Consider the following 144179-nt stretch of genomic DNA (forward strand, 5'->3'; position numbering starts at 1 on the left):
GGGACATTGTGGGGGATAACATACCCTTCTTTCATGTTAATAAAACTATTCAGTGTTCAAAAAGGATAAGGAATTTATGAAGTTATAATAAAAACCCTCTTACTTGAAATTTTCTCTTACCAGAACCCAAATATCGGAGGTCCAACCTTAGAAATATTACGATAAATGAAAATCATGACAAGCCTTTTTGTTATTAAATTAATGCATTATCAGAAGATTCATATCAGATCATTATAATATCATAACTTTCCTCATAAGAAAGTTACGATAAAATCATTCTGTGATCAAACATTCCATATAATTAATATAATTATCAAAGGGGCTTTTTCTAAAAGGTAAAGTTAAGTTGGGCACTTCCTATTTAAATTAAAATACTTTAAAAGTTGTGGGCACCACATCTACCACTTGGCATATCAGAATCTGCAAATATCTTAACTTTAAAAGTGTGCCATGCCAAAAACTCCCGATATCTCAAAACTCTGATACTCAGTGCTTCTACTATCCACTACTTCTGATATCTTAATATTCTCGATGCCTTCCAACTCCGATATCTGATACATGCAATACTGGTCCCCTCCGATATCATGAAACTTCTGATATTCCCATCCTCAGCTATATCGAGACTTTCATATCAGGTTCTTGCTCATTATATCCCTGATATCCTGTCGTCAATATAGAAGTTCTGATATCACTTCCCACTTTCACTTATTATCCATTATTTCTTTTAAAATGATTCATTGGGAGTTTCCTATATCATAACTTTCTAAAGTGTATCCAAGTGATTTCTCTGATATATTTCTTCTGATATGTTGATGTGTGAAGACCCACGTGAATTCACATTTTTACATTTAATATATGAAAGTGGTGAATTTATGGTTTTTGAGATTATAATTAGCCTCATTCATTGCAGTTTAATTTTATCGTAATTCGCCCTTTAAGACAGAAATTGTTATGTGAAATTGTTATTTGCACCAAGTCTTTTAGGTGAAGAAGTTATCACTCAGTCTTGTGTTTTTTCATTATAGGCTAGTCCCAATAAGAGCAACTCAAAAGAAATGTCTAAAGTGGTTAAAGAAAAGAAGAAACTTGTTACTCAACAACAGTTGGCTGCTCTGCCAGCTGAAAACCCCGATATACCAGACCGTAGATAACGACATTTCAAAAGTCCTAAAAGAGTCCAATAAGAAAGTATGGCCTGTTTTCACCCTTCATTGTGGTATATATACTTTGGATAATTTTAAACATGATACCATTGAGATTAATTTTATCTTAGAATTAAATTTTCCTACTATCCCTAACTGACAGTATGATCCCAATCAAACTATCAAGAAAGTTACTGCACAGTCAAGCATCAGAAAATTCTTTCATAAAACAGAGAAGTTTGATGACTTATTTGAAAAATATTCCACCTATTCAATGGTTACTAGACAAGCAACAAAGAATTTAACTCCACAGGAAATTAATCAATTCACTCAATATAGGGAAGCACATCTATCAAATTTACCTATAGATTCATTAAAGCTTACTCAATAAATCACAGGTCAATATGAGGTTATAGTTGTTCATTCCACACAGGTTACTGATACGCCTCAACCAAAAGAGATAGGGGCTTCTTCTTCTTCTTAGACTGAAGGTATTTTACCAAGTTCCAAGCTTGAGCAGATATGGGAATAGTAAAGCCAGGTTATGAAAGATAAGGAATCTCAAGTTTTGAAGACTCCATTACAGGAGAAGGTCTCAAACACTTATGGAATTTTATAGAAGACTCTTATTACAATAAAGGCCTTTGATAAGCCCTTAGAAACTGAATACTTTGAATTTATACCAGCCTTCCCTACCTTTGAGGTTGTATTGAGGGTCGAAGAGATTCCTCCCCTTGATATATTCTACAGTCTTGAACATAAGGCCGTTGTTAAAAGAAAAAGGAAGAAAAGGAAAATTGAGCAATCTCAGGCCTTAGTTCCTAGAAACGCTTCTTTCTAAGTAGTATGGAAGGGTTTTGTATCCACTCCTTCAGAGGAACTGGGAAGAATCACCCAATTCACGGGAGCTTATGCTTCTGTAACTATGGAAAAAGCCACTGAAATACAATAGTTATTAAAGGAAAAGGAGGAGAAAATTATGCAGTTAGAATAGAGTCTTAAGAGTGAGAAACAAAATATTTATAATAAATGGTAAAGACAACTTTTTGAGCTCCAAAATAGTTTCAATGCTCTTAAATTCCAACATGACTCTGATTTGTAGGCCCACGACACTTAGATATAAGAATTACAGAAAAGGATTAAACAACTTAAGGTCAATCCTCATTTAAGAGAGTTCAAGAAGGAAGGAGGAGAGTTAAATACTCTTCTTGCTCAACAACAAATTATACTGTTTCATAAATTAGCTATCATTCATGATTTGTGTCACACAGCTAGTTCCCTAGTGGACCAATTATCCGACCTCAGAATATATTTTTATGATATTGAAGAAAAGATTACAAGTTTCATAACATCGCAAGACAACGTTGATGGGAGATTAGCTTATCTCCCTAGGATAGAGGAGTCACATAAATAAATAGTCTTCAAAGAATGGGAGATCCGCCTTAAGCATGCAAAGACAATAATATTCAATGCAAGGGATATCTCTAAGAACCTCATTAAAACCATAACCGATAAATTTTTTCAGGCGAATCTCATTTTAAACTACCCAGAGGGAACTCTACCAAGTATCAAATAGCTAACCAAAACGTGGTAAGAATTATCCAAAAAACGGGCCGAAATAGTTGAACAACAATCTAAAATTAACATGGCATGCTATTGGAAGTTCTCAGTCAATCCTCACAACCAATGGTTAGTGCTCAAGTGCCTATCCAACAGAAGCACCCACATGCTGCCAACCTTAAGGATGGTATAGTTACCAGTCAAATGTAGATTCAACCAAAGACTCCACCTGAATTGAAGCCCATGATAGAAATTTACAAAATTCAGTAGCGAATGGGAGGGATGTCCTCCTCAAAGGCTTAGTCAAATTGTTATAACAAATTCTAAAGTTGTCTCTTTGGTTTATTTTAAGCACTGTTTGTTGAAACTAATTCATGCTTTTACTCTAATTTGCTATATTTGTATTTCATTTTGAAACTATAAATGCCCTTCGTTTGTATGGAGAAGAGGTTTTGAATTTTGAAAAGAAGGATTTTGTTTGCACTATTGTAACTGAAGTTCCTATTAATATAACACTAAACCACTACTATTTTATCATGAGTAGAGTTATGATATATCGGGTACTACTATTTGTCCATTATTGGTTTGCTTAAGAGTTGAAGGTTTATTTAATTACGTTTAGCATATATGTGTTGTAAGCAATCATACGTTTTTAATTATTGATATGTGTGATTGAAATCATATATTATATGGATAAACAATGAAATCTTATATGTGTAACAAATTCATCAACTAATTTAATTAACTATTTAATTAAATTAGTTATCATTCTCTACTTTAAAGTTATAATAACAAGATAATCTATATTGTCATGTTGCTTATATACAGATAAGATTTCCCAGGAGAGATATTTAGTTTAAGTACTCTTTATTTTAAGTTTTAAATAAGTCATAGAATCATACTTATATACTCCATCCATTTTTATAATTTCTTTTAAGGGAAACCAGTCCCATTATCCTAGTCAGAGCCACCATCTCACACAGAAAAGGATCTTCTGTAAGGTCCCAACCGGGTGGTTTTCCCCCAGGTTGAGGGCGAAATTTCGAGCCTTCAATAGTTGGTAACCATACATTTCATTTCTATCATTGAGGCTTGATGATATGCTTGTTTGCTATCCAATACTATATAAATTTGGGGCACACTTTAAGCTACATCGCCCACTTTCAGTACCTCTTGGATACTCCACCTTGTGTTTCCTTGTTGTTAGTGGGGACATTCCTTTTGTAGGTGGTTCTCTCCACATCTCCAACATTGGAATGATCCTATCTTGGGATCCTTTGCCTCTTCTGTTGTTGTTTTGATAGGTTGATCTCTATTAACAACAGGGAAGGTGTGTTGGAAATCACACTTAGAAGGAATGGTGAACTTGATATCCTTCCCCAACTACCTGTTCCCATTGGGATTTTTTCCTTTTCCCTTAAAATTGGTCTTTTCCTTTATTCCAATCTATTTGGAATTCATCCCTATGTTTACACTAATCATAGCAATGCTTGACCTTCCAAATGGTGTTCTCCATTGTCCTTGGTTCATCAAATTCAATTCTATCTTGGAAGGATTGTGGTAACCCACTAAGGTACCTTTGAATCTTTACCTTCTCATCCTCAATATATGGAACTTACTGTAATAACACTAGTTAAAAATTCATGTAAAAATATATAATGCCACGTCATGGGAAGCTGAATGGTGGGCAATAAATCCTAGTGTGGGATGTCACTTTGATTTATTATAGCTAAGGAAATTGGCAAAGGCAACGACAAAGGATTGGGAAAGGCAAAATGGCATTTTGGCCCATTTATTTATGAAAATAAAGGAAATTAGGAGAAAAGGGAGGTGAAAGGTCACAGGTTGCATGTGAGGAGGAAAATGAAGGAAAATAATGGAAAATGAAGAAAATAGAGGCCTCATTAATAAATAGGCTTTTGAGGATCAGTACACAGGTTGGTCAGTTCATTTCAGTTTTGGTGGAGCTCTCGTTTATTCTCTCTCTCTCATACTCTTGGATACTTAGAGTTTCTTGGAGCACTCTTGGAGACTCTAGCATACTTAGAGTTTTGGAGCGAGAAGGAAAAGGAAGAGCAGGAAAGTGCAAGAGGACATTGGGATCAGCAGCTACAACAGGTTTTTCTTGCATGTACTGAGTTGCATGTATGTTTTCCTCACTATTTTTGGGATGCATGTGGTTTATTGGTCGTGATCTGTCATTGGCATGGAGGACTTCCCAGATTGACAATGGATTTTCCTAGCCTTGCCATTGCCTAGATAGCCATGTTGTTGTGGGTTTTTTTTTGGTTGGTTCTCATGTTTCCTTTAGCGTGGGTTGAGTTAATAGTTCCTGGAAGCCCTGGTTGGAAAAATGCTCTGGAAGCCCTGTAACAATTTGGTTTGAGTTACTAGTCCTAGAAGTCTTGGTTGAGCAAACGCTCTAGAAGCCCTAGGTGGGCTGAGTTATTATTCCTGGAAACCCTAGTTGGACAAACAATCTAGAATCCCAAAATAAGATGTGGGTTGAGTTACTTGTCCTGGAAGCCTTGGTTGGAACAAATGCTCTGGAGCCCTGGAAGGCTTAGATAGAGACCAATATGAGGATGGTTTTTTGATGTCTGACTGTGAGGTCGAATCATTGTTTGATGGGTTGAGGTGGTTGGCCTCTTGAAGCCCTGCATGGTTTTAGATTGACGTGTTTTATGAGATCCCACATTCATGCTTGAAATATGGCATGGGGGTGACTGGCTGAAGAGAGTTTTGGCTCAACCATGTCTATGGTCAGGTGGTTCGTGGAAGTCCCACAAATGGTTGGCCTTTGAATCATTAATATGAGGTTATTTCTCCTTTATTATTTTATGAGTATTGTACTGATTTATATGTGGATTATATGGTTGTTGTTTCTTTGATATTTTTGTCCCTATTATGCTGGTTATGAATATGTATTATGACAGTGGCTATGTATGCTCTCATCATGTTTTCACTTGTAAATGAATAAACAGTGTATCTATGACCTAATGGATAGAATGACAGCTAATGTCTTGAGGCATCAATGCTTCTTTGTGATTCTCATATGAGCTATTCTTATATGTGTTATTTACACCCGTAGATTACATATTTGTGATATGTTTTACGAAATGGCCATCATGACTAGTAGGGATCCAGTCAAGGGCTTGTTCAAGTTTTTGCATTTGCCTCATTGTTTCCTTATTATCTTTCTGTTCTAAAGGTGTCATTCAATTCTAGGTAGTGACCTTGGCTCTGAGCCTGAAACGTGGCTCAATCCCAAGGATGTTGGCACAACACTGAGCAAAATTATCACTGGACATTGGCATGCCTTGTCATGAGAGAGTCCAAAGCCTCTTGGATGTTGTCAGGCCCATAACATGGGGGCGTCTGGGGGTTGAGTGGTCTAAAATATCAGTGGGACCTAAGGGATGGTTAACAAAAAGGTTGGGATGGTTCCTATGGGTCCTATTGCTGATGTTGAAGGTTCGTATGGTGTGTGTTTGCCGGTTCCACTTCCTTAACGTGACTTAGGAGGTTGAATAATATCATAGTAACTTCTCATCACATGTTTACCCCAGTTGGCCGGTTACTTGGGTAGATGCGGGAGGAGGGTGTTACAGAGTGGTATTAGAGCATGGTTCACCCCTCGTATTGGATGGATTGTGTGTTGGTCATGAATTCATTTAGTTTGCATATGTGTTTCTTATGCTTGTAGTCCATGTGCTTATTGCAATTGCATAATGTTGATCATCATTATAGTGATGTTGCCATGTGAAGGTTGACAGTGTTGTTGTCGAGTGTGTCGTCATGAGTGTATGGTTGTATATGCATTTGTTATGCATGTCAATTTCTATAGGTAGTTGTGCATGCATTGTTATGGTTATGGTTATACATGCATAATATGTTAGATATGCATTGTGACGTCATTGTATGCATTTTAGGTCATCATGATGTTGTTGGTTGTTATGATGCCAATGTGTCAGCTGAGATAGAGCAGGAGATGCAGACCACTAAAGTGAAGTTGCAACATTGGACCTCGAGGCAAGAGAAGATCTTCATACATTTATTGTATGTTTCACATGCATGTATGTTAGTTAATGGATTGTTATATGCATTAGGGTTATATACATGTTTGTCATTCTATTATTATTATGGTTACATGTATGATAAATGCTAGTTGACCAGTGTAGTCATATACATATGTGTCAGATAGTCATGAATCGTAGTAACCTGTGGTTGTACACATTGTTGTTGTTTTATTTTAGTTAGCTGGATGATTGTGTTATATGTCATTGATGAATATGTAATATGTTAACCTGTAGTTAGCTCAATGATTATGTTATATGTTGTTGATGAGCATGTTATATGATAACTTATTGTTGTTATATGTTAGTTAACTTGATGATTAGGTTATAGTATTAATATCTTGATGTTATATGTATCATACTAAATTGGATTGGCCTATGCAGATGGTTAGGGTTATGAAATTCAGGTATGAGTCGACTTATGTTGTGATATTATGTCATACTAATCTATATTGATCGTACATATGTGATTGTTATGCATGAATGAGAAATGTTTACGAGCTTATGATGTAAACATGTTAGTTAGTTACTATTATGAATATCATGATATTATTTGTGTTTGAGCTAATGTGTTGTGAAGTTATATCATGCTAACTAGGTTGATTGTGCAGACAAGATAGCCTCCCCTGAGATACATTAAGATGATTGTATTAACACATATTAGCTGACATCTACTTGAGTGTAATAGGTGAAAGTTGTAGAATTATTTCTAACGACTATGAGTTGACTATGGATTATGACATGATTGTTATTCTTGGTAAAGGTTGATTTCAAATTGATAGATATGATTATCTTGATATTTGGAACACATGGTTGACATGTGTGATAAGTTGCAGAAAACATGCTTGGTATTAGCATGACAAGGTAATAGTTGATGTGTTATATAAATAACGGTTGGGTGAAGTGACAATGCATAGTAAGACTCTATTGCAACAAGGTAAAAAGTTAAAAGAAAGGAATTGGGAAAGAATTCTTTTGGCTATGTTTGGAAACCCTAATTCCAAATGAATGTGTGATTTTCATACATGAAATATTCTTAACCTTAATCTTGTCTGACATTATGTGGATATGTGCTAGATTCATGAACATGTACTCAATGACAAGTATATTAGCTAGTCTCTAGTCACATGTGGATATGTCAAGGGAATTGGGGTCCCTTGAGAGATGGCGTGAATGTGTTCAGTTGCAAGAAACTTGCTTGACACAACAAGGTAAGGTAACCATTGTATTGTTACGTTTATTTAAGCACTGAAAATTATGTGTTGATGGTAGTATGACGTAAGAGATTGCATGGGAAAGAAATTTCCATGGAATATTAAAGAAGGCTCAAGTTGAGATTTCCCTTGTAAGCACTGGGAACCATGGGGATTGAGTCATGGTGTATGTTGTTAGTCTTGTGATTTTTTTCTTTTGGTGATTTGTTGTGCTTGATTTCGGTTTTGTTTGTTTCTTGTGCATGGCCATGCCACTTTGGTTGTGGTGTCATATTGTTGTTGGTTTGCCATGGTTTTCTTCTTGGTATTTCCTTTTAAGTTTTGAGCCTTGGGAATTGGTTGGGAAAAAGGAAAATTAGTAGAGATCAGGGAGAGATGAATGAAATCCAGTAGGCAATGTAAGACTCAGATGAAGCCAATGCATGTATAAAGGAAGTTAAAGGCAAGAGTATGACAACCAATTGGACTGGTTGGGTCCATTGGTGTAAATAAACGATGACAGGACAGTTGTGGGAAAGGTAATCAAGAAAGGTAAGGTGAATGGATTTGAGGTGTCATATGCCTTCGCTATGTTGGGAACTGTTGTTTTCAATGTTGTGCATGTGTTGCACACATAAAGGGAGTTCTCTTAACCTTGACCTTATGTTATCTAATAATTATGTTATGATGAGGATTATGCTGATGATTTTATATGTATACATGTATGTATGTGTTGGGTGTGGAGCCTAATTATCTTCTTTATTTAGAGGTATCACGACATTGGACCCCAGTTCGTAATGTGACGGAAACGCTACCCGTAATATTTGTGCTGCAAGGGGGGTCCAAGGGGGGGAGGTTGCGATCTTTGGGTGTCAATCTGGGTTGTTCATTAGGCGAAGATATGATGGTAGAAGTTATGTTTAATTTAGGGTTTCTTGCCCTAGAAGGAAACCCCTCACTATATATGAGGGAATTGTATTACGTCTATGTATATCTGTATTTTGAGTGAGAAAGAGAGAGAAAATTGTGTGAGAGCGAAGAGGGAATTACAGTGGATATTCTGTAGGTTGTATCTCTTTAGTGTGCTGGATAATATAAAAGGAAGGATTGGCTATTCTCCATGGACGTAGCCCAAATTGGGTGAAACACGTATATCTGTGTCTCTCTCGTTTTATATGTTTTCTATGTTTATATTTCTACAATATATTTTATGTGTTTCATTGCTTTGTAATATATAATTTTCTAACAACTGGTATCAGAGCTGAAGGTCTATTCAGTTGATAAAATCACAGGAGAGAAGGGTTCCTGGTTTGAGTGGGAGCAATGGCAGAAGATGGTAGGTTTAGGGTCGAAAAGTTTAACAGCCAAAACTACCAGCTGTGGAAGATGCAGATGGAAGATTATTTGTATCAGAAAGATATGTACCTACCATTGAGCGGAAAGACAAAGAAGCCGATGAGTATGACAGACACAGAATGGGGTATTCTCCACAGAAAGGCAGATGGAACAATATGGCTATTCCTAGCGGTGTCTGGAGCCTTTAATATTTCAAAGGAAAACACAACAGAGGGTTTAATGGAGGCATTGGCCAAACTATATGAAAAACCTTCGGCCTCAAATAAGGTATTTCTTATGAAGAAATTATTTAATATGAAGATGTCAGAAGGTGGATCTGTTGCTGATCATTTAAATGAATTTAATACAGTTACTAGTCAGTTCATTTCTATAGGGGTAACTTTTGATGATGAAGTTAGGGCTCTATTATTTCTATGCTCATTGCCAGAAAGTTGGAATGGTTTAGTTATGGCCATTAGTAACTCTGTCTCTAGATCTAATACTTTAAAGTTTGATGATGTTGTTGGTGCAATCCTTAGTGAGGAAATGCAATGGAAAAGCTCCGATGAGACATCAGGTAATGATTTGACTACAGAGACTAGGGGAAGAAAAATGAAAAGAGGAAAGAGCCTAGGATATCACAGTAAGTCAAGGAAAGGTAGATTCAAGTCCAGATCAGCGATAGTGTACTGGAAATGTGGGAAGAAAGGACACCTAAAGAAATACTGCAAATATCGGAAGGGAAACGAAGGAGACATGCAACAAGAAAACAATCATGAAGTGAATGTGACAGGTGATGTGTTGCAAGATGTTTTAATTCTTTCATTACAAAATATTATTGATGCCTCCGTGGTAGATTCAGGGACCTCATTCCATGCCACACCTGATAGTAAATATTTTCATGACTATGTTCAAGGAGATTTTGGATAGGTTTGATTGGGTGATGATAAACCCTGTAAAATCATTGGAATGGATACAGTTTTCATAAAAAAGCAGAGTTGAAATCAATGACTATTGAAGGAGGTAAGGCATGTTCCAGATCTAAATAAATCTAATTTCAACAGGGCAGTTGGGAGGTGAAGGCTATGTAACTACTTTTACATATAAAACTTGGAAGGTCACTAAAGGAGCCTTGGTAATAGCAAAAGGAGAAAAGGTTGGTACATTGTACTTATGAAATGGTATTTCTAATTCTTTTAGTGCTTTAATCTCTATAGGAGCAGATATGGAATTGTGGCATCAAAAGCTTGGGCACATGACTAAGAAGGGGATGTAGATTCTTCAATCAAGAAATTTTTCGCCAAGTTTTAAGCTTGTTGATTTAAAATTCTATGAGAAATGTGTTTATCAAAAACAAAAGAGAGTCCGATTCCTCAGAGTTGGGAAAGAAAAGAAGAGCGAAAAATTGGAGCTTGTGCATACAGATGTATGGGGACCTGCTCAAGTATCATCTCTTGGTGGCTCTCATTATTATTTTACTTTTATTGATGATGCAACCAGAAAGACCTAGATTTATTGTATTCAAAATAAATCTAATGTATTTGATACTTTTAAGAAATGGAAAGCTTTGGTTGAAAATTAGACAGGAAAAAGGTTGAAGTGTCTCAGATCAGACAATGGAGGTAAATATTGCAGCAACGAGTTTGATAGGTATTGTTCAGAGAATGGAATTCACAGATAGAAGATAGTTCCAGGAACACCATAAGGAAATGGTGTGTCAGAAAGGATGAACAGGACAATCATGGAGCGTGCAAGGTAAATGAGATTGCATGCAGGATTTCCTTTACATTTTTGGGCAGATGTTGTAGATATTGTTGTTTATATAATAAATAGAGGTCCTTAAAGTTCCTTGGATGGTGTTATTCCATAGGAGGCATGGACAGGTAAAAAGGTAAACTACTCATTTTTAAAGACTTTTGGTTGTGAAGCCTTTGTCCACATTAATAAATAAAATAGAACAAAGCTTGAGGAAAAATCAAAGAAATGTACCTTTATTGGATATGGTGTTAAGGATTTTGGTTATCGCTTTTATGATTATGAAAAACACAAAATCATTAGGAGCAGAGATGTCATATTCAATGAAAAGGTTTTGTATAAGGATCAACTGCAGGAAAAACAATAGGAAAAAGGAAACAAAGAATACACAGTGCTTGATGAGATCATAGAAAAAGTGAAGGTGCTTGAAAATCATAATGATCAACAGCCAAAACAACAACAAAACCACAATAGCAACAAGCATCTCAAATGGCTGAAAGTGGTGTTAGAAGATCTACCAGGATGAGTAGACCCCCTAAACGATACTCTCCTTCATTATATTATGTATTGTTGATTGATTCTGGTGAACTAGAATTTATGAAGAAGTAGTGCAGGTAGAAACCAGGAAGAAGTGGGAGCAAACCATAAAAGAAGAGATGGACTCCTTAGCACATAACCAAACTTGGGACTTAGTCAGGTTGCCTGTAGGTAAAACAACATTGCAGAATAAACGGATTTCCAAGTTGATGGAAGAAGATGGAGGTAGAAAAAGGTCTAAAGCTAGAGTTGTGGTGAAGGGGTTTGTACAAAAAAAGGGTATAGACTTTGATGAGGTATTTTCTTCTGTTGTTAAAATGACTTCAATCATGACTATTTTAAGTCTAGTAGTAGCTGAAGATTTTCATCTTGAGAAGTTAGATGTAAAGACAACATTTCTCCATGGGGATTTGGAGGAAGAGATATATATGCAACAGCCACAAGGATATGAGGTAAAAGGGAAGGAGAAACTAGTGTGTAGGTTGAAGAAGAGCTTGTATGGCTTAAAACAGGCTCCAAGGTAGTGGTATCTAAAATTTGACAGGTTTATGTCTGAACAAGGTTATACTAGATGTCACTCTGATCATTGTGTTTATATCAAAAGGAAAAATGATGGCAATATATTTATATTTATATTGTATGTAGATGACATACTTGTTGCAGGTTCTAACATGCATGAAATAAATGTGCTCAAAAGAAAATTGACAAACTCATTTGCAATGAAGGATTTGGGTGCTGCAAAACAAATCCTTGGTATGAGAATAACTAGAGACACGAAGAATCGCAAATTAACATTGTCTCAGAGTGAGTACATGCAAAAGGTGTTGAAAAGGTTTAATATGCAGAATGCAAAACTAGTTAGTATACCTTTGGTTACCCATTTCAAACTAAGTAAGGAAATGTGTCCCAAGACTCAGGAAGAAATGGATTATATGTTTAAAGTTCCATATGCATCAGCAGTTGAAAGATTAATGTATGCAAAGGTCTACACAAGGCCTAATATTTCACATGCAGTGGGAGTTGTAAGCAGGTACATGAACAATCCAGGAAAAGAAAATTGGATGGTAGTGAAGTGGATTCTCGGGTATTTGAGAGGTACCACAAATCAAGCATTATGCTTTGGTGGTTCAAACATTGCTCTGCAAGGATATGTTGATGCAGATATGGCAGGTGTTAGAGATAACTGGAGGAGCACCACAAGGTATTTGTTTACTGTAGGTGGAATAGCTATCCGTTGGGTCTCAAAGTTGTAAAGTGTTGTTGCACTCTCAACAATGGAAGCAGAGTATGTTGCTGCTACAGAGGCTAGTAAAGAAATGATTTGGTTACAAAGATTTCTAGATGAATTGGGTAAGAAGCAAGAGTTGGGCAGGTTATACAATGATAGCCAAAGTGCCATACATCTTGCAAAGAACTCTGCATTTCATTCCAAGACTAAACATATACAGCTCAAGTACCATTTCATACGGTCAACATTGGAAGATGGTCAGTTGAAGCTGGAAAAGATACACACTAGCCAAAATCCTACAGATATGTTAACAAAAGTTGTAACTAGGGAGAAACTGAGATCCTGCTCAGTTTCAATTGGTCTTCAAGTATGATAAAGAAGATGAGAAATGGATAGGTCCAAAGTGGAGTCATTCTCCAGCAAATGAAGCAACGGTGGAGTTGTTATAATTAGTCTCCAAGTGGGAGATTGTTGGATGTGGAGCCTGATTATCTTCTTTATTTAGAGGTATCACTGCATTGGACCCCAGTTCGTAATGTGGCAAAAACACCGCCCATAATATTTGTGCTACAAGGGGGGTCCAAAGGGGCAGTTGCGATATTTGTGAGCGCCTCCCGCCCCACCCCCCCCCCCCCCCCCCACCTGGTGGGGGATCGGGGCAACGCCCCTGAAGCTAAAAATAGATGTCAAATTGCCTTATAAAATGTTGTAATTTCGTAGTCAATCTGGGAAGTTCATTAGGCAGAGATCTGACGAAAGAAGTTATGTTTAATTTAGGGTTTTTTTCCCTATAAGGAAACCCCTCACTATATATGATGGAATTGTATTGCGTCTATGTATATCTGTATTCTGAGTGAGAAAGAGAGAGGAGATTGTGTGAGAGAGAAGAGGGAATTACATCAGATCTACTGTAGGTTGTATCTCTTCAGTTTGTTGGATAATATAAAAGGAAAGATTGGTTGTTTCTCCGTGGATGTAGCCCAAATTGGGTGAACCACATATATCTATGTCTCTCTTGTTTTATGTGTTTTCTATGTTTATATTTCTACAATATATTTTGTGTTTCATTTCTCTATAATATATAATTTTCTAACAGTATGTATGTATATATGTATGCCGTGTCTAATAGGGTCATCATGGATCATAGCTGTTTAATGCTAATGTTTATATGTATATATATATATATATGCATGTATGTTGTTGTCTGACGGGATCATGATTGTTTATGCTAATGTTTATATATATGTATGTATCTATGTCACTGTCTGACAGGGTCATTAGGGATCATTCTTGTGGAAGAATGATTTCTTATGTAGGTGAATGGCATGAAGAGGTTCCTAGTCTTATGAAGAATCAATTGGGAAGAGTAGCCCTGAAAAACCTACAAGGTCAGTATCATGTGGTTATGAGTAGATATTATGTGATTATATTATGTCTATGTTATGGGAAGGTTATACCAAGGGATACATCAATGAAATGAAAGTAGTGTGGTTTGTGGCATGTTGGGACAAGCATGGATAAGACACTGGAAGCAAGGTTTCTTGGTAGATATTGTGTGGTTTTGGATGTGTGGTACTATTATTGTGCATATGTTGTATATATTGTACATGTTGCATCTGTGATGTTGTGTGCATACAATATTGTGTATATATAGTGTGTGTACATGTTGATCATGCAATGTTATGTATAGGGTTGTACAGATAGTGTTGTGTGAATATTGTATATGTAGTGCTAGGTCTAGACAGTGCTATGTACATGTTGGATATGCAATGATATGTACATATTGCACTGTGCACATGATGGATATGCAATGTTGTGTGCATATGGTGTTGTGCGCATGTTGGATATGCAGTGTCGCATACATAGGGTGTTATGTACATGTTGTATATGCAATGCTATGTACATATGGTGATCTATGCATATTGTACATGTGGTGCTATATACATATGGTGTTGTGTGCATGATTTTACAAGAGGTGTTGTGAGCATGTGGTGCCATGTACATGTGTTACATATGATGTTTTGTGCATGTGGTGTTGTGTACATGTCGTTCATATGTTGTTGTGTACATGTGGTGTCATGTACATATCGTGTGTGTGGTGTTGTGTATGTCTAGCATTATGTATAGGTGGTACGATGTACAAATGGCATTGTGTATGCGTTTTGTAGGTGGTTCCATGTACATGTGATGTTGTGCACACATTATGTAGGTGGTGCTTTATACAGGTGGTACGGTGTACATTTTATACATAAGGTACTGATGTACATGTGGTATTGTGTGCATGTGATACATGTTGTGTTGTAGGCATGCAAAACTATGTATGTGCATTGTGTAGTCATGGTATCGTGAGATGTGTACTCGTTGTGTTGTATTCTATGTAGTACATGTATTATGTTTTATTGTATGCCAGGTGTAGGTACATCTATTGTGTGGCATTGTAAATAGGGTATAGATGTATGTGTTGTGTTGTATTTCAGGTGTAGGTGTAGGCATTGTTTGGGGTCACACGTTGTGTGTGGATGTATGTGTTGTGATCTACATTGTGTGTTAGGTCCCTATACTACTAGTGTAACCCCTTATTGTTATTAGTACAAGCCCCTTATTATATTGTTGTGCCCATGTAGTCCCCATATTGTTATTATTGTGCCCCATAGAAGCCCACTATTGTTATTATTGTGCCCTTACATTATTCTTGTTATGTCAGCTCTGATTATATTATGACCCCTTAGACTCCTATATATAGAAAGGAGGTATTTCCATTTGTATCATCCAAGAATTGTTCATTTGTGTAATGTAAAGGAGGTTTCCCCCTTGAAGAGGCTTATTTCTAAGGCGTTTATCTATCTTTTCTATATTTTTTTGAGCTAGTTTCATAACATTTGGTATCAGAGCATAACATTTTATTCATTGTAAGATAGCCAAGGAATTGAATTGCTTCCTATTTCCAGCACCAGAGTGTCAAGCAATGGTTGCAAGTGGAGGAACCATAAATTGCTCTGGAAAGTGCCATAACATCAAGCTATCCATGGGAGAATATGTATTGAATAGCCCAATGCTTTCAATTCCAATAGGCAGTGTTGATGTTTTACTGGGAGTCCAATGGCTACAATCTTTGGGTATGATAGATTTTAATTTTCAAGAACTTTTCTTGAATTTTTTTTGGAAAGGAAAGGAAGTTGAATTAATGGGTATCGAAGGGAAACCAGGAAAGATAATCAACTCTAACAGCATGATAGAGCTTCTAAATAAATAACAACGGGGAGTAATTGCACAATTATGTTCACTAGAGGATCCCACATCGAAATCATGTATTTCTCCAGATCTCCAAAACGTTTTGGACAATCATTCCAAGGTATTTGAGACTCCCAAAGGCCTCCCACCTATTCATGATCATGATCATGCTATTCATTTGATTCCAGGAAGTGTTCCCCAAACATCAGGCCTTACAGATATCCATATGCCTAAAGGAGTGGGAAATCATTCAAAAGTTGCAGAAGATCCCAGTTCAAACAGTATTGCAAGAACTTGACAAGGAAGGACAAATAATATTGGAACTTGAAGCAGTCATAGAAGTGAGAAATAAACAGCTACGAAATAGATCAATTTTAGAGTATCTCATCACGTGGAAGAACTTACCCCCTGAAGTTTCCACATGGGAGGACAAAAATTTATATAGAAGCATCAAGAACTACTCAAGCATTGAGGACAACACTTTTTGAAGGAGAGGGGCATGTTAGGTCCCTATACTACTAGCGTAACCTCTTATTGTTATTAGTACAACCCCCTTATTATATTGTTGTGCCCATGTAGTCCCCATATTATTATTATTGTGCCCCATAGAAGCTCACTATTGTTATTATTGTGCCCTTAAATTATTCTTGTTATGTCGGCTCTGATTATATTATGACCCCTTAGACTCCTATATATAGAAAGGAAGTCTTGTCATTTGTATCATCCAAGAATTGTTCGTTTTTGTAATGTAAAGGAGGTTTCCCCCTCGAAGAGGCTTATTTCTAAGGCATTTATCTATCTTTTCTATCTTTTTGTGAGATGGTTTCATAACATTGTGGATGTGTATGTGATTGAAGAAAAGAAGAAGGCATTAGGTGTTTTTTGGGTGTGGAAACCGATCGAGAGTGCACACAGAATAAGGAAAGAGGTAGAAGCAAAGGATTGATTGAAGGATAAGTATCAATATGTCATTCAGTTTTATTATGCATGTGATTTATGATTAGGAAATATGATGATTACATGTGGTCTATGATTTTGGTTTATGATGGTTACATGTGAGTTATATTTTTGATCTATGATAGTTGTGTTTTGAGCTAATCTGATGTGATATATTTATATATGATGATTTGGTCAAAGATGTTAGTTTAACCTATTGTGACAAGAAGTGAACAGAATTGCAAGAGTACCTTGTTGACAGGCCACCAATTCGGTACGATTTGAATTTATTTTGAATCTAATGGAAATTATGTGCTTAGTACAGGAAAGCATGAAGTGCCCGGGTTGGATGGTTGAAATATACTACAAGAATTAGCAACAATGGTGAAAGAAATTGGAACATGCAACAATAGGATGGTAAATCACTTCAGGAGTAGGGCCATTGTGGGACACTGTGTAGTATACCTAGGGGGGATATTATGGGGTACAGGGGGAGGTACTCAAGGGAATAATGTAATAATAGGATGGGCCATAGTTAATTCGTAAGCCCTTGGTATTAGATAGATGGTATTGAGATAACCATGGTAATGACCCAAGGTATTGTATGTATGAGACCTATATAGAGGCTAGAGACTCCCCATTGAGATATGTCAATGAATATTGTATGAACAAGCATATGGCTTGTGGAGTGTTCTCCTTCCTTAAGGAGTGATTGTATGGTGTTGCCCTACCTTAAGGGTTTTATCAATAAAGAGAAGCATTTCTATATTCAGATCTTGTTATTTCTTGGGTATATTTTCTTTATCATATATTTGCAGGTCAAATCTATAACAAGTGGTATCAAAGCACTTTCTTGGGCAAACAGAGAGATATTTTTTTTATTTTTTGCAGGAAATTTTTGGGACGGCGAGTTTGCAGATTAGATCTGTAAGTTCAGGTGAAAATTTTGAAAAATATAATTGCAGATCTAGATTCTTTGTGAAAAAATACCCAATTTCAAAATAAAATTGGCCAAATCAGTGTTTGGATGAGGGAGATATCGCTAATTTAAAAATCAGCTGTGTTGCAGAAAATTTTTTATGAAAATTCATGAACGGCGGATATCCAGTTAATTTTTGTAGTCTTTGAGGGGAATTTTTAGAAATTAATTGAAGATTTGGGATTCCCTTGAAAAATTACTCAATTTCAAAAAAAAATCGGTCGAATCAGAGTCTAGATGAGGGAGATATCGCTAATTTAAAATTAGCGCTTTTTCAAAAAAAATTGTGACGGCAAGACAGTTGCAGCACGAATCTGAAATTCTAGTACCTAGATCGAGATTTCTATCACATGGGAAGATGCAGAATGGTCATTCCATTTCCGAAAACAGGTCATAATAAATATTCTGAGCAATATTGACCGAATTGTGGCCAATTTAACTTTTCGCCAAGTAAGTAATATTTTTTCAAAATCCTCTTTGTGGCTTCTAGAAAGATGATTTTTTAGGCAAATATGATGGTCCTACTATTGAAGAATTCATAAGCAGTGGAAAGGAACTATATGGGAAAAGGTGAAAAAATTTAGTATGGCTCGGTTTGGAGGATGAGGCTACCAAATGGTTTAGATCACTTACCAGTGAGAAGTTGTACAAACTTTCAGATGAAGAGTTTGAAAAAATCTTTTTAGACAAATGGTCTCATGCTAGAAAATAGGAGAATGAGACATGTAAGGGGTTATTTTCTACTCGTATCGCCTCATTACCGGTTCATGGATGTATTCAGAAGGAGAAGATCACTGTGTCTATTAATCCTAGTTGCAAATATAATTTTATTAATGTTCATTTGGCTAAAAGATTGCAAGTACCGGCCAAACAAATGGAGCACACACAGGTTAATAATGAGGAGGTGCAAGTTTATAAAGATTTGAAGATTTCTATGGACAAGTATGTATTGTATTATGATTTTTATGCTTCAGATATGGCTAATGTGGATGTTGTTTTTGGATACCCTTGGATGGAATCTGTTAGTACTATCAATATTAATGTGTAGAAGAAATTCCTGAAGCTCTAGTATAAAAAGAAGAAAATTACATTACAGGGTATTTCCATCAATAAACGGGTAGAGTCCAAGGAGGATGAAGCAAAGGCTATGGAGGCAGATGCACCAAGGTCTAATGACACTAACACATTAGATGATGATCCTTTGATGGTCGACAACCAAACACAAACATCAAATCAGGTATCAGAAAAAAACCAGACACCACTCATGCACCAATGGTAGAGGAATTCAAGAAATATATTCCATCAGTTAAAGCTTCAACATATCACCACCCACATCACCCAATGAGACAACAACCTACAAGATGGCAACGAATTAGAAACAAGGACAACAACCCCCACACGACAGATAGAGATGGGCGACAATCCACCCACAACACACCAACAAAGAAGAGTCGTCAGGGTCAACTTCCATCTCAAGTGAGCAAGGCACCATCTAGATCGATGGTTCACCTTTCTCTTAGATGGCTAGATGCACATGCATGGTACCAATGGACTACTCTTTTGAGTATATCTTATTATTTTTGTTCTTCTTATGTTTCGGGGACGAAACATGTTTAAGGGGGGTGGAATGTAGTATACCTAGGGGGGATATTATGGGCTACAGAGGGAGGTACCCAAGGGAATAATGTAATAATGGGATGGGCCATAGTTAATTTGTAAGCCCATGGTATTAGATAGATGTTTTTTAGATAACCATGGTAATGACCCATGGTATTGTGTGTATGAGGCCTATATAGAAGCTAGAAACTCCCCACTGAGATATGTCAAGGAATATTGTATGAACAAGCATATGGCTTGTGGAGTGTTCTCCTTCCTTAAGGAGTGATGATATGGTGTTGCCCTACCTTAAGGGTTTGATCAATAAATAGAAGCATTTCGATATTCAGATCTTGTTATTTCTTGGGTATATTTATTTTATCATATATTTGCAGGTCAGATCTATAACACACTGGTACCCAATAGTGTCCTTTGATTTCCATGAGAAATCTATGACTGGTATGATGGTTTTGAGGCAGGTATATGCCTTGGTTTTTGTATCTTCCAATGCGAGGAATACTTTCCAAGGGATGGATTTCCCGGGATGCGGGTGCCAACAAAACTTGGAAGCTGTGTGATTGCATGGAAAGGGGTGACCGGATTGCCCGAGGGACTGTGAAGCAGAGAAGGGAAGGCCGGGGATATATTTGTTTTAGTCATTAGCATTTCCAGATGGAATCAAGTGCACATTGGGAGTGCGCCCTGGAGCAATGAGACTGTAATTGTTCACTGAGAGGACAAGTGATACAAGATTGCAACGCTTAGACATTGATGCAGTTTTTATTTGGTAGTGGATTCTGGACTTCTTGGGAAGGAGGTGAATCCTGATATTACTTTTAGGGTGGAAGTGTGAGCCTTTGGATTCCCTTGTTGCGGATGCAAGCATCGTATCCTTTTATTTGTTGGTTGAGAAAATGTGCATATGTGTATATGTGTGTATTATTGTAAATATTGTATCGAGATGGATTTATAGAGCTCCATAGACAGTATGATTTCTGCGTGAAGAAACTATGTATGTGAGTATATGTGGTTATTAATGTAAATATCATAATGAGTTGTGTTATAAAGCTCCAGTAAATGGTATGTTTGTCATGATTCAATAGTGGTCATTGTAAATACTGCAATGAGTTGTGTTATAAATCTCCATGGTCAATATGTTTTATTTTCAGCAGTCTTGTTGGTTATAGGTGTCATTGAACACCAAGGACAGTGTTCCCCCAAGGGGGAGGGTTCTATAACAACTGTGGTTAAAAATTCATGTAAAAATATATAAGGCCACAATCATGGGGCAAATATTCCAAGCTGGATGATGGGAAATACATCCTAGTGTGGGGTGTCACTTCAGTTTATTACAGCTAAGGAAATTGGAAAAGGCAACGAAAAATGCTTGGGAAAGGCAAAATGGCATTTTGGCACATTTATTTATGAAAATAAAGGAAACTAGGAGAAAAGGGAGGTGAAAGGTCACAGGTTGCATGTGAGGAGGAAAATGAAGAAAAATAATAGAAAATGAAGAATATAGAGGCCTCATTAATAAAAAGGCTTCTGAGGATTAGCACACTGGCTTGGTCAGTGTAAGATTGGTTAGTTCAGATTTGGTGGAGCTCTCTTCTATTCTCTCTCTCTCATACACTTGGATACTTAGAGTTTCTTGGAGCACTCTTGGAGAGTGTGGCATACATGGAGTTTTGGAGCAAGAAGGCAAAAGAAGAGTAGGAAAGTGCAAGAGGACGTCGAGATCAACAACTACAAAAGTTTTTGCTTGCATGTACCAAGTTGCATGCATGTTTTCCTCACTATTTTTGGCATGCATGGTGCGTGCATGTGGTTTATTGGTCATGATATGTCATTGGCATGGAGGATTGCTTGGACTGACAATAGATTTTTATAGCCTTGTCGTTTCCTAGATAGCCATGGTGTTGTGGGTTTATTTCTTTGTTTTTATGGTTGGTTCTTGTGTTTCCTTTATCTTGGGTTGAGTTAATAGTTCCTGGATGCTCTGGTCGGACAAACGCTCTAGAATCCCTTGGTGGGTTGAGTTACTAGTCCTAGAAGTCCTGGTTGGAAAAACGCCCTGGAAGTGCAGAATAAGTTGTGGGTTGAGTTACTAGTCCTGGAAGTCTTGGTTGGAATAAAAGCTCTAGAGTCCTGCAAGGCTTGGGTAGAGACCAATTTGAGGATGGTTTGGTGATGTCCGTCTATGAGGTGGAATCATTATTTGATGGGTTGAGGTGTTTGGCTTCTGCAAGCCCTGGATGTTTTAGATTGATGTGTTTTATGAGATCCCACATTCAAGCTTGGAATATGGCATGGGGTGACTAGCTAAAGATTTTTTTAGCTCAGTCATGTTTGCAGTCAGGTGGTACGTGGAAGTTCCACAACTAGTTGGCATTTTCATCATTAACATGAGGTTAGTTCTCCTTGATTATTTTATGAGTATTTTACTAGTTTATATGTGGATTATATGGTTGTTTTTTCTTTGGTATTTATGTCCCTACTATGTTGGTTATGAATATGTATTATGGGGGTGGCTATGTATGGCTCTCATCATGTTTTCAATTGTAAATGAATGAACAATGTATCTATGACCTAATGGATGGAATGGTAGCTAATGTCTTAAGGCATCAATGCTTCTTAGCGATTCTCAGATGAGTATGACACCCTTATGCTTAGATATGTTATTTACACATGTAGATTGCATATTTGTGATATGTTTGACGAAATCTTGTCATGGCAAGGGCTTGTTCAAGTTTTTGCATTTTCCTCATTATTTCCTTATTATCTTTCTGTTATGAAGCTATCATTCAATTCTAGTTAGTGACATAGCCTCTGGGCCTGAAAAAGTGGCTCGAATCTCGGGGATGCTAGCACAACATTGAGAAAAATAGTCCCTGGACGTTGGCATGCCTTTTCATGAGAGCGTCCAAAGCCTCCTGGACATTGTCAGGCCCATAGCATGGGAGCATCCAAGGGTTTAGTGGTCTAAAATATCAATGGGACCCAGGGGCTGGTTAGAAGAAAAGTTGGGATGGTTCCTAGGGGTCCTATTGTAGATGTTGAAGATCTGTATGGTGTGTGTTTGCTGGTTCTACTTCCTTAATGTGACCTAGGGCGTTGAATCATATCATAGTAACTTCTTGTCACACGTTTACCCCGATTGGTCAATTACATTGGTAGATGTGGGAGGAGGGTGTTAAACTTACCTCAATAACTCCAAAAATATGTTAGTATAAGCATCCAAAGTGAGCTTCCCTAGCTTATGTTCATATAAATTCTTAGTTTTTCTATCATAGTACCTCTGAAACATGTACTTGTTGGTGGGAAAAGTTCTCTAAGGTAAAGGTTGACAACCTCAAGAAAGAATAACAATATAATATACAAAGAGTAGTCAAGAAAGCATTCCAAACATGTGAGTTACTAAAGGTGGACTTGGAAACATACCCGAAGGTCCTACGTTTGATGATGTTCCCGTAGGGTCCAAACCCTATGCTTCCTCCATAATCGAGAAGTCGTGCAATTCAATTCAGAGAAGCATATACATGATAGATAATTCAATGTGCATACATAAAAGATATGTTAGATCATCATATATAAAAATACCAATTGCTATTCATGAGGAAATAACATATCAAGAACAATACATGATATTCTTTATTGATTAAAAAACAATAGGTACAGGAAAGGTACAACCTGATCCAATCCAAAGCACCGACAAAAACTTCCCCCGTATTCATCCAGCTCGAGCCATGAAGACAACCTCTCTAATAAAGGCAAGGAGATGCTATACAAATGATGAACATCTCTACAAAGGAAACCAGGGTTTCCATAGAGACTAGGAGTGCAGGAGGCACGAGAAAACTTGATCTGGGATAAAAATGGGTATAATTTTGATAGCCCTTCTCTTATCTCCTTTAGGCCTACCCAAGGGGTGCATATATACCATCTAAAATTAGTTAATTCAGTTGTGCTACGAGCTCCTGTAGCTGGGATCTTGGTAAAACCCGTTAACCCCGACAAAAAAAATAGCATGTTATTTTATTTTTTCATATTTTAAAAGGTATGCGTGGGTATATAGTTATAGAACCTGAGTATGTACATGATTTTGTATGGGAAGAGTTGCGTATGGAATTTAAAATATTGTTTTTTAATGTAAGATCAAATCTACATGGGAAAAGGTTTTCAAAGGCCATACAAGAGCATCAAGTCTACAGGAGTGCTAAATGATGCTATAATATATGCCCCCTAATATATGAGGTCAGAAGAGGTACATGATGGACGAAATATATTAAGTATATAGATAGGAGTCATATGAAAACCCGGGAGGAGATCACCAGATTCCATCTCATCGAATACCTGTGGAAGGAGTCAGAAAGAAAACTCATGTCTCAAGTAGGCATACCCATGCTCAAAATTAATAAATCGTGTTCGTTGATCAAGTATAAAATGGATCCATAATGTATACATAAGTGAACAGAAGGAGTTGTAGAATAAATAATGGATCACCATATCATAGCTGCAAAAGGACACAACAGAGCTATGTCTCAATACCACATATAGAATAATATATGATCAATGATGCAAGAAGATTTTCTAATCAATGATGCTGCATAACTAATCCTCATAATAGTACCAAGAAATTAAGGTCGAATAGTGGTGCTGCATAAACTCAAGTGCCAACAAATAGGATGTTGTTGTGAAGGACTACAACATATAAGGGTGGAAGGTGTCACTAGAAAAAAACTTAAGGATTTGTCAAGTGAGCCAAAATGATGACACAACCCGAGGTCTTCACTGACCACAAATGGTGCATTTCTACACTATTGGAATAAATGAGCTAAAGTCGACCATGTGAGAAATCAATTGATTACTGGTCATTGATGCATACCGTTAACAAACACAAGACAAATCACCAATAATGATAATGATTGTCAAGGTACACAGTACAGTCTAACAAGTGTGAATAAATGTGTTGAAGTCGAACACTTGAAAGAATCTTATATCAATCAGGAGACATTGATGTATTCTCATTGTCGATAGCGAAGGAGTTTTCCACTAAAGAATTAAAAACCTAAGGTACTGAAAAAAGGACTCTAGACCTTATTCCCAGAACAATGAGTAAGATTCGATGGGAAAATATCCGTTGGAAAGAAGGCATTAAGGCATCCCACATAACCTAGCGCGAGTGTAACCCGCAGACCAATAATTTGGAAGAAATCGGATGAAGGGAGATGAAATAATCATTCTGAAGTACATTTCCGACGTACACAATATGTGGCTAGTGCACGACAGAAATCCTCTGAACCAACCAATAATGAAATATGACATAGAGGTGAGGAATCCACCAATAGGGTCAAATGGAAAAAAAGGTATTGCACGAATCCCAATGTGTGATAATGCAAGTTGATGTTCAACACAAGGGAAACCATTCAATCAAAGACCCATGATACTAATCGATGTTGAGCACAAGGTCACCTATCAATTATGTAAATAGGGCCAGGGTGCGACTCTAGGTTTACTCTCAGAGAAATCTTTCGAAGTCGATAATAGTAAACTTGCCAGTAAGAAGTCAATGGGGACCTCCTTAACCAACACGAGTGAAGGACCAAATAGTTGAGTTGATACTAAAGATAACTTAATAGACTCAGTATGGCCGATAGAAATGAGTCAAGAGACATTACAAAATGGCCGACAACAAGTTTAATTCCCTTGAACAAAAGCATGACTCAATGTGACTTTATGGTAGCATAAAATAACTTTGTATAAGTTTGCAATACATGAGTCATTAACAAAATATCCATATGACTGGAAGAGATAACCAACTGGAGGAGGACTGACTCACAAACAAGGTTATGGCTTCCCTAAAGCAAGACTAAATCCCATCCCAATGGAGGAAATACTCATTTTAAATGCTTTATTCAAGTGTGACATAACTAACTCTAGCTACCATCAAATGATGAAGAAACTGTCTCGTTCCCACTCTTTTTGGAATATTTGATTTTTTTGTCTTTTTCATATTTAAAGCCTGAAAAAGAATAAAAGAATGCCTATAGTATAGTGGAGAGAATGAGTGTCAAGGGCAAGTGCACTAGTTCCTGGGACTAGAACAATCCTATGCTCAATGCAAGGTGGTAGATGTTGGTCATCAACACTCGGGGGATGTTCTCTCCATGGAAAAATAGGTGTCAAGTCATAAAGGCTAATGAATGCATGGTTTGAACTTGCAAAAGGTCATGGTCAAAAGTGGCTTATACATGAGTCCAAATGAAGCCAACTTAAGGCCAAAAGAGGTACAAGTAGTCAAAATGAAATGCAATAGTACAACTTAACACATGGGAGCCTCTAGGGTATAAGGCCAAAAAATAGCGAAGAAGAAGAAGAAGAATGAGGCTTCAATGCAAAGTCATGGTGGGACTAAAGAGGACTCCCGAGCCTACACAATACTTGCAGCATGGGCGACATATGTCAATGAGGATCTAACTAGGAAGCCCATGGAAGGAAAGGCTCTACCACTATGTTATGACTTTATAAGACAATGAGTGAAAGTGGTTAAAAATCGCAACATAATGGGGTCGACCCTATGGAAAAATATCGCAGTATGAGGTCAAGATGCATAATGCAATGGAAAAGTGATATGTCTTAACCTATATGCCAGTTTATAAAATGATACCTGCCATGATAGGTCAGTGATCGTGGAGTTGAAGTGGCAAAAAAACATCACTAAGTCTCATTACCCTGAAAAAATAACCTTTCCCAACACTTCAAGAAAAAAGTCAAAAGTTCATAAAATTATAAAAATTAAAAATATTGAACTTTAGAAAAGTGGGTTTTCAAAATTTGGTTATAAAATAACTTTCTAGACTCACTCAAACTCATTTTTACCATCCAAGTCTTGAGAAGTTGGCTTTTGGAGTAAATTTGGGCAAACCACATCGATCAAATCCACCAACGAATTCATCTCATATAGTCTCCAGGTAATTCAAATCCTTAAACTCATTCATTTGATCCAAAATTTCAAGATTTCAAATCAATTCTAGGGAGATATTTTAATTTTTAAATGATGCTCGACGTGTACGCGGGTCGACATCTTGAAAACCGCATATAGAAAGCCCTATATGTGAGCTTTCAAAGGAAAATCTATGTATGTATGCGATTGTTCTTTACAAAAGTAGCATACACGCAGAGAAAAATGAAAATCATAATTTATAATGGATAAAATATTTCAATTTTGTAGGATGTCGATCATTTGGAGAGAGAGAGAGAGAGAATACAGGTGTTGATAATGCAATTTTCGAGGATCAAGAATTGTTGGAAGCATTAAAAATTGTGGGTTGCTTAAATTCTTCATGATGCCAAACATGAAAACACAGACTCAATTGCTAGAGATGTTAGTTCATTATTGGGACCCAACGCAGAAATTGTTCATCATAGATCATATGCCTTTACAAATCGAAGTAGAGAATATTTACTTCATAACAAGTCTTTCCCGAAGGGGTGAAGTAGTTGATCTGAAAGGAAGGTCTCGTGGAGGCCTTAACATTGAAGATTATATTTTCGTATACTGTGCACCAGATACCAACAAGGTTGGATCATAGGTTTTGATCAAAGCAATCACAAACTTGCCAATAAAAATAATCCTTTTTACTATTTCCAGGTTAGTAGGTTCAGCCTCACTGCATCAAGTTTCACGGCCTGCTATGTTCTTGATATTAGAATGCCTAAGACTAGTTGTCTATGATTGGTGGACAACGCTCTTGATCAACTTGAAGAAACAATTGACTTCAACCAGATGGGGTAAGACAGATAAATTTGGATATGGTAGCATCCTTTGCACATTTTTCTTTGAGTGGATTCTAGTGCTACGACCTAGAGTATCCATTGCCATCGGTAGTCCTGTTGATCCCAGGATGGCCAGATGGGTAGATATGATGAAGCTACTTGGAGGAGGATAAGTCACTTAGGTGAAATTTGATGACGAGTACTTCTACTGGTGGGAGCAACACGTTATGGCCATAGATGACTACCCCTATGTAGGTGTGGACTTCCGAGAGGACTAGGAACTAGCACTTTCAGCAGGATCTACATGGGGAGACATTGGTAAAAAAAATATTTTAACTTATTCAATTTTTTTTGGATTTTTAAAAGTAATCTCAAAATGATTTTCCATGAAACAAAAATATTACAAGATTAAATGATCATGATATAGATATTGGACTAGTGAGATATGATGGTCTACCGAGGCATAGGTGTTGCGACAGAGATGCGCAGAGAGCAGCAACTGAGCCTGAAAGAGTTCGTCACACTGTTTAGAGGAACTTGGAGAGTTTGACTCACCAGGTTCCCATGGTAGTAGCAAAGGATCTCCCTAAGGCTATACAAAGACGAGTGGTTGGAGTACCATGAGAGTGGGTGTGGCTCTTCTGACGAGTGGAAAATGCCATCGTCTTCTTCCGAGATGCTCATCTAGGGTAGGGCCCACAACCTTAGATTTTTAGATGACTGATATTTTTGATATATGGACATGATCGAGCTTAAGCCCTAATTTTGTAGGAAATTTGTCCACATTTTGTACTATTTTGACATACTCTATCTATCTATATATAGATATTTTGTGATGATTCGATCATATATACAAATGATTTTGCTATATTTTTTATTTTAATGTGATGAATGATTAATATGCCAATCCAATGCTTGGTTAGCTATAAAATAAGAAAATGTATTATCTGATTGTGGAATATGAATGAAACTAATAAAAGTAAATTACCTTTGCAATAATATCACTCTCAAAAATTGGCGATTTAATAAAAGATCCATCACGTGATAAATGTTTTTTAATTGCGACACACCAGTTGTGAATCCTAATAAACCACTAAATATTCAATACCATAAGATATTACTTCAGATAGTAAATTAATAACGACATTGTATTCAACCATATTATTAGAAGCAAGACCAATACATATGCCTCTTGAGACTAACAACTGACCAGATGGATAATATATTACCCAAGTGGTGGAAGCTAAATTCCATGTATGTCTACTAGCACCATCAGTGAATCCTAAATACACCAAATCACCCATCGAAACCTGCCAAAGTAGATAAAAAATATCATCATCACCACGAGACCCATAGACAGAAATAAAAGACTATGTACAATATTTACAAAACAAAGCAAATGTTAGGCAAGAGCCTAAGCATAATACTTCTTGAGATAAAGCCCATTTCTAGGCTCTGACAACACATTTCCCTCAAAGTCAACCAATTCATACACACCCTTCTTCAAGACCTTTTTAACGATATAAGGACCATACCACATAGGTTTAAACTTTCCTGCCCCCAAGGTGTCTTTGTCTTGGTTATAGACCAAAACAAGGTCACCTTCAGAGAAAACCCTAGGTCATACAGTCTTGTCATATTGGACTTTTACTCTTTTCTTATGAGCTTTGTTCATTATGGTTGCATCCCGACGCTACTCATCGGGATGTTCCAAATGAATGAGGAATTACTCAAGACTTGAAGTGTCTGGAAGATGCGAGGCGAGATGGAATTTCACATTCTACAGGGAAAATTTATTCCAACCCATAAATGAGCTGAAAAGGAATAAAACCTGTAGCGGCCTTAACAAATATTTGGTATGCTGAAAGTGTAGGATATAGCATGATGTGCCCATTGTACTTAGCCTGTTTGATCATCCTTTGCAGGATGGTCTTAAGATATTTATTGACGGCTTCTACTTGTCAATTTTCTTGAGGATAATAAGGAGACAAATGCTCCTCCCAAAATCCCAACTTCAAAGCCAACTCAGACATCATCTTATTATGGAAGTGACTACCATGATCAATGAAAATATATTTAGGAATACCAAACCATGAAATGAATTGATTGAACATGAAAAGTGTTGTTGTTTCACAATTGTTGTTGAAAGTAGGCATAGCTTCAACCCATTTGGCAAAGTAGTCTACTTCTATAATGATATACTTGTGGCCCTTTGCTGAAGCCAGGTTATAGGTAGCAAAATCAATACTCCACTTGGTAAATGTACTGACAGTGATAACAGGAAAAAGCAGAGCTGGATGTGCGTTCATTTTTCGAGTATAAACTTGACAAGGATGGAATTTTTTGACCACTTCAATAAAATATTTGAAAATCGAGAGCCAGAAATAACATGCACACAAGATTTTTTGGGTTGTAGAATGCCCAGATATATGACGTCCACAAGCTCCAGTATGGCAATCATTCAAAACCAACTCAACTTCTTATAAGGTTAAAAAATGTCTAAGGATTGAGTCAAAACCTCGATGATATAGAGTATCACCAATGATAAGATAATTTTTAGCTAGGTGATGCAACTTTCGACGTTCATCCTTAGAAAAATACTGAGGGAACTTCAAAGTCTGGAGATATATAATGATATATCCATACCAAGGATCTTGTGAAGAGATGAGAAAAAGATGCTCATCAAGAAATGATTCTTCATAAACAACATCTCCTTCACAAGGCAATTACGAGATCAATTCTGCAAAGACCAAATATTTCTTTAACTTAGCTAACATAAACTCAAGATCAAACTCTTGCAAAATGACAATCCATTTATCAAACTCTCAAATAAATATTTTTCAAACTTCATCCATGATAGTTACTTTTCTCTAATTCCCTTGATATTTCTCAAACCTTCCCATGATATATCAACCTTTCCTTTCAAGATGAAAATGGCCACTCCGACCTTCATGTTTTTAGAGTAGTCATGGAATTTGAAGTATTTCATCATTCCTAATATCTAGGCCTCTACATATTCAACCTTATTTATTTCTCCATCAACTGTATGGGTTTTATTTTCATTAACTCCTCTATAATTGATCTCTTCTCCTTTCTCCTTTATTGGTGATGTCCTCTAGTTGTAGCACTAGACAAATGACGATGGTTGCTTAACTCCCTTTATGTATTGATGAGTGGGATTTTTCCCCTCATGGCATCCTCACTTTCTTACATATGCCTTTTTCTTGACTTGTTGTCTTCTACCCTATTGGTTTCCAATCCCTTCTTCCATATATTAGATGGGATTTTCTTGGATCTATGCCTACCTAGATAGTTGGAACCAATTTCATGCTTATTGTTCCTTTTTAATTTTTATAAGCTTCGTAAAATTACTACATTTACTTCTGCTTACCTTTCTTGAGCTTCGACAATATTTTCATTATCTACTTTACAACTTCTCAATTTAGCTCTCAAACCCATAAGGGTCTCCATCCAATTATGGGAATTTTTCTTTTAACTTGTTCCCATTGGGTCCTCTTCTTAATCATGATAGGTTCTAGGCATGTTGTACTCTACCATTTTGTTGCTGATTCCTTTAGTTCTTGCTGGAATGTGTATCTACTTATGTGTTGTTATACACGCACATGAATTTTAGCTAAGTTAGATATAAATAAATATATTCACTCATCATCTTGGAATATATGCACTAAGCATGTTGATCTAAAATTAGTTTCCAAATAAAATTCCATGTCAATATATAAGTTAGAAAAAATGACATATTAACATTCTATATCAATTGTAAGTCTAAAATCAACACACAACTTGTAATTAAAATAGAAATTTAAATTTTGTCCACATCTCTAATCTCAATTTTATTACCAAAGGTTCATTATTGAACCTCTACTTTAATATCACTTTGTAATAGAACCTCACTTTGTATTCCCGAAGGTCTAGCATTGAACCTTTGCTTGTATAGCACTCTGTAACACTCCTATCCACTGCCTTAGCTTATCTTGGTTGTGGGAGGTGTTACCTATTTGTTTTTACCCAACCTCCAAGGTCTATTATGAAGGTGGGGTCATACCATCTCAATTTCTCAAAGTTTGCAAAATTAAATTCTGACTTCACCATCATAATCAACTCGTTGATAGCTTTCTGATAATATAAGTTTTATCTCAATTTGATTCTTGGATTGAAATTTATGCTTATTAGAATTTTTTTCCAATAAGATGGGTCCACATCAATATATGGATCTCCACATAGCCCTTTCCTAGCCCATGTGGTGGCACTTCAATTTCTCACTCGTCCATTGTTCACTTGCCTCGTGCATGCTACATTGGGGTATGAAACCACCTTGACCAAACAACTAGTATCGTGGACCCCTCCCCTTTAATGGTGGAGTTGAATTAGTGGAAGGGGGACCTCACAATTGATCATAGACATCTGTTGAATTTGGGAAATTTGGCTCTAATCCCAACTACACCCCCCCCCACTCCTTGTTAAACATCAACGATGAGGGTGAACCCTCAATCTCTCTCTATCACTCATCTTGACTAGGTTGTGATTTCATCTAGTTAATGTGCACGAGGTTTAACACCCACTATTTGGGTGAAAGGGCGATACCACTCTCCATAGATATGGGCCAATTAAAGCAATTTCACCTTATCTAAAAAGAGTTATAACCTACTTCAAGGGAGGGGAAAAGCCACCAGGATGGTACCACTTACCACATCATCGGCCACATCAACACCACATGGCACCCATGTGGCCCCCACCTAGGCTTAGTAGCATAACCATGTCATTATGATGAGATGAAAGGTCCTTATCATGATTCCCATTGCTGGTTAACAATTTATTCAACTTAGTGGTATGTGGTCTCCTCAACGGGCATGGTTCTCACATTAGAACCATGGTTGAATTGCCTGATCTGTTATTGACCCACCTGCTGGTTGAGTTAACGAGTTACAATAATTTTTGCAATGGGTGTTCCTATCCATTATTGGACTCAAAATATAACACTTATTTATGACAATTGCAATCCATTTACCACCACCTATTGGTTGGGAAGGTTTTGAAGGGTTGTGAGCATCAATGAGTTCAGGGCAGTCCCGTTAGTTACCAAACCTGATAGAAAAAACATATCTATGAAAAATATACTTTGTTTACCACCACTACCTAACCGAGACAGTTCTGAGGAAATGTGAGCACCTACAAGCACAAGGCAGTTCCATCAAGCTAGCACCTTTTGTCTTTAGGCCCGGTTACGAGGTTAGTCCTATGGACTGTCTCACATAGAACCAGGTGTTTGTAATTTGGTGACAAGTGGGACTATTAGAAGTAGTGGTGGCTTTTGAGAGTTGAGTAAGTGCCAATGGTACTGTATGCAATTGAACATCAAACCATAGTCTTGATCTATTATAGGAATTGTTGGGTTCCCCCACCAGGAAACATGAGGCATTTTGAATATAGGATAATAGTGGGGGTTTGAGCCATATGAATGAAGATAGTGAGGTGCATTGACATAACTGTTTAGCAAAATTAGATATTTCCTTGTAAATCAAGATTATCATGTAAATACAAGGAATCATGAACACATAGTTTTTCACTTCCATAATGAACATAACATTAACTATAAAAAACAAGATAACTAAGATTCACAAGTATGGAAGAAATCTACATAATTCTAGCATTCAAACAATTATAAACCTATAAGGTAGCCTATCAATCTCAAGAGTGAAAGTGAAATTTATGCAATCAACAATAAAATTTTAATATAACCTGCAATCATGCATCTGGTAGTTAACTACGTAGTTCAGGCATACACTCGACATTCATAAACACATAAGCCAATTGCTCTATTATTAGCATAATAGTGATTTTCAAGCATTCACACATGAATATAAGATCACATTAACAAACATTAACATAAAAAGGCTATCACAATCTATAGTCAAAATATGCACAACTTTTGTACTTATCTGAATATTATATAATGGCTAGAAATTGAAGGAGGCATTTCAACCATCCACCCAACCATGGGCTAGCTACACAAAAAACTTACTTGTAGCTAACCATTCCCAATATAGAGCCAAAGTTTGATGGGATGATTTCTCAAGGAAAATTCACACCAAAGCTTGGTAGACTACCATGGGTTGGATTTCATTGTCATAGTGGTTTAATAAAGACTCTGGCAATAAGCAGCATAATGACTCACTCACCATATGAGTTTAATCACACGGCTTAACCGAGATATATATGGGATAATACTCAATTCTAGGAGGTTTAATTCATTATTTAGGAGATTTCACAACTATATTTTTGTAGCAAGCACCATAGGGGTTTATATTCCATTGCATAGGTGGTTTAACAATTCTTTCAACAAGAACCACAATGGTTTATATTTCCCTATCCAAGTGGTTCATCAACAATACTTCAATCACCACAATGATTCGATCATCCATTGAGCTTCTGCTTCTCACTAACCACTCAAGTATAAATGCACAAACTAGTGACCTCAAGCACAAAATATATGGAATAACACCCAATATTCACAAAGAACTAAGCTTAACATTTTACTCCATGATTTCCTTGGCTTCATTTTGTCATCCTCTACAAATCCACATTATTTTCGCTAGTCATTTTCGTTCAAGGCTCATCAGAAAACTAAGGAAGAAGAAGGAGAAGAGGAACCCCTCCCCCTTCCTTGTTTCACATAATTATACTTCCTATACATCCCTTCATTTTTGGAAAAGTGTTGTCTCCTATGTTGTGTCCAACTCTTCTCTTCCTACAAAGTCATCACTCCCTAATATCTCCTTGATATATGAGAGGAATGGGAATTTTCCTTTTCCATCCACCACTACAATATAATCTCATAACCTTTTTCAGGTGATGGTTGTTCAATTGAGTCATAATCAACTTTAGAAACAATTCTTAGGATGTCTCATGGCTTGTCGAACGAGTGAGATTTCACCCTCACTCAAATAATGGATTTGTTTCATCCACTCCATTCCAATCATAAAATTACATTTAATTTTGTGAGTTCGAGATTCAGTTGTATTAGCTAACCATGCCTCCATGTTGGCATGCTAGTCATGATTTTAAAATTACAAAAACAATGTAAAGGCAGGGTTGTTACAAGGAATATATACTTTGGATGTTGAGTCACTTCAATTCCCAAGTAGTTGTGGTGTCCCAAATATGTCATCTCAAAGCTCTTATTTAATTCATTCTTTATGGATGCAATATAGTTTTTAGTGTTCCCTATTATCAATAGATCATCTAAATATATCATGAGATATACAACAATTTTTCTAACATTCTTGACAAGTAGAGCTACATTATTAATATTTAAGCCATTGAATTTAATTTTGGAAGATACTTTGTTAACTTTTCATACCAAGTTCATGATGCTTATTTTAGGCCATATAATGATTTTTTAAGTCTACATACTTTCCATTCTTTTCCCTTGACAATAAAACCTTTCGATTACCATGAAGTCATTCTCTTTCAAGTCTCAATTCGATAACGTAGTATTCACATCCATTTGATGAACTTTCCATCCATTTTGAGCTACCAAGGCAAAGAGAGTCTAGATGGTGGCCCATTTTTCTATGGGGGGGAATTATCTTCATCATCAACACCTTCTTTCTATGCAAATTATTTTTCCATGAGTCGTGCTTTGTGATTATCAAGTGATAAATTTGAATTGTACTTGTTCTTTTTTTTTTTATATGTTTAGACTAACCTAAGTACCCACGGGGGATTTGAACCGGTGACCTATCGCAAGGAGTGGCTTAACAGCGCACACATTCACTGTCAATCCAAAGCCCCATGGGTGATTTTTACTTGTTCTTATTGACCCACTTAAATCTAATTAGTTTCATTCCAAATGGAGGGCCAACCAACTTCCATGTTCTATCCTTTATGAGAGCATCATATTCTTATTTCGTTTCTTCTTTCCATTCATCATGAGAAGAAACTTCTTTAAAGGAAGCTGGTTATAATTTAGTAGACAAATTTAATTCAAAATCATATGAAAAATCCATATCATCTACATCAACATAGTCAAAATTATCTACATCACCTTCATCTTGTCTGGTGGAACCTCTTATTCCTTTTTGTCCAATTTCATCAAGATGAACAATTTCAAGTGTTTTGGTGAAACAATTTTGGGGACCTTTTTGAAATGGTTCAAGTTGCTCCATTGATTGAGATGGGATTGAATTAAGATTTATCCTTCTAATACTATGACATCCCTCAAAGGGTCTTCCTGATCTAAAGAAGTGGTTGAAACTTCATGAGGGGGAGACAATTATTTAGAAGGAGATTCCATAGATTGATCCAAGGTATGGATCCTCCCTTCAATACATTGAATCTCATTATCAAATTCACGATATATCTTTGCATGGTTGAATCTATCCAAATAATCAGACCATCGCTCAATATGTTGTTAGTCCTAGAATATTCAAGGAAAAATACATCTCTAGAAAGAATATAATTCTTATTTACCTCATTGTAAAGATGATATTACTAGGTGGTATATGAATATCGCAAGAAGATGCACTTCTGACTCGTTGTTGAGAAATCTAGGGGGCAACAAGTGTAGGTGATTCCTCTTAATTTGTTAACTGCTTATGATTTGTTTTTACTTTACTTTATTAAATTCTTCTTTCCTTTATTATTATTAGTGTTCTCTATCATCAAACAACTACTAATTCATAAAGAACACTAAGACAATAGGAAACAATATATATGTGATCAACTAGGGCCAAAACCTCTCCAACTAAGAGGAAAACCCACCAGAATCCTTCTCTTCTTATAGAACTTAATTGATGACTTCTAAGACCCATGACCCTTGACCAAGACCCTCCAAGACCAAGTCATCCTTCCTTCTTGATGTTTTTTCCCTACACAACTTCCATCAACAAACTTTGACCTTCCAATAACTTCAACCCCAACAACAATTTCTGCAAATTTGACCTAGAAGCTTCAACAAATTCGAACTTAATGAAGCTTCAACAACTTCGACCTAGTAGTTTCACATCTTCGATCTAGAGGCAACTTCACAACTTCAACCTTGCAACTTCATAGCTTCAACTCTGCAACTTCACAACTGTAACAACCCTAGTCAAAATCCATGTAATAAAAGTTAATAAAGGAAAAATAACAACCATGGTCACATGACACTTATTCCAAACTGAATGATGGGTAAAACATCCTAGTGTGGCTGTTCATTTAGTTTATTATGGCTATGGAAATTGGCAAAGGCAATGTCTAAGGCTTTGGAAAGGAAAAATGGCATTTATATATGAAAATAATGAAAATTAAGATAAAATGAAGGTGAAAGGTCATAGGTTGCATGTGAGGAGGAAAGTGAAGAAAAATAAAGGGAAAATTGAAGAAAATATAGGCCTCATTAATAAAATGGTTTATGAGGATCAGTTCATAGACTTTTGTCAGTTCATTTTTGGAGCACTCATTCTACTCTCTTTCTCTCTCTCTCTCATACTCTTGAATACTTAGAGTTTTCTTGGAGCACTTTTGGAGGAGTGTTACATACTTTGGATTTGGAGCAAGAAGGCGAAGGAAGAGCAGGTACCAAGTTGCATGTATGATTTCCTTACTAGTTTTGGCATGCATGACATATGCATGTGATTTATTGGTTATTATATGTCATTGGCATGGAGGATTGCCCAGATTGATAGTGGTTTTTCCTAGCCTTTCCATTTCCTAGATAGCCATGGAGTTGTGGGAGTGTTTCCCTTTTTTCTTTATGGATGGTTCTCATGTTCCTTTGGTTGTGGGTTGAGTTATTAGTTCTTGGAGCCTTGGTTGGAAAAATGCTCTAGAGCCTTATAACAACTTGGGTTGAGTTATTAGTCCTAGAGCCTTAGTTGGACAAGTGCTTTGAAGCCCTTGGAGGGTTGAGTTACTAGCCATCAAGCCTTGGATGGACAAACACACTAGAGCCTGATAATAGTTGTGGGTTGAGTTACTAGTCTTAGAGCCTTGGTTGGAACAAATGTTATGGAGCCCTTGACAGCTTGGGTAGAGACCAATCTGGTGATGGGTAGTGATGTATGACCATGAGGTGGAATCATTGGTTGAGGGTTGAGGTGGTTTTGCCTCTGGAAGCCCTAGTTTTATTTTGATGGATTTTTTCTATGGGATCCCACATTCATGCTTGGAATATGGCACGAGGGTGACTGGATGAAGAGAGCTTTGGTTTAGCCAATCTATGGTCAGGTGGAACATGGAAGTCTTGAACCTAGTTGGCCTTTGAATTCATCAATAAGAGCTCTCTTTCTCCCTAGTATTTTATGGGTAAATAATTTTTTTTATATGTCGCCTATATGGTTGTTATATCCTTGATATTTATGTTGGCTATATGTTGGTTATGAATGAGTTTTATGATAGTGAAAATGTATGGCTTTCATCATGTTTTGTTTAGTCACTAAATGTATAATGAGTATATGGCTTAATAGATGGTAATGAAGTTATTGTGATGAGACATAAATTCTTCTTAGAGATTCTTAGATAAGTATGAGACCCATATGCTTAGATATGTTTTTTAAACCTGTAGAATGCATATTTGTGACATGTTTGATGAAATGCATGTTATGGATAGTAGGGGTCCAGTCTAGTCCTTGTTCAAGTATTTTCATTTGTATCATTGTTTCAGTGTTATTTTTCATTTCTGGAAGTTTCATGGAGTCTCGGGAAGTGGCCTGAGTCATGTCCCTAAAAAATAGGCACGTAATTTAGAGTTGTCGGCACAAAACTACCTGGAAAAGTCCTGAGTCACACACATGCCTTGTTGTGGGAGTGAATGGAGGGTCCCAGTCACATGCATTCCCATGTTAAGGGGGCAGCTAAAGCTTTAATGCAACAAAATTCTAGTTTGTCTTTGGGGCTAGTCACCTGGATGTCATGGATAGCTCCTGGGGGTTATGTTGTAGGTGTAGAAGGTTAGGTTGTCTGTGTTCCATCGGTTCCACTTCCTTAACCGATACATAGGGAGTTGAATCATATCATAGTAACTCTTTGTCACATGTTTACCATGGTTGGCTGGTTACTTGGGTAGATATGGGAGGAGGGTGTTACAACAACTTCACAACTTTGACCTTGTAGCTTCACAAATTCAATGAAGTTTCAAAATTTCGTCTAGCCCAGAAATTGTAGAAACCCCAATGAAAGAGAGAGAGAGAGATCCAAAAACTTTCATCTTGATCTTTTTCTTCTTCGTCATCCTTTTCCAGCTTCTATCTTGAGGATATTGAACTTGTTTGAGTGAGTGTGCAAATGAGGTATAATTCCTTCTTATTTATAGGCTTGTGACATGTACAAATTGTTATCTTGAGGTTGACTTGTCCCTTCATGTAGACTGACTTGATTTTTGTGCCATGACGAGGTCTTGGAGGGTCTTTTAAGGCTATTTTGACTCAATAAATTTTTATTTACAATATGTAACATGCCGAAATGGGTCTTTAATACATGACAATAACTCAATTTACTTTATGAAAAACCTAGAAGCACTTAATGGGTGCTTGACCTAAAAATAAATTTCCCTTGAGCATGAAACCCATGCCTAAAGAACAAAAATAATAAATTTATTTTTCTCTTTTCATTAAATACATAAAATCACGATTACATATGCCATTATGAATACTGAACCTAGTTATATATTTCAACACTCCCTCTTAACTAGGGAGGTATTCATAATCCATACAAGGTACTTAGACATTCTCAATCTAAATAATTATAATAAAAAGAGTCAGATTGGTAACCCATCTGTATAGCATCATATCATCAAACATTGTTACATATCAAGACCTTGAATAAAAGCTCTATCTCTCCACAAGATCAGAGCACAATACTGGAGAGACCAATGATTTATAGGCACCCTCATCATTGTCTCTCTCAGAGCATACCCCACTCGGTTTCTCTTAGAGTAAGTTCCACCAGGACTATTCTTATATAGGATTCCCATTCCTCAAAGAATATTAGTCCTCTACAACTACTCTTATCTTGGATTCCCTACCACATACAGAAAGAGTATTAGATGCCATATGCTTACCCAATCTTTCTTCCCAGGTGAAGACAAGTCCACCTCTCTCTCTCAACTAGGAAGGATATACCCATTCCAATGAAGGAATGCACCCATTCCTATAAAAGGAATGTACCCAAGCCCCCTCTTAACCAGGGACTTGCTTCTAGAAGCTCTCTAGGTGGAGATCATGGGACAACCAGATGCTCATAGGACTCCCTATTTTGATGTCATGAATTTATTCTTTGTTATTAAGCCTATGTATTTTGGGAATTCTTCGTAGGGAATCAACCATCCATCAATTTCATTCATGAATCATGTTAGTCATCTCATCCTTTCTTTCATCAAAAATTGATTCACTAATTCATATTTGGATTTTCTTCATACAACTACCTTCTCCACATCATGTTTTGTTTCAAGATCTTATCATCCCACCACATGAGTATTAGTTGTAGATGACATCTACAACTCTTCCTTAGGTAGCCCTGCGTTACCCCATCCAGATATTGCTCAAAAATAAAAAAATGAACATCAAAGTACCTTTCTAATGGTATTACATCATGACATCTTCTTGTTGTATCAACATCTTTCATTCATATTGACACATCTCCAAAAAAATATTAAATTTCAAGGTTCATCTTCCTCTCCAGACTTCTTTAGAGTCTTCATACCTTTTCCATGGAGATGTCACCGTTAATTCTTATAGTTATCAAATGCTAATTTCTTTTTCTATGTGACAGTAGTTGCATCTTTCACGATCTCTCCTTACTTTCTTCACATATTGCTTCTCAGGAACTTCCATTCATAGTTCCTTCATTTTTATCAACCACCTCGTATTCCATATGAGGACTTATTATGTTGGTTTTGTCTAGTCAATATATGAACTATGCCTTTATGCATCCTTCAAAAGGAGGAGATCCCTTTCTCTTGATCATGCTCATGAGGTGTAGGATTTATCCATGGTATCTGCAACTATATGACATGACTCAATTTTATAAAATACAAACATACATGCCTCATCTCTTCCTTTTGGTCATCTAGACTTCCTTCGACAACTTCCTTGATTGAAAGAACCTTAATCACCTTGAACTACTTCACTTCTTTGGACATCATACCATCATTCCATGAATCTCATACAAGGTGGAATTATCGGCGAGACACTTGCTTCTTCGAGTAGGTGAACCTTCTGATGAAGGTTCCAATAGAGGATCATGATCATCCTCATCTCGCAAATGATCCTTTTTTAATGATGTATGATGAGCTCTATGCTAGATGACTTTATTTTTCCCATAAGTACTACTTATGAGGTTACCAAGAGCTACATGCTTCTATAGGTGACAATCACAGACTTATATTTCAACTATCTTTCATGCTTCTTTATGATGATGTCATGAGTTCTTGCTTTCAGTCGTATGCTTCTATAATTCCATCTCCTAACATGATGCATCTTATCATGCTTCTAATGATTCCTACCATGATAGTTATACTTTACAACAAAAAACTTGAAATAAAAACTTGAAAATAACTAGGTGAGGAAGACTATCTCAATCATAGTAGATATTTTTTACTTCCTCCTTGGATTTCTTCCTTTTAGCTTCTTCCACTTCATCAATGATATTGGATTCTTCCCTTCCTCTTTTATTTTTTTCCTTCTTGAGCTTTGGACAATCTCTCTTATAGTGTCCATATTCATGACATCCATAGCATTGAACCCTAGACATGCTCTTCTTCTTTTTCTGAGGACCAAGTTTCCCAAACTTCCCTTTTCTTCTAGCCATGGAAACAAATGCTTGAGTTTGCTTGCTTGATCCTACATTGATTTTTGCCTTCAACCTAGTTTATTTGATTTTTCATAATGACCATAGTTCTATGAATGGAGTATATTCCTTCTTCCCATAGATACTTGATGTCAAGTTTCCCCATTCCTCTGGTAGTGCATTGAGCACTATGGTATTCATTTCCTTGCCTGACATTATTTCTACCAACTCTTGGAGTTGGTATATTATTTTTGACACCCTCATAAAGTATGAGGCTATTCCTTCTTCTTTTGATAAATTCATCTTGTAGAGCTTGAGCTTCTTCTTTTGCAGGTTCGACAATTAAACCCTTAACATGACCAACAACTTCATTTTGTATGAGGATCAAACCTATCCTCTTCTTCCATGCAGGAAAGTTTGACGAACCAACAATTTGTTGTTATCCTTGCGATATGAAGTCATTTTGACATATTCAAATATAGATATAAAAATACCTACTTGTCAAGTGAAGGTACTTCTAGATGATGAAATATTCAACTTGATGTCTTCTTGATTTTGATGATGATGTAGATAGTAGAAGATGTCTTCTTAGTGAAGATGTATTTCTTCAGAAGTGATCCTTGGATCCAAGTGGGGTCACATTGATTCCTTGATGATGATGACCATGTTTTTTCCTCTATTTCTTCCTTTAAGACAATGTTAGTTAAACTTGTTTCACAACCTCAAATTTTGTCTCTTCTGTGAAAATTCCTTAATCTAACACATCAGAAACCCCTACTACAATTTCTGGTTTATTATCTCCTACTTGTTCTTTACATTAACAAGTTATTTAATTGCATAAACATCGAAGTAACCACAAATGTAGCCTTCACAGATATATAGATCATGCACTGAAGTAAACAAAAACAATAACACAAGGGACACCGTTATTTTTGGACAATCGTCCTTGGAAAAACCCAATGCAGGAAAATCGATGCAGAAGACATGAGGGTTTTATTATTAAGCATATTTCACGAATACAACTAGGGTGCTAGAAATGGCTCACCCAATAGAGAATATGCTCGGCAATAGTACCTCTATTCAGAGACAGATATTTCGGAAAATCAGTGAATGGATGATCAACCCCGCAGTGACTGTGAATGTTCCTTGTGCTAGACAACAAAATTTTCTCCAAGCACTTCTTTGGAACTACGTCACCCTTCAGGAACTGCATCACCCTCTCCTGGTTGATCTGCTCTCAGTCTACCCCACCGAATATCCCCAACGATGCCTCTGAAGCCCAGTGTCAGCCTCTACGAATCTCTGCACTACATGTGTCAACCTCTATAGCTCTCCGCACTACATTCGTCAACCTATACGACTTTTGCGTCAACCTCTACAACCTTCTACATCCTCTGCATCAGCTGCTGCTGCCTCTACATCAACCCTTCTAGGGCCTGCACTATCTCTTTGGCACTACGCTGCCTCTCTGTTATGTATTCTTCAGCCTCGGATGAAAATCCCTTGCTGAACTTCCCCTCGCTGCAATTCTGATCACTAACTCAATTTCCTTAGCAAACATTGCCCCAAAAATTCAAATTCTTCATCTCTCTTGGTGTATCTCCAACTGACCCTCAAACCTCCTCTTATAGTTTTCCTATTGACGATTTAATGACTGATATTAAGTCCCTAATCAACGACTAAGATTATAACTGGCTTGATCCTCATCACTTAGAACTTTCTCACCCATTTTGTATTAATACACATTAATATTTTTATTTTCCTATGTTTATACTTAGGGACCCATTAAAAATATTAATTATTTTAATATCTCTTCATCTGGGTGGAATTTCTCTAAATGATTTATAGGTCTTGGAGATCTCATGTGCCTGAGCATCTCCACCAAATTTCATTTCTAGAGCACATCTGATGCTACCCAAAATCAACACTCCCTCGTAGCGAGGAATGTTCTCTAACAATGCTTCACCATAGAAGCATCATGTTGATCCTCTGCATTGGTCCTTTGTGTTGATGCTTGGCCTTCTGCCCCACATCCACTACATTGTTGCTTCCTATACTACTACCCATGACACTTCCACTACCACTGCTACATCTGTACTGCAGCTCCCTCTCAACATGTTGCATCATGCTGTCCATAGCACTGCCAATGTTAACGTTTGCACTGCAACTCTGTTACTAAGAAGTAAGTAACTGACTTCACCCAAACACTGACATCCTAGCCAGTCTAGAAGCCTCGTGATGCTGAAGCCACCTCTGTTGTTATCCTATACTCCCTCTGCTACCCCTGCGCTGCTACAAACACCTCTGTGCCTCTCGCACTACTGCAACCTCCATTGCACTGCTACAAACTTTGGCACATTAACATTGCCATTGTTGCTCCAACACATCTTTCTCCACCCAACACCTGTCATCATGCTATTGTCATTAAGGGATCACATAACTGGATGTGATCCAAGAGTTTGGGTACCTCAAGAATCCTGCCCCTCTTTTGTAGTCCTCTCGACTACAGCTCCAAGTCTCCCCACCTCTTCTCTAGAGGCGCATGAGCACTCATGGCATAATCATCATCAGTTTTAAAATCCTTCTTCGCCTTTACTTGAGCAACCTTTGAGTCAGAATATTCTCCCTTTCCTTTCTTCCTAGTGCACTGAGATGCATAATGTCCCAGCTACCCATAGTTGAAGCACTTGACCTTGGAGATGTCTTTCTTCTTCCTCTTCTAAACCCCTTGTTGTCCCGCTGATGCGAGAGATGCATCCTCCTCCTCCTCATTCTTGATTCAAATTCCCCTACCGCTACTCCCTGCCTTGGTAATTCTCCTGAGCTCTTCCTGTTGAAGAGCTTCCTACATCTCCTCCCAACTAGGGAGAGTCACTATGCCCAAAATGCTTTGGACAAATGTCTCCCACTTCTCGGAGACTGCATTCAGGGCAGTCCTGACCATGAACTTTGGATTTGGTGTAGACCCCACGAAAGTAAGCTGGTCTCGAATCCCTTGTAACATGAGAAGGAAGTGATCTATCTCCTCTCCTTTCTCCATTTGATATGACCTCAGCTGATTTTCCAATAACATCTTCCGCTGCACAGAAGGGCCCTGGTATAAGGTGGTCAGGGTATGCCACATCTTTCTTATTGTGTTCTTCTCAACAATATGTGGTATTACATGATCCTTGACCCCATCTAGGATCATGCATTTCACCTTCACCCGAGCCTCCTCATACTTCTCATTAGCATCAGGGTTAACTGGGATAGCTACGGTTCTCAAAGAATACTCCTTGATGCGATGTTTATCATGATTGTTATGATCCTGACCTTCCAAATGAAAAAATTGGAAGCCTCGTTCAATCTATCCTAACCCTTCAATCCGTTCACTTCCATCTCTGCTCCTCTTTTCTAGGCTCCCTCTGAGTCCTGATTTCCCTCTCGGAAATCCCCCGACCAACTGCTGAATCACTCCTCTCCAATCCTCCTTTGCTTCTGCAACCCAGATCTAGATTTCATGGGTAGAAATCTATCAAGGTCGTGCTTCCCTCTACCTTATTTCAGTCTCCTTAGAAACTGTTTTGCACTGACAGACACAACATCCCACCACCTCAACAAATCAAAATATGCACAACTCCCTTAGCCCCGACAACTGAAGAATATGAGCCCTTCAAGCTCTGCGCAATCATAGTGAGAGTTGGATCAACTCCTCCTAGCCACTGCGTCAATCCTTCCTGGCTCAAAAAGATGACTTGGCACCGTGTAAGCTTGATTTTCATCCCTCTACCTCTGCGCTAGCCTGGACAGCTGACGTGGCTACTGCGTATTCCTCTCCTAGCTTAGAATGATGATGTAGGCACTGTGTGAGCCTCTGCGTCACACTCTCTGCACTGCGTCACTCCTCCTATTTCCTTTTAAGCTCTGGAACAATGTTGTCTCTTGGGACAACCGCTTCTCCCCTGCAAATTCTCAGCTTTTCATGGCTGGTGTCTTTAGTCACCTCTGATCTACAATCGCTTTTATACCATGTGAAAATTCTTGAATCTAACACATCAGAAACCGACACTGCAATTTATGGTTTACATTAACAAGTTATGTAATTGCATAAACATCGAAGTAACCACAAATGAAACCTTCACAAATATACAAATCATGCATTGAAGTAAATAGAAACAATAGCACAAGGGACATTGTTATTTTTGGACAGTCATCCCCAGGAAAAACTAATGTGGGAAAACCAGTGCAATAGATATGAGGGTTTTATTATTAAGCTGGTTTCATGAATACAACTAGGGTGTTAGAAATGGCTCACCCAAACGAGAATATCCTTGGTAGTAGTACCTCTATTCAGAGACAGATATTTTGGAAAATCAACAACCGAATGATCAACCCCACAGTGACTTTGACTATTCCTTGTGATGGACGACAAAAGTTGCTCCAAGCTATTGGAAATAATACTGAGAGGGGGGGGGGGGTGAATCAGTATTAGCAATTTAACAATATTTCATTTCCATAAACAAATTCATATATGCTACTTTAGTTAAGGGAACCCGCGTGTATACACTATTGTGTTTAATGCAACTAGCATATATCCAGTAAACTTATGATTCAGTTAATCCATTATATGTTGATCTTTAATCAATGCATCGGAACTTCATTAACCATATGAACAGTAAATAGGTGCAGTAGAATAGAGCAAATCATCACACATAAGAAGCACACATGAACACCATGATATAAAGCAGAAACCCAATGCAGGACAAAAACCACCTGCTGCTGTTTTCTTTAAGATAAGAAAAACCTGTTTACAATCTTGTACTGGCACAGACTCATACCAGTATGCAGGCACCCACCTGCAGAAGGCTAAACCTTCCCTCATTCTCCAACTTCTACTGGAAGGGAGCTACAACCCCCTGGCTCTTGTACTAGCCAATCCGTTTACTAGTACATAGGTGCCAGCCTACTGAAGGCTACGACCTTCTTGTTTCATCACAACACCATAATATGAAGGCCACGTTTCATCCAATTTTCATACTGGAACCATCAACAACACTGAAGCTCAAAATCAATCACCACTGCAATACAACTATTGCATAAACCAATCACCCAACACTAAATCATTGAAACCCTGTCATCAAAACACAGTCACCAAAACAGAGCAGAACCCAGAACTCTACAACAACAACCATATCCAATCTGCAACTTCAAATATCATACTTCAAACAATATACGTGACTCTGATGAGCCGAACCTGCGTGTATACGTGCTTTTACCAAAGCGAACCTGCGTACACATCTGCAAATATTAACTCAGAACTTTGCAACTATACCAGACATCAGTCATACCCAGATCATAACATTTATACAATAAAACATGCGTCAATAATTCAGATCTAGTCTATCCATGATCAAACCACATAATGATAATACATTCCAAGCCTTATGATCTCGATCCATCATCCATCATCAACTGCATAGGTGCATCCTTGGTTCAGATCAAGCAAAGCATCACAAACCCATAACCAACATACTAGATCTCACACTTCATTAGATATTCAAATCTTGCACACTTTCACATTGGCCTAATGATCTTCTTCTCCTTATATAGGTTTAGGCCTCTCTCAATACCATGGTCCAAAACCATGTAGGACCAATACCTTGGACCCAATACCCGGGGTCAATACCTTGGACCAAATACCAAAATACCATGGACCAAATATTACGGACCAAAACTTAGTTTTCCGACATGTACGCACCTTTCCTTCTGTGAAAGTGCGTGTGTACGTTATACATGCCTTTGTATATAGTGAACCTGCATGTATACACTACTTGGTATATAGTGAACCTACGTATATACGCGACTTGGTATATAGTGAACCTGTGTATACCTTTCTTTCTTCATTCTATGAGTCTGAACTATGATCTGTCATCTGAGTGAGTTGCCATCAAGGACAACACTTGAGTCATACTTGTATCATAATGCCAACAATCTCCCCCTTTGGACTTGATGGCAACAACCACACCAAGTCACTCTCCCCCTTTGACATCAAGGGCAAAGGGCGGACCAAGATATTTTCTCCCTTGATATACATTCTGTTGTCCATACTCCCCCTGAGTACATGCTAAAATCTCTGATTAAGCTCCCCCTTTTCGTACATGCCAAGATGTACCAATCTGTTCATGCTCCCCCTAAGCACATGCAGAGTCTGCAAAGATATTAAAGAATAACATGACTCTACAACTCAACTAAGTGAGTATGACCTTCCTATCACCAATGACTCATACATACATCAATCTCCCAACCAAGTGGGGATACACCATTTTGACTCATCCACCCAACCAAGTGGGAATATACCCAAATGTTTATACATGACTGAGATAGGCATTATTACATCATCCTTCCCATGCATAGTGGGGGTACAAATTACATCATATGACTCATGTGTCTTTAAAATAAATGCATGACATTTTTAACAAAGACCAACGACCTAAACAAGACCATGATAGTCATCATCAACTATCATACATCATATGATATGCACCATAAGAATCTCTCATCAATATCAACAACCTGTAACCTGAAATACCATTCTCTTGACCAACCAGCAAGATGTATCATTTAGCCACATAAGCATTATCACCAAAGACTTCTAACCATAATGCCAACAATGCATTATTTGAAGCATATGCTCCCCCTGAACCTATGTGTATACACTACTTGGTATATAGTGAACCTGCGTATATACACGACATGGTATATAGTGAACCTGTGTATACCTTTCTTTCTTCATTCTGTGAGTCTGAACTATGATCTGTCATCTGAGTGAGTTACCATCAAGGACAACACTTGAGTCATACCTGTATCATAATGCCAACACAAGCACTTCTCTGGAACTGCATCACCCTCTCCTGGTTGATCTGCTCTCATTCTACCCCACAGAATCTCCCCAGCACTACCTCTAAATCCCAGTGTCAGCCTCTACAACCCTCTGCACTGCTTGCGTCCCTCTATGGCTTCTATGTCAGCCTTTGCGACCTGTTGCGTCCACTGCGTCAACCCTTCTAGGGCCTGCGGTGTCTCTTCAACATTGTGTTGCCTCTCTACTATGTATTCTTCAGCCTCGAATGAAAATCCCTTGCTGAACTACCCCTCACTACAACTCTGATCACTATCATGATTTCCTTAGCAAAACTCGCCCTAGAAAATTGAATTCTTGATCTCTCTTGGTGCATCTCCAACTGACCCTCAAGCCTCCTCTTATACTTTTCCTGTTGAAGATTCAATGACTGAGATTAAGTCCCTAATCAATGGCAAAGATTAGAACTGGCTTGATACTCGTAACTTAGAACTTTCTCACCCATTTTCTATTAATACACATCAATATTTTTATTTTCCTAAGTTTAGACTTAGGGACCCTTTAAAAATATTAATTATTTTAATATCTCTTCATCTGGGTGAAATTTCTCCAAACGATTTCTGGGTCTTGGAGATCTCATGTTCCTTAGCCTCTCCACCAAATTTCATGGCTAGATCACATCTGATACTATCCAAAATCAACACCTTCTTTATAATTTCAGCTTGTTTTAGCAGTTTGACAATTTCATCCCTTCCTACAATATCCCTAGTTCACACGTGTGGCTACAATATGGAAAAATTTTCCTCCTTTCTACTTCGCTTGACTTTACTTATTTTTCTTGTTATTTCATCTTGCAAAGGAGACCTTTCTTGGCACAAAACTTGATCCATGACAGTGGTTGCAGTTCGATACTTATTGTTGCAGAAGGATGTCTTAATACTTCGCACGTGTAGAGAATATAGCCCAAAAAAATAGACCCAAAAGTGCTTCACTCTTCCTTCCTCGTGTTAATGATTGTAGAATGTGTGAGTTTCCCAAGAACACATTAAGTGTGGAAACCTTCTTTGGATGAGCTAGGGTTTTGAGGTCTTCTTTGATGCTCTTAATTATTCCCCTTCAATATGATGAGAGGTTATTCCTTCTTGATGATTTATTCTCTTGATGTTTCCAATATGGTCTCTTTATACTTCGGCCCTAGAGTATCCTTCTTTGTGTTTCCCTTCCTTGATGTAGTCACCTTAGCTTCGATACCATTTTGAGAAATCTAGGGGGCAACAAGTGTAGGTGATTTCTCTTACTTTGACAACTACTTGTGATGTATTTTTAATTACTTTATTAAATTCTTCTTTCCTTTATTATTATTAGTGTTCTTTATCATCAAACAACTACCAAATCATAATGAACAATGACAATAGGACATAACATATAGGCCATAAACCAAGGCCAAAACCTCTCCAACGAAGAGGAAAACCCACCAGAACCCTTCTCTTCTTATAGAAATTCAATTGATGAATTCCAAGACCTATGACCCTTGCCCAAGACCCTCCAAGACCAAGTCATCCTTACTTTTGATGAGCTTTCCTTACACAACTTCCAACAACAAACTTCAACTTTTGAGCAATGTTATGCTCTTAACCTGCAAAATGATACCCAAATACAGAATATGCGAAGAAAAGATACCCAGAACACAGAATAGCAATGATTTTATTATTCAGAGAGTAATGTTCACTTGCCTCTTTGAGGGGGCAACCTCCAATAGAGCAGAGCTCGACTACAAAAATAAGACACGATGCTCCTCGCAGGGAGTCTCTATCCTTTATATATGACTCATACATGCAATACCATGGGCCAATACCATGGGTTTTATTAATACCACCTATCTAATACTACGGCCCATTTGCAACTAACTGTGGTTCCGTCATTAATTGTGGATTAACCACTTGCAATTATTAATATGGGATTTATTGACTCTTGACTATGACGTGATCCCATTACATAAATAAGGGGGTTAGGGTGGGACCCTAACATGCCCTCCCCCTTAAGACGAGCCTTGTCCTCAAGGCTAAAGTTGCGGAAACTGTTGAAGAATAGTGGCTGCTTCCCAAGTTGCATCTTCTGGAGAGGTGTCTTCCCATTTGACGAGGACTTCCTTAATCATGCGGCCGCGCAGTTGCTTGTCTCGTGTGTCTAGGACCTGTTCGAGTTGAAGCCAGATGGACCCTTCTTCATCCAATTCAGGTAGACTGGTCTGAATTTTATAATTGTTCCCAATCACTTTCTTGAGGCATGAGACATGGAAAACTGGATGGATTTTTGCAGTAGGTGGCAAGGCCAACTTGTAGGCCACTTCTCCAATGCGCTGAAGTACTTGATATGGTCTGTAGAATTTGGGAGAGAGTTTCTGACACCCCTTGTCCTTGAGTGATGTTTGCTTATATGGTTGTAGCCGTAAAAAGACATGATCCCCTTCTTGAAATTGGCGCTCTTAGCAATGTTGGTCTACCTGTTGCTTCATGCGGTTCTGAGCTTGATGAAGATTCTCTCAAAGATGGGCGAGCATGGTTGCGTGGTGTTGTAGGAGTTGATCCACTGCTTGTACTTTTGAGAATCCCTTGAGATACGAAGTAGGTGAAGGTGGGAGTTGACCATATACTGCTTCATAGGGAGTCATTTTGGTGGTGGCATGATACTTGGTGTTATACCACCATTCTGCCAGAGGTAACCACTGTACCCAAAGGTGTTGCTTTTCTGAAGTGAAACACCTAAGGTAGGTTTCTAGAAATTTGTTGACGGCTTCGGTTTGACCATATGTTTGCGGATGATAGGAAGTACTGAGTTTGAGTTGAGTGCCTTGTATTCTGAAGAGTTCTTGCCAAAAATTACTGGTGAAGATCGGGTCGCGATCGGACACAATAGAAGTGGGCATGCCATGCAATTTGAAGATCTGATCCATGAAAAATTGAGCCACCAAAGTTGGTGTAAATAGGTGGGGTAGGGCGCAGAAATGAGCATACTTTGACAGTCGGTCCACAACCACCATGATGACTGACTTGTTCCCTGACTTTGGAAGACCTGTAATGAAATCCATAGAAACCTCCGTCCAAATTGATGCTGGAATGGGTAATGGTTGTAATGTGCCTGGTGTGTTAACGGTTTCCCCTTTGTGGCGTTGACAGACATCACATTCTGCTACAAAAGTAAAGATGTCCTTTTTCATGCCTGTCCAAAAAAATGATCTTCCGGTGCGAGCATACGTCTTCTAAAAGCCCGAATGTCCTGCAATGGGAGATGAGTGCAATTCTGCCAAAATGCGACTTTTGAGGGTGGATGTTGGTGATATTACGACTCTGTCCTTGTAGCGAAGAATATCATCCTGCCACAAGTAGCCCTTGGTGGAATTTGGATCTACCTGCAATTGAGAAATGAGTTGGGAGAGCCCGGGGTGTGAAAACCATTCCCTGCAAGCCTCTCCAATCCATTCTGGAATGGGGAGGGAAATTGCTAGCAGAGTACTTTCCTCCTCAAATTGGCGAGATAATGCATCTGCTACACTATTGTCTTTCCCTTCCTTGTAAATGATCTCATAATCATATCCCAGCATTTTGGCTAGCCATTTATTTTGTTGTGGGGAGGATAGGCGTTGCTCCAAAAAATATTTAAGACTGTGATGATCTGTGCGGATTTGGAAACGTCGCCCCAATAAGTAAGGTCGCCAGGTCTCGACTGCATGTAAGATGGCCATCATTTCCTTCTCGTAGGTAGATTGGCCTAGATTCCTCCCACGGATTTGTTGGCTTGTGAAGGCCAACAGTCACCCTTCCTGCATTAAGATCGCCCCAATACCTGTACCCGAAGCATCATATTCAATGACAAAAGATTTGGTGAAGTCAGGGAGTGCTAAGACTGGAGTGGAACACATGGCATTTTTTAGAGCTGTAAAGGCTTGTTGTGCTTCCTCATTCCAGAAGAATGAATTTTTCTTTAGGAGTTGGGTGAGGGGCTTCGCTATGTGACCATAGTTGCGGACAAATTTACGATAATAGCCTGTGAGACCCAAAAATCCTCTCAAGCTCTTCAAGGTCTTAGGTTGAGGCCATTCCTGCATTGCCTGGATCTTTTTGGGGTCCACCTTGACACCTTCACGCCCCACAATGTGGCCCAAATACTCTACTTCTGCCATGCCAAACGAACACTTGGACATCTTGACAAATAATTTATGCTTGCGGAGCAGTTGCAAGAGTAGATCTACATGCTGAAGATGTGCGGCCCAAGTGCAACTATAGATGAGGATGTCATCGAAGAAGACAAGGACAAATTTCCTGAGATATGGTTTGAGAATGTGGTTCATAAGGCTCTGAAAAGTAGAGGGGGCATTACAAAAACCAAATGGCATTACCAGGAATTCATAATGGCCTTCATGAGTTCTAAAAGCAGTCTTGGGGATGTCGACTTCCTTCATGCGAATTTGGTGGTAGCCTGAGCGAAGATCCAACTTAGTGAAGAATTGAGCCCCATTGAGTTCATCCAGCAAATCATCAACCACCGGGATGGGAAATTTATCTTTGACTGTCAACTTATTGAGAGCCCTGAAGTCAGGACACATCCGCCACTCCCCATCTTTCTTGAGCACCATGACCACTGGGGATGAATAAGGACTAATGCTGGGACGAATGACACCTGCTTCCAAAAGTTCCTTGATGATTTTTTCTATTTCATTCTTTTGGGTGAACGGATATCTGTATGGGCGCACATTTGGGGGTTGGGCCCCTGGAACCAAGGTGATGCTATGATCATGTTCCCCTCGCGAGGGTGGAAGCTCATGAGGCTTGTCAAAGACTGGCAGATGGTTATTTAAAATCTGTTGCATCTCAGGATGAATTGGCAGAGGCTTTGTTTCTACTGCCTGGATGGCATTAAATTGAGCTACAACTCCATGATTGCCCTTTTTTAACAATTTTTCCATTCTATGCGAGCTAATGATAGAGGGGGCTCCCGCCTGGAGTCCATGGAGGGTATGTGTGTAGTTGTTCTGCTTAAAACTCATATATAATTCCTGGAAATCCATTTTGATTGGCCCAAGAGTGCGGAGCCATTCAGTGCCGAGGACAATGTCACAACCCCCCATGTGTATGGCAAACATGTGGGTTTTCAACTGATAATCCCCCATTTGAAGTTTGACATTTTCACAGCAGCCTTCACATTTCATTGTGCCTCCATCCGCAATTTGAACTTGGAAGTTAAAAACTGCGTGTACAAAACAATGCACTGCTTCTGCGACTTTTTGATGGATGAAATTATGTGTACTTCCACTATCAATCAAAAACTACTACTGGGCGATGTTTAATAAAACCTCTGATTTTGAGAGTTTGAGGGGAAGAAATCCCTGCCAATGCATGCAGCGAAATAACTGGTTCGTCAGGGACATTGTCCTGTTGGTTGTATTCTTCTAGCGCCTCATGGTCCTCAAGTGGTGGATCTTCCTCTGTTGAGCTGTAGTCAGTGGCATCTATTTGAAAAAATTTGGGCTCCTTGCATTTATGACCTGGGGAGTATTTTTCATCACAGTAGTAACATAGTCCTTGCTTTCTTCGTTCGGCCATTTCCGCAGGTGACACCTTTTGGACCTTAAGTGTTTGAGTCGTGTGGTGAGCCTGTGGGGGGCGAGCTTTAGCGGAGAAATTTGGGCGACTGTATTGGGCTGCTAATGCACGTTCCACGTTACGAGCTACCTTGCAAGCCTCCGTCCATGTGGGAGGGTGGTGCAGTAGGAATTGAGCTTTGATGGCTTCTTTAAGACCGCTGATAAAACATTCCGTGTAGAACGCATCTGAGAGATCCCAAGTGCGGAAGGCTAAGGCTTCAAAAGCTGTAATATATTCATCCACTGTACCAGTCTGTCGGAGCTTAGTAAGATGACCCAAAAAAGAGTCCTCCTGTTCAAAGCGGCTTTGAAGAGCTTTTGTAAATTGGGTCCAAGTCCTAAAAGGTCCATTGCAACGTTGATGCCATTCCCACCATTTCCACCTTTCATTGTCCAAGTACATGCTCCCCAACATAAGCTGAGTCGCATCATCTAAGATACGATTCAATTTGAAATACTGGTCCATTTGTGCTATCCATGCCGACGAGTGAGAACCGTCAAATTTATGCATATCCAACTTGGTAGGTCGCTGACTGGGTGGTTGGTGGGTGTGCCAGACGTGAGGAGAGTGGCTAGACTCACCCTCATTGTATCCATTGCCATTATACGCCTCCTCATGGGCTGACTCCTTGTCCTTCGGGATGAGTTACGCGACCTGGCTACTTAGTCCGTTAAGCTGAAGGGTGAGGGCTTGCATGGATTCTTCAAGTTTGTCGATCCTTTCATTGGCCATCGCTTGAGCTCTAGTTTCTACCATACACCAACCTGATGAAAATTTGGGATCGCCTAAAAATTTTCACTAATAATTGAATGGTACCACCGTGCTCAGCTCGTCGTCCCGATTCTAATGGGCTAGATCACCAATAAGCACCCCGGAAGATCTCTGACTTTTTTTTTTTTTTTTCTGAAAACTCCTAACAGAGTTTTACTCCTTCCTGATCAATACTACAGTGGCCAAATCCTCAAAATGTCAATGCGGCCAAAAGTCCTGCGAGAATTATACCCCGGTATAGGAACCCTTCACAACGACTCCGATCTGGTGGATCTGAGAGATCTGAATGGCGGATCTGATGGCAAAACAGACTGCTTCTGCGGATCTGATGGATCTAATAGATCGGAATGGCTGATCTGCAAACTCGAGACTGCGAGCTGATGTCTGCTGCTGCTGCACCCTTTTGCACAAGCGGGTCTGGAAGAGATGCTGTGTGATCCCCTAATAGAAAAAGGGAACTATGGTCTTGAGGAGTGTCAGGCGCTACAGATCGCAATATACATAAGGGTCTGGCAGTAGTACTTGGCCCAATGTTTCAGGGCTCTAACTAAGGAGTATCGACCGTACCCTTAGCCGTACAACCCGACTACCCTATCGTATGGGCGAGTAATCTCCCCGAGTGCTGTTCTCGGTGTACTGTAGCCGCAAGACGGCCGACGGTTTATCTATGGCGAGGTTTCAAGGGAGCCTAGGGGGCTTCCAATATACCCAGAGGGTACGTGGAAGACAATCCGTGCGCGGTTCTGTCTAATGTGCTACTACTCGAAGGGGTACCCACAGGGGTTACAAGGGATTCCAACAGACGTGACCACCTCTTGTATTTCCTGCGTGCATACCTCCCCAAATCCGCAAGTTTATGTGCTCAACGACAGATCCCGTGGTTTAAAGACGCCAGAACACGTCTCTAGCCAAAAAAAAAATTTGCTAAGAAATGGAGATCCCACCGGCCCTAGAAAGTGCTCTGATACCACTTGTTATGCTCTTAACCTGCAAAATGAAACCCAAATACAGAATATGCGAAGAAAAGATACCCAGAACACAGAATAGCAATGATTTTATTATTCAGAGAGTAATGTTCACTTGCCTCTTCGAGGGGGCAACCTCCAATAGAGCAGAGCTTGACTACAAAAATAAGACACGATGCTCCTCGCAGGGAGTCTCTATCCTTTATATATGACTCATACATGCAATACCACGGGCCAATACCATGGGTTTTATTAATACCATCTATCTAATACTACGGCCCATTTGCAACTAACTGTGGTTCCATCATTAATTGCGGATTAACCACTTACAATTATTAATATGGGCTTTATTGACTCTTGACTATGACGTGATCCCATTACATAAATAAGGGGGTTAGGGTGGGACCCTAACAAGCAACTTCAACTGCAACAACAATTTATGCAAATTTGGCCAACATCTTTAGCAACTTCGACCTTAATTGAGCTTCAACAACTTCAACGTAGTAGCTTCACAGCTTTGATCTAGAGGCATCTTGACATTTTCGACCTTGCAGTTTCACAACCTCGATGCAGCTTCATAATTTAGTTTAGCCCATAAACTGTAGAAAACCTAATGAAATAGAGAGAGAGAGGCCCAAAAAATTCAATCGTGATCCTTTTATTCTTCTTCGTCCTTTTCTAGCTTCTATATCGAGGAGATCGAACTTTCTTGAATGAGTGTGAAAATGAGGTCGAATTCCTTCTCATTTATAGGCTTGTGAGAGGGACAAATTGCTATCTTGAGGCTGACTTATCCCTTCATGTAGGTTGATTTGATCTTTGTGCCATGATGACGTCTTGGAGGGTCTTTTGACTCTATTTTGACTCAATATTTTTTTCTTTACAATATGTAACATGCCCAAATGGGTCTTTAATACATGACAATGACTCAATTGACTTTATGACAAACCTAGAAGCATTCAATCAGTGCTTGACCTAAAAATAAATCTCCCTTGAGCATGAAACCCATGCCTCAAGAACACAAATAATATTTTTTTTCTTTTCATTAAATACATAAAATCATGATTACATATGCCATTATGAAAATCTAACTTAGTGACATATTTGAACACTTGCATCATACTTGCTTCTTTGTTCCTTGGGAATAGAAGGTGGAACCAAAGACCTTGAGATGCCTTATAGTAGGAATCTAGAAATAACACATTTCATGAGTCTTATTTTTGAGACCATGAGTTGGACATCTATTTTTCACATACACTGCACATAGAACCATGTCATCCTGAAACATCAACTTTACATTTTTTACAAACATCATTAATTTGAGCAAACCATATTCAAGATAATCTTGTTCATTCTTTCAACTATAACATTTTGTTGAGATTGCATGATCCAAATTTAAACAAGAACGCAAAAAAATACATATATAACGACAAATACAAGATGCAACAGAAATAAAACTTCATTTCATTAATATCAAAGAACTGAAATATGATTACAAAAAAAATGGAAAATAAACTAGCTCGGGCGATGATAGCTTAAATCTGAGAAGAGATGTGGCAGCTACATGCATGTGAACTATGTTACAATGAGGCTCGAAGGCCTATTTATTAATGAGAAACAATTGAAAACCCTAAACATCCAAAAACCTAACCCTAGGAGATGAAGCGCCAAAACTATGGGCCCCGCTTGGGTAAATTGGTACATCAACTTCCCGGGGTCATAAATTTGGCATACGATCTCTACTTGACACGAACAATACCTCATTAGAAATATCTATCCGACGACTACAACTTTTGATTGCAAACATCAATTAAAGACGAATTTTTGTTTGTTTTCCAAAAAAACATCATTTAGGGCCTCAAAACGGCTCCAGAAGTCTAAGACCCAAAAAATTGCCAAAAATGTAAATTGTGCTACAATTAAGGAAACTAAAAAACTGAAATACATGGTGGGGGTCCAAGTGGAATAGGTGGGTGGACACCAATATCCACCTGGATCATTGCATGGAACTATGATGTCATGTTTAACACCATGTTGGAAAAGATAGTTTTCAAATTCATTAGAGGTGTAGTATCTTCCATTATTAGTATGAAGAGAGCCAATAAGTGATTGAGCTCCATTTTCAATTCATATATGAAAATATTTGAAATTTTCAAAATTTTGAGAATTTTTTTCAACAAGTACACCCAACACATTCTAGTGTAATCACCAATAAAAGTAATCATATATATTTGTTTCCATTAGCGAAAGGAATATGCTTAGGGCCACAAAAATCATAATGTGTTAATCCAAGTTTTCTACATGCTCTAGAAGTAGAATCACAAAAGGGTTGTTTGTTATGCTTTACAAGTATACAATCATCATATTGCTTTAGTTTCCTAGGAATAGTAGGGAAACCAAAAAAACCATTCTTTTTCAATAAACAAAGGTTGTCAATTAATATGCCCAAATATAGCATGCCATAGAAGACTGGATTGCAATGTGCCTTCATCGTGATGGGAGATGCATGCATAATTTTTTGTATGACTAGATTTCCCTTTCAGATTAAATAATATTTCATATTCCACTCTAATCATGATAACCATGTTGTCAGATGCTTTCTTTATTTCTACTTTTACATCAAAAATATGAATAAAGTGGCCTTGTTGGAAAGTGTGAATAAGGAATGACAAAATTCTTTGCAACTATGGAAAATGAAGTACATCATGCAGAATAAAATCTAGAAATACATACAATTTAAGCTTGATGGTGCCAAGTCTCAAAGGATTCATACTTGATTTATTTGCAAAATACATTGTTCCATGTAAATTGTCACTTAAGTCTTCAAAGAGGTATATTTGGAAGGTAATGTTGCATGTTGCATCTATATCAAGTAGCCATGCATCTCTCTAGTAAGCAAATGAAGTTTGAAACACGTATTCAATTACTCCAATATCGCAATGAGCAATAATATAATGAGAAGATCCAGGTGCTTTGTCTCCAGTTGGATCTAGTGTTCTACCTTTGTCTCCTTTCTAGTTTCTATTGCCTTTGATTATCTCCCAAGGGATTCTACATGTTGTTGCATAATGACCATCTCTTATGCAATGAATGCAACAAAGATAATATCTTTATCCTTGATGGTGTTTATCCCCCTCGCCTCAACCTATGAAATTCTTTCATCCACATCCTTTTCTGTTGCTACTTCCTTAGGATAATCATGTGATTGATTCTTCCCTTTCTAAGTAAGGCACACTAGTACTTCAAGGGACTGAATTGTTAATTTCCTCTTCTTGAAAATCTTCTCTCCTTCTACAATCTTCTCCATTAAAGAGTCAAAATTAATGCACTTAAGTTGGTCATTAGCTTGCAAGGATTAAAGATAATGAGAGTATGTAGGGTAGAGGGCCTTGACAAAGCCTATAAGAGGAATGTCCATATTCACTCCAGTGACATCTTCATCGTGCATGATGGATCTAATTTTAGAGGCCATCACCAAGGGATCACCATATTTCAACTCATCGTTGAAGAGTTTCACAATTGGTGGAACAAGCTATAATTCAAAGTATGAGTCATTTAACTGTTTCAACTTCTTTAATACAACATATTTTTTTTTAATTGAAACTATATGATGGCTTACTTATTCACTTGCAAAAGCAACGATTAAGGCATAGGCTTTGTTTTCCTTATTCTCCTAAATGGATAGCTCCTTTTCATATGTGGTCTTAGTAGGTACATCGTCCTCCTCTCCCACATAGATGCATTTCCACAAGTCATTAAAAATGAGGGTGTGCTTGATATTTCCATATGATTATTGATAGTTCTCCTTTTCAGTGAGCATTACATTGACAATAAAGATGAGGAAATACATCTTCAAACATAAAAAAAGTCTCTATAATAATATCTAGTAAGTAAATTAATATATCTTTATAGACAATAAGGATATTTAAACTATTATCAACCCTCTAATATTGAATGGGCATGCACCATTATTCTCATAAGGTATATAATCCAATGGAAATTTTTATCAAACAAAACTTTAAAATGCCACTAAATGACCACTTATAATTGTCATTCTAACGATGTATATGCAAAGTACCACATGCATGTAATCAAAACTAGGACAATACCAATAGAAAAATATATTCTACAGTGCCAAGATATATCCCTTCCAAATAAAATCCAAATAGCATATATTGTTCCCACCTCAGGGACCTCTGATAGAGAAATTCAAGGTACTATAGTCTGAAATGTTTTGTTGGTAGAAAATCATGAGACTAGAGCAGTGTGAATAGGGAGAGCTTGAACTCATAGACTCAAAATGACACCATCAACATGGAATTGCAAATATTTGTAGTATCTTTTTCCAATAGGTATGCATATGGCCAAAAAGGTGAGGGTGCTTATCATTTCCCAAGAAAAATGGTGTGCATATTATTTACAAGGTGTTGAATGGAAACCAAAGCACATGCTATGAAAAACCTTCCCAAGCCTTGAGTGATGACTCTTTTAAAATATCAAATGAATGAGGGGAAAATAGCCTCTAGCCAAATGGACCAGATAATAAATATAATTAGTTTAATTTGAAATATTTTTCCAGTGGTTGCAAAATTTCTAAGTCCCAGAGAAGACAAATAGAAAATCTCAACTCAAATTGTACTTGAAGAGTATCAATGGATTGTAAACGATAAGATAGGGTTGAGGAATTGGAATTTCACGAACAAATGATACTAGGTCAAGCATAGGAATTTCCAAATATGGAACCAAGAGAGACTCGTGTTTCTAATGGCATGGAGGTGAAAATTTAGAATGATAAACATAGAGAAAAATGGGATGAGCTATGCACAGAGAAAATCTAGGTCGAGAATGAGAGTGAGCTCATGAGGATTTTTTAGAATGGAAAATGGAAGAGAAATAAGGAAATATTTCTAAAATTTGAGGGAAATAGTCATTTTTTTTATTCAATGGAGGCACACGCTTTTGAATGGTTGGTGGGAAGATATGGTAGAGTACTTACACTGAGTGGGGAAGAGGGGATTAAACTTGGTTTTCACACAATGTCAAGCCAAGATGGGTAACTCCCAAATTTCTTAATTTCATGAATCTGCAATTAGATTTATACAATGGAGTGACCCTTCATTTCAATGTCCGAGAGTCTCTTCATATTCATCTTGTCCTATTTTACTTATTTATAAATATATTTACAAGACAAAAAAACCAAAGAGTTATGTCCAACAAAGAGGAAAACTATACAAGTGTTAAAGACAAATATTTGGTGAAAAACTAAATTTTTATGGGAAAACTCGTGGGTTTGCTAATGCATTTGTCATTTTTTACTATATTTTGTATGACCACATCTCATAGCTTTGGAGAGACCTAGAATGAAAATGGGGTCCCCAAAGATTTGAAAATTTATCATGATGGATCCAAGACCAACCTTGTGAAGAAAACCATTCTAGTACTTCACTTTAAATTATAACATCGAGTTTTGGCCCACTATATCTTAAGTTTTAAATTATCAATTTTATTTAAGGAAATACATAGTATTTTTCATTGAATCATTATAGCCAAGCATACCATTAATAAAGTGTCCATTCACCATCTTCCCAACATGTGGTTTAAGGAGGGGGGTACCTTTGATAATACCATGAGCCATTATATTTTGTAGTAGCTACACCAAAGCCTTAAAAACCATAACTATATAACAAAAAAAAAAGTGTACAAGCCTAGTAGATTTACCTATATAAAATGATTTACTTAGAATTATATTAATTGATATATAAATAAGTTGTAACATCTATTGACATGTTTTTTGTATTACTTTAACTAGGCATGGCCCATCATCAATTTTCATTAACATCCACAAGTATTCTATTTTCCCCTTTGAACATTACATACTTATTCACATTTTTAATCCTTAATCCACAAGTATTCTATTTTCCCCTTTGAACATTACATACTTATTCACATTTTTAATCCTTAAGCACAACTTTCATCCCAAACAAGAACCTATACTCTACACATTTTCTGCTCCACACTATCACACATAGCTATATCCACACCACTCTTATCCTTAGCCAATTTTCATTTGTGTGTGGAAGATGTTGCAACCCCATTTCTCCACACAAACATTCCTTCACACACTTAAAAATACACACTTCCCATCCTTCCACACTCCTACATCTCCACACGTATGAATGTTCCCCACTATAATACCATTTATTCTTATAAAAGCAATTTCTTCCCTTATAAGTTATAATTAGTGAAATTCATGAAAATGACTCTTTTGATCCTTTCGAGGCTAATTCAAATATCATTTAAGAAAGCCTAATACTCAAGGTAAAATGTGGTGACATGGAATTATGCAAATAAAATATTCTATATTATTGTAAAAGACATGCCCTTGATTATTAACTCCCAATTATGCTTCTTACATGTCTCATTGAAGGAGGTATGTAATGAAGGGATGTCTTAGTAAATATTATTTATGAATTGAGCTAAATTTAAAGCACTAAGATATTTCTAATACAACACTTGGCTTGTCTCGAATATAAAAGTTCCTTGAATAAATAAAGAAATATTGTGAATAAATAGAAGAAGGAGTTCATTGTGGGGATACAACTAATTCACTTGTAAGACAAGATAAAAATATTCTATTGGTTGGTGATGCACCAATGGTATTTGAATTTGACATGTGAACATAAGCGCAACAATAAAATTTAGCCCAATGGTCTTGCTATTGCTAGATGTGTTCTTGATGTATTTCATTTCAAAGAAATCATTTCTTGATGCGCTCACTGCTTTTATTCTAACACAAAAACTAGACAAGTTTCTCTTCAAGGAAAGAACATGGTATTGTTGACTCCAAACAATTTCAGGAGAATACAAAAGCTATCGAACCCAAATAGGAAACTTAAGCCACCTAAAGCATATTTTTTCTCAATTATCAAGGAAATCTTGTGAATGTTCTCAAGGAATTCATGGTCCGATAACATTCACAACCTTTCCTAACATGCCATGAAACATTTAATCCATTGATATTTAGGTGTTAGCAAAGCCTTGCATATATTTCTCTTGGTTATTCATGCATATAATGGGGTGAGATTTAACATCCCATATACTCAGGTTAGCTTTATATATTCTATATTTTTCTTTCAAGAAGGAGGCTATCTTTAACTAGGTAGAGGTAATTTCCAATGAGATTTTCTTTTAATTGGCTAATTATTTGAAGACTCAAAAATTTTGTATGACAACTCATTTGGTACTAGCAATAGCTTATTGTATTTTTTTTAGTGAACTACCTTTGAGGAGTAATGTGAACCCTGAGACATAACTAGTGAAATTTTGGTATCCCATTTTATGGATGCATAAAACACCTTTTCACTTTTGCCTCTTCCAATTTTATTTCAATAGGGAATTTAGACATATATTAATTGGATTTAAACCACAAAGGTTTACTCAACAAGCATAATATTTCTTGAAGGGAAACGTGGTATATGTGTAGGAATAGAGTTATACATATATAAGACTTTATGCGTATCAAGGAGTTCCCATTTTACTCTTTGTGTTTAATTGTGACAGATATTTTGTTGTAGAGGTATGGATATAATATTATTCCTAGTTAATTTTGTTTGACAGGAGGAAAAAGAAATATTATTTTTCATTACCATTCAAGATAACATAAGGTGTTGTGAAGAACTTTTCACACTTAGTCGAGATATCCAAGACACTAAAGCTCATTAATTTGAAAGAAGTTGAACTAATCAAAGGCTTTGACCTTAAAGGGTGATTTTCTCAACATTTATCATTAGTATGATATGGAAATGTGTTTTACTAGAATCACAAAAAGAGTTGGCGACATCTAAAAAAATAGAAGGAAAGCTTATGGAGAATGATGATATAGTTACACAAGTTAGTGCCAATTCAAAAGAGTGGAGCAAACCTAGACAAAGAGGGAAGAATCCTACAAATGTACAATCTTCATAAGCTCAACCAACTCATTGGAGTTCCTCCTTAACACACAAAAGACAAGGGACAACTATAGCTAGAGGAGAGAGTAATGAATGACATTTTGGAGGATATGATGGTGAAGAACCTCTCCCTCGTGTCGATTTGGAAAAATTTCATGTTGTTACTTCATCAAAAAGAAAGAATAATTATAGATTCCATGTTAATTCCAAAGCACTAGCTAGAGGAGGAATTGACCATCATTAAGACATCATGGGTAATGAGTTCGATAGTCTAAGGGATTTCCTTGAAGAAGATATCAAGAAATGGTTAGTTACATTTGTCATAATAATGGAGACCAAATGTTGATCATTGAACAATTAAGTTCAGAATAAAAAAAAAATTGAAGAACAAACATTTGTGTAGAAATTTTGAATAATTTAACACATATTCAACAGAGATTATCCTGATCATGTACTATTGCGGAATACATACACAATACATAAGCTCCTCTACGTTGATCAACAATATAGCAGCATCAATAACAATAAAACATCAAGAGCATTCACACATTAACACAGTATGTATCCCGGGGAAAGCATCTCGCTAAAAACCCCAACTATCTGTATATTAATGATTGAGTCATGTAACATTACACAGCATAATACTTCTCACAAGTATCTCCACCTCTGTTACACACAATACAACTCAGATCTGATCTCCAAATCTCTTCCACTGCTTGCCTGCCTCCACTGCTCAATACCTGCTCAAGAACTGATGAGAATGGCTTACCAAACTTGTTTTTCACCTGCAAAATAGTCACTCACTCTTGTTGGACGTGAGCACAAGCTATAATGTGGGCAAATACGTGAGCAAACTCATTGGCATACTCAATCCCTTTATTGTGCAAGATCTGGTGCACAACTATAGTCACAACTGATAGCAATCTGATTCTCTACCACCTGTCCCTGTTGAACTGAACATGCACTGACATGCAACTGAGTTAACTGATGTATTCATTAGTTGTATTATGAGTTAATAACTTGTGAATTAATTAATAACTAATTCACCCAACTCATCTCTAGTCTATTTGCCAGTTAGACTAAATACAACCAGTTTAACAAAGCTAAACTGAACACAACTCCATCAACTCCACAATCAACTCCACCAAACTCAACTGATTGAGTTCTAACTGAAGTCATGCATGCAACAACTCAACTGACTCATAAGAAAAGCGTATTTCCTTCTGACAGCTGCATGTGCCACCTCTGTAGCTCAAACTGAAGTGCTCCAAGAGAATAAGATTAAGTTTATAGTCCAAATATTATTGTGAGATAATAATATTTGACTTTTCTATTTTTGACTTTGATCACTCACACTGTGATCACTCACACTTTCATAAAAAACAGAAGTCCATCTATTTTTTCCCAACTTGATCAATCATCCATAAACAGCAACCTGCAATCCATAAACATGATCCATATGTCTAAAAATAGACATAGTCTAAAAATAGACTTGCGCCAAAAATAGCCTGCGGGCCCACTTAGTGAAGGCGACTCTTTTCACTAAGCTCCATCATCTTGTTGCAATCTCAATAATTTGCATTGAGAGTAAAACAACATATAATTGTATCGCCTACGAAAGAGTATTTTAATGAATGGCTTAAAACATTGCTAAATGATATTGTTAATTCAAACTGACTTCCCCAATAGTTACATTAACATAAATATGAAGCTAATATATGTACTCCAACATCTGATGTTTCAAGGAGAGGATTCATTACGTTGGACATCCTTCTAGTATTTTGTGAGTGCCTTGTATTTAGTTTGAAGCAATTTCTCATTATTTTCATCCCAAACTTAGATCACCTAACATTATGAATTGTAATTTTCAATTATAAAGTTGTTCCTTAAATGCATTTCTTTTCTTTCTTCTAGGTTATTATATTACTTAGTGGTCCAAGAAAGCCTCATACCACTCCCTTAGGGACAAATGCATTCAAGTTCTATATTAGGAATTTTATCGAGTTCTTTAGGCATGCACCTTATCCAAGCTAAAATCCATATATGTAATACTATTTTTTGTCTCTCTCAGAGAGTTGTTCCATGAGTGCACGACATTTATGGTTTCATAAACGTTAAGCATGATATCTCATGAATGATCTCCTATGATTCTTAATATGATTGTAAATGAATGAAATCATTTAAATCTCTCTAAAATACTTGGAACATCTCTTTTACTTTTTTCTATGTATATTTGCTTCAAATGTGTTTTCCTCGTGAAATGTGAATGGATGAATGTTGTGGAATGAATCATTTGTGAGATTGTTATTATAATCTTTTTTTCATTACTTCTTATTCTTTACAACTTGGTCCACTCACATTTAAATGTGATAAACACTTCAATTATTATTTTGAGTTAATTAGAAAATTTGAGTGCAAAAGAGAAGTATCTCCTCTATAAAAACACATAGGGAACCTTAATAAGCCCCTAAGAGGTTGACTCTTGCCTCTAATAGGAAAAGAGATCAACAACATCTACAAATAAAATTTCAATAGGCTTCAATAAGACTTACCAAACTATAATGTCTTAAACATGGCTAAAATAAACGATCACTCAATTCTATTATGGGATTTTTTGAAATTGATCTTAATAAAGAGGACATAAAGACCAAAAAAATTGGTCTCTTTCCATTTGTTCTCGGGTAATAATGATATTATCCAAAATGAAGCTCATTTATGTCAAATACACTATTTAGAACAAGATGCTTGATGTAGAAAGTTGGGACTATGGTTGTAATGTTATGAGAGGCATTTAATAAAATTATATTCCTCTACCTAATTACAAGATTTGAGTAATTTTTTTCTTGATTTTTTCTTAAATGGCGAGATATAGATGAAGTATCCTTTCCAATATGTTGATGTTTTTAAGCTATCAGTTGAGATTAATCTATTCAGAAAATTAGTTTTTTCTTGTTTTTTTATATTGTTTGATCTATAGCAACTTGTATGGAGCTATATCTTCAATACATTCTTGTATAATTAAGAAAGACTATATAATTTCAGTTAACTAAAAACATACATATAAATTACTGAATGTAAAACATCTAATTTCTAAATACAAACTTTGAGTAAATTTAATTAATGCTTTGTTAATATAATCTTTAACTCCTTTATTTTAACCATCAGGCCAACAAAATCTTTTAAAATTCCCCTTTAAAAAAAAGAAATTACAAATTTATAAATACAAAAAATTTCTTAAATTTCTTTTTCATTTCTCAATACTTTAACATTTTGAGAAAGCACTATTTTAAAAGCTTCTTTAAACCGTCAATACTTCCCCAAAAAAAACATTCAACAACCTATTTCCTTGCTGAGGAGAAGGTCTATGCTTATTTCCTTATTGAGCAAGGAAATCCCACCTTGTCTTGTATTCAATAATGACATCTCAAAACAAAAGACACTAAATGTTATTTTTTTATTAAGTTAATAAATAAATTTTATTAGTGTAATATATTATATCATGATATATAAAAGATTATAAATACAAAATTCATTATCTTTTAAATTATATTTTTTTTACACATTAATTATATATAATAATTATTTTTTTAAATGTCCCTACATTGCATCACAATGATATGAAAGATATAATATCAATATTTCAATACATTAAAGTGGGTGGGAATAGATGTAATGGAAAAAAAGGAGTGGCACAAAGTATAAATGTGTGGTATGCCATGAAAAAGTATATCATCGTTGGGATCAGAAAAGAAAGAAGGAATTTGGGCGCTACACTTGCGTGTTTCGCGCACCCACGTTTTTTAAATCGCGCTTTGGGATATTCTGCATCAGCTTATGCGTTGAGTGGGTGTGTTAGTGCTATATCATATCTTTTTAAAATAAGATAGTTTTATTTTAATCTTATAAAATATATATATATATATATAATTTGCATTCTTTTGGGAAATTTCTAACTTAGTTTTAATTGTAAAATTTATTGAAATAGTGTAGGTTAAAGTGTAAAATTTTAAATAATTTTTAAGATAAATTATATTTATGGTTATTCTTTAAATTTAAAGAGGTTGAGTTATGGGTTTTTTAGTTAACTTGTATCATAATATTTATATTTTTGAAATATTAAATTAGTATAGATTTATTTTAATTTTTGATTTATTAAGTATTAAATGGGATTACTTTTTTTAAAATGATTTTTTTTTTCACTGTAAAACTTGAAGAAATGTCTATACCTTAAGAGATTTGATTCTTCCCTATCCTTATTAGATCCATGGTTAAAATAAATCTATATTATTTTTAATAATATTATTTATACTTATATAAATTTCGCATCATCTCGAGATTTGATTCCTCCCGATCCATATTAGATCCATGGTTAACATAAATCTATATTAGTTCTTAATAATATTATTTATATTTATATAAATTTCGCATCATCTCTCTTAAACCCTGATAACGCACTACATATATTTATAGCATTTTTCTTTGACATGGTTTATAGTTTCTTTAATTTATTTTTTAATGTGATATATATATATATATATATAACCATTAAATTTTATCAATAAACACATAAAAATTCAATACACACACACACATATATATATATATATATATATATACACACGCAAATTCTTTGTTTTTTTAGAAGAGAAAAGTTGTAATTTTATTAAAGCAAAATAAAATTACATTTTGTATGTGCATAAGGCACACATAGTTGTATAACTACATGCACTCATAACATGCAAAAAATTGTCCAAACCACATTTACATTTACCTAGAAAAACTGAGCTTCTCTTTTCTAGTTTTGCTCTTTTGAACATTTTGCAAACCCCCATAAATTAGTTGGAAATTACTCTTGTCATTTCTTCTCCTTCCATATTCAGAGACACTTCTAAGTCAAAACTCTCAGATGCAGGTGTTCGTTTTGTTCTGCCCACTTCTTTTTCTGAGTCAAAACTCTCAGATGCAGGTGTTCATTTTGTTCTGCCCACTCCTTGAGTGTTGCATGTTTCCTCATGTTACTTTTCTGGAACTTGGATTACTATTAAATCGATGCCTTTTTAGCGTGACTTTCAGAATCATTATGCTTCTCTTTGCCCTTCTCCACTTGAGAGCCTTGTCGATTTTATTCTTCCACTTTTTGATGATTCTCATCCATTTCTTTGTCTTCTTCTTTTGAAAGATGCAAATATGGAAAGTTCCACTCCTTTGAATTTTGAGGTCTTTTCTTTGTCTTTTATTTTACTTGTGGACAAGTATTCTACAGATGCCTTATTTGGAGACAAATTCACCTGAATGTCGTATTTTCAAACACTAATATTTGAGTCCACTTAAAATATTTATGAGCCTAATGGATGTGATATGATAGACCTTTATTAAGATCTATCTCTACACAGATCCTGACAAAAGTAAAAAATGCATTTTTCAATTCTTTCTTGATCTATCATTAGAAATCTCCCCAATGTGTTTCCAATACCTTCTAAAACTTGGTGGTGCCAAAAAGGGAGAGGGAGATTGTGTAGTCTCACCCATACTGACATCTTTGTAACCACCAATTTTGTAGCATCAAAATCTAGAAACCATAGAGTTATGAATAGGCCCACCCTACCCCAAAACCATGGTCCCTCATTTAAAAAATAATTTAGATCTTCTTGATTATCGAATTGTACCACAAATCCCCTTTGAACACAAGTAAATATCACACTTATATTTTGTAGCATCAAAATCTAGAAACCATGGAGTTATGAATAGGCCCACCCTACCCCAAAACGATGATCCCTCATTTAAAAAATAATTGAGATCTTCTTGATTATCGAATTGTACCACAAAAACCCCTCTGAACACAAGTAAATATCACACTTATAGGTCCAATTGGTGAACACCCACTGATGTAGATCTTCTAACTTGGGCCAAAAACCATTGAATCTATAGATAAGAGCTCTAGTTTGGAGGGTTGTGAAAAGACCACTTACCTTTAGAAAATTTATCAACGTATTTGGAACTTTTTCTATTTGTTCAACAATGTATGGACTTGGCATTGACAGATTTGGTTTATGTCCATTTGGTATGACAACCTTCCCTTTCACAACATCTTTGAACAACGCTGGACCCTTAGGAGTTCTAGCAGACGAAGTTGGTCCAATTGGGTTACTCATTCCTAAAGCTCCACCTTGTAGCCTCAAATTTATGATAACGATGGAATTATATTCAATATCATGGTATTTTAATTAGTTGACATCTTGTAACAATTTTCCTTCATAACTCAAATTATATAGATTTCCAGATATCCCCAAATTATTCTTGACCTTCTTAGATTCGAACCCCTAAGAGAAACAATTTCCCATTTAGGCTTTTCAATTAAAAAAACAAAACTCCTCTCGATACAAAATTGTATTCTAAAGAACATGCCTCTAAGAAACAAAAAGGGCGAAGAGTCTAGATCTAATATCTGGACCGAATCTAGGACAAATTCCTTCAGCCAGGTCCATAATACAATTGTGAAATATAACAATCTAGATCCAGATCTTCAGAAGCATGAATAAAAAACTCTACAAACCCTCCATCCATGTCAAATGCCAGATCTACGTAACGCCAGACATATAGTTGCAAATCCAAGATGGCGAGAAAGATATTCTTCAGAGTTTTAATGGAGATCTGAAAAAAATTCTCCAAATGAGTGGTTTTATAATGTTTCTCTACCATATCTGTGGGGATATAGAGTAGATCTATGAACAGGGTGGCTTCATTCATGAAATGTTGGATCAGTTGAGTGAATCTCTACCTTCGTAGCTCCACAAGGTAAATTCAAACGACGCTTAATTCTACGGAAAAAGGTTCAAGCTGCCCTTCCTTTGTGATCCTCAAACAACTCGCAACCCTTCCCACATAAAAAGAGACCTTGGTTATCAGAGATCTTCCAAGAGGCTGGAAACGCTTCAAGATAAATCTAGCACAACCATTGCCATGACTAGATTCACACTAGAACAATGGTTCTCCAGAAGCATAATAACTAGGAGGCTCAGAGACAAGTTGAAGCTTGACAATGGTGGCAGGAGATGCTATGCATGCGAAAACCCTAACGCTTCTCATCCTGAAAACTCTCCAGTTCAACTAAATATCTCTTAGGTATTCATAAAATGATTTGTATTGATTTAAAACAATGAGTTATATTCTAATTTCCTGAAGTCTGGTTTGGTTGGACACAAGGAAGACCTGACCAGAAACAAAACTTTGGTCTCTTCAAAAAGGCAAAAGACAAAATGTTGACCTTGTCTTCTGAAACCAAAATACCAAAAAAAGTTGTTGGTCCACCTGGGCTAGTTTTAAACTGAGGATCATGAAATTGAAACATGAAAGTAAAATACTAGAAGGCTAAGGGTAACTAAGTTGACTTATCTGAATTTCTGGCTTCCATTGCGATGGGCTCCTTCTGGTTTTTTTTTGGAAGAAATCTTGTTGTTTTTGGGAAGAAATCTGGTGACGAAGAGATGTCCATTCCATATTCTATATGGACAACCCTTTGATCCATTGCTACTAATTGCTGTTACATATGATCTGGAAAGATAAGAATGTCTTTTCCACTTTCATTTAGGTCTACTAACACTCTACCAAAGAGAAACTTAAAATTCTAATATATATCTATAATATACATATATTGATTATATTTCCCTTAAATATGACTTGCATTTGGAACCCAATTAGTAACCTCTACCATCACTTTAGTGTCTGCGAGGATGTGTCACTCATCAACAAATTCCCTTTTCACATGGGCTAATTCCTCTTGGACTGGTTGAGAAACTTAACATTCTAATATATGTCCATAATATACCTATATTGATTACATTTCACTTGAATATGCCTTGCATTTGGAAAATGCAACCCAATTAGTAACCTCTGCCATCACTTTAATGTCTGCGAGGATGTGTCACTCATCAACAAATTCCCTTTTGACATGGACTAATTCCTCTTGGACTGGTTGTGGAGTAAGTTCTCAACACTAAGTTGTTTAGCTTTCAGCTCACAATTGGGCTCGAGTGCACCCTATTTCTTGATAGTGTGATGTGCCTTGTCACACTCGGGCTCTCTGAAACGATATGATGTCCTCCATAGAAGTAGCATGGACCCAAAACAGACTATGTATCCCATTGGCTAGGAGCAGATTTCTAAGGAAAAATTAGACTTTTGTGAAGAGTAACCAATGAGGGTGTTATCTTCCGCTGGAGCAGGTTTGAGACATGAAACACTAAACAATTATTCGTGGTTTCTTGAGAGTAAGAATACCCTCTCTTAGAGGCGAACCCATCTCCCTCACCTTGGGTTGAAACAATAAACAACACAAAAACCAAAAAAATAAGAATTATAGAAATATTCCTAGTGGAAATGTATGCAAAATTTCACGTCATGTCTTAGAAGCCTTCCATGGCTTGAAATCATGGCGAGATTTAATATGTCTGAAGATACTGACGTGGGTTTTTCCTTCCTAAACCCAACTAAAATGCTCGAAATATTGACAAAGGTCTGGAAAATAAATAGATTGGGTAGGGAAACAACATCTACAAGCTCGATTTTTTTTTCCTAACCCCCCAGGGAAAATCCAATGCATGCATAGGCCCAAAATAGTACGCCTTTTTGGCACCAGAGAGGAATAAAGTTAACCCACAACTGCATAATATATAGGAAGTGCTTAGCTTGGTCGAGCTTAGGAGTCTTCTTTCTCAGGGGCTTGCCCCGAGGGTCGATTTTGGGTTGGATACCACATATGAAAGGGTGTAAAATGATTCCATTGAGCCATAAATTAAGAAAATCTCACCGCAAGACAACCTTTGAATGTAGGATTGATGAGTTGGGTTTGAATGATGGGCTCTCCTAGAAAGAAAGTATCCACTTGAGATTTTGGGTTGGAGACCACATATGAAATGGTGTAAAATGATTTCATTGAGCCATAAATTAAGACATAACCTCACCACAAGACCACCTTTGAATGTAGGATTGATGAGTTGGGTTTGAATGATGGCTTCTTTTGGAAAGCAAGTTATCCACTTGAGATTTGTTCACAGACTTGACTGTACGATAAACAATCACTTGACAATTACAAGGTTTGAGGAAATATTATGTGCAGATCGTTGGGAGGTAGATAGAGAGACTCTCATGTGATCATTGTATGTTATCACTAAACTTATTATGATGCATGTTTCTATGTTCCATTAGCATGTGGCTAGGTGAGACGACAATATCTTGTTTTTGACCATTTTTTGAATATATGTTTATTAATTATATGTTATGAAATATCATGGTTACAAATATAGATCATTAATATTTAAATTTATTTAAATATGATATACATATTATGATTTTTTAATGAAAAAAGTTGTTTGCAATTTTATTAATAAAAACAAAATTCCAATATAACAAATTGAATTGAATTGATTTATTATTTGTTATTGTTTTTTAATTTTTAATTTTATTTTTTAATTGAGTTGACATTATGTTTTATTTTATTACTTTTTTGATATAATGCTTCATTTTATGGATATTACATCTCCCCCATATTGGGTGATGGAGTGTCTCTTAGCACAATAATACGTTTAATTTCACTAGATCTTGATTAAAAAAAATCTTAAAATCTTTTTGCTTAACCCCCTTCTAATACATTTTTCTAATTAAAAAACCCTATTTTAAAAGGATATTTCCTACTTTTATCAAATGCAATTTTTTATACCACCCAATATCGTAAACTTCCCTACCCCACATCCCCTCCTTCTTCCAATACTTACAATATATTGACTCAATTTTTCACAATTTCAAAACTTCCTTTATGAATGAATGTGATAAGATATTGGTCAACTACTTGAAGCTCCCATGGGTAGAGTATATTCACATTCATAAACTTTAATAATCACATCGGTATGCAATGCAAAGGTGGGCCCCTCCTATAAACAAAGGAGTTTTATATACCAATTTTGTGTTTACCTTCACTATATTCTACCTTCACTATATTCTTAAAATTAACTTACTATTCTTTGAATATCTTAATCAGTTTGGGTCAAAAAACTTTGACTCTTAATTAATTTGCAATTTTTTAGAAACTATTTGCAAAGTTAAAGGTTTGGTAAAATTAAATATTAAATTTATTTTTTTAGGAATTGAAAATCAATTTTTGAATTTTTAAAATTTGAATTTCTATTTTTTTTATTGGTGCATGACTAATTTTATGTTATTTAAAATTAATTTGTCAAAATTAAAAATTGTTAAAAAAAAAAACTCTAATGGCCAAGTGCCCTTATAAATTTAATTATCCAATATATATATATATATATATATATATATGGATTTTTTCATAATTAATATTTTCTTTCCATTCATTATCATACTTATTTTTAACCATAAATATTTATTAACCTATAATAATTATTTGCTTGCTTTCTATTATTGTTGTATTATCCAAAAAGAATTTAAATATATGGATTTTTTCATAATTAATATTTTCTTTCCATTCATTATCATACTTATTTTTAACCATAAATATTTATTAACCTATAATAATTCTTTGCTTGCTTTATATTAATTGTTGTATTCTTTCTAAAAGCAATTTTTTTTTTTTTCCAATAATAATGTATTTTCATCCTTTTCCATTAATATATTTTATTAATAATACTTTTTTTTAATAATTTAATAGTTTAATTGTTTCCGACCTTCTTTTCATAAAACTATGTTACCATATACCAATAGATAATTAACAATTTGATTCCCTCTCCATCAAGGTTGTGGTGCTTAAATCATACACTTAATATATCGAAATTATATGATCACATTCACCCCATAAAAATTCTCTACTTTTTACTTAAAAACAGGTACTAAGGGGTAACACCACATATTACACATGTTATTTAAAATTATAAATGTATAAAAAATTAAAAAACAATAATATCTTCCTACTTCAAAACTTGTGAAAGATATAATTTTATAATTGGTTTCCATAAAGAAACAAACATAGAAAACAAATTAAATTGAGAATAAAAGATGCATTTGCAAATATTTGGGCATATGAAATGAAATGAAATGATATTTTAAGGTCCATGAGACTAAAAATAGTCTATGAGACCATTTGTTTCCTGTTTTTCGCTTTCTGCAATTCAATCCTTTTCTAATTCAAATTGATGATGAGCTGGCCCAACCTTCCAACAATCCCCTTGCTAAAAAGACAATGCCAAGAAACTGATTCTAACTTGTTCTCATAACTATCTCTGATGTCTTTGAATGCATCACATTCCAAAATGAAATGTTTTTCCGATTTCACAACCCTAGACGTGCAAAAAGGAAACACGTGTTCTTCCCAAGCTTCTTTAGGCCTTTTCCACTGTCCTATTTCACACCGAAGTTTATGTGAGTTGGTCCTTAATCGAGCAATAAGAACCTTTTCCCTCCATGAAACGCTAGCTGCAATGAACTCTTTTTGTTGTAGATCACACGTAGGGTTGAATTCCTCAATGTAATATTTATTTTTTCTACCCAATTTTTTTCCCCATATCTTTTTACAAAAGTTTTCCATAACAAAATCCTTTAGCTCCTTGCTATTTGTGGAACATGCATTGAGGTAGATATTTCATTTTTTGCATCCATGCGTAGTTTTGTTTCATCCATGTTTTTTTTCTTTCATTCATGCCTTCATTGAAGATAACATTAGGCCATTTACCTACTCTAATTTGCTCAATTATTTTTAGATATCTTATGAGTCGCACCATAGCAATTACTTCAATGAGATTTTCTCTTATTTCACTCAACATTATCTCATAAGGTATTGAACTTTTTATTTTGAACTTGCTCATGATAGAGCGTTTTTGGAGTTGCTCAATTTGTTTCCATTTTGAGACAGGAGTGTTGCTAGCCCACAATTCACACCCATATAACATCATTGGACAAAGTATGAGTCCAAAAAACACTTTAATCGTTTTCCAATCCCATAACTCTGCCTCTCTACATCTGTTTTGAAGAGCATATAATGCTTTCCACCCTCCTAAAATTCTTTTCTTTCTGCGGTCCTCCCAATTGAGTTTGTTGTTGAAATCAATCCCAAGGTACTTGTACTCATTTACTTCTTCAAGAATGTTGTTTTCAAAGAAGAAAGTATGATGGCTCTGCTTCCTTTTATTATAAAAAATTATTATTTTGGTCTTGCTAGTATTGACTTGCATGCCCCCTACTGTACAAAAATGCTCAAGGACATATAAGTGCATTTGCAATCCATAGGCCGATTTAGAAATCAATACAATATCATCAGCGTACAAAATAATCTTTATCACAAACTCCCCCAACCGAACACCATCTCCACTTTGCAGATTTAGCCACTCTTCCAATTTATCAATATATAGACAAAAAGAGTAGGGGATAGAGGGAAACCTTGCTTGAATCCAATGTCACTTCTAAAGATTTTTGAAATACTTGTTGAGGTTCTAATTTTTATTTTCACTTCTTCATAAAGTCTATGGACAACGGCTCTATAATGCACAAGAATTTCAAGTTCTTCCATTCTACGCCACAACTTATCCCTAGGGACTGTGTCAAATGATCTTTTGACGTCAACAAAGTAGCAAAATACTTCTTCTTTGTCCTCCCAAACCCTTTTCAATAATGTGTCTCAACGTGATGCCATGATCTACTGTAGAATGTTTCGGCCTAAAACCCGCTTGTCCTCTTGCCCACTTTTCTTTTACTTCTGCCCACTTACTAATTTTGTCTTCTACCATGTTGCCGAAAAGCTTTGCAAACAAAGGATTGACCATAATTGTTCTACAGTTGGATGGATTATTAATGTCTCCACTTTTAAAAAGGGGTATTGCTAGGCTAGTTGTCCAGTCTCTTGGGAATCCTTATTGAATAATGTTGTTGAATATTTCCATGATGTTTGGTGCAAGAACGTTCATTCCCCATTTTAGATACTCTGCTTGAAGTTCAACCATGTCCTTTGCCTTTCCTGTTTTCAGCGTCTTAATTCCATTCTCCACCTCCTGTAATGTGAAGAGTTTTGAATTTGTGTTGATCCTATGGGGGACTCCGCCTCAGATTCTTTCTTATAGAGTTGTCTTGCATATTCAAACCATTGATTGACTGTAATATTATTTTCAATTTGCTTCTTCCTTGGCTGCAGATCCTGCCAGAAAAGCTTTGGATTATTCTTACTTAAATATATTAACTCTTCTCTCGTTGTTTTCATGAACTCATCTTTTTTCCTTTTTAATATTTGCTTATATAACTTTACATTCATCTTCTCATTTCCTGCCTTTTTCAAGGTTCTCCTTGCCATTTTTCATTCCTCATCAAACCAAACATTTACGGGAAAACAATTTGATTCTGATTTCCTATTTTTTGCGCTTTTGTACTTCTTAAGTGAAATTTTTCTCTTTTGTACTTCTCCAATACTAACTTCGTCTATCTTTTCTATTAAGCTTTGTGAACACATGACATAGTCAACAACACTTGCCCCATTGTATGTGTTGCAAGTGATATTCCTAGACCATTGCAAATAATTAAGTTGAAAGCCCCACACACTGTAAGAAACTCTTCTCCAAAATGATTGCTAACTTTGTCATTTTTTGAACACCTCACCCATTGGGGATTCTCCTCTTCAGTGAGCCAAATAGGATTGTTATCCTCTTTGGAACAAAGAATGTTAGATTGATTTGTTGTTGTTCTAGCATTGAAATCTCCCACTAGAAGAACTTCTCCCTGCTGAGAGTAGATGACAATATCTTGTTTTAAAGCTACATATGGATCCTTGTTGTCAAGCCCCTTATTTTTGTAAGTTTTTGAGACTTGAGGGGAAAAATAGCATGCTACAATTCTTATGTGATTCTCATTCTCTGATATTTTCAAACATGTTTATTTTCATCTTCTTTAATTAACTGAATGTGACAGTGTTCTTTTTCTTTCACTAAAACTAGTATTCCCCATACCCTTTGCATTTTTCTGCTACCTTGTTCCGAACTGCCAACTTCAAATAACCGTCAAACACAGGAGTTTTGTAATCATCATGCTCATGAGTTTTCGTGAGATAAATTATGTCTCTACCTTCTGCAATAGGCCCTAACCTAGGCCCCCTCCTCCAAGGGTAACCTCTACAATTTCAACAAATTAAAATTAGGTAGACCTGGGTAGGATTTGACTACTACGCAGTTTGGCACATAAGACTCAAATTTGGATCTTCACCCTTTTTTGTCCATGCTGCTCTTGTTGTTTTTGTCTCTATTATTGAATTATTTGTTTTTTCTTACTGCCAGCTTGCTACCCTGATTTGCCTGAAGGCCCAAACACTGCAAAAATGGCTTTCCCATTGTACAACCATGTCCTTTTCCCTTCATTTCTTGCTATTCTAATTTTCTGCACTTCATCCCTTCTCTCCTCTGGTTGTTTTTTGGTTAAATCTTCATCGAGGAAGAAGTGTGAGCCTTTCAAGAGTTTCTTTTTGCCCAAAATATGTCGTTTCTCTTATACGCTTTCCATGGTGACTTTTATGGGTTGAGGCCTCTCTTCACATATCCTCCCAACCCTTCTTGCTTGGCAAATTCTCCCTTTCCAATGTAGTTTCTCTTTCAGAAAGTCTCTTGTCAAATTGAGAGTACTTTCATACTTCCCATAATCATCTCTTATTCCCCTGATAATAAAGTTTGTTTTCTTGTCTTGTCTTTCTTTGTGTTCTATTTTGTGTGCTATACGAGCACTCGCATCTTCTTCTCCCTCTATCCTTATGTAACCATTAGCATCTTTAGCTCTAGCTTTGATTTCTTTTGGACTATCTTTCCCATTGTTCACTTTTGCCTTCTCTTTGAAAATCTCTGTTTGCTAAAATTCCTATGTATCTATCTAAGTTTGTTTAGAAATTATCACATCCCTATTTGTTGTTATTAATCCTTTCATGCTTTGCCACACTATCTTCATGCTTTGTCATTCTTGTTGTCCTATCTCTAAATCCTCTTGTAACATTGTTACTTGTTATTTTAAAAATTTATTACCTTCCATTAGACATTGCTTTGCAACTGTGATCTCTGAAATTTTGTGGTCCCTTCCCTGTTCTCTGGCTTCCAAAATCTCTAGCCTTGCACTGGCCTTCATCAATTCTTGGACATATAGATCTAATGACCAAGTAAGAGGTGTAGATGTGGAACTATAAATGATTTATTCTTCTTTATTTTTGTTTCTCTTATTTATTTTCTTTTTCTTGATCGATTTTGTTCTCACTTGTCCCCATTTAAGGCGAGCAAGTCTATGCTTTAAAATGGCCTCATATTGCTTTGCGTTTATCCAAATCCACTTCCCTGTTTTGTTTGTTGAAGTAATTTTAACTTGGCCCAAATAATTTGTTTCCACAAAATCTGAAATTTTCTTACTCTTTACACCTTGGTTGTTTTGAGCATTTTCTATGTTCTAAGCATTTAGAACGCACTGATTGATTCCAAACTCTTCAAAGTGCTGCTAGCATGTCATTCGAATTTCACCCCGAATTTTGACACCCTTAGTTCCTTCCCTCCGAGTTAGAGATTACTGATCGCAACTTCGCAAGGGCTAAGGTGCCGTCAATTTACCACGTCTCTCTATTTCCTGGCAGTTCGTTAAGCTCTCCCTTTTTGGTGTGTTTGAGGTCTAACGCACGGGATGGATGACTTGACCAAAGTTGAAGCAGGATCGGTTCGGTTTTGTTGTAGGTGTAAATGTAAAGATGTTTGCAACAGTCAAACGCCGTGATTTGATTGATGTGTGCAATTTCTCACCTTCTCACTTTCGATTTTGATGAAAATCCTTTGCAGTGCCATCGGTTCTCCTCTGATGCGTGCGATTTCTCGCCTTCTAGCTTTCGCTTGTGATGAAAATCCTCTGCAGTGCGGTCGGTTCTGCACTGCGAGTCAGTGCTCCTTTGATGCGTGCGCTTTCTCGCCTTCTCGCTTCCGTTTATACATTTAGGCATCCCTTTATTAGCTTTCTCGCTTTCTCAGCTTCTCGCTTCCGTTTATACATTTAGGCATCCCTTTATTAGCTTTCTCGCTTTCTCACCTTCTCGCTTTGGCCATTCTATCTAATTAGCCCTTTTTAATATTTTAATAGTCCTCCAACGTCTCATGACACGCTGAGCCTTTTGCCAACATTCCCTTAGGGGACAAGTTACTATTGAACCTTTTAAAAGTCATACAACATCTCATGACACGCTTGGTTTTTTGCGAACATTCCTTGAGGAAGTTAAGATGGCAACTTTATATTTGAATGATCAGATCTCCATTGTGGAGAGGGTCGCCTTTAGCTTAATGAATTGCATCATAAGATTCATGGAAAGAGTACTTTTAAACTCTTACTCCGAGTCCCTCAGTTCTAATATATGCTTGGTTGATTCAATGGGGAGACACTTTTTGGTTTTGCTACTTAATCTATAAGTTTAAGATTGACCTAAGTTTTCCGGTGTTTTATTTGTTTAAGAGGTTATGGATCAACTTGTTTTGAGAATTTTAATTTCTTGTAGTGTTCTATTTGTTTCAAAGGTTATGGATCAGTTTTCTTTGACAATTTTAATTTCTTTCCAGCAACTCTTAACAATGTCACTAAATTCACATACATCCCAACAATGAAACGACCATAATGTCAATCTATCCCCAACCCCTTAGAATTTCCAATCCCTTACAGAACTTTTAAGACTCTCAACAATGCCACTAACTTCACATACATCCCAACAATGAAATGACCATAATGTCTATCTATCCTAATCACTCTGTTATGGATCCCCAACCCCTTACAAGGTCCAACCCTTTATAGAATTTTTAAGGCTCTTAACAATGCCACTAACTTCACATACATCCCAACAATGAAATGACCATAATGTCTATCTATCATAATCACTATGCTATAGATCCCCAACCCCTTCCAAAACTTTTAAATGGAAATAACAAATGTTCAAAAAGAGAGGAATCATAAATTTATGAAGTGCTAGAGAGAAAGACATTGAAGTTCAAGTAAAATGTTTTGTTTGTAATCATATTCAAATGGAAATAACAAATTCTCAAAAAGAGAAAAGAGATAAAATTATGAAGTGTTAGAAAGAAAGACATTAAAGTAAGTTCAAGTAGAGGTTTTCTCTATCAATATTAATTATATTTTGGATAATAAGGTTCAATGTCCAATATGCCATGGCTCCCACACATTGAGTTAAATAATGAAAGCACATGACAATGTATTTATGGATGAGAGGATTCTTCAAAAACAAAGAGTTACTAATAGGTGATGAAATGATCACTTCCTATCCCGATAAATGAAACATGGATGGGTTATACTTAGGGTTTGAGCTCTCTTCCTCCTTGTATATTTAGATTTCACTGAGTTTGGAGCATTATGTCTTTGTTGCTTATCCTTCAACCAAAACCATAACCACCCTTTACATTTAGGCATGCCTTTATTAGCCATTTTGTTAGCTTTGAAATTTAGATATCTCTTAGCTTTGGAAAAAAGACTTAATTTCATGGAATTTAGACATAACCTAACATAAAAAAGAGATATTTTTTCTTCAATATAAAAATTAGTCTTCTAACATTATTTAGGAGAATGCGTTTTTTTAGAAACTTAATTCCTCGATACATAGTCAAGACCCCTACTTTATTTTTTATAGCCAGCCCAATTTCTCAACCATAATTAATTATATTATTCCCTTTAAAATCTATAATAACAATTCCCACAATTATCATAAATTATCATACCTACTCATATTTGGTTTATATTACAATTAAATCTTAATTATCTATTTATTAGCCATTTTGTTAGCTTTGAAATTTAGATATCTCTTAGCTTTGGAAAAAAGACTTAATTTCATGGAATTTAGACATAACCTAACATAAAAAAGAGATATTTTTTCTACAATATAAAAATTAGTCTCCTAACATTATTGAGGAGAATGCGTTTTTTTAGAAACTTAATTCCTCAATACATAGTCAAGACCCCTACTTTATTTTTTATAGCCAGCCCAATTTCTCAACCATAATTAATTATATTATTCCCTTTAAAATCTATAATAACAATTCCCACAATTATCATAAATTATCATACCTACTCATATTTGGTTTATATTACAATTAAATCTTAATTATCTATTTAAAAATTAAAGTAAGTTAATAAATTCTAATGATACATCACTTTCTACTTTATAACATATTTTCTATTTTCTAATACTAATTTAAGTGTTATTAACATTAACACTATTTTTAATGTTTCAAAATGCACATACTTGGTTTTTATATTTTATATACATTGTTCAATTTAGAATATGCTCATCAATTTAATTTTTATAAATATTTTGCAAACAAACCTTCATTAAATTGTGTAGAAATTAACATGCATTTCCTAAATTGTTAAAAAAAAAATATAATTGGCTTTGTATAGAACATGCCAATCAAATCAACTCAAGTATGAATGAATATTATTATACTTTAACATTATAACCTACCATTATGTTTTAATATTATAAAACTTATTTGTGTATTTTAAACTTAATTAATATTATTATATGGTATGAATTAACGTTATTATACTTTAATGTTATAATTGTTGGACATCTAATCCGTTAAGAGTTAGTGTGTGGAATGTGAAAAGTCATTAAAGTGTAAGAGACGACTTAAAATGTGAAAACTAATGGTCATAAAAAATTGTATTTATATGTAAATCTTGTTAATAAAATATAATTTACAATTATCTTATATGTTATCCATTTCATATATGTGCTTAACATGGTATCACAAAAGGCAAAATATGGCCCTGCTCCAACTTGAGCAACTAGTTTTTGTGGCCGTGGTCAATCCCGCACCTATGCCCTTTATTAGAATTTGTTTTTTTTTTCCTCATACCCAGGTCCACATGGCTATATGTGCATTGAATACTCTCCCAAAAAAAACTTATTATAGGTATCCCATAGATCTCTGTGCGCTGAGAAGTTGATGGGTTGGTATGATGCGCTGAATTGAGCCACTTATGTGTATGATGAATGCCATGCTCCCCTGCTTCCCTGAGCGATATAGCATTAACTCTGGGTCGTTCATTGATGCATTTGCGATGAACTGTGAACCATTGAGTTCGTGCTTAATGTTATAAACCCCGGACCATAAGGGCTCTCCGTTGAATTTGGTGGAATAAGTTGGTTGTTACGATGAGGCAATGGAGAATAACTTTGAAGATTTGATTATTCATTGTTGCAAAACCGAAAGGCACTCAAAGCTATGAATTCTGCATTCTTTTCAACTACATTATTCTAAGAGACCAGAGGGATGTGTTGGAATTAACTAGAGGAGGGCGCTGAGTTTGGAAGAGATATATTGACTCTTAGTTTTTTCTGTTGTGCGAGGCTTTTGATTGCTTAAATGTCGTGCATAATCACTCTCTTCGAAATTTGTGCATGTCATGGTATGCCCCTTATCCATTGAATAGTTCTTGAAAACCATTGTGTATTGAATAGTTTTGAAAACCATCGGTGATGGCATATAATGCTTGAATGATGACTTATGTATTTTATTTTAAAGGTTGTAAATGCATACAATGAAGTGATGTGAGTCATGTGAGTTCGGCACTTTATATAGTGACTGCTCTTTATATATATATATAGAATTTAAAGGCTCTTGAAAGCGTTGATAAATGTTGTACAATGAACCCTATGGTATGCGTTGATATATTTTGAAGACCCTGTATCATATGTGCATGAATTGAATACCGTGCATATATATCATATATTTGGTGCATTGAGTTTATATGTGAAGTGTCTTATGCGTAGTTTTGTGATTGATATGCGTTAGTGAATGCATCGGTTCAGATTGGCATTGGTTGTATATATGACATGGTATATTAATTGAGTTGGTTCATATTTGAGGACTAGTATATATTTTAGTCAATTGTGTTGGTTGATGCGTTGAATTTTGTGTCATATTTATGTTTTTTTTTATTAAGATTTAGTGTTGTAGCTATATTTCAACAAGTTTTGTGTAATTTCTAGCTAAAGGTATTAATTGTAAGGTTGGAGAAAATGGTTAGACTTGAAGACATATTAGAGTTGATGAATACCCCAATTCATTCTACTATTCATGGGATGGTAAAAATTAGCAAAACCACTCTTGTTGATATTAAAATTTGTCTATAAAATGCACAAGATAAGATTGATTTTTTTCACCTTGAGTCACAACTTTAATAAGATGAGTTACAACAAAAAGACATCATTCTAAACTTGTTTTAGTTCAAAAAATCCTTTATTTGAGGTTGCAACATACATCCATCAATAACCAACAAGTGATCAAGTCAGTACCAATTTTGGGAGTAGTTTTACATAAAGAGGTAGAGTTCAGGTTCCACTTCCTGAGCCCATCATCAGACCTTGGGAAGAGCTTGTCAACAATATAAACAAAATTGGTCTTGGGTATGACAAGGAGGTCTCCTTTCACACTTCATACTACTCCAAACCCATCAAATTTCATAGTTTTGCTTTTCTTCAAGACAACTCATCTTCAATTACTTTTCCTCCACATCCACAGAATACCAAATGCCAACATTGTGATAGAGTTGGCCATATGAAAGATAATTGTTTTGATATTCACCTATGTGAACATTATGATCAACACACTTATCATTTAAACAGATGCCTTAGAAACAATCCTCCTACAAGAACAACAATTCACCTTGGATGGATCACTTCTTTGCAATGGGCTTCAACAACCAAGAAGATATTTCATTCATATGTTAGAATTTCTTATAGAGTATTAAAAAGTCTTATAGTTGAGTTCTCTTCATATTCTCACCTTATATCTGATAGGGGTGGAATTGATTGATCTAGGTGGATGTTGGTGGAAATTCCCCTATTCCACTTGGACCCCCACCACTACCTCTTTCAGTTTTTCAACTTCCTTAATTGTAGCACAATTTACTATTTTTGGCAGTTTTTCGGGTCGTGGACTTCCTGTTGAGCCTCAGACCTGCACCTTCCTATACACCCTCTCAACCTTCTTTTTCCACTTACTTCATCCATCAAGCTGTTAAATCATTGCATTATAGTCTAAAAAGAGCTTCTGACATGGTTTCTAACTATGCTTATGACTGTTGTTTGGTTTAGATTTTTGTTCAGGCAGCTGCAGAAACTTGTCAGTTTCCGCAGCCAGCACAGGTTTCCGCAGCCATTTTGTTAAAGGCTATGCTACAAGTGTCCTATGAAGAAACGAGCCACATGGGCAAGCTACAGGTGACGTGTACAAGGAACGTGTCCCTTCAGATCAGCCAAATCATCCATAAAAGGTCACGGTCAACAAGGGTCAAAGGCAAAGCGAACCAAGGAATTTAGTGGTGGCACGTCTCTGTTTTGAGCACGTGAAGGTTTACGTGGCATAGTTCTCAGCTCATGGAGATATCGACACACCTGGAGATCAACCCCGTAACCTGAATCCAACGGCTACCACTTTGAAGATTTAATGGACATAATGACCATTACGCTAGATCTCGGGCTGAGGAGATCTACGTGTCTCTGGCAACGCAGTTAACAGCATAGGATTTAGGAGTTAGTTACAACACTTTTTCATTATAAATAACGTGTTGATAAACGCTGTGTAGAAGCTTTTGGAGATGTAATTTTTGAACTGTTGTTATTATCACCCCACTGCACTCTGTTTTATGTATTTTGCTGTTGCTTTAATACATGAGAAGACTACTTTCCTGAGCTCGTTTTTGTGACTGTTCGTTGACTGGCTGAGGTGGCAGAGGGCCCCTGCGCACTAAAGCCCTGTATAGTACTCATTTGATTTCATTATGTTTCTGCCTTCATAATTAGTAGCTTGTATATAACATGTTGTTTTGATGTTTTTAATTCACTGTTGTTTACATTTTCATTTATCTTTTCTTATAGCTGTCAACTGATCAGTGCTTTTTTACAGGTTTTCTTAGGCAGCCCGGGCAAATTTTCATCTTTTTGATAACTATTGACATATGAGATCATCTTGTCATTCCTGCTAATTTTCATTTTCTAAAGTTTAATTCCAGCACTGTCATTTTTCAAATTGTGTTTTGCTTATTTATTTTTTCTGCTACTTAGACATCATACTACTCATTTGTTTATGGTTTCTTTCTATAGTCAAGTGACTCTATTAGTAATAAATCAGAATATTACTTATTGTAGTGTGATTTAGTTTGCTTTCTTGCAATTTAGATATCATATTGCTTAACTTGTTCATGATTGTTTCCCATAAGGTAGATTGAGCTGAAGGGTAAAGGATCAGAAGAGTTGAAGTAGTGTGATTAGTTTCCTTTATGCAATTTAATTTCCTGCAATTTAGATATCATATTGCTTAACTTGTTCATGATTGCTTCCCATAAGGTAGATTGAGCTGAAGGGTAAAGGATCAGAAGAGTTGAAGTAGTATGAATTAGTTGCTTTGCTTTTAGTTTTTGAGTTTCTTTAAGTTTAGTTTTTACTTTCTTTTTCATGCAGCAGCAAGGATACTGGGCCATTGTTATTAGTTCACTATTTGATACATTTACTTCCTCTTAAGAATTGATTTCATTACAGTTATTTTAGAGCTTTCTTGTTGAACACTTTTAAGTTTGGAAATTCACTGTAGAAATCACCATTACCATCCATACTTAACTTTCATTTTCGCCATCACACACTAGGAAATCCATAAGAGATAAATCAAAAAACAAACTAAAAAACTCAAAAACGACAAAAATCTAGGAAAATGGTTATCTAGTACATATAGTACACTTCACTTCGTCAGTTTACGAATCCCGGATTGACATTTTAATCAGCAATTTAGAACACACTAAATTGACCAAACATTTTGGCGCCGTTGCCGGGGAAGTGAAATTAGGTAGCCAATTTCTTAAAAAAAATAAGAAAATTTCAAGGAAGGAAAATTGATAACCTCTCAAAGTATGCTCTCCCCTTGCACTTAGTGTGATCTGGAGGATCAGAAAAAAGAAAGTTATTAGTTTAATAGTTTCTTGAGTATGCTCTCTTCTTGCACCTAGAGTGACCTGGAAGATCAGAAAGAGAATTATTAGCCCGACTTGAAGAAAAATAAAAAAAAATGACATGCATAGAGCAAGAGATTCTAGGGCAAGGTTTTTAGCTAGAGCAAAGAGTTCGATTTTCACAACTCCATCTACTTCAAGGAATAGACAAGAGACACCTCCATCATCTCCAACCTACACTCCTAGCCTTAGGATTCCTGGAATTGAAGAGGCAATAGTTGACTCTCCCACACCATCCATCGAATCTGAATTAGGAAAAGAGCCTTTCTTTTCTTCTACAAGGAGACACATTGTAATTGAAGAAGTAGAATCATCTGAGGAAGAAGAGGGAGAAATTCCTCCTCGTTCGCCATTAGTAGAGGAACCAGAGGACTCTGAAATCTCTGAGAAAACTACCATGACAGAAGAGGGAGTTAACGGATTTGGTAGAGGTAGAGGTAGAGGGGGAGGAGGAAATAATGGAGGAGGTAGAGATAACAATGGGGGAAATAGGGATGGAGATAACTCATTTGGATTTCCTATAGTTGATGAGGATTCTCAAGCAACAATGAAAAATATTTCACCATCTGTCCTCCCAAACTTTCATGGGTTAAGAAATGAAGATCTTGAAACATTTCTATTTGAGTTTGAGGTCATGTGTCGAACCTATGATTATCTGGAAGACTCTCAAAAACTCAGACTATTTCCTTCAACATTGAAAGGAGCTGCTTTGAAATGGTTCATGGGATTACTCACTCAATCCATTAGGACTTGGAATGATATGAAACAAACATTTCTGGATAGATACATGGATTATTTTATGCCTACCAACCACAAGGATGAAGTATTTAAAATGGTACAAAGAGAAGATGAAAACTTGGAGGATTTACTTGAAAGATTCCAATACAATCTGAAAAGAGAAAAAATGAGTAACTTAGATGAGGAAACCTTGAAAGCCCTTCTATTAAAAGCCATTAGAGATGAATGGATAGATATTTTGAACATGATGGAAAATGAGACATATCTCAACTTCCACTTCATGATATAGCAGAACTGTGTGTCCATCTCTCAAGAGGAAAATCTAAAACTGGAAAAGGGCCTAGAGATCCTTCTCTCATCAGAGCAAACAAATCTGCAACTGGATCAGTAAGTAGGGCTGAGATTGGCAATATGCTTGATGAATTCAAAACTGATATCTTAGGGAGTTTTAGTGAGCAACTAGACACTCTTAAGATCCACAATAAGCAGAAAGCAGAAGCTGAAGCTTTAGCCATCTTTTGCCCAAAATGTAGAAAAAAACATGCTCTCAGGGAATGTCCCTTGGATGAAAAAGTTGTAGAAACATGTGCGATTTGTTCAGAGAATCATGAGACCAAGGATTGTCCTTCAATTCCTGGGCTCAAAGCTGTCTTTCAAGAAGATCCAAATACAATTGAGTCTCTCTGTTTTGTTGCAAGGAGACCTTGGCAGGGGCAACAAAATCAAGGGTTTAACAACTCTATGAACTTTCAACCCCCACCAAATTGGAATCCTTGGCAACAACCTTGGTCCCAACCTCAAAATCCTTTTCAATCATGGGTACAAGGTATGCAAAATCCTTATGGGAGATTTGCTCAATTTTATCAATATCTTCCATCTTTTCAAAACCAGCAAGCTCCACAACTTCCAAATCAAAACTCACAACTATCATTGCCATTTCAACAACAACAACCCTCTCAACAGAACCCAAATTCTCAACTCTTGCTCCCATTCCAACAGAAGTCAAATAAACTTCCTTCTCAGCCATTGCCAAACCCCAATAATAAAAACCCTCAAAATGCTTACATGGTAGAAGGTCAACAATTTTCTGCCTATATGATTGTTCCTCTCAATGATGTACAACTCAGATCTGGTAGAGTTATAGATAAACCTTCTATAGATGCCCAAAATCAAAGCATTTCTGAGGAAGAATCTCTTGAAGCCAATAAGGGTTCTGAAGCATCTCTTCAAAACCCAAACACTCAGAAAGAAAAAGAAAAATAGCTAACCCCCACAACTCCTATAGTTGAGCAACCTGCATCTTCATCCACACCTCCTTTTCCTGAAAGATTACAAATTGACAAAGGGGTGGAAAAACAAATCTTGTTGCCTGACTATGATTTTCTAGATGAATTGAAGAATGTCTGTATCAAGATTCTCTTGTTACAAGCCATTAGAGAGATTCCTATTCTAGCAAAAACAATAAAGGAGTTGAGTCTTAAAAGACCAGGAAGGAAACCTAGAGACATAAGAAGAATCCACCTAGTAGGGAAAATTGCAGACATCATGATGGGAAAAATTACTATGCAGAAGTATGTAGATCCCGGTAGTCCAATTGTCAAAACACATATCAATGGGGTGGAAATTCCAAATACTTTGATTGATTTAGGGGCTGCTATCAACATTATGAGTAGACAGACTATGGAACAAATGAAACTTCCTAATCTTCTCTTTACACCTACTTTACTGCAACTTGCAGATCGATCAATTATTAAACCAGATGGTGTATCAGAAGACATTTCAGTCTCCTTAGACTCTTGGGAATATCCAGTAGATTTTATCATTTTAACCCCCAAGAGTAATTTAGGAGGACACCCTCTCATCTTAGGAAGACCTTGGCTAGCCACAGCCGATGCTTTCATCAGTTGTAGGTCTGGGGATATGTATATTTCTGATGGTAATTTGACAAAGAAATTCAATCTATATCCTCCAGCAAAAGTAATTACAGAAATAGGAGATAATGAGTGGATTGATGATGAAGATCCTATACAACCTGTCTTTACCATTTTTGAAGTTAGTGAAGATAGTCAAATTCTGAATACATTAGAAAACTTTGAAACATCTTCAGAATATGACCACACACAATTTCAGTTAGATTCTGACATTGAGTATCTATCATCTAGACAAATGTCTCTTTTCTCTATGGAAGAGTTTGGTAGTTCCGCCATTGAGATCTTTCCAGGAAAAACATTTAATATCAACAAAAATTTGGAAAGATCACAACAGGAAGAACTAACCAAAATCTTGCAAAAACATTCTACTGCATTTGCATGGGAATATACTGATATGAAAGGTATTGACCCTAAGACTTGCATTCATCACATCTACATTGAGGAAAACAGTAGACCAATCAGACAACCTCAGAGAAGGATGAATCCAAACCTTAGGGAGATAGTGAAAGAAGAGCTCCAAAAGTTACTTAATGTAAACTTCATTTATCCAATTTCAGATAGCTGATGGGTTTCTCCTTTGGTTATAGTAGCTAAAAAGAATGGTAAATGGAGGGTATGCATTGATTACAGGGAATTGAACAAAGCAACTCTGAAGGATCACTTTCCTTTACCCTTTATCGATCAGGTATTAGATACTTTAGCAGGCAAAAAGTATTTTTCATTTTTGGATGGTTTTAGTGGTTACAATCAGATTCAGGTAGCACCTGAAGATCAGGACAAGACCACATTTACCTTTCCATGGGGAACTTTTGCTTACCGAGTACTTCCTTTTGGATTATGTAATGCACCCGCAACATTTCAAAGGGTAGAACTAGGAATCTTTTCCGATCTAATTCATGATTGTGTAGAGGTTTATATGGATGATTTTACAGTTTATGGTAATTCGTTTGAAGAGGCATTAGAGAATTTGGAAAAATTCCTTATAAGATGTAAAGAAACAAACCTAATATTAAGTCATGAAAAATGCTTTATGATGTTTACTGAAGGGGTTGTTTTAGGACATCATATTTCAGGGGATGGGATTAAAGTTGATAGATCAAAAGTTGAAGTCATCTCCAAGTTGTCTATTCCAAAAAGATGTTAGAAGTTTTCTTGGATTTACTGGATCCTATAGAAGGTTTATTGAAAACTTCACAAAAATAGCATCTCCACTCTTCAAATTACTTACAAAAGACTGTGAATTCAAATGGGATCCTGATTGTCAATCTGCATTTGAAACTTTGAAAACAAGAATATCTGAAGCACCCATTTTGAGAGGTCTGAATTGGAAACTTCCTTTCCATATTTCCACATATGCTTCAGATACAGCTCTAGGAGCTGTGTTGGGACAAAAGGATTTAGTTCTTTATGCCATTTACTACACCAGTAAAAATTTGACTCCCACTGAGTTAAACTATACTGTGACTGAGAAAGAGTTCTTAGCTATTGTTCATGCAATCAATAAGTTTAGACACTATATAACTGGCTATGAAACTTTTGTCCATACTGATCATTATGCAATTAGATATCTTATGAATAAACCTGTTACTAATGGCAGAGTTACAAGATGGCTCTTACTTTTAAAAGAATTCAATATTACTGTGTTGGATAGACCAGGGAAACAAAATACAGTAGCTGATTTCTTGTCTAGAATCCAAAATACTAACGAAGATTCTCCTATAGAGGATAAGTTTCCAGATGAATATTTGTTTGCAATAACTACTAAGACTCCTTGGTATGCAGATATTTCTAACTATTTGGTTACAGGGAAGCTACCTCCACATCTATTTCCTGGTGAAAAAAGAAAAATTATTCAGGAAAGTTCAAGTTATTCATGGATTTCTAATGAATTGTTTAAAATAGGGCTAGATTGTGTGATCAGAAGATGTGTTCGGGAAGATGAAATGCCTGACATCCTCAAGGCATGTCATGATGAACCATGCGGTGGACACTTTGCTGACAAAAGGACGGCTTATAAAATCCTTTCTTTAGGATATTATTGGCCTTCCCTTTTCAAAGATGCAAAACAATATGTCAGAAGGTGTGACAGCTGCCAAAGAGTTGGGAGACCGACTCTTTCAAATGAAATGCCATTACAACCATAGGTACTCATCGAACCCTTTGAAAAATTGGCTTTAGATTTCATTGGACCCATTAATCCACCATCTAGGCAAAAGAAGTATATATTGGTATGCACTGATTATGTCACTAAAAGGGTAGAAGCCAAAGCATTGTCTTCTGCCACTGAAAATTCAGTTGTTCAATTTATTTTTGAGGATATTTTTACTCGTTTTGGTGTCCCAAGAGAAATTGTGACAGATCAGGGAAGTCAATTTACATCTAACTTGATGAAGAAGCTAATGGAAGAATACAAAATCAAGCACAGAAAATCTACTCCTTACCATCTGCAAGCAAATGGCCAAGTGGAGTCTACAAACAAAGTTCTTGAAAGAATCATCACCAAAACTGTTCATCTACACAGAAAAGATTGGGCAGAAAGGCTTCCTGAAGCCTTATGGGCCTACAGAACTACATGGAGGAACACAACAAGACATTCTCCCTATGAACTTATTTATGGGAAAGAAGTCCTGCTCCCCATTGAGTTTCAAGTCAAGACTTTCAAGATGGCAGTCCAGTTGGGGATGAATCTATCAGAAGCCCAAAATCACATAATGGAGCAGCTGAATAAGCTAGATGAGATTAGACAAGAAGCAATTTTAAGGACTGATCTAGTTCAACATCAAAGAGCTAAGTGGCATGACAGATACATCAAAGAGAGAAAGTTTCAAGAGGGAGATTGGGCGTTACTGTTTGATTCCAAGTTTCAAGACTTCAAAGGAAAATTTCAGACTCATTGGCTTGGGCCATATGAGATTGACAAAGTCTTTAACAATGGAGCGGTAAGAATCAAGACCATTGATGAATTTTGAACTCCTCTCATTGTGAATGGCCACCGATTGAAAATTTATCATAAGCCACTCTCAAAAGAGGAATTTGTCAAAATGTTCCAAGAGAATTCTGCAATAAGGCTGGTGGAGAAGAATCCTTCTCCGCCACCAGCCTAGCCTTTTTATTCTTTCAGTTAAAAATAAAAATAAAAAAATTGTATAAGCCTGAAAACCAATCATAGATTGGTAGTCTTATACAGAAAATATGGAGTGAAAATCAAGGACACTTGACACTCTATATTTTCTAAAAAGAAAATCCCCTCTCCTTCTCTTTCCATCTTCACTCCATCTCATTTGCCATTTCACTTCACCTCCATCTCATTCTCATTTCCATTTCACTTCACTCCACTTCATTTTTATTTCCTTCCACTCATTCCATTTCATTTCATCAATAAAAGTCCCTTTCAGGACTATTTTCATTCAGTTAGTTCTTCTCTAACTATCTTTGTTCAGTTAAGTGGGTGTTGTCTCAGTTTCCGCAGCTGGAAGCCGTTTCCGCAGCCAGAAATGATTTCCGCAGCCAGCATCACTCTGTTTTCAAATTTACAGTCAACTGTTAGTGCAATAATCATGAAATGCAGGTGTAATTGAGCTAAAGACATGGGGCATCTCCAAGACATCAAGGAAGAGCAATTGGTTAGAAGCCTTGAGCAAGAAATGACAAAGTTTCCAAAGGTATGATCAAATTTTTTTATCAAATAACAATTCAAGTCATAATTACGCATAGTTATCAAACCATAAAAAGTTCTACTACATGCAATGATTTGATACGATGGCTCCATTAAACCACTCCTATCCCACGACATCACTCCATATACCTTGCATTCATTTCTCCAACGGTCTCATGATTATTTCGAGTTTAAACTCAAGACTGACTGCACTTTCATTTATTACCCGTACTCTTGAGACGTGACCTATTTTGTTATGGTTCTTCTTAGCCGTATTTTCCGCAGCCGTCTATTGAGACGTGTAACATTTCATACACAGTCATCTGATTCAAAATAATCCCGACGTTACTCCATTCGTTTACCACTCCATTAATACCATACTCCTCACATGCATCTGCATTTTTTGAACTCGTCTACTGCTGCTCACCCTCTGTTCCTCCTGTAATTCAGGTATTTCCGTTCCCTGTTCTCCATTTTCGATTGTAGCCACTACACTCTATCCTAAACCCTATAATCGAGCCATTTTTTTCTCTGTCCCCTCACACGCAGAAGAGCTCTCAGTTGAAATTTAAAATAGAGGATGGGAAAATTACTGAGAGCAGAGCCAGAAGGACCGAAATACTTGGAAGGTTATCCTCAAACTAAAGAATTGCTGAAGAAGCCAGATGGCTACGATTTATCCAAAATTTTAAAGGCCATAACAAGGAGGTGACCAAAGCTTTTGCACGGTCTTTTGATGGTCAAACAGTGGAGATTGGAGACTTGAAATTCACGGTGACTGAGGCCACAGTAGCAGCTGCCACAGGCCTACCTCAGGAAGGTGAAAGGTGGTTTAAAAATAGAAGTGTGGACGATCAAATATGGAGAATCATGCTACAAAACCAAGGTATGGATACCACCGTGTTTACAAGAGGCATCCCTGTTCATGCACTAAAAGAGGAATGGTCTAGTCTACTGTTAGTTATCCAGAAATTTATCACATGTGAAGGACATTTTGGTTCTATGTATATGTATCATGCTAGACTGATGATGAATTTCTTAGAAGGTCACACTCTTAATTTACCTCATTTTCTGCTATTGAGTTTGAAAAAGATGAGTATTACAGTTCAAAAACACATAGGCAACATTGGACCTCATCTCTACCATCATGGATTCATAAAAATTCTTATTGAGGATCAGCTGAAGAAAACTAAAGATACTTGGGAGCAATTATTGATAAGAAACTACTTCCAAGAGCCATCTGAGGCCTCTGGAAGATTCCAAGAAAAAGTAGGAGGAAAGAAAAGAACACTACAGTCCAAGACTCCCCTACTATAGAAACTCAAGAAACTGACCAAAAAGAAGAAGAAGATAGAGCTAAAGACAATAAATAGAAGAAAGAAAAAGGCAAAAGAACCATCCAAGAAGTCTATCCATCCCCTGAGCAATCCATAGAGGAGGATTATCAACCATTGTCATAAAGATTAGTACATCTTCAGGCTGCTGCCATAGCAAAGAAAAAGCAAAAAGGAAAACAGAGTACACAAGAAAAGAGTACTAGTCCATACTTAAGGAGGAGCACTAGGCTGAGAGGAAAGGTGAGTAAAACCCAAGAAAAACAGCCTCACTTTATCGATTTAGGTGAAGAAACACTTGAGAAATTGCTAGCTCAGCCAAGCATTGAATCAGGTCCTCCACACGATGAAAGCCCTTTTCGGCCAGAAATAGAGAACAATCCTCCTCCTCCACCAGATTTTGAGCTTAGTCTGAGAAAGACACCTGAGGTAGATCCCAATCAGCAAGAGGTATATAACTACCTGGAATCCTTAGAACAATCAGCTGCAGGTCCGAGTGCCACTCTGCCACTAGATGCACAAGTTCAGTCCTTGAAATAGGAGGTATTTGAATTAGAAGTCCTAAATAGGCATATCAAGCAGGAAAATGAAGCACTCAAAGAGCAGAGCAAGGTAGATAAGATTATCCATGATAACACTATGCTCCATTTAGGACTGTGGCAAAAGAAAAACAAGAAACTGAAGAAAAAGTGCAAAAAGTTAAGCAGGGCATTGATTAATCTCAAGTTCAAATGTCTAGTCAGGAAACCCAGGATGATGTTAGCATCAAAGAAGAAGAAAAGAGGGCTAGATGTTCTAGCAGAAGCCTCAGAACATATGGATTAGAAAGGGGTGACTAAATTTTGGTTGCATGAGGACTTGAAACACCTTCACAGTGAGGGTATGTTGAGCCTCAAACCTGCACCTTCCTATACGCCCTCTCAGCCTTCTTTTTCCACTTACTTCATCCATCAAGCTGTTAAATCATTGCATTATAGTCTAAAAAGAGCTTCTGACATGGTTTTCTAACTATGCTTATGGTTGTTGTTTGGTTTAGATTTTTGTTCAGGCAGCTGCAGAAACTTGTGAGTTTCCGCAGCCAGCACAGGTTTCCGCAGCCATTTTGTTAAAGGCTATGCTACAGGTGTCCTATGAAGAAACGAGCCACATGGGCAAGCTACAGGTGATGTGTACAAGGAACTTGTCCCTTTAGATCAGCCAAATCATCCATAAAAGGTCACGGTCAACAAGGGTCAAAGGCAAAGCCAACCAAGGAATTTAGCGGTGGCACGTCTCTGTTTTGAGCACGTGAAGGTTTACGTGGCACAGTTCTCAGCTCACGGAGATATCGGCACACCTAGAGATCAACCCCATAACCTGAATCTAGCAGCTACCACTTTGAAGATTTAATGGACATAATGACCATTACGCTAGATCTCGGGCTGAGGAGATCTACGTGTCTCTGGCAACGCAGTTAACAGCATAGGATTTAGGAGTTAGTTACAACACTTTTTCATTATAAATAACGCGTTGATAAATGCTGTGTAGAAGCTTTTGGAGATGTAATTTTTGAACTGTTGTTATTATCACCCCACTGCACTCTGTTTTACGTATTTTATTGTTGCTTTAATACATGAGAAGACTACTTTCCTGAGCTCGTTTTTGTGACTGTTTGTTGACTGGCTGAGGTGGCAGAGGGCTCTTGTGCACTAAAGCCCTGTATAGTTCTCATTTGATTTCATTATGTTTCTGCCTTCATAATTAGTAGCTTGTATATAACATGTTGTTTTGATGTTTTTAATTCACTGACGTTTACATTTTCATTTATCTTTTCTTATAGCTGTCAACTGATCAGTGCTTTTCTACAGGTTTTCTTAGGCAGCCCGGGCAAATTTTCATCTTTTTGATAACTACTAACATATGAGATCATCTTGTCATTCCTGCTAATTTTCATTTTCTGAAGTTTAATTCCAGCACTGTCATTTTTTCAAATTGTGTTTTGCTTATTTATTTTTCTGCTTCTTAGACATCATACTACTCATTTGTTTATGGTTTCTTTCTATAGTCAAGTGACTCTATTAGTAAGAAATCAAAATATTACTTATTGTAGTGTGATTTAGTTTGCTTTCTTGCAATTTAGATATCATATTGCTTAACTTGTTCATGTTTGCTTCCCATAAGGTAGATTGAGCTGAAGGGTAAAGGATCAGAAGAGTTGAAGTAGTGTGATTAGTTTCTTTTATCCAATTTAATTTCCTGTAATTTAGATATCATATTGCTTAACTTGTTCATGATTGCTTCCCATAAGGTAGATTGAGCTGAAGGGTAAAGGATCAAAAGAGTTGAAGTAGTGTGAATTAGTTGCTTTGCTTTTAGTTTTTGAGTTGCTTTAAGTTCAGTTTTTACTTTCTTTTTCATGCAGCAGCAAGGATACTGGGCCATTGTCATTAGTTCAATGTTTGATACATTTACTTCCTCTTAAGAATTGATTTCATTACAGTTATTTTAGAGCTTTCTTGTTGAACACTTTTAAGTTTGGAAATTCACAGTAGAAATCACCATTACCATCCATACTTAATTTTCATTTTCGCCATCACACACTAGGAAATCCATAAGAGATAAATCCAAAAACAAACTAAAAAACTCAAAAACGACAAAAGGCTAAGAAAATGGTTATCTAGTACATATAGTACACTTCACTTCGTCAGTTTACGAATCCCGGATTGACATTTTAATCAACAATTTAGAACACATTAAATTGACCAAACACTTCCACACCCATTTTAAAGCCCTAAACAACGTTTTTTTGGGAAAACCATGTAGGTAGTTGCTTGAAAGTTGTATTCCTTGGATAGGTATTTATAAATAGGTATTATGCACGTCAAACAAAGATTGTATGCCAATGTTACGACCCCGAGAAATTGATGTACCAATTTACCCAAATGGGGCTCATAGTTTTGGCGCTTCATCTCCTAGGGTTAGGTTTTTGTATGTTTAGGGTTTTCGATTGTTTCTCAATAATAAATAGGCCTTCAATCTTGATTGTAACACAGTCCAGAGGAATGTAGCCACACCATCTCTTCTTAGAGATAAGCTACCATCGCTTGAGCTAGTTTATGTCCATTCTGTTTGTAAGCGTATTTCAGTATTTGGTATTAATGAAATGAAGTGTTATTTCTGTTGTATCTCTGTATTTATGGTTATATATGTAATTTTTTTTGTTCTTTTTTAAGTTCAGATTAGTGGTATCATAGTGGTCTTCTCTTTCTCGATTTTTCTTTGTGTGTCCCCAATAAGGTCGGGATATAAGGAGTCAGGGCTCAAATTGGTCGAACCTTTGAAAGACCAGCTCTGTAAACCCTGGTGGCCTCCCATGGCGGAAGAAAATAAAGATGAGGGGACAGGATATCCTTTCAAAATGTTACTGGAAGGAGACTTAGAGCAGAAAAGGAATGTGATGATGGCTAACTTTTCCCAAATCCTTCAGCAACTACCCAAAAGTGATGCATCTCCTTCTAGTAGCTACTATGGAAGCGCCACACCCTTCAAGGTACAAGTTAACTTTGACATCCCCGTATTTGAAGATCAGATAGATGCAGACGTCGTAGATAAATGGTTAAATCCACTAGAAGGATATTTTTCTGTTCATAATTTTTCTAGCTGGGAAAAGATTACTTTTCCACTTCTCAAAGTCATCCCCCACATTAAGGACTGGGGGGAAAACTATTGTGAGAAGAAAGACAAAATTAAACCCTCACTATTTTGAGTCGCACCCACTTGGAATTCATTCCAGGACACCATCAAGGAGCAGTATTACCTTGTCGAGAGCTATGAGGATAAATACATAAAGTGGACCACGACGCAATAGGGAAGGGACTAAGACATGTCAGAGTTTACCAATTTTTTTCATACCCTTCACATGAAGTTGGGTGTCAAGGATTCTGAGTGACATTTGGTACTCAAATACTGTGACTGTCTACACAGGTACATCCAGGACGAGATGGAGTTCTTGGATATCTCCTTGCTCGGCACAACATACCGATACACTGTTAAGATTGAGCATAAGTTTAAACAGAAAAATCGAGACTTTGGATCTGTGAATCTAAAGCAATGGAAAGATTCCCCCAAACCACAAAGCAAAGGACAAAGCCAAGGGGGGCAACGCAGGATAACCCTTTGAAGTCGCAAGCAAAGAAAAACACCAAGAAGACAAAGAAGGACATGGGAAAGTGGTGTGAGTTCTATAAGCACTCCACTCACAACACAAGTGAGTGTTGAGACAAGCAACCACTGGTGGCTGAGCTGAAGGATTTCGAATCAGACGCATGTTCTGACTCTGAGTCAGAACCTGGAAAGGGGAATGATAAGGGGAAGCAGATCATTGACGCGGAGCCCATTGCCACCATGGCCACCACCAAGATCCAAAACATTGAGCTTGAAGATCCAGTGGAGGGGGAATTCCTCTTCCACTCAGAGATGCGGGTGAAGGGTTCTCCGTTGCAGTTCATGATCGACAACGGAAGCCAAAAGAACCTCATTTCAGTAGAGGTCCGGAGCAACTAGGCCTACCAACTACAACACATCCACAGTCGTAGACCATTGAGTAGCTTCACTAAGGAGGATATCTCTGCGTCAGCCAACAATGCCTCCTTCCCTACAACATCAAGCCCTTCACAGATGAGGTACTGTGTGATATTTCTCCTCTTGATGTTTGTGATGTATTATTAGAACAACCATACTTGTGGAAGAAACATGTTGTATATGAGTTTAGACCTCACTCTATTATTATTTATATGGGTAATAAGTTATACAGGATACCAGAGGTAGCCCCGCATACTGCCATCTCTTGGATCTCTGCTAAGCAATGTAGTAAGATCATATCCCAGACTAAGAAATTTGTTTTCTTTCTAATTCTTTCTCAAATTATGGGGAACATCATAGCCACATCCATGGCCCCTTAGAAGGGTTCCTCCACGTAGCAGAATCAGGTGGATACGGTCTTGGAAGAATATAGGGACATCTTCTCCTCACCAACAGGGGTAACATTTCATTATTAGGTCAATAATTCGATTGATCTGACTCCCAGAGAACCTCTACCTAACGAGCCGATATATCGTTTCCCCATTCGAGAAAATGAAGAGATCAAGCGGTAAATCCAGGAGTTTTTGTAAAAAGGGCACATCCGACCAAGTTCCTCTCCTTGTGGGAGTCTAATTGTACTTGTACAAAGAAGGATGGGACCTAGAGGCTTTGCATTGATTAGCGGGCAATAAACAAAATCACTACTAGGAATAGGTATCCAATCCCATAGATTGATGACCTTATGGACCAACTCAAGGGGGCCAATTATTTCATCAAGATCAATCGAAAGTCTGGCTATCACTAGGTTCCAATGGAGCCGATGGATGTCTAGAAGACTACCTTCAAATCCAAGGAAGGCCTTTTTGAATGGTTGGTTATGCCCTTTGGGTTGACAAATTCCCCTGCTACTTTTATGAGGCTAATGGATGACATCTTTCGACCCTTTAACAACTCATTTATGGTTGTTTATTTGGATGACATCCTCATCTTTAGCAAGAGTTTGGAAGAACACTTGCAACACATTCGATAGGTCCTTCAAACCCTTCGACAACACAAACTATGTGCCAAATTGGAGAATGCACCTTTGGAATGAGCTAGGTCCAATATCTGGGTTACATCATATATGAGCATGGTGTGCATGTGGATTTGAATAAGATCCAAGTCATTTGGGAGTGGCCAGCCCCAACCACTTTAACAGAGCTTCACAAATTTTTGGGTCTTGCAAATTTTTATTGGAGATCATGTTGGGATTCTCCCATATCACTTAGCCTTTGAGTCAGATTACCAAGATCAGGGCGAAAGAAAAGTTTTCCTGGTCTGAGTCCCAACAGAAGACGTTCGTTGAATTGAAGCACCACCTATGCTTTACACCAATACTCACATTGACAGACCTGCAACATGTTGGCATTATCATGCATGTGTTGTACTTGATGGAAACCCACTTGTAGCATAGCAACTCACTTGGATATGGTAACTAGATGAATCTACGAGAGAGATATCAGATGTGACAGAATGCATGACAGTTGTGTTCACAAATGTGAAAAAATGTAGGGCAGTTCAAAAGAATCATTTCAGAAGTAATATGGCACATCTCAGTGTAACAAGTCTATTCAGAGGTAGCATGGCATTAACACAAAAGAACGGGAAGATGGAACTAAGGTCTACTGATCAGAATGAAGAAGTTGAAGGAAAATGATGGTGTAAAGTAGTTTAAGATGTATACGCAGGTCCACTTAGTCAAAAAAGCATATACATGTTGGTTCACGTGTAGTCAAAAGGGTGTATATGTATACACACACTTTCACAAGAAGGAAAGCTCGTATATGTTGGAAAATCAAGGAAATCTAGGACGAGACAATACCAGGGGTCAATACCATGGTATTAGCCTACAATATTGAGCACAATAATAACTATTTGATACCATCCTAGAATACCATGGGTCCTAAGTGATTTTGGTCTGAGGTATTGAGAAAGGCCAAAAAATATATAAGGAGGAGAAGATCAAAGGGATAAGGGCACAAGTAATGAATATCTTATGAAGTGTTAGATCAAAGGAAAATATGCATGTTATGGGTTTCTGATGCTTTGCTCAATCTAGACTAAGTATGCACATGAGTGTTTGATGATGGATGAGATATAATGATGGATCAGGATCATAATGACTAATCATTATGTGATTTGATAATGGATTGGCTAGATCTGGGTATGTCTGAAGTCAGGAATTGCAACGAAGTTATAAGTAAGTATTTGCAGATCTATACGTTGGTTCGCCCCGATGAAGTTGTGTATACACGTTGGTTCGGCTCTTCCAAGTATCGTATGCACAAGAAAATCTTGATGTTCAGGGATGACTAATCTATCAGATCAGTGCTATTGTTTTATTGTTTTTTTCAATGATGTCTTCATTAGATCTGAAAATACAATTGATTGTATAAGGAGATTGAGTCTGGTTGATTGATTGTGAAAGAATAGTGATCCTTGTTGCTATCCGTTTAGAACTCTGTAATATGACAATAGATCTTCAGAATGTCACTGATTGGTACAATTTGTGGTTAAGAGGTTTTATGATTCAGTATCTTTATAGGTATACGCAAGTTGGGCAAAAGGAAGTAGTGTATACACACAAGTTTTCTTCATTGAAGGAGCGTATACATTCTAACACATGCCTTTTGAGGTTACAGTTAGTTTTGGTTGTTGATGCAATGTTTTGGGTTCAGATTTGTGTACTTGTTACAGTGATTTGTTTGTTCCAGTTGATTGGTTGAATTTGATTAGGTTTGAATGAATGGTTGATTCGGTTGTGTCATAGGTTCAGTGATTTTTTGATTCAATTGTCTCAGAGGTTCAGAGGTTTCAGTGATTGATTGTTTCAGTTATATCAGAGATTGATGATTGGGTTTCAGTGATTGGTAGATGCATATTTATTTTATGGTTTTATTGCAATGGTGATTGATTTTGAGCTTCAATGTTAATAATGGGTCCAGTATGAAAATTTGATGAAACGTGGCCTTCATATTGTAGTGTTGTGTACCAGGAGTATCCAGTCTGGAAATTCATGAAACATGGTCCCTGGAGGATGATGAGGGTCGAAGCTTCCTGCCAATAGTGGCTGGTGATTTGGTCAGGGGTTGGAGCTCCCTTCTAGTAGCAGCTGGAAAACGAGTGAAGGTTGGAGCCTTCTGTAGGCCAAGACCTACGTACTAGTAAACATATCAGCTAATACAAGAGATAAGGGGTTGTATCTCCCTTCCAGTAGAAGCTGGAGAAAGAGAGAAAGTTGTAGCCTTCTACGAGTGGGTGCCTGCATACTGCTATGAGCGTGCACCAGTACAAGATTGTAAACATATTATTCTTTATATTAAAAGAATACAGAGACAACAACAGCATGTGGTTTTTCTCCTGCATTGGGTTTCCACCTTAAATATTGGTGTTCATGTGTGTTTCTTATGTGTGATGGTTTATTTTGTTATTACTGCACATGGTTACTATTTAATGTTTAATAAAGTAATGATGCACTGATTAAAAATCAACATATGATGAACTAACTGAATCAGAAGTTCACTAGATGTACATTGGTTTCCTTAAAAATAGTTGCGTGCACACGCGAGTTCCCTTCACTAAAGTAGCATATATAAATCTGATTATGAAAAAGAAAAAATTAATGATTTGTAAACACTGATTCACCCCCCCTAGTATTATTTCCAACAATTGGTATCATAGCAGGTCCTTTGACAAAAGCTTGATCGCTTGAAGGAGATCTGTAGTAACAATGGGAAATAAGCAAAAGAAGAAAGCACCTCAAAAGAAGAAGACATCTCAAAGGACCTGTGACAGTGGGAGAGACGATTGACCATTATGTGGAAGCAACTCTTCAGATTCAGAATCACGTCAGAATGAATATGAACAAGCAAAAGAATTATCAGGTACGAATTTGTTTTCCTCTGGTGATACATTTCTCAATTCATTTGAAGATAATGAATGTGACAATAAAACAACTGAATTTTCTCTTATGGGTGAAAGAGAAAGAAATCAAATAGAGGTATAATTTAAAAATCTCACAGACATAGTTAGGGATAAAAAAGATCTAATTGATAAAAGGGAATGTACCTATAAAGAAGAAGTTGCCATATTAAAATCTTAGTTGGAGGAAGGAAACAAAGTAAGGAAGCAGTATAAGGAAAATGAAGATCAATGTTAAAGGCTGCAAGATGAAGTGACATCATTGAGAAATGAAGTGAATGAAAAAGACACAACAAACAAGGAACTTATAGAAAGAACTAGCTATTGTGAAGGTCTTGAAGCTGTGGTCGTTTCTCTAAAAGAAGATCTCAAAAATTCAAATAAGCAGAATGAAGAACTACTCCAAGCATTTGAAGAACAAGAAAATGAAGTTCTCGAATTAAGGAAACAAGTGGAAGAAGGAAGAAAAGTTGAAGAAATCATGAAAAAGCAATATCTTGAAAAGGAAGAGCAATATCAGGTTGAGGTAAATATCCTAAAATGTAAATTAGAAGAAAAGGATAAAATTTTACGATTTCAAGATAGTACTAAGGTTTTGGATGATATTCTTAGTAGTCAAAGGTCGCCTGCCATCAAATTTGGTCTTGCTTTTCATGACACTGTTAAAGGTGAATCTAGCTCACAAACTGAAGCAAGGAACTCTAGTGCAAAATCTGAAATGCTCAATAAGGAGATAAGAGGTCAACCCCATCAAAAACCAAGGAAAGAAAGTATTCAAAGAAAATCATTTAATCCTAACTATGGAAGTGTTAATCGGTTCTTTCCTCTGATTAATAATGTTGAATGTTTTATAAGTCATAATTTTGGACATGTTGCAGCCAGATGCAGAAGTAGAATGATTCAAGCTAATAACCGTCACACAGAAAGATCATCAGCTTCCAGGTACTTCAAGGGATATTGTTTTTCTCGCAATATGTTTGGTCACAAAGCCATTAACTGTTATAGATGGAATATGAAACATATAAGATTTTATGCTTGTAAAAAGTTTGGGCATATAGCAAAAGAATGGAGGAGAAAATTTTGGCCAACATACCAAAAGGAGAAAACATCATCACACTCCAAGGTATGGAAGAAGAAGGAAGTACATCCAAAAATATGTGGCATAGCTCAGTATGCAAGTAGAACAGACTCAGGAGGAACTGAAGGTATGAAATTTCAGTGCTCTATTTCTCATATGCAGTTATCATGAAGACAGGTCATGTATATACGCGAGTTAGACGCTACACAGTCGCGTATATGTTGGTTTTATGAAGAAGCATTGGGACAGACTCAGAAAAATGATCTGATATGGTTCAGACAATTATCAATTATCTTTTTTGTCTTAATGATTAATGACTACAGTCTGTGGATGTTATTTAGAAGTTATTTTAATCCTCATTTGTTAATGATTTGATGTATATCTGATTGATGATGATGCCTTGATATTTCTTACTGATATATGCAATGATTAGATCTGACAGTGAACAGGTGGCACAGGTTCAGGGGGATAATATGTTATGCTTCCAATAATGCATTGTTGGAATTATGTTTAGAAGTATTTTGTACCTAGTGGTCCTTATCAATGGTGATAATGCTTATGTAGCTAAAGTGATTAAATAATACATCATGCTATGTTGTGGTTATGAGTTGCCTATGATGAAGTCTCAGATGATACTTGTATTGCTTGGGGTTACATAGTTGTTATTGAGATAAGATTTATGGATGATTGTGGATGACTTTTTGATGATGAAAACAATAGATATATGTTTCTTACATAGTGATCTTCATAAGGACAAGGAGAAGTACAAATCTTGAGTAACCAACTTCATCATTTGATGATGAGCCACTCATTTCTTTTATGTTGTTGTCATCATGCCTTCAAAGATGCATAAAGTTCATATGGTGCAGTTATGATGCAGGATTCCTATAATTCTTGGCTCTCACATGGTTGAGGATTGTTGTTGTTGATGGTATCAAGAAATCTTAACAAATTACTATGAGCTCATGGTTTGCTAGATACATATTGCTATCTCTTTGATGGATATACATTATGCTGGATACATGGATGATTACTGAAATTGCATATTGTTAAATATTGTTGGTTGGCCAAGAGAATGGTGTCATTGCAGGTCTCATGAATACATAACAATTTGAAGACATGGGTATTCGGAGACATGGCTTGCTTAGTCACATAATGATGATGCCTTATTACTTTATGATGATAGGTTTGATACTTAAGTATGTTGATTAATTCTTATAATATGTGGGATGTGCCCTAGTGATGATACATGGTTGATATATTGAGGGCTCTTGTGGAAAAAACATGCAGCTCTTGATGATGATGCTATGATCATATATGATGACTATGGCGTTTTCACATACATATGATATGATTTTGTGTTACTGCTTGGAGATATGACATATGCTTAGTTGATTCATGGAAGGTTATGATAAGGCTCTTTCTATTAAGGAAACAGAGCAAGTTGATCTTGATGAGATCAAGAGGATGAGTTGATATCGATATGAGGCATACTTTGTCACAGGTTGATGATATTTAAATTGTCATATCTTGGGAACTGATGATGGACATATACAGGTTGTTGGTATGGATGTTACTAACAAATGCTTATGGAGCAGATCATATATGGTGTATGATAGTTGTTGATGACTATCGTGGTCTTGTTTAGATCTTTGGTCTTTGTTATAAATGTCATATAAAGGCCCATAATATGTCTTTTTCTGTCATAGTCTTTTAATAAGTCTTTTTTGGTCATATGATGTAATTTTTACACCCACTATGCATGGGAAGGACGATGTAATAATTGCTATATTTAAGTCATGTATAAACAATTGGTATATCCCCACTTGGTTGGGAAGATGAGTCAAATTTGGTATATCCCCACTTGGTTGGGAGATTGATGTATGTATGAGCCATTGGAGATAGGAAGGTCATACTCACATAGTTGAGTTATAGAGTCATGTTATTCTTTTGGAAAATATTTTTTGTAGACTCTGCATGTGCTCAAGGGGAGCATGGACGGTATAGTGCATCTCAGCATGTACAAAGGGGGAGTTTAATCAGAGAATTCGGCATGTGCTTAGGGGGAGCATGACCAATGTTCATATTCAGCTCTTCAGATATGAAAGTCTTCATTTTTGTTAGCCCTTTGCCCTTGATATCAAAGGGGAAGAATATCTTGGTTCACCCTTTTCCCTTGATGTCAAAGAGGGAGAGTATTTTTGTGTGTCTTGTTATCTCTAACAGATTCTATAGCTTGCAGTAATCAACACCAACATGGTTGCGATCAAACCCAAAGGGGGAGATTGTTGGCATTATGATGCATGTGTTGTACTTGATGGCAACCCACTTGTAGTAGAACAACTCACTTGGATATGGTAACTAGATGAATCTACGTAACTAGATGAATCTACAAGAGAGATATCAGATGTGACAGAATGATTGGCAGTTGTGTTCATAGATGTGAAAAAATGTATGGCAGTTCAGAAGAATCATTTCAGAAGTAATATGGCACATCTCAGTGTAACAGGTATATTCAGAGGTAACATGGCATTGGCACAGAAGAACAGGAAGATGGAACTAAGGTCTACTGATGAGAATGAAGAAGTTGAAGGAAAATGATGGTGTAAAGCAGTTTAAGATGTATACGCAGGTCCACTTAGTCAAAACAACGTATACACGCTAGTTCACTCATAGTAAAAAGAGTGTATACGTATAAACGCACTTTCACAAGAAGGAAAGCACGTATATGTTGGAAAATCAAGGAAATTCAAGAGGATACAATACCAGGGGTCAATACCGTGGTATTAGCCCACAATATTGAGCGCACTAATGACTATTTGATCCCATCCAAGAATACCACGGGTCCTAAGTGGTTTTGGTCTGAGGTATTGAGAAAGGCCAAAAACTATATAAGGAGGAGAAGATCAAAGGGATAAGGGCACAAGTAATGAATATCTTATGAAGTGTTAGATCAAAAGAAAATATGCATGTTATGGGTTTCTGATGCTTTGCTTGATCTAGACTAAGTATGCACCTAAATGTTTGATGATGGATGAGATCTAATGATGGATCAGGATCATACTGACTTATCATTATGTGATCTGATAATGGATAGGATAGATTTGATTGCTAGCACACATTTTATCCTTTATATGTGATGATCTGGGTATGCCTGAAATCGAGAATTGCAACGAAGTTATAAGTAAGTATTTGCAGATCTATACGCTGGTTCGCTTTGGTGAAGGTGCATATACACACTGGTTTGACTCTTCCAAGTAGCGTATGCAAAAGAAAAGCTTGATGTTCAGGGATGATTAATCTATCAGATCAATGATATTGTTTTATTGTTGTTTGTCAATGATGTCTTCATTAGATCTGAAAATGAAATTAATTGTATAAGGAGATTGAGTTTGGTTGATTGATTGATTGAGAAAGAAGAGTTATCCTTGTTGCTATCTATTTAGAACTCTGTAATATGATAGTAGATCTTTAGAATGTCACTGACTGGTACAGTTTGTGGCTAAGAGGTTTTATGATTCAATATCTTTAGAGGTATATGCAGGTTGGGCAAAAGGAAGTAGCGTATACATGCAATTTCTTCACTGAAGGAGCGTATACATTCTGACACATGCCTTTTGAGGTTACAATTAGTTTTGGTTGTTGATGCAGTGTTTTGGGTTCAGATTTGTGTACTAGCTACAGTGAGCTATCTGTTCTAGTTGATTGGTTGAATTTGATTAAGTTTGAATGAATGGTTGATTCATTTGTGTCAGAGGTTTAGTTATTTTTTGATTCAATTGTGTCAGAGGTTCAAAGGCTTCAGTGATTGATTGTTTCAGTTATATCAGAGATTGATGATTGGGTTTTAGTGATTGGTTGATGCAAATGTATTTGATGGTTGTATTGCAATGGTGATTGATTTTGAGCTTCAATGTTACTAATGGGTCTAGTATGAAAATTTGACTAAATGTGGCCTTTATATTGTAGTGTTGTGTACCAGGAGTATCCAGTCTGAAAATTCATGAAACGTGGTCCCTGGAGGATGTTGAGGGTTGGAACCTTCAGTGAGGAAGTCAAAGCTTCCTGCCAGTAGTGGCTGGTGATTTGGTTAGGGAGTTGGAGCTCCCTTCCAGTAGCAGCCGGAAAACAAGTGAAGGTTGGAGCCTTCTCTAGGCTGGTGCCTACATACTAGTAAACATATCAGCTAGTACAAAAGATAGGGGATTGTAGCTCCCTTCCAGTAGAAGCTGGAGAACGAGAGAAGGTTGTAGCCTTTTGCAGGTGGGTGCCTACGTACTGGTATGACTCTGCACCAGTACAAGATTGTAAACATATTATTCTTTATATTAAAATAAGACAGAGACAACAACAGTAGGTGGTTTTTCTCCCGCATTGGGTTTCCACCTTAAATCTTGGTGTTCATGTGTGTTTCTTATGTGTGATGGTTTATTCTGTTATTACTGCACATGGTTACTGTTTAATGTTTAATAAAGTACTGATGCACTGATTAAAGATCAACATATGATGAATTAACTAAATCATAAGTTCACTAGATATATGTTGGTTTCCTTAAGAATATTTTCGTGCATATGTGAGTTCCCTTCACTGAAGTAGTGCATATAAATATGATTATGAGAAAGAAAAAGTTATTGATTTGTAAATATTGATTCACCCCCCCTCTCAATATTATTTCCAACATAGCAGCCATTTGAAATTGATACAGACGCCTATGACTATTCTATTGGTGCAGTCCTCACCCAACACGGGAATTCAGTGGCCTATCATAGTGAGACACTTTCCAATACAATTTGGAAGTACCCCACCTATGATAAAGAGATGTATTCCATTGTGTAGGATTATCGACAATGGAAGCATTAAATTCAGGGGAAGGAGACGGTCATCCACACTGATCACCAACCTCTTAAGTTTATACAGACACAAGGGAAGTTGTAAAATGATCACCATCAAAAGTGGTCTACATATCTGCAACAATTCCACTTGAAAATTAAATACAAAAAGGGCAGAACCAATCATGTTGTAGGCTACCTCAGCCGACCCCTAGTTGCAGCACTGACTACTGTTCTCAACTCTTGTGGCCACGAGACCTTTGGATGGCCGCAACTATACAAGAATGATCCAGAGTTTTCCTCCACATACCAAATGCTAGTAGATGGAAAGCAAATTCTTGATTTCCACCTCTAGGACACATTATTATGCTACTTGGGCCAACTTTGTGTTCCTTCAAGAGAGTGTGCCAAGTTGATTTGGTAGGTGCACTATTGTCAAGTCGTAGAACACTTCGGTGTGGAGAAAATTGTGGTTGTACTACAAAATTACTTTTATTGGCCGAAACTAAGATTGGATTTCGAGAAATATATCAAGTCCTTCACTACTTATGTCATTTACAAGCAAACCATCAAAAATCAAGACCTGTACACTCCTCTGAATACTCCCAACCAGTTGTGGGAATCCATATCCAGGGACTATATTTCTGGACTCCCTTCTACTAAGAATTGTAATGACTATGTCTTTGTGGTTGTGGATATATTTTCTAAGATGGCTATATTTGTGGCCTACAATAAGAGTATCACAACAAAGTATACTGCCAAAATATTCTTTGAGCAAGTGTGGGTACATTTTTGGATCCCACAGACCATTATATTAGATAGGGATAGCAAGTTCCTGAGAAAATTCTAGTCAAGCCTCTGGACACTATTGGACACCAATCTCACCAAGTTGACTACCTTCCATCCCCAGAATGATGGCCATATGGAGGTCGTCAATAGGATGATAGTGAACATACTCTGCACGTACAACTCCAAGCATCCACGAACCTGGGATGAGAGTCTTCCCTATGTGCAACACAATTATAACAGAGCTCTCCATAGCTCGATTGGTCGCAGTGCCTTTCAAGTGGGTCTACAATTTCAACCATTGTGTCATATTGATGTTGCAATGCCTCATGTGAATACACAGACATAATCCAGACATGTATTTTCTGAGGCTGATAAAACGACCAGATTTCTTGAACGCATCCAACACATTCACCAGTAGGTTCACGACTGTTAGGTTGTGTTATATTATTTCCACGACTAGCCTCCCTAGTTAACCAGTGGGTTAGAAGGGGGGAAGAGTGCCCCTCTTTGTTGTGTTGATTGCACAGTGGGGCAGTCACAGGGTGGGCAGATAGCCCCCCTCTACGGGGTCTGGGGCAGCGTCGCAGGGAAATTTTTTTTGGACCTTATATTAGGTGGGGCGAACCTACCTATGGTTTTGTGCATGGTTTTCGCACATGATTTTGGGCATGATGGTTTTTGGTCCACGATATTGGATGCTTCGGCATGTATATATATGTATTGTAACATTGAAAGGAACATAATGAAAAATCAATTTGGTAGGGGAAAATCTCTGTGTATATGTGTTTTATGTGTTATTCTCTTGCATTGTTTATTTTCTATGTTTTAGAATTCGTATGCAGGTAATTTTTGTACGAGGTTAAAACCTAAATTTGGTATCAGAGGTGTTTTGGCTTCAAGGAGACGCCTTTGTTGCTGAGGGGTTTCACTCGGGCCTGTGGTAGACCCAGTTCGGTGGGAGATCTGTGAGACCGATTCTAGTGGTGAAAGAAGATGGCAAGAAGTGGAAATATAGAGATCGAGAAATTTAATGGTCCGAGTTTTGAGTTATGGAAACTCAAGATGGAGGATCTGTTGGTAGATAAAGATTAGTGGATCGCGGTAGATCTGGGTACTAAACCAACGGCAGTGTCTGATGAATAATGGAAGAAGTTGGATAGGAAGGCAAAGAGCACAATATGATTGTGTGTCTCAGATTCAGTATTGCTGAAAGTATCAGGGGAAGCTACAACTAAGGCTTTGTGGGTCAAGTTAGGGACTTTGTAACAATCTAAGTCTCTGGTGAATAAACTGTTCCAACGGAAAAAACTGTATAACCTGAAGATGAAAGATGGAGACTCGGTGACATAGCATCTGAATGCATTTAATACTGTGGTAAGTCAGTAATTATCTATTGATATTAAAATTTTAGATGAAGATAAGTGCATCAGTTTGTTGTGTTCTCTACTTGATTTGTGGTATAGTCAGGTTATTGCAATAGGTAGCATTGAAACTGCCTTGCAATTTGATGAAATAGTCTCATCCTTGTTGACGGAGGAGATGAGATGGAAAAATATGGAGAGCCAGAATGGTGATGCCTTGTCTGTATGACGACGGTCCCAGAACAAAAACAAAAATAAGTCATCGAGTGGGAGATCTAAATCTCCAGGAAAACTTGTAAAGGTGTGCTAGAAATGCAGAAAGGAAGGGCACTACAAAAGGGACTGTAAATCTAAAGCTCCTGACAAAGGAAATGGATCTAATAATGATCCTTCTATAGAGGCAAAAACCACCTCAGATGAAGGTGGGGATGTATACTTGGCTTCTTGAAGTACACATGTAGATCATGAGGCATGGTTGATTCACTCAGGTGCATCCTTTCACTTCACTCCCCATAGAGAGTGGTTCTGCAAGTATGAGAAATATGATGGTGGTGATGTCTTCTTAGGGGATGATAGGAAGGCTAGAATCGTTGGTCGCAGAAAAGTAAAGTTGAAGTTGCAAGGTGGAAGGGTTAGAACACTTTCAGGTGTTCTGCATATTCGTGCATTGGCCAGAAATCTGATTTTTGGAAGCAAGCTGGATGATGTAGGTGTAAAAACAATGTTCGAGAAAGATATCTACAAGATGGTTAGAGGAGCACTGGTATTGATGCAAGGAGTTGGGATTGGAACTCTGTACAAGCTGCAAGGTAGCACTGTTATTGATGGGTGCAATAGTTCTGCAGTTCTTGAAAGTGGAGCAGAAAATCTGGTGGTGTCTAGAGAAAATACCATGCTATGGCATCAAAGGCTTGGACATATTAGAGAGAAGGGCCTTCAAATACTTCATGGTAAAGGTATGGTAGAAGGTATGACTAATAGCTATTTGGATTTTGATTTTTGTGAAAATTGTGCATGTGGGAAGCAGAATCGGGTGAGTTTCCCCTTTGGTGGTAAGAGGGCGAAACAGATATTAGAGCTTGTGCACGGTGATGTGTTTGGACCTGTGAAGGTTCCATCACTGGGTAAGTCTGTGTACTCTGAATCATTTATAGATGAATTCTCAAGGAATACATGGATATATTTCCTCAAGAAGAAATATGAAGTCTTTGACAAGTTTAAAGAATTTAAGGCTCTGGTGGAAAATCAAATAGAGAAGAAGATAAAGGTGCTAAGGACAGATAATGGTGGAGAGTTTTGCAAGAAGGAATTTGAAGAATTATGTAAGAAGTGTGGTATAGCATGATAGAAGAATACTCCATACACACTTGAGAAAAATGGAGTTGCAGAAAGAATAAATAAGACGTTAATGGAAAGGGCAAGAAGCATGCTCAGTGGTGCCGGGTTAGGACAAGAATTCTGGGCAGAGGTGGGCGAGACAACATGTTACCTAGTCAACAAATCACCTTCATCAGTGTTGGAGGATAAGACTCCACAAAAGGTATGGACTGGTAAGAAACCCTCTCTTTCACATATGAGCGCATTTGGTTGTGATGCATATGTACATGTTCCAAAGGAGAAAAGAAAAAAGTTGGATAGGAAATCTGAAAAGTGCATCTTTATTGGGTATAAGGATGGTTTAAAGGGTTATAAGCTTTGTAACCTAGTAACAAGGAAGGTTGTGTATAGCCGAGATGTGGTGTTTAGAGAGGTGAAAAATGTTATTAAACATGAAGTCCCATCAAAGGGACCTGAGAAGATAGAGTTTGAGCTAAAGGAGGAAGAATCAGACTCTATGGCAGAAGAGGAATCAAAAGATGAAGAGCCTCAAACTCTAGTTGTGAGAAGATCAGTTCTAGAAAGGAGTCATCCAGAAAGGTATAGTCCATCTGCTTTCTGTTCAAATTTTGCTTTATCTATTACTAGTGATGATCCCAGAACTATGAAGGAAGAAGTAGATTCAGAGGATGGAAAACTTTGGAAAGAGGTCATGGTTGATGAAATGGAACCTTTGCACAAAAATGAGGCTTTTGATCTGGTGGAGTTGTCACCTAGAAGGAAACCCATTGGCAGAAAATGGGTGTTCAAGAAGAAGACAAATGCAGAAGGAAAGGTGGAGAAATACAAAGCTCGGTTGGTAGCAAAATGTTATTCCCAGGTGCCGGGAATTGATTTTGGTGATATTTTTTCTCCTATTGCCAAGGTAGATTCTATAAGATTACTTTTATCTGTTGTTGTTGCTTTTGATTTTGAGGTACAACAGATGGATGTGAAGACAGAATTTCTCCACAGGGATCTGGAATAGGAGATCTACATGAAGCAACCTGAAGGATTTGCAGTGAAGCGTAAGAAAGAACTGGTATGCAAGTTAAAAAAGTCTCGGTATGGGTTAAAAGAGTCACCAAGGATGTGGTATCAAAAATTTGATACATTTATACGGGGACTTGGCTTTACCAGAAGCAAAGTAGATCACTTTGTGTATTTTAAATTAATTGGTGACCGTGTTATTTATCTGTTCTTGTATCTGGATGACATGTTGATGGTTGGAAATGATAAATAAATTATCCAAGATTTGAAGACCCAATTGTCCTCGAAATTAAACATGAAATATCTTGGTGCTACAAACTATATTTTGGGCATGGAAATTAAAAGGTATCAGGCAAAGAGGAAGCTTTGGTTAAACTAGAGGAAGTATGTTGAGACAATATTATAGAGGTTTAATATGCAGGATAGTAAACCGGTGAAGGTTCTTATTCCTGTAGGTGTAAAGTTATTTGTTGAACAATGTCCCAAGACACAAGAAGAGGAAGAGGACATGTCCCCTGTTCCATATGCAAGTGCAGTCAGTAGCCTGATGTATGCGATGGTCTATACTAGACCAGACATTGCACATGTAGTGGGAGTATTGAGCAGGTTTATGTCAAAACCAAGGAAGGAGCATTAGAAAGCAGTGAAACGGGTTTTCAGGTATTTGCGTGGCACTAGTGATTATGGTTTGTGCTACCAAGGAAGACCAGGATTGGACAGAGTTTTGGATATTCGTGGCTTTGTTGATGCAAACTGGGCTGGAGATTTAGATTAGAGAAGATCTACAAGTGGGTATGTGTTTAACCTATTTGGAGGTGCAGTGAGTTGGATGAGTAAGAAACAATCTATAGTGGCACTATCAACTACAGAGGCAAAATACATGGCATCCACTCATGCAAGCAAGGAAGTAGTTTGGTTGTAGAGATTGTGTTTAAGTATGGGGTTAGTACAGGGAGCTATAAGGATAGACTGTGACAGCCAAAGTGCTATTTTCTTGGAAAAGAACCCTGCTTACCATTCAAAGAAAAATCACATTGATGTTCAGTATCACTTTGTGAGGGATACTAGTAAAGGTGGACACTTTGAAGAATACTGCAGATGCATTGAAAAAATTTGTGAGCTCTGAGAAGTTCTCTTGGTGTAGAGAAACAATGGGTGTTGTAAGGCTGAATAAATAACTAAGCTCTCCTGTGGCCCCTTGTGGAAAGGAAACAACAAGTGGGAGAATGTTGGGTTGTGTTATATTCTTTCCATGACTAGCCTCCCTAGTTAATCCGGGGTTAGAAGGTGGGTAGAGGCCCCCCTTTGTTGCGTTGATTGCACAGTAGGGGGGTCACAGGGGGTTTAAGGGGGATGGGTAGCCCCCCTCTACGGGATCTGGGGTAGCGGCACAGGGAATTTTTTTTGGACCCTATATTAGGTGGGCCAAACCTACCTATGGTTTTGTGCATGGTTTTCACACATGGTTTTGGGTGTGATGGTTTTGAATCCATGGTATTGGATGCTTCGGCATGTATATATATATGTATTGTAACATTGAAAGGAACATAATGAAATATCAATCTGGTAGTCCCAGTTTTGGGATCCAGGGGAAAATCTCTATGTATATGTGTTTTATGTGTTATGCTCTTGCATTGTTTATTTTATGTGTTTTAGAATTCGTATGTAGGTAACTTCTGTACGGGGTTAAAAAGCTACAACAACATCTTGGAGAAGTCAAATTCCAAGTACATAAAACAACATGATCAACATCAGGTGCCACATAAGTTTCAGATGGGCGACATAGTTTGGTTGCATTTGTAGAAATAATGCCTTACTGGAGCCCATCGAAATCTCAAACCAGTTCGATATGGTCCTTACACCATTACCAAGGTTGTGGAGACAATTATTTTGAGCTCAAAATTCCCCCATTCCTTTTCTTGCACACAGTGTTCAATGTGGACCACATTCGACCATACTCCCCACCATTACTAGACACATCAGACATTGCAGAACAAATCTCACCAATAGAGTTAAACCCAAACTACATGGAACATGCCACAACTGATTGGATTATGGACACATAGATCAAGAACACTATGCCAGCAGAAGATCCAACTATATTAGGTTGTCAAAGCTGACCAACTCTTGCACCAAGGCAAGTGGCTCACTAGGGACCAAGTTCAACAGAAGTTTCCCCATCTCATGGAGGCACTCAAGGCAATGAGGACCAATGCTTCCTAAGGGGGAGGACTGATCCAGGTGGTTGTTGGTGGCAACCCGTCTATTCCACTTGGACCCCCACCACTATCTCTTTCAGTTTTTCAGTGTCCTTAATTGTAGCACCGTTTACTATTTTTGGCAGTTTTTTGGGTCCTGAACTTCCAGAGTCATTTTTAGGCCCTAAATGACGTTTTTTGGAAAACCAGGGCAAACAAGAATCATAGAATCATGTTTGTTTCTCAAAAGTTTTATTTCTCAGATAGATATTTCTAATGGGGTAGTGCGCGCATCAAACATAGATAATATGCCAAATTTACGACCCCGGGAAGTTGATGTACCAATTTACCCAAATGGGGCCCATAGTTTTAGCGCTTCATCTCCTAGGATTAGTTTTTTGGAAGTTTATAGTTTTCCATTGTTTCTCAATAATAAATAGACCTCCGAGCCTCATTGTAACACAGTTTAGAGGCATGTAGCTGCCACATCGCCCAAGCTAGTTTTTGTCCATTTCGTTTGTAAGCTTATTTCAGTATTTGATATTAATGAAATGAAGTGTTATTTTTGCTGGATCTCTATATTTATGTTTATATCTGTAATTTGTTGCGTTCCTATTTAAGTTCAGATCATTGATGGTCATCGATAAGTTTCAAAGATAAATCAGGTGAGCCTGAGCCATAGCTTGAACTTGTTGTTTAAGCCTACAACTAGAGACAAACATACCCAGGTTCAGATTTGTATCCAGAGACAAATAAGCCCATGAGATTGCCTATGATTGGTGGCCTTCCTTAAAACATCGCAGGTTGATACCTCCCTTTTAAAGTTAAGGTTCTCCCTTTTTCTGTAGTTTGATGGCCTCCCTTTTCAAAGCATTAGGGACACTTCCTCTAGCAGAAGACTTCAACTTCTTACCATATTTGGAAGAGTTATGGGAACTGCATAAAGCATTCCAGGATGAGATCCAAAGTTCTTCCTTTTCAAAAAAAAATTGGGAGCACTTCCTTTGGAAGAAGACTTCAACTTCTAGCCAGATTTGGAAGAATTTCAAGAATTGTACTAAGAATTCCAGTGTTGGTGGTCATCCTTAAACCACCACCAGTTGAGACCTCGGGTTATCCCACCTTATACCTTCATTTAAGAGAGCACATTCAACATATGTGTGTCATACATTTTTCTATTTTTGTATTACAACTCTCTTCTTAGACTCGTATACATAGTCACTGGGTTTTACAAATTTAAATCTTCAGATTCGAAATTCGCCTAATCCAAAGAAATTAGAACAATTTTTTTTCACAGAACTTCATGCTAAACACGAACCCGTGATGAATGTCCAAAAAATTGATTAAATTCAATCAAATTCGTGGGAAATTCGATGGAGTTCGATTTAGGATTTTTTTGGTTGGGAATTTTCCAGGGTTTATAATTATAAATAAATAAAATTGGTAAAAAGTTAGGCGGGCACGAATTTAAGATAATGAAAATAAAGTATTATTAATTTTTTTATATAGATTTAAGTTTGATTCAAAACCATGTTCGTACTTTGAATATATGTATATATATATATATATATAAAATTTTTAATTTTTTATAAATAAAATTAAATATAAATGTTAAACACAAGTGAGACTATTTGCAAATTGATTCCAAACAACAAAACTCCAGAGGCCGGAGTTGAATGGGACTTTCTTTCATATTGCTTGTATCCTCCTATACTACGAACGTATAGGTGATGCCTCCAGAGATTTAAATAACTTTAACAAAATAACATTTTTTAAAAATAAATTAGTTGAATAAAAATGATTTTGCTAATAATTTACTAATGATTGGAAAAAAATCCAATGGTTATAATATTAGGTATATTTGAACCAATTATTATACATATAATTTGGCCAATACCAAAAGCAATTAGTTAAATTTTTCACTTTTAATAACACGTATAGAAAATAAACATTTATAATGGGGTTTTATAAATATTGAGGTAGGACAAAACATAATACATAACATGAAAGGATATTGGATGAAACCTTGTCATAACTTATGTAATCAACTTTATGAAAATCATATTGGATTTTTGTAAAGAGTGAGTTATGACAACACTGGTGGTAACATCTCCAAATCCTAAGGAAATTAAATATGATTCGATAACAAATTTAGTTGTAATTTTCCAAATCCTAAGCATTTAAGGAAGTTGAATAATTATGTTAGCGTTTAGATCGTAAAATATGTAATAAGGAGTATAAAAGATTTTTTTTTCTTTTTTAATGTGTGGTTCATAAACATTGAAGATCAGTGGTTGCTACTTTCATGGAAATTATCTGGGAAAATTTACCTAAAGGGATTTCTTCTTACCATCTTATTAGCAAAGCCTAACCCTAAGAGAATTGAGGAGAATTGACCCTGCGATCTCCCATTAGCAAGGTGCTTTAATGATAAGAACTTGACCAATTGAGCTAACCCTTAGAGCTTTTACTATTATAAATTCATACTTTTACTTTTCAAAATATTTCATATGAAATATTAAAAAATACTTTTTAATTTTACTATCAAAAATTCATATCTTCACTTTTATAAAGATGATTAGAATGAGTTGATGGTGTGTGATGACGTGAAGAAAAAACTAATACCAAAATGATGTATTGTTATATATGATTTTCTTAAGATTCACAAGGAAAATTCACCTTTAAAGGTCATTGTTATTACCATTGAATCACCTATGTATTCTTTGGTTAGAAAAAAAAAGAAAACAAAAAAGTTAAATCATTTTAATATGAAACATAAACATTCTTTTATAAAAAATTCTACTCATGTGGTTAATGAGATGAAGCATTCTATATAATTTTGTTGTAGTTTCTTTTTGAGGTGCATTTTATAGTCCATTATTTGCACAAAGGGCCACATTCTACAGTCCATGTAATATCCCAATACAATGATCATAAAATATTATTAAAATTATATGTTTAACAAATGATTAGTTATGATTCAGTTGTAACTACTAAAAATAATTACCTTAGCAAGGCAACCTTTCTTGGTCGATACGGTGTATGGTTTACAAGACAATTGGTTCTTCTTGGGGGGATATCAAAAATCAATTACGAGTTGTGGAAACTGTTATGTTCATATACCAATAGGTGTCATAATTTATGATTGACTTAGTTTATCTCTGTAATATGTACATACCTTTGCTTTCTGCAAATGTTTTCCATATTCAAAAATTAAAAAAAAAAAGAAATGAAAGAAAATGAACCCCAAGAAAAAAGAAAATATCATGAAAGTGTGCAAGTCTAAATGCCACTACCATTTACTTTGATGAAAAATAAAAGGTTGTGTGCAGCTTGTCACTTATGCCACAATCCATGAATGGTCAAATAGTGTAAACTTGGCTATTTCATGTTTTCAATTTCTATGTCCATAGATAGAGAATAAAATCTGACCAAACTGTTTAATCTTGGCAGATAAGTAGATAGGTAGAGTGAATAAGAGGAGTTCAACAGTTTAATTTGAGCCCTTGGATGTAATAAGGATAGACTTAGATAGATTTTTTATTGTAAAGAAAAGAAAAGTTTGATAAGGGTTTGCCAGTTTAAGTGCACCCTAATAAAAAGTAGAAAAAATGGTAGGATGTGTACGTGGGTAAGTAGATGAATGGTTGTAGGATTATGTATGATGAATGATTAGTCAAAACTTATATCATTTACTTTCATCATCATATTGTTTTAAAAGTATGGATAAAAAGGAAACATTTACAAAGTCAAGTGTTTAATTTCCTCATTCATTTTACCCCTTATTTCACTAATTTCCCACAAATAACAATCAAAGTACCTAAAACCTTAAGTTAAAGGGGCTCAGAGCATTTCTCTGACTTCTGGAGGGACCGGACCCTCGGCCCAATAACTTATAAGGTCTAAGTACTAAAACCCCCTTATCAACATTCACCCCCTCCATCATTCATTCATTTTCCTAAAAACCCCCTTTTCCTAAGGTAAAATCACTATTTGCCTAGGAAAAGTAATTACCCCCATATAAAAACCCACAAATGCACTTAAGCCTAAGTTATGATGTTCAAATGCGGAAATGTCAATATATTTCAAAAGCATTTTACTTAGCTCGTTTCCATTTCCATTTTCATATTAACGTCTAATTTTATTTATGTATTTAAATCCCAAAAATACACCCCTTTCCCATATATATTATTAAAATTCCATATGTTAATATCCCGCCCCGATGGTTTGAAATATAAACCATAATAAAATAATTAGATGGATTAATTAATCGATCTGCGATTAATTAAGAACCATAACCCTCCGCCGTGTTAAAAGGGATTAATTAATCAAATTGTGATTAATTAATAACTGTCCTCCAATCAAATCATCCCTGACGTCATTAAATCTCCCTATTTCATAATTATTATCCCATCGGGCCCCTCCATTAACTCCCGATTAAATCATTGCCCCAATTACCATACGATCTGACCCCTTCAGATCTAACGACTGACGCTCATATTGGGCGGCCTCCGATGCCAACCTTTACCCGCCCGATGTGAGCTATTTTACTATTCACCCCGCCGCTACGTGTTGCCCGATGAAAGGCATCGGGCGAACCTCTCCCAATACTGCCTAGCCCTCAAAAGCGGTGTGATAGATTCCACTTACCGCCCCCGCTTACCACCCTCACTAAACGAAAAAATGTCACCTCTGTTAGTTGGCCAACTGTCGCTTTTCCATTATACCCGCCAAAATCATTGAATTTGCAAATAAAAAAAATACTCATTATCTTTGTTTTACCAAGAAAAGAGCCTTCTGTTCTCCATGCACACACAGAGTACGTTCGAACTGTCAACTTGCTCCAACTGTCAACCCCAAAATCCGCTGAACTCCAGATTACCATTGCGAAACTGTGCTCTCCCTATGAACATTGCACCAGTGCCATTAATCCATTCTTACAACCAACACCAGGTATTTACCCCGTTTTCAACTGAGAAACCCTATTTTCATACTGAACCTGAGCTAAATTGCTTTAAAAATTAAGTAATTTAGTGCAATTAAGTTGTTTGACAGTCTTGAGACTCTTTGAGATGACCCAGTTTTCCATAGTTCCCTGAAACCCCCTACTATCGTCCTTGAATCCACAAGAACCAAGGATGGACGCCCCAGTTGCCTTAAATGTCATGCCAGTTACCACTCCCCATAGAGATTTAGACCATCTTCCCTTGGCTGACAAAGATTTTCAGATTAAAGACCTCACCTTTGAAGAATCCCCTTTGAAATTGTATTGTAGACATCGAGACAACTATTTGAACCATGCAGATAAGATAGGCCTCTGGGAATCAAACCTACCCAAATATCAATTCCCCAGTGTTCATGTCTTTCCGAAAATTATTCACTACTGTCATGCAAACTATGACCCTATCATGAGAGCTGTAATGTCCCCAGACCAGAAAGTCCTGTTTACTATCACTATTGAATCCATAAATGAAATGTTACAGTTACAACCTGGTCAAGACCTCACCCCCCTTACCATTGCTGATTTGCTTGAAAGATTCTCTAAGCTATCTAGTTCCAGAAGTACCCAAATCCTCCAGACTTTCATTGCTGAAGAAAGACTCATGCCAAAAGACCCCCCTCCTTACATGTCAGTCATCTTTTCTGATCTGGGCAAAGATATCACAACAATGATATCATGCATTTTAGGTTTTACCACTAATGAATATGTAGATGAGATTATTTTTGCCTACATGTCTATTTTTACCCCTGGTCAACCTCCTGCAGTCAAGTTTGATTATGAAAAATTCATCGCAGATAAAATGCATGATTAGTTTATGAGATTAGAAAATGAAAGAGTGTTCAAATATTCATCAATCCTGTATCATTTGTTTCTCTACTACCAAACTGATAAGTTTCCCTTCTCTGTCCAAAAACTTGATACTAGAGGGAATCCTAGATCTGTCATCTTTTGGACCTCTCTATTCCACAGGTTTAGTTCTTCTCACTATCCATACACAGATTTTATTGACCTATTTGTTCATCCAGTGATTACAATGTTATTAAGAAGTCCCCATCCTAGAATCAGTGCAGATATTAAGAGGGTTCTTCAGCTATCCAAACAATACAAAGTATGGGATTGGTACTTGTACCAAAACCATACTGAAATCAGAACTTATGGATGTGAGTTGCCTCCTTACAAATTACCTAGATATCTCCCCATGTGATTATTTGCTCTAGAGTACTACGGGCAAATGATCAATTCTGATGAGATTCACTTTGTCAAAACCAAGAAGAAGGCCTAGCTAAGAATAAAAGATCATCTAGGCCCATTTATTTGCAATAATAGAGAAGCAGGAAAGGAGGCAGATGAAATCCTCCAAAGATTGAGATTAACACAGAGTTTTATTTGGACCTATGACCCCCAAAGCTTCATTTGTAACAGAAGGCAGAAAAATAAGCTATCTCCTTATGTCCACCATAGGATCCCATGAATTGAACAATATGCCAATCAATCTAGATGGGTGGAAGGTACTCTGGTAGATCAAGATAGCACACAAGTTGCAGTTGACAATGTATTAGTGGATTTAGAAAGAAGGCTTGATGAAGATTCGTTTGTACAGGTTTCTGAAGAAACTTCATCACAAAAGCAGTCACAGAAACAAAACACACAACCATCAAAGCAACAAAAGTCATCAGAACAGGTAGAAGATTCAGAGCAACCAGAAATTTCGAAGGAGCTAGATCAAATAGAACCAAACATGAGAAATCCTCCCATTTTGCAGACTCCTCTAAATGAGGAGAAAAATCCAAAGAGAAGCCAAGAAGAGGCCACTCCTTCTACTATGCCCATTGACCAAACCTATGCAAAAAGGCAAAGGTTGAATCCCCTGTCTGAACAGGAATTTCTTGAAGAAACAGAAAGTGACATAGTGGCTGAAAGGAGTGATAGCATGCAAACCATTCCAACAGGAGGGACACCATCTACTTCACAGATACAAGCATTGGAAAGACAACAGAGCACAGAGGTGTCTTCATTCAGAGCTCCTTCAGGACAAAGCTAGGACATAAAAGGAAAATATAAAGAAATTAAAGGAAGGAAAGATGGAGATGAGCTTCCTCAAGCCAACTGTGCAATAGCCAAGATCCATGGCTGATTATTTAAAGACTGATTTTGAAGTTTTGGCAAAGGATATTCACCATATTGACCAAATAGAACTGCACAAACAAACTGGTGAGATGGTATATTCTACATTGACTAATAAGGCCATCACAGCACATCAATTGCAAAACTCATTGAACAATACCTCTGCACAACTTCAACTAGAAAAGGCCTCCTCTCAGGCTAAAGACACCAGGATAAAAACTTTAGAAGACTTGGTGATAGAGTTGGGACATGATCCCAAGGATGTCAAAGCAGCGGAGCAGTTGATTAAAAAGAAAAATGATGATATAGTTGCACTGAAGAAGCAGCTCAAGATCCCTCCTCTCCACCATCCTCAAACTGCAGAAGTTATAGAGAGGAAAAAGGAGGAAGAACTTATGGACTTAGTCCTTAAGTTAAATGATCAGTTAAAAGAAACTGAGAAAGAATTGGAGAAAGCAATACAATCTAAGCAAAGTGAGCTGACCATCGCTCCTCAGACTGTCATACCTACAATTTCTATAGTAGTACCCTCCACTCTAGCAACTTCCTTGGCGCCAACACTTCCACCAGTGACAGCATTTCCAGTAGCAGGGACTATTTCAACCACAGGTACATCAACCAGTGTAGGGACATCAACAGAAAAAACAGATGAATTGATTAAAGCCATGGAACAAATGAGTATCCAGGCCATAGAATTGAAAAAGCTCAGAGAACAAATGACAAGTTTGGAAACAAACTACGAGCTTGCACAAATTCAGAATAAAGAAGAAGAACAAAAAAATCGAAGGATGGAGGAAAGAATCAGAGTCCTGGAGAAGGATTTGACATTAGAAAAACCATTGGGAGACATGAAAAATATATTGTGGGCCAATATCATTGATTCCATCAATGATATTTGGTCTTCTATCCAGGTAATTTTTTAACAGAATGAATTAATTAAAGTAGCTATGGAAGATATACAGAAGACTAAAGAAGAACTGGGAGATAAACCTGAAGAGGAAAATGAATTGATTGATTTTTTGAAAAGTAGAAACAGGTACCAGCTGGACGAGTTAGAGATTGAGGATAGAACAACTACTATTATTGAAATAAATAAAGTTCTTACTAAAATGAACTTAATGCTTAATTTAGAGAAAAGGTGTCAGAGTATTCAGGCAGACATAGATATCTTCATGTTGAAATATGGCATTTTGAGAGAGAAAGGCCTTCCTAGCCCACTGGTTATACATGACAAGTTAATGACACAGGAAGACTATATCAAGAGATTAAATAAACAGGCCAGGAGCCAAGCAAGTTCTTTAGGAGTAAAAGCATTACCTACAGGAAAGGTACTTTATGATGGCTTGGAGAATCTATTTTACATAGAACATGAAGTAAAACATCTATTCACCAGCAAACCCAATTTTGATAAGTACACAGAAGCTGATGAAGTTTACAGGAAGATGATTAGGATGAAATTACCGGATAATGAATGGTGGACCAGTTTGACTGATTTACTATAAGGTTACTATAGTAAATCTGTGGAGTAAAATATGTTTACCATGGTAAATTCTGGTAATATAGGATGAAAGGATGAAACAGCACAGGTAAAGAGTATCAGTAGGCAAAGAGTAACAGTAGGTGAAGATAAGAGTGAATTCCAACATATAATTTCTGAGGCAACTGCAAGAGCCAAATCCGAGTTCTAGTATCCAACACTTTCACAAATAAAGGGACAGCAAACATCTGTTTTCTATCTGTCTCTATCTTTGTGTGGAAGATAACTTTCGTTTCCTAGAATAAATCTCTTATAATTATGAGATATTTTGTATTAATTTTTGTATAAATAATTCACAAATTGAAGTAATTAGCGTCGATTAAAAAGCATTTCTGTAGACTTTTTGTTTTGAGCTAAAGGATCTATTGTAATCAAGGCTGGACTAGTTTATTGGATTAAATAAAGTTGAGGACATTTCACTCGATTCATGTGCACTGTGGGAAACAAATAAGTATAACTTCTCTAAGTTTGATTATTGTTTTCCTTTAAGTTATGAAATATCATATGTGTTTCTTATAATTCTTAAAAGCAAACAAGGAGTAATATCATCAGAATTAGCTTAAGTGCTCTCTGTTTTAACTGTTTTCTTATTTAATGTTTTCTACTAAATTGCTTAAGTTTGGGAATTCTTAGTTGCTCCCTTACTTCTATAATTCATTCCCTCTATTGGCCCCTAGTACAGGATTCTTAATTTCCCTTGCTATTTGCCAAACCTCCCTTCTTCATCTTAATCCTTGTTAAGGATTCTTCATTGCCCTTGGCCCTGGTTAAGATTTTCATCCATTGAGACCTTCAGATTTGTCCTTGTTGTGCTAGCTTGCCTTGTGAACTCTTACCTCGGTGATTAATCAAATCTTGATAAACCTTTCCTACTTGACTCCATAGCCCAATGGCCTAAATACCTGCTCTGCCCATCTGTTTCCTTAATTCCACCAAACAAATCAAAACAAATTCCTTAAGCATTAATAACTAGCCTAATATCATATCAAAACAACGCTAAATTATAAAGAGAGAGCCCTCTCTGAGTGTAGATCGGCTAGGATCTGTACTTAAAATATTGGTTTGTAGTTACCTTGGACACTTTCCTTCTTTTAAATAACTTCTAAGGAAAATCTAAGTGATAACATAGTGGTGACCATACTGGGGATCGAACGAATCCTTAGTTGAAGTAAACCTTTGAGAAACGTAAAGTTTAATTTTGAAGCATCCTAAAGGATTGTTAGAAGTTATTTTGAACATCCATAAAATAATAGCATTTAAAAAACTCGAAATCTGGCTTTCGAGAGTACTCATTATACTAGGGCTAACCCTAATCCAAATCCTCCCCCTGTGTTTGAAAATCCCAACTTGATTCCGAGAATCATCAAAAGACAAGAGAGTTTAGTCATCCCTAGACCTTTGTTTAGATCATATTTATGCCCTGCTGAGTGGATTTTCTTAGAAGACCTTCCTTTCGATGAATATTTTGAAACTTCTCTATTTAGAACCACATCTGATAGTAAATTGTTGGACTTGGTCCTAGATCCAGAATTCATTAGAGAACTTGAAATCCAACGAGCCAACTTGTCAATTAATCGAAATCTATTGAACTCCCCTCAGTCATCCCTTACCACTGATATAGCCCCTGAACTTTCTGAAACAACTTCACTTTCTTTTAGTTCATCATTATTCCCTCACCTTTCTGAAGTCCAATCCACCCCTCCATTCATTCCTCTTCAGCCAATCACTACTCAACACCCTACCACTACCTCTAATTCTTCCTCCACAACCCAAACACCCCCTGTTACCCCAACTCCGGTTCCCACTCCTACCCAACCTAGAATCATGGCCAATAGATATGCTCCCCTTGTGATGCCTGCTCCCCAAGGTGTTATGCCACAGGAATATCATAGTAAAATTTTTACCTTTGATGGCACTGGAACATACACAACACAACAACACACTAGGAAAATGACAGACTACTTTGAACTTCATGAGATTGACATAGCAGATGTCCAAATGAGAATTTTCGTCCAAAGTCTGGCTGGAGAAGTGAGAACATGGTTTAGATCTTTCCCCCTCAAAGCATAGATAGTCTAGAATTCCTTTACCAACAATTCTTGAATAGGTGGGAGAAGAAGAAGAACCCCCTCCAAATTTTATCTGAATATGAAAACCTTAAAATGGGGCCAAATGAAACTGTTCAGGACTATTGCACCAGGTTTAATAATGTATATAATGCCATTCGACTTGACCTTAGACCTCCACCTGGCTTAGCCCTGATTAAATTTCCGGATGTATTTGATACATATATGGCTTTTCAATTAAGAGAAAGAAATCCCCCCACTCTAGAAGAAATGTAGAGTGTAGCAGTAAGCGTTGAAGCTAACCTGCTTGCCAAAAGAGCCAGAGCTAGAAATGAGAGAAGAGTACCCTTGAAAGAGGAAACTTCACCCTTTGACCAAAAAATGGATGCTTTGACCAAAGGAATGGAAAGGTTGATGGAAAGAATCGAAAACATTGAAAGAAAACCTCACTGGGATAACCAGCAGGCTCCCCTAGCAAGAAATCTAAACTTTAGGAAAAACCAGAACCAGAATGTTGGAAAGAATATTCCTAACCAGAATATCAGACCACCTTTCCAAGAAAACTATGCAGAGGCCTCACACTTAGAAGACCCTGAACAAGACACTCAGATTAATTTGATGGGTCTAGATGATGAGGAAAACATTTTCCTAACTCAGGATGACCAAGAATCACACATGCTCCAACAATTCCAAACCCAAATAGGAGAATCATTTGATTTCAAGCAGGGGTATGACTCTACTATTTTTGAGGTACATAAACAGTACAATTTAAGAAGCAGAAGAAATACTGATGCCCCAGAACAAAACAAGAAAACAGTTCCTAATCAGTCTAAGAAAATCAAAACAGCTCCAGTGACAAAAACTCTTCGAATCCTTTCTAGATCAAATCAAAATCCCCCCAGCCCCACCATTGAGGATGTAATTGATAACCAACCTTCTAATGAAAAACCTTCCACTTCATTTCCCCCCAGGGAAACAGTGGAAAAGTCTCCAAAGATTATATTAGAAAACCCAAGAAAGAATGCTCCAAACCTTGAAAAAGAAGAAAACATTGCTGCCAAAGTTTCAAATGTTCAAACGGATAAAGCCCCTTTGTCTTTCAATTTGGGGGCAGAGGTGGCCAAACTCAAAATTTCAGTTCCTTTAACAGAACTAGTTAAACATGATACTTACAGGTCTCAAATAAGCAAATCATTAAATTTCATTGAAAATGAAGATTCTGTAAACCTCTTTGATGATCAACCTGAGTTAATTTTTGGCCCTGATGTAAATGGGAAACCAATGGAAGGAGGGGTACCACCCTTCTATATCAGCCTCAACATTCATGACAAAATCTTACATAATTCCATGCTTGACTCTGGTGCTTCACATAATCTCATGCCCAAGTCTGTTATGGAGAAACTTAACTTAGACATCACTAGGCCTTATAGGGATTTATTTTCCTTTGATTCAAGTCAAGTTAGGTGCTTAGGGCTTATAAAATATTTGTGTGTTTCTCTGGTTCAGTACCCTGCCAAAACTATACTCATGGACATTGTTGTTGCTGATATACCTCCCAAGTATGGAATGCTATTGTCCAGATCTTGGGGTGCCAAACTCCAGGGATCCTTGCAACTTGATATGTCTTATTCTACCATTTCAGTCTTTGGACATCCCAAGAAACTGTATAGAGAAACTTTAATGAAGTATGTAATGAGTAGTCAGGAGAGGCCTCAGAACTTTCCTATATATTTAGTACATTCTGACATGGAATCTTTTATTCTTTATAATGTTGAAACAAGACATGAAGCTAATTCAAATAACATTATAATAGAACCAAAAGAAATTGCAATACTAAAAGAAAATTCAAATGTTCAAATTTATGAGATATCAAATGACAAACAAAACCTAGATGCCCTAGTCAAGAAAGGAACCACCACTCCAGATACAAATTATGAACATGAAATCTTATGGCATCTAGAATTTGATGGTTTAGTAAACAAGCTAGGTGCAGGAGCAGGTGTATGGATTTATAACTTAGAGAATGATCATGCATAAGGTCATGCCTATAGGTTAAACTTAAAATGTACAAACAATATGGCAAAATACGAAGCACTCCTGTTAGGTCTTAAACTGGTTAAAGGGTTAGGAGCTATAAGGGTATCAATTATGGGAGATTCTGAATTGATAGTTAAACAAATTAATGGTGTTTACCTGACTAGAGACCCTAGACTAGGATTTTATAGAGGTACAGTTGTAGAAATCCTTAACACTTTTTTAGAAACCAAGCTTGCTGCTATCCCCAGAAAACATAACATGCAAGCTCATAGTTTGGCCATGTTTGCTAGTACCTGTAAGTTGCCCTTCCAGCCCAACCATCAGTACACTGCTGAGGTTAGGCACAGACCAGCTATTCCTGACAACTTAAAGAACTGGCAAGTATTTGAAAATGATAAGCAGATTAACAATTTTTTAACATTAGATGAAGAATTTGCTAATATTAACATAGATACAGACAAAGCTTCAGATTTTGATCACGCTAATGAAATAGAAATTAACAAACTAGAAGAAGATCAAATAGACAGACTTCATCCTACAGAATTCACAAAATCAGATATTCAAGATTTAAAACAAATGGAAATTGATGAAGTAATTGATGATGAAACTGAAGTCATAAATCTCAAAGATAATTTCTTACCCAAGGGATTAACTCCTTTGGAGGACTTATTCGACTCAAATGATATTCCTAAAAAGCCTAAAATGGAACCTTTGAAATCAGACATTGAGGAATGTAATATAGGATCTGAAGAGAATCCCAAACTAATAAAATTGTCTAAATCATTACCTCCCAATGAAAAACTAAAATATATGGAACTTATGAAGGAATTCCAGGATGTTTTTGCCTGGAGTTATGAGGACCTAAAATCCTATGATACTAGCATTATACAACACACTATCCCTTTAAAAGAAGATCAGAAGCCCTTTAGACAGAAGCTTAGAAGAATTAACCCTATTCTACTACCTTCTATCGAAAAGGAAATCAAACGAATGTATGAAGCTAAGATTATTGCACCCATTAGGTTTTTAGATTGGGTATCTAATCTTGTCCCTACAAGAAAGAAAACTAGAGAAATAAGACTGTGTGTTGACCTTAGGAATTTAAACAAAGTTTCACTCAAAGATAACTATCCCCTACCTAAAATGGATCACATATTGCAAAGGGTAGTAGGTTCCACAAGGATCTCACTATTAGATGGGTTCTCTGGTTACTACCCCATGGGGTACCTTCATGTATGTTAAAATTCCTTTTGGATTGAAAAATGTAGGGGCCACCTTTCAAAGAGCAATGGATATTGCCTTTTCTAAGGAAATCCATGATTTCCTGGTTATATACCTTGATGATATCACAGTATTTTCCAGATCATATCAACAACATCTAGATCATCTTAGACAGGTCTTTATTAAATGCAGGAAATATGGCATCTCTTTGAATCCAAAAAAGTCTTTATTTGGTTTGGAAGAAGGAAAATTATTAGGCCACATTATCTCTAAATATGGGATCCGGATTGACCCAACTAGGATTGAAGCTATTTTGCAAATACCTCACCCCAGAAACATCAAAGAACTTCAGGCATTTTTAGGAAAAATAAACTTTTTAAGAAGATTTATCTCTAACCTAGCTGAACTAATTAGACTGCTAAATAACATGTTGAAAAAAGATTCGGCTATTAAATGGACCGTAGAGGCTAAAAAATCATTCGAAGATATAAAACTAGCCTTGACTCAAACACCAGTCCTCATAAGTCCAATGTTTGACAGAGAATTTATCATTTTTTCCTTTGCATCAGAACATACCATTGCTGCAGTTTTACTACAGAAGAATGATCAGGGATTTGAACAACCAATAGCCTTCTTTAGTAAAGCTCTAAGGGATGCACCTTTAAAGTATAACATAATGGAAAAACAAGCTTTTTCTTTGGTAAAAGCTATCAAATATTTCAGAGTCTATATCTTGTACTCTCACATAGTAGCTTATGTTCCCAATGTTGTAGTCAAAGACATTCTAACACAGAATGGAGTTGATGGCAAAAGGGGAAAGTGGATAGCTACCATATTAGAGTACGACATAGAGATTAAACCTACAAAATTAATCAAAGGTCATGGGTTGGCCAAACTTATGGCTGAAACAAATTGCCAAGCCTTGGGTATAAATTTTATCGCAGAACTGGATAACAAAGAGGAGATGGCGACTCCACAGATCAGCCAGGCCTTTTTAGATTCACCCTGGTATACTGACATAATATACGTTCTACAAAATTTACAAGCTCCTCCAAGGTTGTCCAGAACTAAAAGTAGGTTTTTGAAAATGAAATCTTTGAAATTCTACATAATTGATAATACTTTATTTTGGAAAAATCATGAAGGTATTCTGTTAAATTGTTTATTAAAGGAAGAATCTGACAAAGTACTCCAAGAATTTCATGCAGGTGATTGTGGAGGACATCTCTACTAGAAGACAACGACTGATAAAATCTTAAGAGCTGGATTTTACTGGCCAACTTTGTTTTCTGATGTAAAAAAATTTGTAACCTCCTGCCACAAGTGTCAGATCTTTGAAGGAAAAAGAAAACTTCTGCCTTTACCTTTGAAACCCATTTCTACTGAAAAACCTTTTCAACAGTGGGGTCTAGACTTCATTGGTGAAATTCACCCCCCTTCTTCTGCTCAACATAGGTGGATCTTGACTGCCACAGATTACTTTACAAAGTGGATAGAAGCCATTCCCTCTAGACAAGCCACTGATACTGTCATAATAGGTTTTCTGGAGGCCAATATTCTGTCCAGATTTGGTTGTCCCAAAAAAATTATCACAGACAATGTTGTAGCCTTTAAATCAAAGAGGATGATTGATTTCTACCATAAATACCATATAACCCTTGGTCACTCTACAACCTACTATCCCCAAGGAAATGGACTTGCAGAATCCTCCAACAAAAGCCTGATGAACATTATTAAAAAATTGTTGGAAGATAATAAGAAAACATGGAACAAGAAATTAATAAATGCTTTGTGGGCAGATAGGCTGACCACTAAGAAATCTATTGGAACTAGTCCCTATCAGCTAGTCTATGGGATGGAAGCAGTTTTCCCTTCATCATTGGGAATTCCAGTAATGAAACTACTCCAGGAATCCCAAGTTGAGCCAAATGATATTCAGAGGAGAATCAATCAGACCATTCATTTGTAGCAAACCAGGGAGGAAGTATACATCAGAGCCCAAGTACTACAGGAAAAACTCAAGAAATTTTTTGATAAAAGAACCAAGGCAGAAGACTTCTATCTTGGTGATAAAGTTTTGAAGTGGGACTCTAGGAGGGAAGACAAAGGGAAACATGGGAAGTTTGATTTCCTGTGGAAAGGTCCATACATTATATATGCCTTCAGAGGTAATAATGCTTACTTTCTCAAAGAATTGGATGGTGCAGAGGTAGAAGGAGGACTAGTAAATGGTCGAATGTTGAAACACTATATTGATCCAAGTTACTAATTTTACCAGTTTCAGTTGTACATACTATATCCTTCTTAAAGTTTAGTGTTGATTGGATCGTAAAGTTTTGGAGTTGAAGCCCAAAAAGAAGGCCCTAAGCTTCAAAAGTGTCACTGTCATAAATATCAATAAAGCAAAATAAAGGGAAAATTGCAGAATAAAATAACAGTCTTTCAGAAGGCTATTGATCTACAGTTCTTGAATTTCCACCAGGGAAAGCCATCCCCAAGTGGAGCCACTGTTATTTTCCTATACCAGTAGGTGTCATAATTTATGATTGACTTCGTTTATCTTTGTAATATGTACATACATTTGTTTTCTGTAAATGTTTTCCACATTCAAAAATTGAAAAAAAAAAAGAAATGAAAGAAAATGAATCCCAAGAAAAAAGAAAAGATCATGAAAGTGTGCAAGTCTAAATGCCACTACCATTTACTTTAATGAAAAATAAAAGGTTGTGTGTAGCTTGTCACTTATGCCACAATCCATGAATGGTCAAATAGTGTAAATTGGCTATTTCATGTTTTCAATTTCTATGTCCATATATAGAGAATAAAATCTAACCAAATTGTTTAATATTGGCAGATAAGTAGATAGGTAGAGTGAATAAAAGGAGCTCAACAGTTTAATCTGAGCCGTTGGATGTAATAAAGGTAGAATTAGATAGATTTTATATTGTAAAGAAAAGAAAAGTTTGATAAGGGTTTGCCAGTTTAAGTGCACCCTAATAAAGAGTAGAAAAAATGGTAGGATGTGTAGGTGGGTAAGTAGATGAATGGTTGCAGGATTATGTATGATGAATGATTAGTCAAAACTTATATCATTTACTTTCATCATCATATTGTTTTAAAAGTATGGATAACAAGGAAACATTTACAAAGTCAAGTGTTTAATTTCCTCATTCATTTTACCCCTTATTTCACTAATTTCCTACAAATAAAAATCAAAGTACCTAAAGCCTTAAGTTAAAGGGGCTCAGAGTATTTCTCTGACTTCTGGAGGGACCAGAACCTCAACCCAATAACTTATAAGGTCTAAGTACTAAAACCCCCTTATCAACATTCACCCCCTCCATCATTTATTCATTTTCCCTAAAAACCCCCTTTTCCTAAGGTAAAATCACTATTTGCCTAGGAAAAGTAATTACCCTCATATAAAAACCCACAAATGCACTTAAGCCTAAGTTGTGATGTTCAAATGCGGAAATGTCAATATATTTCAAAATCATTTTACTTAGCGCGTTTCCATTTCCATTTTCATATTAACGTCTAATTTTATTTATGTATTTAAATCCCAAAAATACACCCATTTCCCATATACATTATTAAAATACCATATGTTAATATCCCATCCCGCTGGTTTGAAATATAAACCATAATAAAATAATTAGATGGATTAATTAATCGATCTGCGATTAATTAAGAACCATAACCCTCCGTCATATTAAAAGGGATTAATTAATCAAATTGTGATTAATTAATAACCGTCCTCCAATCAAATCATCCCCAACGTCATTAAATCTCCCTAATCCATAATTATTATCCCGTCGGGCCCCTCCATTAACTCTCGATTAAATCATTGCCCCGATCACCGTATGATCTGACCCCTTCAAATCTAATGGCTGACGCTCATATCGGGTGGCCTCTGATGCTGACCTTTACCCGCCCGATGTGAGCGGTTTTACTATTCACCCCGCCGCTACGTGTCGCCCAATGAATGGCATCGGGCGAACCTCTCCCAATACTGCCAAGCCCTCAAAAGTGGTGTGATAGATTCCACTTACCACCCTCGCTAAACGACAAAATGTCACCTCCGTTAGTTGGTGCCAACTGTCGCTTTTCCATTATACCCGCCAAAATCATTGACTTTGCAAATAAAACCAAAAATACTCATTATCTTTGTTTTACCAAGAAAATAACCTTCTGTTCTCCATGCACACACAGAGTACGTTCGAACTGTCAACCTGCTTCCAACCGTCAACCTCCAGAAGCCGCTGAACTCCAGATTACCATTGCGAAACTATGCTCTCCCTGCGAACATTGCACCAGTGCCATTAATCCATTCTTACAACCAACACTAGGTATTTACCCCGTTTTCAACTGAGAAACCCTATTTTCATACTGAACCTGAGCTAAATTGCTTTAAAAATTAAGTAATTTAGTGCAATTAAGTTGTTTGACAGTCTTGAGACTCTCTGAGATGACCCAGTTTTCCATAGTTCCCTGAAACCCCCTGCTATCGTCCTTGAATCCAAAAGAACCAAGGATGGACGCCCCAATTGCCTTAAATGTCATGCCAGTTACCACTTCCCACAGAGATTTAGACCATCTTCCCTTGGTTGACAAAGATTTTCAGATTAAAGACCTCACCTTTGAAGAATCCCCTCTGAAATTGTATTGCAGACACCGAGACACCTATTTGAACCATGCAGATAAGATAGGCCTCTGGGAATCAAACCTGCCCAAATATCAATTCCCTAGTGTTCATGTCTTTCGAGAAATTATTCACTACTGTCAAGCAAACTATGACCCTATCATGAGAGCTGTAATGTCCCCAAATCAGAAAGTGCTGTTTACTATCACTACTGAATCCATAAATGAAATGTTGCAGTTACAACCTGGTCAAGACCTCACCCCTGTACCATTGCTGATTTTCTTGAAAGATTCTCAAAGCTATCTAGTTCCAGAAGTATCCAAATCCTCCAGACTTACATTGTTGAAGAAAGACTCATGCCAAAAGACCCCCCTCCTTACATGTCAGTGATCTTTTCTGATCTGGGCAAAGATATCACAACAATGATATCATGCATTTTAGGTTTTACCACTAATGAATATGTAGATGAGATTATTTTTTCCTACGTGTCTATTTTTACCCCTGGTCAACCTCCTACAGTCAAGTTTGATTATGCAAAATTCATCACATATAAATGCATGATCAGTTCATGAGATTAGAAAATGAAAGAGTGTTCAAATATTCATCTGCCCTGTATCATTTGTTTCTCTACTACCAAACTGATAAGTTTCCATTCTCTGTCCAAAAACTTGATACTAGAGGGAATCCTAGATATGTCATCCTTTGGACCTCTCTATTCCACAGGTCTAGTTCTTCTCACTATCCATACACATATTTTATTGACTGTTTGTTCATCCAGTGACTACAATGTTATTAGGAAGTCCCCCTCCCAGAATCAGTGCAGACATTAAGAGGGTTCTCCAGCTATCCAAACAATACAAAGTAGGGGATTGGTATTTGTACCAAAACCATACTAAAATTCGAATTTATGGATGTGAGCTGCCTCCTTACAAATTACCTAGATATCTCCCCATGTGATTATTTTCTCTAGAGTACCACAGGAAAATGATCAATTCTGATGAGATTCACTTTGTCAAAACCAAGAATAAAAGATCATCTAGGCCCATTTATTTTCAATAAAAGAGAAGCAGGAAAGGAGGCAGATGAAATTCTCCAAAGATTGAGATTAACACAGAGTTTTATTTGGACCTATGACCCCCACAACTTCATTTGTAATAGAAGGCAGTAAAATAAGCTATCTCCTTATATCCACCCTAGGATCCAAGAAATTGAACAATATGCCAATCAATCTGGATGGGTGGAAGGTACTCTGGTAGATCAAGATAGCACACAAGTTGCAGTTGGCAATGTATTAGTGGATTTAGAAAGAAGGCTTGATGAAGATTCGCGTGTATAGGTGTCTGGAGAAACTTCATCACAAAAGTAGTCACAGAAACACAACACACAACTATCAAAGCAACAAAAGTCATCAGAACATGTAGAAGATTCAGAGCAACCAGAAATTTCAGAGGAGCTAGATCAAACAGAACCAAACATGAGCAATCCTCCCATTTTGCAGACTCCTCTAAATGAGGAGAAAAATCCAAAGAGAAGCCGAGAGGAGGCCACTCCTTCTACTGTGCCCATTGACCAAACCTATGCAAAAAGGCAAAGGTTGAATCCCCTATCTGAAAAGGAATTTCTTGAAGAAACAGAAAGTGACACAGTCGCCGAAAGGAGTGATAGCATGCAAACCATTCCAACAGGAGGGACACCATCTACTTCACAGATACAAGCATTGGAAAGACAATAGAGCACAGAGGTGTCTTCATTCAGAGCTCCTTCAGGACAAAGCCAGGACATAAAAGGAAAATATAAAGAAATTAAAGCAAGGAATGAGAAACTGAAAGCTCAAACCTATGCTCACTATCTCAGAATGGCTCCAACCAACCAGACAAGGTTGATGTTAGCCTTTGATATAAAGGAAGGAAAGATGCAAATGAGCTTGCTCAAGCCAACTGTGCAACAGCCAAGATCCATGGCTGATGATTTAAATACTGATTTTGAATTTTTGGCAAAGGATATTCATCCCATTGACCAAATAGAACTGCACAAACAAACTGGTGAGATGGTATATTCTACATTGACTAATAAGGCCATCACAACACATCAATTGCAGAACTCATTGAGCAATACCTCTGCACAGCTTCAACTGGAAAAGGCCTCCTCTCAGGCTAAAGACACCAGGATAAAAACATTAGAAGACTTGGTGATAGAGTTGGGACATAATCCCAAGGATGTAAAAGTAGCGAAGCAGTTGATTAAAAAGAAAAATGATGATATAGCTACACTGAAGAAGCAGCTCAAGGTCCCTCCTCTCCACCATACTCAAACTGCAAAAGTTATAGAGAGGGAAAAGGAGGAAGAACTTATGGACTTAGTCCTTAAGTTAAATTATCAGTTAAAGGAAACTGAGAAAGAATTGGAGAAAGCAATACAGTCTAAGCAAATTGAGCTGACCACCGCTCCTCAGACTGTCATACCTACAGTTTCTATAGCAGTACCCTCCACTCTGGAAACTTCCTTGGTGCCAACACTTCCACCAGTGACAGCATTGCTAGTAGCAGGGATTATTTCAACCACAGGTACATCAACCAGTGCAGGGACATCAGCAGAAAAAAAAAATGAATTGATTAAAGCCATGGAAAAAATGAGTATCCGGGCCACAGAATTGAAAAAGCTCAGAGACCAAATGATAAGTTTGGAAACAAACTACGAGCTTGCACAAATTCAGAATAAAGAAGAAGAACGAAAAAACTGAAGGATGGAGGAAAGAATCAGAGTCCTGGAGAAGGATTTGACATTAGAAAAACCATTGGGAGACATGAAAAATATATTGTGGGCCAATATCATTGATTCCATCAATGATATTTGGCCTTCTATCCAGGTAATTTTTGAAAAGACTGAATTAATTAAAGTAGCTATGGAAGCTATACATAAGACTAAAGAAGAACTGGGAGATAAACCTGAAGAGGCAAATCAGTTGATTGATTTTTTGAATAGTAGAAACAGGTACTTGTTGGATGAGTTAGAGATTGAGGATAGAACAACTACTATTATTGAGATAAAGAAAGTTCTTACTAAAAGGAACTTAATGCTTAATTTAGAGAAAAGGTGTCAAAGTATTCAGGCAGACATAGATAGCTTCATGTTGAAATATGGCATTTTGAGAGAGAAAGGCCTTCCTATCCCATTGGTTATACATGAAAAGCTAATGACACGGGAAGACTATATCGAGAGATTAAATAAACAGGCTAGGAGCCAAGAAAGTTCTTCAGGAGTAAAAGCATTACCTACAAGAAAGGTACTTTATGATGGCTTGGAGAATCTATTTTACATAGAACATGAAGTAAAACATCTATTCACCAGCAAACCCAATTTTGATAAGTACATAGAAGCTGATGAAGTTTACAGGAAGACGATCAAGATGAAATTACCAGATAACGAACGGTGTACCATTTTGACTTATTTACTATAAGGTTACTATAGTAAATATGTGGAGTAAAATATGTTTACCATGGTAAATTCTGCTAATACAGGATGAAAGGATGAAAAGGAACAGGTAAAGAGTATCAGTAGGTGAAGATAAGAGTGAAGTCCAGCACATAAATACTGAGGCAACTGCAAGAGCCAAATCTGAGTTCCAGTATCCAACACTTTCACAAATAAAGGGACAACAAACAATCTATTTTCCATCTGTCTCTATCTTCGTGTGGAAGATAACTTTCGTTTCCTAGAATAAATCTCATATAGTTATGAGATATTTTGTATTAATTTTTGTATAAATACTTCACAAATTGAATTAATTAGCGTGGATTAAAAATCATTTCTGTAGACTTTTTATTTTGAGCTAAAGGAGCTATTGTAATCAAGGCCGGACTGGGTTACTGGATTAAATAAAGCTGAGGACATTTGACTCAATTCATATGCACTATGGGAGAAAAATAAGTATCACTTCTCTGAGCTTGATTATTGTTTTCCTTTATGTTATGAAATATCATATGTGTTTCTTATAATTCTTAAAAGCAAACAAGGAGTAATATCATCAGAATTAGCTTAAGTGCTCTCTGTTTTAATTGTTTGCTTATTTAATGTTTTCTACTAAATTGCTTAAGTTTGGGAATTCTTAGTTGCTCCCTTACTTCTGTAATTCATTCCCTCTATTGGCCCCTAGTATAGGATTCTTAATTGCCCTTGCTATTTGCCAAACCTCCCTTCTTCATCTTAATCCTTGTTAAGGATTCTTCATTTCCCTTGGCCCTGGTTAAGATTTTCATCCGTTGAGACCTTCAGATTTGTCCTTGCGGTGCTAGCTTGCCTTGTGAACTATTTCCTCGATGATTAATCAAATCTTGATAAACCTTTCCTACTTGACTCCATAGCCCAATGGCCTAAATACCTACTCTGCCCATCAGTTTCCTTAATTCCACCAAACAAATCAAAACAAATTCCTTAAATGTTAATAACTATCCTAATATCATATCAAAACAATGCTAAATTATAAAGAGAGAGCCCTCTCCGAGTGTAGATCGGCTAGGATTTGTACTTAAAATATTGGTTTGTAGTTAACTTGGACACTTTCCTTCTTTTAAATAACTTCTAAGGAAAATCTAAGTGATAACAAAAACCTATTTTCGATCTATGCTCGAGTAAAACCTCTTGTTTTCTTCAAGGCACCAATTCTTAGCCTTGTTTGAGTGCCATCCCTTCCGAGCTGAATAAGTTCACAAGAGATCAATTCATTTCCAGAGGTGTAATTTTCCTGTGGACACCCAGTCAGAATTGTCTTTTGAAATTGCCAATCTGAGCCACATCAAGCCATTGATTGATAGGAAAATATTCTCTGTGTGACACCTTTGAAACCCAGGAGAATATTCGAGCATGGTTGATTTTTGGGTAACAAAGCTTTAAATTAAGCTATAAATTAAGAAAAAGGAGCCAAATGAATTGATAGTAATTTTCCTTCACACAATTTGTTGCTAGATTTTGTGGCACTTGATTTTCCTTCACATCTTTTAAGATAGTGGAAGTATCTTTAAATACGTGAGAGTTTTTTCTGGTTGTGGAGTCTTTGTTGGTCTTGCAATGACAAGTCAAATGTATGCATGTTGTAAAGAATCCCTTAAATTATTTTGAGTGTGGAGTTTCTATTGGTCTTGCGATGAAAATTCCAATGTATGTGTATTGTAAACAACCCATGGATTTTCACGCTCGGTCATTCTCTATAAGGAAGGGTAGATGCCTTGTAGGAGAGAACCACACCTCTACTCTGTTGGCTTGTTGGGACCTGACCCAAGTTTAGAGTTAATTAGCCAAACAAATCTCGTTACTACTGGCCCTTTCGGCAATAGTCCGCAAAGCGCAGACTGAGATCTCACCTGAAGTAGTATGGGAGGGTGCTAGAACCAGGTTTCCGCACCTTGGAGATGCCTGATGAGGTCAACTGGCCACAGCTGGCCTCGCGCACTTTCCCATACCTAGCTGCGTGATATTCGGCCTTCACACAACCCTTACTCAGGGCCGAACACCACGCTTTGTGTTATTACCCAAGATCTCACTTGTATGTACTTATATTAGTTCATTAAGTGCCTTAAGTTATATTTTAAAAGCATGAACCATTCATACAGATGCGCGTAGTAAATAAACCATATAATTGTAAATAACAATCAATCATTAACCCAAGAACACATACACAAAATTATACCAAAACTTCTCTTTATTATATCTTTCCTCGGTTACAGACTCGACTCCGCCCTGCGCACTCAGCTGCAGGGGTCCATGCACTCAGCGGCGTACTCCTACTCTATGACCCAAAAACACACTTATGCACTTAGACTTTCTCTTTTCCTCTATTCATCATCAACTCATGTCTATTACAACTTAGAGCCTCGCTCTATTTATACACTCCCATGGTCCGCGGACCATGGGTAGGCCGACATTACATTACACGACTAGGGTCGACAACCCTATGACTCTATCATACTTTTGCACCCTATGCTCGCAATTCGCAGAGCTTTACAATGAAATTCGGTCAAAACTTGGACTTTAAGCCCCGAAACATGCCTTGGGGGGGATTACATGCCTAACAAGCCCCCAACACAAACATCATGACTTGCCCTCGAGTCACTCTATCACTGTGGTGATCTTTGCACGGAGTCCCACCAACTATTCTTGAGCTCCTCAGAGGTCCGCAACGCACTGAGTTGCCACTTGTTGAACCTGCTGCATTCATTCTTTCGAAGCCTCTGCATCAGGAGAGCTCATCTGCCTCAATGTGTATATCCCCTACATATGTGCGAGCTTGCCCTCGATATCTATCGTGATGGTGAAGGCTTCGTTGTTATAGACATTTTTGTGCCTTACAGCTATAAGCATGAAATGTCCATAATTCAAGGGATCCAAAGTCCCTAAAGATGTTGTTACAGCTCCTAAAGGAACAAGGTCAACCAATGACAGCTTCTCCCAGAAGTTCTCCACCAAAAACCACTCAGAAATAGTCAATTCAGGATCAATTCAGAGGCTCCACTAGCTGCCTGCGCTGAAATGCAGAGACTACACTGGCTAGGTGCACTGCAACGCAGGTGGAAGCACTACCAGGGTGCACTGAGCAGGAAATGACAAATGGCAAGCTCATTCAACGAGGTGGAAATACCCTGGAAGCTTCCAGAATCTTCTCTAATGACACTTGCCTCAATGAATTCGACTAGTGATGAGTAAGAGGCTCTCAACCTCCAAGTGGAAGCAAGAACTGACAGAGAGAAGCCACAAGTCAAAACATAAGCTGACTCATCCTCTCTGCTTACATCTATATATGGATCTCTCACCCAGAGGTTCAGCAGGCTGGAATTTTGTACTTTGCAGAGAATTGCTGTTGGTTTGAGATTGAGATTAGTACATTGGGTGATTTATGCTTTGTTGGAGGAGAGGGAGGGATTCCTTTGCTGGGAGGTAGATGCTGGATCAAAACTCACTTGGTTGTATCTCCTCTTGGACTTTCTTATTCTATCAATAAACTATTTTAGTTTCTCCTACATGCTGTGTACCAACGATGTTTTTTTATGCTTACATGTTTAGCTTAATATGATCTTGAGCTTTTTATGAATGTATATCTGTATCTTCGTGTAGTTTCTCTCTCTTGTGATCTTGCAGGAATTCGGTGAAGCTGGGCCGGTGAAGGAGAAAGAAGCTGGGAGCTACTGAAGAGAGGAGTGATTTGGATCGACAAACTAGCGGAAGACACAGGTTAGTTACATCCTTCTTCCTCATTTACATTTCATAAAGAAGAATACTCAATTAGTTTACCTTGTTTGTTGCTAAGGCACTATCACACCTTAGAGTGGGATAGGGGCATTCCGAATTGGATACTTTTCCCAACAACAAATTGGCGACTCCACTGGGGAGAGTATCTTGTTAGTTTATTTGTGTTTCTATTGTTGTTCTTCTCATAAACTCAGGAGTGCCGAATCGAAATGCATTTGCCATTTTCAAATGAAAAGTAGAGATCTGCCACTCTAGTCCACTCACTGGGCCTGTTTTTATGATCTGAACATCTGATCCACAAGTGCTCTAACAGCCCTTTGTGATAGATCTTAGTCCTCCTTTAAATCATCCTCCTAATTGTACCTAATTGATAGCTTTTATCCGGCCAAAAACTGTAGATTAAACTGCAAACCGTGACCCAGAACCCAGAGACAACTCTCATTTCTGCTTCAGCACAGACTCTGTGAAGAGGTTTTGCATTTCAACGCAGGTCCCGTGAAGGCTACCTGCGCTGAAGTTCAGTTTCTTTGTGCTGAGGGTGTGCTGATCAGCCCTTGCCTTGTGCAGCTGTGGTTCCCTGCTTCCTTTTGCTTAGGTTTATCTCTGTTTTTTGCAACCTGTTATCAGTCAGTGTACCTATCTGAAACCCCTTTTCTTTGCCTCAATTCCGCCTCAGTTGTATAAAGAAACTGTATTTGTTCTTTGTGTATTTGTTACATCATTTGCAGTTTCCCATTACAAAAGTAAACTAGTCATACTGTCGCCCTTAGATCTAGACCTGTTGTAAGTGTCGTTTTGATCTTAGGAGTGAGTTTGTTTGCTGTTCACAGTTGATTAAGATTTTACTTTTATCGTTTGGTTTGAATTTATGCATTTCTAGTGGCTAAACAAGTAAATCATAAAGTGTCGTAATCGTCTTTTTGATTTCGGAAAAGGAACTTGTTTATGTTTTCACTTGAAATCGAATTCAAATTTGTACAACAACTTTCTTTTTAGGCATCAATATTAAGAAAGCGAAAACAAATACATGCATATGTGCATTTGCATTTTGATAGTTTGCATGCTTTGATTTAGGAAAAGTGCATTTACAGTGTGCTCTATGCTCTTTGAGAAAAGATTGTGTCTTTCTTTTCCCCTTGTAGCTAGGATTTTCATTGTTGAAAAGATATAAAAGCTTGCTTATCATCTTTAGACTGCATTTAGGAATTGTATCATACATCTCATGGTGATCCAAAAAGGCAAACTTCTAAGAAAGATCAACCTAAAATAAATTGAATGAACTTAACAACACTTTGTAACTTAACGCGCAACATAGAGGTCTAGGCTAGAGACGTGTTCCGGCATCGTAAAACCTGGTGACTGTCGATCTCGCTGATGGTTGGGTGATTCCTCCTGAGAGACGATAGCGCCAGTACGGATTGTGCTCCCACGTACCGTCGAGTATATATTGGGAGACCCCTATAGGAATAAAACCTTTATCCATAGGAAGCTGTGTCGGCCATCCTACTGATCGCAATGCACTGAACACAGCATTCGGGAAGATTGACCGCTCGTACCTTAAAAAGTATTCTGCGGTTTGGTGAAAAGTTTGGCACACACTCTACGTAGGACTCCAGAGCAGTTCCTTTTGGCCTTTTTCAGACTCTATAACAGAAAAAGTCCATCCGAGCATTTGTCACTTCAGGCTCGTTAAAACATCGAAGGAGACTAGAGTCATCTTTAGCTTTTTCTCGACTCTTTAAAATTGAAAAAGCAAGTTGTGTCTAAGCGTCGTTAAAATTTATTTTAAACGGAACAATCACCCCTTTTTCCTGCATTGATCTTTAGGTTGAGAAAATGGAACCCACCAACCAAGGAATTCCCCTTGGTGGAAATCCTAGTCCCTTCTCCTCTTGGGGAGATGTTGGTGCGCCCCATATGGCCACATTGTCGCTTCTAGGACTGACAATTGGCTTGCCGGTGTGGCTCTTCTCAACCAATGTCGTTCAGAACACCACTATTCCTGAACAGTCGAATCAACAGTTAGACTAGTTCAGAGTTACCCACCAGCCTTCTACTTCCTCTAATTCTTCCTCTCCTCCTTCCTCTTCGCTTGATGGAACTGGTAAAACAAAAAACCAACTTCCTAAGGAGAAGAAGGAAAAGAAGAAGAAAGAGAAGAAGAAGAAGGAGCCAAAAGCGATTGGGGGAAAATAAGTGTCGTCTAACAAAAATCCACACACAACACTGAGTAGGCCTAAATCGCCATGTGTCATATGCAAGGGAGACCACTTCCACAGAGATTGTCCCTGCATCCCTCGGATACTAAGGGGCTGGTCTCCCCGTTTGCACAATCCGGTGGCATCAACCTCTGATAGCCATGTTGAATGCATACCGTCAACTAGCGAAAGTGAAGTCCCTGGACAAAAAGGGAGAGCTATATCTCCCTGTAGACTGTGCGAAGGCGACCATGCCATCCACCGTTGTCCCTTCTTAGACGAAGCGAAAAGAGTTTTGGATGATCGTCCGGTTTCACCGTTACGACTTCCTCCTGGATATAAAAAACTCTTGCCGAGTCCTTCGTTAGTTGAAAATCCAGCTGGCCCGCTCAAGTGGTCAGCTGAAGCGCCAGTCATTGAAGATGAACCAGCTGAATCCATACCCGACGAAAGTCAAAAGGTCGAGGCGGCAGTTGACCCGGTCTTGCCTTCAGAGGTTTTGTCTTCGAATGATACAGTCACTGAAGAGGATAAAGATGACACCATCCAAATTCTCTTCATCAACACAGACTCCGACGAGCACGGGGGCAATCCCCCCATTCCTTTATCGTAGGAAGGAAGTTCGTCAGAGCGATACCCGGCCGTCTACTCGGTCCCACCACCAAGCAACCTAGTTGTCTCCTTCGACTGGAACCAACCAGGCAGACCCCGTTTGCCAGCAAGCATACCATTCAGAATTATCGTCCAAATATACAGAATGGTCATGGCTGGCACCATCATTGATGAGGGGGCATCTGTGAGTATCCTTTCCTCTACTGCTTGGAAAGCGCTTGGTTCGCCAGCGCTTTTTCCTGAAATGAGAAATCTGACAGGTTTTGATAAAGGAACCAGTCGACCTTTAGGGATCCTCCCCAATGTGCCCATAACATTGAAAGGGAAGACCGTTCAAATGAACGTGATGGTCATTCAAGGACCCTTGGATGATAACCTGCTCCTTGGACGAGACTATATATATTGCATGGGAGCC

The sequence above is a fragment of the Pinus tabuliformis genome, chromosome 6 (genome assembly GCF_031772625.1).
Source record: "Pinus tabuliformis cultivar Carrire ecotype Pingquan chromosome 6, CPIR1, whole genome shotgun sequence".
Lineage (NCBI taxonomy): Eukaryota > Viridiplantae > Streptophyta > Pinopsida > Pinales > Pinaceae > Pinus > Pinus tabuliformis.